Here is a 133204-nt window from a genome sequence, read left to right as displayed (position 1 = left end):
CTATGTCCTACAAGCAGTGCAGGAGGGCCTCTTTGAGAAGCTAACTTAAATTTAAGCCGAGACCTGCAACCATGATTCTCAGCCCCAGCTAAAAATTAGAATCATCTGGGAAGTTTTTAAAAACTAGCAGTGCCTAGACTCCACCCCTAGAGATTCTAGTTTAATTTGTCTGGGTTGGAGCCTGGGTGTCAATATGCCTCCCTCCCCCCACCCCCGGCCCCCATCAGCCTAACATGCCGCTACTACTCTAATAATGAGGAGAGGCCTGGAGAGAGTAGGAGGAAGGACCTTCCAAGCAGAGGCAATTGTATGTGCAGAGTCCTTGAGATAGGAAAGAGTTTGCCTTGTTCCAGGGAGTTGAGGAGGACTAATATGTCTAGAGTGCGGCAGTGGCCAGCCTAAATGGTGCAAGGTGAGCATTCTCAGGGAGGGACACACACTCACTAAGCCCATAAGAGGTTATTACGTGAACCCAGTGTTAATTTGCCAACGTGCAGTAAGAACTCAATTTGCCAGGCGAGATCCTTGAGCTCTCTGACAAGTGCCTTATTATAACTCTGTGGAAAGCCAGATCACCGTCATGATATCATTAGGTAAGTGGAACATAGGGGTTGTGGATCCTTTAGTCACCTCTGGTTTTGTTCATCAAAAGATTTAGGGCAGCTTGTAAAGATACATACACCTTGGCAAAATAAAACCAATAAAAAAATGAGAAATGAAAAGATGACGCCAAGAGAAATGAAGACAAAAATTCTAAAACCAGAGGTGAGGTTGGTGCAGAAAATAAATGCCATGTGGTTCTAAGCTTTCAAGCAACCATACAAGATGTCAAATTCTACCACATAAAAAATCAAGTGCTCCGTCAATAAAATGACTGTGTTGCTCAGGATGCTGAGACTAGAGGGAAATTTGGCCTCTGGATCCTCATAGAGAGGACGTCCAGGCTGAAATGAAACGCTGTCCTTACACTAAACCCCGCCAGCAACAAGTTTTGTAGGGTGGTCCCTTACGCTGTTTCTCCATGTAGGCTGATTTCATCTCCCGAAAGAGTTGAGGAAATGCAATCCCAGGGCGCAAGTAGGGGAGGGTGTGCCCGAAGGCGGTGGTTAATACAGGGTGCACAGGCCCTCACGCTGCGTGAGGCGCCAATTTAATGCAGAGATGAAGATCAATTTCAGACTTTCTTTAGAAAATGGGGGCTAGAAGAGTTTTTTCATTCAACCTTCTACAAGATTGGGGGTGGCAAAGAGTTCAAAATTGGTCACACTTCCAGCAAGAGACCCAGGGGTTTTCTGTGCCCTCGTCCCTTGAGACAGCAAGGGAGTCGGGCAGGGACAGCCACCTGCATGGACAGTCCCTTCTCCACCTGTTGTAGAAGGTGAGACAAGACTCTGCCCTTTGAGACACAAAGCCAGTGGTGCCGGGTAGTCCCGGTGGCTCAGAGGGTTGGTGCCGCCTTCAGCCCAGGGCGTGATCCTGGAGACGGTGGATCAAGTCCCACGTTGGGCTCTCTGCATGGAGCCTGCTTCTGCCTGTGTCTCTGCTTCTCTCTCTCTCTCTCTCTCTCTCTCTCTCTCTCTCTCTCTCTCTCTGTGTGTGTGTGTGTGTATATGTGTGTGTCTCATGAATAAATAAATAAATGAAATCTTTAAAAAAAAAAAAAAAGCAAGAGGTGCCACAAGCAGAGGCCTCGGGCATTATACATTTTCTCCACCAAAGGGAACACGCGAACTCCCAGGGTCAGGCTAGGTGGGGTGTGTCCGTCGGTCCAAGCATTCCCACTGCCTCCTGGGTGGTGCTGGGAAGGGCATTACTGTGTCTGGTTGCGAGACTCCCCTTTGACTCAGGGCTCCCTGCCTGACTTCTCTTCCTCTGATGGCCTGGCTCCCTGTGTGTACGGTAATTGTCATTTCTGGTGTCCACGTGTAGACTTTGTGCTTCCTCCTGCTCCTGATGTGACAAAGTTTCTCCTTTAGCCTCTTCCACACCTCTCATCTCCACATACAGTTTAATCCCAGAGGGGGTTTTCTTGCTGGGGGTGAGAGCGGGTTGGGGAGAGGAATCTAAGTTTCTTCCCTTTCTGGAAATCTCTATTTTTGGTTCTCTCCCAATCTCTCTCTGTGTTTCCGTATCTCTCTCTCTCTTTCTCGATTTCTCCCCCTCATTTTGTTAATAGACAGGGGTAGTATTGAGGGGTGGAAGCAAATGACTTAAAATACGTGTACATACCACATGCTCACAGACACACACACAGACACACACACACACAAACCTCTCGGGGTGTCTGTTCTGATGCTACATAATCCAGCCTTGGGACCGAGGTGGGGGGAGATCCTAGGGAATTCAGAGTGGTGGGCAGGAAGGAAGCCAGGGGCATGGGGTTCCTAGTAGGGAACTGTCCCTTGTTATAAGCCATAGTCTGGGACCCTACTTCCCATGAGCTGCTACACCACCCAAGCTGCCACTGCCAGAGCCCCCACCAAACAAGCCTTGTAAAGTCCACTTCCAAGGCCCTCAAGGGGCCTGGCCTTGCTCCCTGGGGTATCTCAGGCATGGACTCGTCAGTCACACAAGAACCATTTGCTGGGATCCCTGGGTGGCGCAGCGGTTTGGCGCCTGCCTTTGGCCCAGGGCGCGATCCTGGAGACCCGGGATCGAATCCCACGTCGGGCTCCCGGTACATGGAGCCTGCTTCTCCCTCTGCCTGTGTCTCTGCCACTCTCTCTCTCTCTGTGTGTGTGACTATCATAAATAAATAAAAATTTAAAAAAAAAAGAACCATTTGCTGAACGAAGACATATTCTCTCATCGAAACCTTGCAGTAGCTCTCAGTGGTAAACATTTTCAAATATGTCTTATGGCCAAGGAGTCCTCAGCTGGTTGAAGAAACTCTGGCCTATGAAACACGGAACAGAGATTTACCCCATCCAGCTGTCCTGATGCTTCACCCCGCTGTCTCCCCACGGAGGGAGCTGGGCCACTGTGGGGAGGGAGAGGCAGCCAGAGCCCCTGAGGGCCACAAGCCCATTTTATGTCTCCTGGGTGCCCCTCGTCTGAGATTCCCAGGCAAACACAATCCGGTAAAGATCAGGATCTGCTTTCTCAAAATACCTTCATTTGAAATGCCCTCTGATTTGGTAGAAGCACAGTCTGTTTTCTCCTTAATGGTGTCCTAAGAACAAGGACCTCTTTTACTGAGGATTTTTATGTACATAATAAGACAACCATCTGTGTACCCTGGACTCATGCATAAGTGGTATTCTTGCCCATTACCAAGGCGCTTTGCCATTTATTCCAAAAAGAACCCTTAATGACAGTGATAATCGTACCAAATAGTAAAATCTCAGAAACCTTGTGACACCAACCATTTACTAAACTATTTCTACCCTGGATTAGTAAGATGCCTCCCCCTTCTTCTTACTATTAACTTATTAACTGACATGATTTAGATTTAGTGGGTAGCTTTTAATGTTTACACAGACCCTCACCTGTGATATGCTATCTAATAAGATAAAATATTGCAATGGATTCTGGAGATGGAAAATATGTATTAAAACTTCATCTGAATGCTTTGAAACCTAGGGCATTAATCATATTGTGATTATTCTTACCCAGCTCCCCATTGTGTGATAACTGTATTAAACCAAAACACACGTTCCTTCTGATTGAGAGATTTCACGAAGGGGATTGTAAAATGTTAGCCCTTTGTAAGAGAAAGAGCTTAATTCTGATGTAAAGACATGGGAGCAAAATACATTCCTGTAAAATGCCCTTTAAAATTCTAAATATTAAGATATCTTAAAATGCCACCAGCTTGGAAATCACATGAACAATTTCTCCTTCACCCATCTTAACTCCTTATAAACAACAGCCGCCCTCCCCAGATAAGAATATCATCTCAAGCATCTTCTAGCTCCCCTCTTATTGCCAGAACCATCATTTCCCCCGCTGTTCTTCTCATCATTTATCTTCTCTTCGACTGTTGTAATGTAACACGCTGCTTTTGTTTAGCGCATACAAGGTTTTTGGGATTGAGCTGCCAATTTTTAACCAGGTTTGTTTGCTCTGTATAACTATGTGGATCTAGCAAACATTTACATCCTGGTTCTTTTTATTGCAGAGCCATAACTCAGAATGATGCAGGCTCTTGTTACAGAAGATGATAGCACCCAAAGTAATCATTCAAGCTGTGGCTGTAAAGTTATGGTACTTTTCTTTCTTTACCTGTCAGCATAGGGCTGATGTAGTCAGATGACCATTACCCTTCAAAGCAGTTGCTTGGCAGTTGAGGCACTTTCCCAACACCGCAGGCATGAGTCAAAGCACTCTGAGAACCTTTGTACAATATCCTTCTGACACGGGTAAGTAAATTACAAAAAGAAAACCAGAATCACTCCACGGGGCTCACAAGTGTTTTTAACTCCAAATATAATCTGGCTTGGTCACCCACCTTATTCACTGGATGAAGCTCCAAAGGGCTGTCTCCCCAAATCACATCCACCTGAAAAGGACAAAGGCTTGCTATCATTGAAGAAATGTAAAGTAATATGCCTCGGGCTCAGAGAAAATCCAGAAGACGAACTTGAAACATGATGTAAGAGCAGCATCTTTGGGTCAAGTGCATTAAACTCCCAGGGGACCCGTGCAAAGGGCACAACATTCACTCTGATGTCGAAATTCTGATTTGTTTTAAAAAGAGGAAGAAGAAGGCCATCACCACTTCTTCTCACATTCATATTTTACTCGTTGCCTTGATAGGGATCTTCAGTTTGGGCACAAACATCACAGGGTAACTGCAACTCAGCACACCTGCTCAGAGCGGGGGTTGCTCTGAGCAAATGCTCAGAGCAAATGTTTCAGTTATAAGGCAGAGACCGATGAGTGCTAACTTGCCATCTCTTCAAAATAACAGATCTCCCGCACAGTTCTGGAAGGAACAAGTTAAAGCCTGCACCCCGGGGCAACCTGAAATGTCAGATAAAGTATACATTTGAATTCAGACAAAGCAAGATTCAAATCCCATCTCCATTTAATTGCAAGGATAAGGCCCTGATCTTCCAGTCTGGAAAGTAGGTATAATAATATCTATCTTAGAAGGATTTTATTAAAAAGCTGTTGAGTCCTTGAAATTTAGTAGATGCTCATTACATGCTGGCTATTAGTAGCCACACCTGTTTTGCACTTTCGCCTTCTGGAGTGTTTCTCCTCCACCCCATCTCCTCCTTGAATAACAAGTGTTAAATTTCATCATTTGAGAAGCTTTGCCAGTGCCCAAATTCTGGTTGAATAAAGTCATACAAGCTTACATATCATGCATAGGATTCTCACATCATATGTTTATTGTCTCAACAGTTTAAAGGAATCTAGAATTTTTAAAATGTAATCTACTCCCACCAGGGGCTCAAACTCATGACCCCGAGATCAAGAGTCACATGCTCTATCAACTGAGCCAGGCACCCTAAAGATCTAGAAGTTTTAAAATCAAGTTCTTAACAGTACTTTATGCTTATGCATAATTAGAAAATCCCAGAATCTTCAGACAGACCTTCTGAGGTCCTCTGTTCATATACTACAAACTCCTTAAGTGAAATTTGTCCCTTCTTTTCTCATTCAACAAATATTTATTGAACACTTGCTCCACTATTTATCAAGCACTATCCTAGGCCCTGAGGAGACAGCAGTGAACAAGAACAACGACAAAAATAAAGAGCCTGGGGATCCCTGGGTGGCGCAACGGTTTGGCGCCTGCCTTTGGCCCAGGGCGCGATCCTGGAAACCCGGGATCGAATCCCACATCGGGCTCCCAGTGCGTGGAGCCTGCTTCTCCCTCTGCCTGTATCTCTGCCTCTCTCTCTCTCTCTCTCTCTGTGTGTGTGACTATCATAAATAAATAAAAATTAAAAAATTATTTAAAATGTTAAAAAAATAAAAATAAATAAAAAATAAAAGAGCCTGCTCTCATGAGTTTGCATCTACTGGAGAGACTGGCAATGAACATGATAAATTAGTAATAGACTATGTTCCACTGTGCTAATTATTAGGAAGAAAAATAAAGCAGAAAAGAGGGATAGAACGCTTGGATGAGGTGCATATCCAAATACGAAATTCAGGAAAGTCCTCGCAGAGAAGAGGAATGAGGTAAAGTCTGTTTTTTAAAATACCCAGTAGTGATTTTAATGTTCAATGGTCCTTAACATCAGCATCCATATCCAGGTTTAATGAGCATTTGCCTTCTGCTCGTTGCTGGAAGCCCTGCTTCCTCGTGTGCCTGCAGTGGGGTGGAGGAGCCAACTGCATATCTTTGGGAGGAGGTCCATCCCAACTAGAAGTGGGGATCTTGTGGGTGCTCACCTCTTGGCCTCGGCCCTCCACTGTGCTTACTTCTCTCAGCTTTCTGCCCTTTCTGACTCTGCTCTGAATCCTTGCAAGTCATTTCATGATGGATTGTTGACATCTAGAAAGATATATGACCAAAGCTAAATACCTAGTGGAAAGTTTCAGGGTGGTGGGAACTTTTCATGACAGTGCCACAAAGCTGCATTGGCCTTCAGCTTACTATTCTCTGCTCCCATGCTCCTTTTAACCCACTCATGATAATAATTTAAGAACAACAGTCACACTTGGCCTACCATTTACTGAGCATTTAACATGTTCCAGTGAAATGCTTTATGTGCCTTTTTTTTTTTTTTTTACTTAATCATCCTATCAAGTATGAGGTAGGTACCATGGTTATCTCCATTTGCAGAGGAGGAAACGGAGGCAGAGAAAGCTTAAGTATCTGGTTCAAGATTGCCCAGGCAATAAATGGCATGACCTGGTTCCATAAACCACTTTTGCGATGGTAGCCAGTTGAATTTTGCCAGTATCTTCAGTACCCGTAATGACAGGATACATCTATATCACTTAAATATTAGTTCTTAGTCAGGTCTCTCACATCAGATGGCTACCCCAGGCTGGTAGCCAGCCTGTTTGCCTGGATTCTACATGGCTTATTGAAAAAGATTGATTTTTCAAGAGTTGTCATTATTCTCATCCAAAAAAAAAAAAAAAACCACAGAAGTATTTTCCTTTGCCCTCTCAATGTTCCTTGTGCTTTTAAAGAATGGTTCTTTGCTTCTTTTGTCTTTTCCAAGAAGGCCTCTCATTTCCTGCTTTTTGTGTATAGGCATGAGTTTTGGACACATTCATTTTTAGATGCTATTTTTATTAGCTGTCACCACTCTACAAACAGGCCAGAGAAATTTCAGGTGCTACTAAATGGTGCTGCTGACAACGTGAAGGACAAGTGTAAAAATGTCTTCACCTGCACTCCTGAACAAAGTTCTGGAAGTGGTTACAGATATGCACTGATATATAAAAGAGACTTGGTTCTGTCTTCTGAAAATCACACAAACTAGAATTGATAGGGCTTGTTAGTTCATAATTTGAACAGGTGGTTCTCTTCAATGAATAAAATGAATCTTACAGGAACAAGTAACGAACACAAGGAATTTAGGATATGTTAGTTATGAGCTGAAAATAAGATGACCAGTGGTGTTTTAATTACACATAGCAGTTGCACAAAGATCCAGTTTGTATGTAGATTTTTAGCTTTGAATGAATGTAGTCCCATGTTTTTGTTTTTAAGATACCATTCTCTCACTAAAAATGGACACCTGGGTGGTTCAGTCAGTTAAACATCTGCCTTTGGCTCAGGTCATGATCCCAGGGTCCTAGGATTGAGTCCCAGGGTGGGCTCCCTGCTCAGCGGGGAGTCTACTCCCTCTCTCTTTGCCCCTCCCCCCTTCTCATGCTCTTTCTCTCCCTCTCTCTGAAATGAATAAAGAATCCTTTTTTAAAAATGGTTGAAAAAATCAACTGGGGACCTCTTTAACCTCTCCAGAAAGTAGCATATTCCTTAAGCTGGTGTTTACTTCAGTAAAAAATTCTATATTTGATCTGTTAGCAAATCTGGAATTATTTGGCCCAAGCTTTGGGAGACCAGATTCAGATTAACGTATTCCTTCTTCCTTACCGATTAACTTCTTGTCTTAGAAATACCCACTGCTCAAATGATAAACGTTGAGCCAACTAAGCAAAAATTGTGAATTCCATTCACTTTATTACTGATGCAATATTCACGGAGAGAACTAGCTTGAAACATCTTCGTGAAAGTTTGTACTTATCTAAAACGTGCAATTAGGTCCATAGATTAAAAAAAACAAAACATCGTGTCATCCGGCTGAGACTTGATGCCAGTTAGCATTGCTTATCTGGAAAAATAGTCATAGGTACAGTGAAAGAGAGACAGATGTGTGCAGTAGACTCAACAACTTTCTTCTGGAAGGTACTACTTTAATTCCTTTGCTTCTAGTGGCTCAGTCTAAAGAAGGAAGCAATTTCAGGTCAGTATAAATAAAAATATATATAATGAAATGGGAAGGTACTCACAATATGATGTTCAATGAAAAGAGCACAATACAAAATTTGAATTTGAATTCAACTTATTATATACACATATGCAAGTGTTAATTAGATGTAACCTCTGGATAACAAGACACAAGTGATTTTTATGTTTTCCTTTTTCCTTTCTATATATCCCAAATTTTCTATAATAAACATTTATCATTTATGTAGAAAAATCGTTGCTGTTGTTTTTGTCTGCATTGGGCAAGTCTACCTAAGTTTTCTCCAAAGACCCTTGTCACTGCTTCAGCCGAAATGTGTTTTGCATAATACCCAGTGATTTTATAGTAGTTGATTCTCAAAGGACAATTACTGAACCACAGCTGAACCTTGCGAAGTCATCTTCCTCATCACTCATTCTACAGGGTCATATTTAGATGATTCCAACCAGATGCAAATTCCACTTCCTTGCGGTCTCCAAAAACAAGGGATTCCAGAGGTTTTTGCACTAAACCTCTTAGAAGTTCTGTCTTAAATTTCCTTTAAAATGCAAATCATGGCTGAGAAAGATATCCTAAACTATCTAGGAGCTTTATCTTCTCAAGGGAAAGATAAAGGGCTACTCAGAAATAAAAAAGTGAGGTTTCCGGGAAACTTATGCAGTGCCTGAGCTCAAAAAGAAAGAGGTAGTGGGAAATGCTTTATGCTTTATTAAAGGTAAACATGTTTGTGACAAGTGCAGTCAACGATTGCAACATTTGGTTTCAAACTAAATCTGCTTTGTTCTAATTATTAGTATTATTACCTAAATCATTATAGCTGTGCAGTTTTTTAATCATTTAGGAGAAAAGGGAATTATTTCTGTGAATTCTCCTTAATGAGCACTTTCTGTTTAAATGATACTGAAAATTATACATAAAATTTCAAGATTAATCATAAATACTTATTTTTATTTTTTAACCATGTAAGCCTTTTAAAAGCAAAACTTCTATTAAAACATTTCAAAGTAAAGATTTTAAGCTTTCAGATGCTTATCAAAAGCAAATTTTAAAAAAAGGATTTATTTATTCATTTTAGAGAGAAAGGGGAAGGAGGGGCAGAGAGAGAGGGACAGAAGCAGACTGCCTGCCAAGCGCAAAGCCCAACTCTGGGCTCAGTCTTCTGATCCTGAGATCACCACCGGAGCCAAAATCAAGAGTCAGTTGCCCAACCAAGCCACCCAGGTGCCCTCAAAACAAAATTGTTTACATCAAAATGTTAACCTACTTTCTTCTGGATGATTGGATTGTAAGGGGTTTTCTTTTTTCCTTTTTTAAATTTTTTTATCATAAGAATATTTATTGATTTTATTATAAGAAGAATCAAAAAAAGAAGAATCAAACATCATTATAAAGTAAAAAAGGTGAGGGGGGGCATGTGGGTGGCTCAGTCAGTTGAACATCTGATTTCAGCTCAAGTCGTGATCTCAGGGTTCTGGAATGGAGCCCCATGGGGGGCCCTATACTCAGTGGGGAGACTGCTTTTCCCTCTCCCTCTGCCCCAACCCCTGCTAGTGCTCTCTCTCTATCATATAAATAAATAAAATCTTCTAAAAAAATGTTAAAAATGGTTTTTATGGGCAGCCCTGATGGCTCAGTGGTTTAGCACTGCCTTCAGTACAGGGCGTGATTCTGGAGATCTGGGATTGAGTCCCACATCGGGCTCCCTGCATGGAGCCTGCTTCTCCCTCTGCCTGTGTCTCTGCCTCTCTCTCTCTCTCTCTCTCTCTCTCTGTGTCTCTCATGCATAAATAAATAAAATCTTTTAAAAAAAAGGTTTTTATAATTTTGAGCAAACCTTTCTATGGTATTTATTTTTTCCTATGTTTATTATTTGAAGTATGAAATAAGATTGTTTTTGTTCTCTGTAATTCTTGTCTTTTCAATTAATCTTCTAAATATAAAATAATGCAGTTTTTTAAAAAGTTTTTTCTAATGCTTTGGAAGGAAAACATTAGGGACGCCTGGGTAGCTCAGGGGTTGAGTGTCTGCCTTCTGCCCAGGGAATGATCCTGGAATCCCAGGATTGAGTACTACATTGGGCTCCTTGCATGGAGCCTGCTTCTCCCACCGCCTGTGTCTCTGCTTCTCTCTGTGTCTCTCATGAATAAATAAATAAAATCTTAAAAAAAAAAAGGAAGGAAAACATTAAGTTACTAATTTCCTTTTAACTTTGAATTTTTGTCTTTCAGATTAATTTACTATTTACAACATATTTTTATGTATATTGTCATATTTGATCCTCATAAGATTGCTATAAAATAGCAAAACTCAGTATTATTATTATTCTCAGCAATCTTCATTTTATAAATAAGAAAAGTGAAGTTCAGAAAGGTTAAGCAACTTCTGTACAAGGCCACAGAGCCAGTGAGTGAGAGAACTCTCTAGATCAACTAACTTCTACAGCATTTCCCTACAAGAAAACAAAGTACTTTTCCCAACTGATTCATTAACACAGTAAAAGGTACACATTGGAGAGAGAAATGCAAAAAAGTCAAGAAAATCTGTTACCGGGCAGCCCGGAGGCTCAGCAGTTTAGCACCGCCTTCAGCCCAGGACGTGATCCCTGCATGGAGCCTACTTCTCCCTCTGCCTGTGTCTCTCCCCTCCCTTCCTCTCTCTCTCTCTCTCTCTCTCTCTCTCTCTCTCTCTCTGTCTCTCTATCTCTCATGAATAAATAAATAAAATCTTAAAAAAAAAAATCTGTTACCTTAAAATCATAGATTAATACTAAAAATACAAAACTGAAGTATCTGTACAATAAAATTCTAATTTTATTTTTTTATTTTTTAAAAAGATTTTATTTATTTATTTAGGAGAGACACAGAGAGAGAGGCAGAGACACAGGCAGAGGGAGAAGCAGGCTCCATGCAAAGAGCCGATGTGGGACTCGATCCCAGGTCTCCAGGATCGCGCCCTGAGCCAAGGCATTGCTCAACTGCTGAGCCACCCAGATGTCCCTAAAATCCTAATTTTATATGAAAAAAATGTATTCATGTGTCTAACAAAATCAAAAATAATTAGATCAAATAATAATAGTAATTGGTGAAATTGAAGATAATTTTTTCACTTATTTTCCTTTCATCTTTTGTACTCTATAAATTTTTAACAGTTAGGATTAATTCTATAACCAAAAAAACATCATAAGCTGTTGTTAATAAAGTACTATAAACATACAGTTTATTCTCTTTAGTGATAGTATAATGTAATTGGTTTCACTTCAGTTTCTTGGTTTGCTGTAAATTTTTTATTTTAAAAAAGGGCAGTTGTGGTTTCAATGTAAAAAAAAAAAGTAATGAGAAATCATAGCACCGTGTTTTGAGGACTTTGCCCTCTATTAGAGCCCATTTAGCAATACAGGGCTAGTTTTGAGAATGTGACCTAAAAAAACATTTCTATGGTTTTCTTTGTCTCTACAATACGTCCCAATGTTAGCTGTTAATTTGGATGACTACTTACCCAATAGCCATTTCCTTTTCCGTGCTAAAAGAACCTGTGTTTCAGGATGGGCAGAGTGCCCCAAATCAGGGGATGAACCGTGATGTCCAACTGTGAAAGAGAATCTTCTGGTTCCTGGCTTCCCAGTTCCCTTGTAGCTCTGGGTAGCCATGTGACCCAGTCCTACTCAATAAAATATTCAAAAAGTCTTTTTGAGTGTTCCTGGGAACCATGTTCCTCACCAGTGAGATCAGGGAGACATAATCAGAAAGCACCTGCCTTTCTTTCATGCTTTGGTATTGTCATAGGAGAATGCTATGCTCTGAGAGCTTCAGCAGCCATCTTAGGACAAGAGGGAAAGCCAAGAAAACTAAAGAGGCACAGAACCAGTACACTGTCGATCCACTCACCACCTCTTCATTTTTATTATGTGAGAATATCATCTGCCTGCATTATCTAAGACACAGTTTGTTATTCTAAAACTTGCCTTTGAGTGTCTTTTAATGATGTAGTAACACAAAACAAAAATTTGAAGTAGAAACTATCAACATCTTACAGAATATAAAAAAAATGTTAGCCAATACCCAATCTAAATGGCCAACAGTGTGGAGTGTCATACAGAAATAGGTTAGGGATACACAATCTTATATGTCAACTATATCCCAAAAAAGCTGAAAAATAAAAAGAGATGGTTAGATTATTTTACAGGGATATTATACAGTCATTTAAAAATAATATTTAGGGAGACAGTGTGACCACATGAGAAGATGCTCACAGTGTAAGATTTTTTTTTTTTAATTTTTATTTATTTATGATAGTCACAGAGAGAGAGAGAGGGAGAGAGGCAGAGACACAAGCAGAGGGAGAAGCAGGCTCCATGCACCGGGAGCCCAACGTGGGATTCGATCCCGGGTCTCCATGATCGCACCCTGGGCCAAAGGCAGGCGCCAAACCGCTGCGCCACCCAGGGATCCCTCACAGTGTAAGATTAAGTGAAAATAAAAGGAAAATGAAAAACAACTTGGGATTATACATGCATTATGATTACAACAATGTTTTCAAAGACTGTGAGAAAACAAGCCCAAAGCATTAACAGGAATTGTCTTCGTGGGGGGAGGGAAGGGGGAATAGGATTGACAATAAATTGTTTTTATCCATTCTTCTATTTTCTAAATATTGGACTTCATGGGTTATAATTTTTACATTAAAAAATATTAAATAGGGGATCCTTGGGTGGCTCAGCGGTTAAAGCGTCTGCCTTCAGCCCAGGGCATGATCCTAGAGTCCCAGGATCGAGTCCTGTGTCAGGTTCCGTGCATGGAGCCTGTTTCTCCCTCTGCCTGTGTCTCCGCCTCTCTCTCTCTTTCTCTCTCTCTGTCTCGCATAAATTAATTAATAATCTTTTTTAAAAAATTAAATAAAGCAACTCGGATAGATGGTCAATATACCTGGAATCTGGAATCAATATACCTGGAAGAATTAATACCAAATACAAGACTATGGTTGGCTCCCTTTTAGCAGACTCAAACTTCTTAGTTTTTCTGTGAAAGCCCTTCCTAACCTGGCTCCTGTCTACCCTTCTAGCCCTGCCTCCCACCCCACGTCCAGTTCCAGCCACAGCAAATACTCCTGCTTCCTCTGTGTTCTTGCCTCTGCCTGAAAAGCCTTTCCTCGTGTACAAGATAAGCCTTGCTAGTTGTGCCAAGATGGATGGTCATTCTCCAAAATCCCTTTCCTCAGTAATAGAAAATAATTTATCCAGCCCAGAATAAAGACTGTATATTCCAGCCTTCCTTTGACCACAGCCTTAGATGTGGTCAAATGGCTTTGTTCTGGCTACAGCAGTGTGGGCAACCTTCAGGCAACCTCCAGGAATGTCCTTAGTGGGAAGAGGTACTCTCTCATCTTTGTCCTTTCCTTCTTAGATGCTCAAGTTTGAACACCAACTTGGACCATGAGATGAAAGCCATGAGTTGAGCTTAGAGAAACTACACAGAAGGAAGCTGGGTCCCTGATGATCATGTTGCTGCCACACCAGCCCTGGAGCACCTATCTCTGGGTTTCGTCTGCACAGAACAGACAGATGGATAACTATTTTGCACATCCCACTATTGTTTTGGGCTTTTCGGTCATACACAGTTAAACCAAATGCTAACTGAGGTATTAATTTATGAGATAAGCTAGTAGCAAAATGCTTTTAGAAGAGGGATGACAACAGAATCACTCAATTGCTCTCCAGAAGAAATGAACAGAAAGTTAGGAGTTTGGGGCAGGCATGCAAAGGAAAACAGAAAGTCTGAAGAAGAGAGAGGGCTAGGAATGTGGTAAGAAGCCAGGACCACCAATGACTATTTGGAGAGGAGACAGGAGCGAAGATTTGACCAAAGAGGTTTTAAGAATAACAATGACTAATATGAAATATTAAGTCACCTCCTATACTCTGCTACAATGTAATTCCCTGATGTTCCCATATCCTCAGTAAAAATCTAATATACACAATAGCCTGGCATGAGCAAGTTTTTTTGAAAAACTAAGGAAAAAAAAAGGATGCCTGGGTGGCTCAGTGGTTGAGTGTCTGCCGCCTTTGGCTCAGGGCATAATTCCAGAGTTCCAGGATCAAGTCCCACATTGGGCTCCCTGCATGGAGCCTGCTTCTCCCTCTCCCTGTGTCTCTGCCTCTCTCTCTCTGTCTGTCTCTCATGAATAAATAAATAATATCTTAAAAAAAAAGGGTCAAGGCAGATAAAACAACAGCATAAGTGCAACACCAAAGGCTGTACATTCAGAGGAAGCTGAAAACAGAGCTTATAATAAGCAAAAGCTTCCCTAAATCCCCAGAAAAGTGGGTAGAAATGCTGTATTTCCAAAATGCAACCATTTTTTAGAACTAATATTGTACATATATTAGCATGTTTTAAAGCTATTTATATGTATGTTTTGAATATCGTTTTTCTTTATACCAGAAATAGTCATGCTAGACATACCCTTTTACAACTTACTTTTGTTTTGTTTTAACAAATCAATATGCCCGGGACATCTTTCCAAATATATTAACCTCATCCTTTAAGAATAGCATAATATCCCATCATATGGAAACTCCATAATGAATTTAACTAGTCCATATTGATGTAAATTTCCATTTTTGTTATCGCAAACAGCGCTATACTTGTACAAAATAATGTATTTTGCACACCTGAATGTAATTGTGCATTAACAATGAAATATTCCTGGAATAAATGACAGAAAGAGACTTTTTAAGGTTTCAGAGTAGATATATTTCTTATTAGAGTAGCTATTACCAAATTACATTCCAGAGGAGACTACCAGTGATGTACAGGAGAGCCTGTTTGTCTGTACTCTCACCATACTAGATGTTATAAATCATTTTACTATTTGTCAGCTGTAAAGTGGTCTCAAGCTAATTAATTAGTGTGATTTAACATCTTTTCACATATTTACTGGTCATTTACATTTTTTTCTCTGAAATGCATATTTCTATCTTGCGCCTAATTTTTTCTATTAAATTAGTTTTTTATACTTATTTAGAAAAAAACTGTTTCGTGTTAAAGATATCAATAATTGGTCAATATATATTTAACAAAAGTATCTCTTGGTCTGTCATTTGTCTTTTAATTTTGTCTGTGGTGTCTTTTGCCATGCCCAAGATCTTAATTTTAGAAATGACTTAGAAGGGGCACCTGGAAAAAAAAAAAAAAGAAGAAGAAGGGGCACCTGGATAGCTCAGTGGTTGAGCATCTGCCTTTGGCTCAGGTCATGATCCCGGGGTCCTGGGATTGAGTCCTGCATTGGGCTCCCTGGGAGGAGCCTGCTTCTCCCTTTGCCTATGTCTCCCCCTCTCTCTCTGTGTGTCTCTCATGAATAAATAAATAAAATCTTTAGAAAATAAAATAAGAAGTGACCTAGAAAGATTTTGCCACTCCAAAATGTAAACGAGATTTTTTCCTTTATTACTTATCATTCTATCAAAATTACATGGCAATAACGTAATAATTAAGAGTACAGTCTCTAGCACCAAACTACCTGAGTTCAAATCTTAATGACGCTATACAACCTCGGGAAAATTTATCTAACTTCTAAATGCCTTGGTTTCCTCATAAGGCACTTGTGAGGCTTAAATGAGTCAGTATCTACTCCGCTGCTCAGAACACTCTTTGCAACACAGAAAGTTTCCATAAACATTAGCTAATAATATTTTGCCATGTCTTAATGACAGTAGTTTTCCAAACTGTTTTAATATCTGAAACAGCCCACAAATAAACACTCCAGGAAATGCATCCAATTCTTATAATGGTCTTAACCTTTCTACCACCTGCCTCTATCAGAAAAATGAAACTCAGCAACTGTAGACAGAAAACTGAAGACAGCAAATAAGAAGGGCAAGGCGCCACACAGCAAATCAAGCAGAAGTACCAGCCACAAAACTCAACCAGCTATAAGGAATAGAAGGACAGACAGTAGGAATTATGTTCTACCTGTGAGTGTTGCCCTGGAGGGGCTCTCAAACAGCAGTTGCGCAAACCTGTCCCATCCTATCTGAGGCCAATGTGCCCTTCACATTCAAGGCAAGCTCACTTCCTACACATGTAACCTATTCATTGAGCAAGTTTCAGGCACTACCTTGTGTTTAGAGAGCCTGATCATTGTCCTTGGTAGCACTGCGGCTGGAAGGCCAAGATGGCTCATTTTTTATTTTAACCATGATTCTGTGTTGTGCTAATAATCACTGGAATTTCCAGAAAGGCACATGCTGCCCACATACTGCTAGTTCATTTTTTAATTCTCGAATCTCTTCCCTATCTGTGAGTACCTGTTTTGTGCCTAAAGCTGAATGATTTATTTTTCTTTTTCTTAATGAGTCAGCAAGGATCTTCTCTATAGTATTTATATATCATAAGAAATAGCTTTTGGTTTTACTATATTTTTATTTGCTTATTTATTTCTGATTTTAGCTATTTCATTTGTATTGATACAGACAGGCAACATAAGGGTAAAGACTGATTTTTTTTTTTTTTTTTCTGGAGAGAGAGAGAGAGAGCGCCTGTGCATGCACAGGTACAAGAACAGCGGGGAGGGGAAGAGGGAGAAAGAGAATCTTAAGCAGACTCCACCCCCAGGACAGAGCCCTGCATGGGGCTCCATCTCATGTCCCTGAGACCATGGCCTGAGCCGAAATCAAGAGTCAGTCATGGGGCATCAGGGTAGCTCAGTGGTTGAGCAGAATCTGCCTCTGGCTCAGATCGTGGTCTCTGGGTCCTGGGATTGAGTCCTGGATCAGGCTCCCCACAGGGAATCTGCTTCTCCCTCTGTCTATGTCTCTACTTCTCTTTCTGTGTCTCTAATGAATAAATAAATAAATAAAATATTTAAAAACAAACAAACAAAAAGAGTCAATCACTTAACTGACTGAGCTGCGCAGGCACCTCAAGACTGCTTTTGAATTGTACTCATTCCTGAGCAACCAATTCATCCCCCTGTTACTTTCTTTGATTTAATCTGTTTGTTTTCTGGTTGCTCAAGTGAAATCTTCAGTTTTTTTTTCTCAGTTACTCTTGTTTCGTAATAAAAGCCTTTGGTTATGGCAATTTTATTTGAATTTCAAAGGACAGAGTGACCTCAGTAGACATCTACACTACAAATGATTTATAAAAGTAGAGTTGTGCTCTCAAAAAAGGCCTGTGTGAGAAAATGGTGAAAGGGAGTAAAGGTGAGTGTGGAGAAAATGGTAGAAGATTAGAACTGGGAGCAGCCACCAAAAGAGCCAAAGTCCTGTGCCCTACAAATGGGGGCTCTGATCATAGACAATGAGATAATTTGTCTGATATTTAAAAAATTGGATATCTTCACACTGAGTTTGTGCTCTTGTTGAGCAAGAAGTCTTAAAAATCAAAGCAAAGCAACCTCTTTCCCTCCCTTTCTTCCTTCTGCTGATAGCAGATGACCTCTAATCCCACAAAGAACCCAGTTAACTCTTTCCTTTCACAATCAGCCCATGTCCAAAATACCATGCAAATTCTGTTTTCAAAGTTGAGCTTCAGCCAAGCACTGGCCCAGGCCTTCTCCTCCTTTCAGATTGGAAATTGGAGAATTCCAGAAGGCAGAAGAATAAGGCTGGCTATTGGTAACACCTGCTTTGACTGTGAATTTTAGATGCAAGCACTGGGAGCTTAAATAATTGAAAGTTAATTCAGTGAAAAAAAGATATGTCACAATTATGAGTCCTTATTATGGTTCCTGTCCTCATATTTTCTCCCAGTCACCACAGAGTGACTTCATTGCCTTAATCCTGCAGTTCTTATCCAAAGTTGGGGGAGACAGGGGTATGTCTATCGAAATCATCTTGGGAGGTTTTTTTTGTTAAAATTATACACTCTCCACTCCTAGAATCATAAACAATGATCCAATCAAAGAGGAAGAGGGGGAAATAACAAAAGATGAAAAGGAATCTAGGAATCTAGTTTGGAAATAATTGGAAATGAGGACAGATGTTCACCACATTATTAGTGATGAAAATTGATCAGCATGAATGTTCAACAATAAGATAATAAATTACATTATAGTAATTCACATTATGAAGTATGTTTATAACTATGACAACTAATACTTTTAATAACATGAGAAAAAGGGCATGGTTTAACTTTCATTGCAAAATTCAAGATACAAAAATATGTATAAAATATGATCTCAACTATTTAAATGTTTCATGTATAGATGCAACAAAAAGGTTAGATGGGAAAGTCACCAAAATGCTGGCAGATTTTTTGTTTTGAATGAGATTAATGGAGAGTTTTATTTTTTTAACACTCATTTTTTTTTTTAATTTATGTATTCATGAGAGACACAGAGAGAGAGAGGCAGAGACACAGGCAGAGGGAGAAGCAGGCTCCATGTAGGGAGCGCGACGTGGGACTTGATCCTGGGCCTCCAGGATCACGCCCTGAGCTGAAGGCAGCGCTAAACTGCTGAGCCACTGAGGCTGCCCAATGTAGAGTTTTAAATTTTTCTCTTTATACACTTTTTTGTGCCTTCAGTGTTTTGCTCACCAACATTATTGCTTTTATATGCACACATAAATCAAGAAGCGTTTATAGGTAAAAAACTTCAAATCTGTACCTTCTATTTCTTATGATCAGTTCTGAAAAAAGAAAAAGAAATACGAAAAGGAAGATGGAAAGGGAAGGAGAAAGTGATAACTCAGAGACAAGGAAGTATTAGTTTATCAGTACTGGTGATATTCAAAATATTTAATGAGAGTCTGGCCCAGGCTCCTTGCAATGAGAGCGCAGGATGACTGTGGCTAACAGGTCCACTCACACTGGTGTATTCTCACTGATTATCAGCCAGCTTGCAGGCTCACTTTATAAGGGAAGGTGTTGGGAATATCTTGACCACCATTTGGAGCCTTTAAATACATGATCTACTTTCAGAGAACATGTTTCCCTCCAACTCCCTCTGTCAAAACCCTGCATAGGTTCTTCCTCTTCCATGAAGCTTTTCCTGGCTGTCCCAGTCAAAATAAAGCTGCTTTCTGTCTCCTGATAGCCTTTTCCCCATACCTCTAATGTAGTATTTATCATAAATGCTGCCTCATAGCATAGCAACCATGCATGCTGTTGTCTTTCCGGCTGTTCCAGAAATGGTTGAGGGCAGGGGCTGTATCCCCACAGTACCTAGCATGGTAAAAGTCACATTTGAGTCCTCATACAACTATATAAAAAACAAGGCTCCTTGTCATTGTGGGGTACCTTCCAGAAAGTAGAGGGGAATAGTACAGCCAATTGCCTTTTGCAACTTTGGGTGTAAATTTGCTTCTATCCAGGATCTGAGCAATTTACTGAGGTGAGAAAACAGACCGTTTTCCTAAACCAGCCCCTCTGAGATGAGGGGAGGTGGCCTGATTGTAAGAGAAGCTCTACTGATGGTGAAAGTAGAACTAGATAGAGGTCAAGTCCCTCCTTTGTGCTAGGGTAGGGGGAGATTAGGGGAGCAAATGGGCAGCATGGGGTAGTGTTACCTGGACATATTCTCGTAGATACCTACAGGGAATACTGGATGGTGCTTTTGCAAAAAGACAAAGAAGTTCTTAGCTTTGGAACATCATAGAGTCAATATAATCATTCACTCATTTAGTCAACAAACATTACTACTACTGTGGTTGGGCCACGTGCTGGACATTGGGATGTTATATGATAAATACATGCTGTGGGGAAGGGTACATGAAATGACACTCCCAGACTTATACACACACAGCTGAGTTGAATTGATTCAAGCCCACTGTATTGGTTTGCTAGGGCTGCTATAAGAAAGTACCATAGACTGGGTGGTTTAAACAGCAGAAATTTATTGTCTCAGTTCTGGAGGCTGGAAGCCTTGGGATCAGATGCCTACAGGTTTGGTTCCTTCCACAGGCTGTGAGGGAGGGATCTGTTCCAGGCCCCTCTCTTCTTAGCTTGTGGATAGCCATCTTCATCCCATGTCTCTGCATATTGTCTACCCTCTCTGCATATCCATCCTTGTGTCCAAATTTGCCTTTTTGATAAGGACACCAGTGTATTGGGTTAGAGCCCACCCATATGATCCCATTTTAACTGGATTACCTCCGTAAAGACCCTATCTCCAAATAAGATCACATTCTGAGGTACTGGGGATTATGTCTTTAACATATGAATTTTGAAGGGATATGATCCAACCCTTAATATCCACCCACATCTAACAGATAATCCAAAATTAAACTTAAATGTCATCAGACAGTCCTGAACTGCTTCTCTGGGCCATACTGCATAGGGACTGTCACCAAGCATTATCCCTGGGAGCAAGGTAGCAGAGACACCAATCATAGCAGCGATAGGTTAGGTACAAAATGGCACTCTCATCCTTCCAAGGGGATTGGCAGCCTTCTCCTAGAGCTTGGCTCCTGTTTTCCTGTCTAGTTCCCGGCAGCAGGGATAGCCCCACAGCAAACAATATTTATGATAGCATGTCCTGGCACTTCACTTTGGATGGCTTTGCCAAGCGCAGAAGACAGGTGGAGAAAAGTTGAAGCCCAGTCCTTTAAATATACAACCCAGCAAGATAGGCTAAACATAATATTTAAATGCCTTTCCCAAATGCCAACATAACTGATAAAATCAGTAAGCTGGGCACTGCTAAATAAAATATGCCAATCTGCTTTATTGAAATATTAAAACTGAATTCTCAAATTCCAAAAAATACTTAAATCTCTCAACTGTAAGCATGTAAAATATATATTTTATAATACTTATTCCCTTGTTTCAATCACTTTTCAACACACCAAATAGGAACTAACGTAGAAAAGACATCATTGAACAAAATAAGGATACTTTAAATATAGTTGCACTGTCTTAAATGGCTCATGACACATTAACCCAATCATTTAAGTTAATGCGTAACTTGATATAGCTATTGAACAAGAAATTATCTCATTTGGTAGCATCTGGCCAAAAAGATACAGCTGGAAAAAATATAAAGCATTAACAATTTCCAACAGAAAACAAAAATGGGTGAGATCTGCTGAGCTCATGCATGTATACTTACTAGAAGTCTACCTAGTTCATTTTCTGTTTTATTTGTAACCTTTAAATATATTGCCACAATGAACACTTATGTTGGTGTGGTACGCGTGTTCAGTAAATAGGCAAAATTTAATTTAATTTAATTTAATTTAATTTAATTTAATTTAATTTAATTTAAATTTAAGTTTAATGATTGATGACGGATTAAAGACTCCAAGTAATCCAGTTATTAAAATTTGGTATAGGGATCCCTGGGTGGCGCAGCGGTTTGGCGCCTGCCTTTGGCCCAGGGCGCGATCCTGGAGACCCGGGATCGAATCCCATATCGGGCTCCCCGTGCATGGAGCCTGCTTCTCCCTCTGCCTGTGTCTCTGCCTCTCTCTCTCTGTGACTATCATAAAATAAAAAATAAATAAATAAATAAATAAATAAAATAAAAAAATAAAAAAATAAAAAAATAAAAATAAAATTTGGTATAAAGAAGATGCAGAAGTTTCCTTTAAATCTCAAAGGTGTCTGATTAGTACTCTGAATCTCATCAGAAGTATGAACCAAATGAAAAATACATAAAGCATTAACTACCGGCACTCCCTTGGTGAATTTGTAAAGTATTCATGGACTAATTTCTGACCTCTAGTGGTAAAGTTCTAATAAGATCCTCAAATATATATTCTTATACTCCAGCCTGAATTACTGCCACCATTCGAGAGAATCCATCTATAAAAAATTAAAAGGAAGACAGTCAACCACAGTTTCAGAGGGCTCCGATCTCTCTGACCCTAGGTGGCTCTAGGGTATTAGTGAACTCATTGGCTGACTTCCATTTAAATGCTAATGTCAAGAAAGCCTATCCAACAACTCCAGACAAAGCAATAGTTCTTCAGACTCTTCCTCTCCCCAACCTCTTCAGAGTGCTAGTGATTAGGGAAAACCCCAAAAAAGTGAGGAGAGAAAAAAAAGTTGTGGATAATTCCCACTCATGAGTGCTCATAAGTGTAGATATATCACTTAATCATATATAATAAATTGTTTTCAGAAACAAAAAGTAATAGTGATATACTAAGAGGAATATAAATTTAGACGTTAGAAAGTAATCCTTTCACTATCGTATATAACTAGGCAGATTTAAAATTTTGAAACCATGAAGTGAATGTAACCATTAAGACCCTGACCAGACATTACACCACTGCAGAGAAAGATTGCCAACATGATATTTTTTGAAATAATAGCAGAATATAAAACTTGGAGAGAAAACATCTTTCTCAAGGAAAACAAAACTACTTTCCCTAATGATAATAGGATCATCATTTTGACCTATTTCTGCTAATACAGGCATTGAAATTGGAAATTCCCCAATATTACTTACAAAAGCTCTATAGAGATGCTGCTCCTTCCTACATCTGCTCCAAATCACAGCCCTTCCCATGGTTTTAGATTTTGTCCTTCAGAATCTACATACACATGCAACATTACCACACCCACTTTCTATTTTTTTATCCCTACTACAAGCACTTTCTTGTATTTGTATGTATGCAGGTAAGTTATGTGTGTACTTTTATCTTGTTTACCTCCGCCCTCCATCTAGGCCCTCAACCAAAGTTAACTACCTGCTGTTCATCTCTACATGGCCTTCTTTCCATTCATATAATCATAATATACACATATCTCAGAGTTATCATTCACTGGTATGGAAATAGAATTATATATATATATATATATATATATACTGATTTTATTGTCTACTTAACAATAACACATAATGGAATACCCTCAAAGTTTACTGGTATGCATCTGTAGCAAATTATATTTTCCAAAAATAGCCACAATATATCCTGTCCCACGTGGTATTCCAGAAACTGTCCACTCTCCTATAAAAAGTGTGGAGTCAAAAAATTAAAAATTTAAATGTGGAGTCTATTTCCCTCCTCTTGAGGCTTGGTAGGCCTGTGACTGTCTTGACAAATAGAATGTAGCAGAAGTGATGCTGTGTGACTTCTAAGGCTAGGTTAGCAAAGATACAGCTTCAATCTGTTTCTATCTCTTTCTTCTTCACCTCCCTCTCCTCTTCCCCTTTCTTCTTCCTCTTTCTCTTTCCTCCTCTTTCTCCTTCTTGCCTACCCCTCCCCTTCCTCTCTCCCTCTCTCTGCTGCCATGTTGTGCAGTTCAAGTTACTCTTGGAGCCCATGTGCTAAACTTCTAGTAGACAGCTCTAGTTAAGGTCTCAGCCAATAAGTCAGACTGCCAGATATGTTAAGTGAATGAGTCTTTAAATCCAGATCCTTCCATGAAGTTCCCCTCTGCTTTCCACATGAGGCCTCAGACACCATGGAGAACCGACAAAACATCTCCATTGTGCTTGGAGTCTCAGCTGTGCCTCACCCAAATCCCTGACCCACAGAATCCACAAGCATAATAAAATTGTTGTTTTACATCAGTAAGTTTTGGGGGAACTTCATTACAATAGATTACTGGAAGAGAATCGACTTGTCTATTCTAGTGGCTGCATAGTGTTTTATAGCATGCTATATAATATGGCTGGTTTGATAATTACATTTGCAAGGGTGTTCACTTTGTTCCCTGTTTTTGCTACTACAAACATTACTTCAATAAATATCGTTGAATATATATTTTGAGATGTTTTTATTTCCATGAGAATTGTAGAGTAGAATTGCTGTATATTTTTATTTTTACTACTTCTTTTCTTACTCTGGTTCATAAGAAGTTTATTCGGTGGAGTGAAGGGGCTTTTATTTATCTTTGTTTTCTCTTCTGTCTTTTATGGTTCATTTTCTAATTTATTAAGATGAACATTGAGTTCTTGGGGTTCTTTTTTTGTTTTTGTTTTGTTTTGTTTTTGAGTTCTTGTATTTTTAATCCTTGTTTGCATACAGCTTTTTTTAAGTTGGTTCCATGCAGGGTGTGGAGCCCAATGCAGGGCTTGAAGTCATGACCCTGAGACCAAGACCTGAGCTAAGACCAATAGTCACACCCTTGACCCATTGAGCCACCCAGGCACCCTGCATATATCTTTCTTTGGGTCTTGTAGGTTTGGTTATGCTAGGTTTTCCTTTTTTGCTTTAAAAAGTTTATAATTTCAATTTTAGTTTCTAATTTGACCTAAGAAATTATTTAGGAGGATAGTCTTAAGTTTCAAATAATTGGTTAAATTATCTTTTCAAAATCTATTTCTAATTTCACTGATTTTCTTCTAATTTCATCAGATAATGTGACCTGTAAAAGTCTTTACTTCTAAATTTTTTATTGTTTCTTTGTGGAAAACTTTATGATCAGTTTTGTAAGTAGTCAATGGCCATTGGGAAAAATATATGTAATCCTTATCTAAAGAATGTAAGATCATGAAAAAAAATGTAAGATTCCATATATATTTATTAAAGTGTATATGTTGATCATGTGCCTTTGTACTATGTTACTTTTGGGGGGGGGGGTCTACTAGCTCCATCTATTTCTGAAAACAGTATAGGACAAATCCACTCTAATTTCATTTTTAGGAAATTGTATTTACATTACTAATAATATTCTAGTTTACATATATTTATAAACTTAAATATCTATACATATATTTAACTACTATGTTGTTCACTGCATATATTCATATATTACGCCCTTCATAGGAAATGTTCTTCTTCCTGTTCATTAATAGTTTCACCTGGCTGATGTTAACACTGCCTCTCCTACTTTTGTTTGCTTGCATCTGTGTGCTTTCCCAATCTCTATATTTTAGATTATTTCCTTATTACGTTGTGGTTCCTGTGGACAATGTATTGCTGGGCTTGCTTTTAATCTATAGTCCCATCTCTGTCTTTTTATATGAAAACTGAGTTCATTTACATTTAATATAATTTCTGATATTCTTGATTTTATTCCTTCTTTTTTTGCTTACTATTGAACATACTTAATTTCCCTATTTCATTTATATTCACTAGTATGCTCAAGTTATAATTTATTTCCTTTTTCCCCTTACTACAAATTTCAAAATTATATACTTTCCCATTCTGTACTTACCTTCCTTTTTATTTTCTGAAAAGCTACAATTTCCCCACCGTGTTAGTCTATTTTCCTGATCTTTTCCCTCCACTTCAGTAAGATAATATTTACTTTCCACCCCCACTTTTTGGATTTTGCTGAGAAATGTTGCAACTTTTATTTCCAGGCTCTCATTAGTAGAGTCACATTTATGTTAGGAGTCTTTATTTAACACGTATAGTATATATTCCCACTCATTCCGTTATTATCCACATACATTACAAGGCTCACTGCTCACTTACCACTTTTTCCCTTCTACTTCACCGTCTCCTTTCTTTAGATCTCTATTCCTATTAATTTGTTGATTAGCTACAGCCCTCTTTTCATAGTTTTCTTGGATGGCATATGAGTGCTATATTCTTGGAATCCTTACATTTTCTCATTCCTTTCCCCCTAGCAGGTGAATGATCCAGGCTGGAAAGAAACCTACCAATTGAGTTACATTCCTTTTCTCCTAATAGGGATAGATATTATTCCATTGTCTGATGCCAGTCTGATTCTTTTCCGTTGGTAAATAACTTCCTTCTGTCTGGAAATTTGCAAGGTTTTTCTCTTCAACCTTGGGATTCAGGAATGCTGCCAGAAAATGTTTAAAGTGTGTGTCCTTTCTCATCAATTCTGCCTAAAATTTCATGGCACTTTCAACTGTAAGTACAAGTTTTCATTCAGCTCAGGAAAATTTGCATCTATTAAATTTGTTTTTTCCCTTGTAATTCACACTGGAACTCCTATTACCCACATATTAGATCTCTGGATTTGTCCTCTTTCTTCCAGAAGTTAAAGTACCCATTTAAGTATTTGAAAAGGGGGATCCCTGGGTGGCGCAGCGGTTTGGCGCCTGCCTTTGGCCCAGGGCGTGATCCTGGAGACCCGGGATCGAATCCCACATCGGGCTCCTGGTGCATGGAGCCTGCTGCCTGTGTCTCTGCCTCTCTCTCTCTCTCTCTCTCTCTCTCTCTCTCTCTCTCTGTGGCTATCATAAATAAATAAAAAAATAAAAAAAAAGAATTTTAAAAGGTTATTAATGCTTTTCCTGATAATACTGGATCATCACCAAGACCAGCTAACTTATCTAATTATAACATTTGTCACTACACTATAGCCTAAAGTGAAATATAATAATATGCATATTATTTGTATACTAGATAACTCAGTCAAAGTTGGCTTTTCTCACTATATTTTAAAATGTTCATCTATTAATTTAATTATGTCTATTTTTAAAAATACTTTTAAAGCAATATACACAGTCTTTTAAAAATCTGTTCAGATGATGAAAGTAAAATCTCCATCTTCTACCTCTGACTCCCCAGGCCCACCCTTACCCCTAAGATAACCTGCTCTTCACAATTTCTTACAAAAGCTTTCAGAAGTTCTTCATGTATAACAGGGACAAAATTATTACTGTAGAAGTATCCATAGCTCCTTTCCATGCTCATACCTACTAACAAAAAATTTTGACATTTGCACCCTGATCCCTTCCCATCTTCTACATTCCTACTTCCCACTGCCTTATTATGCAGTTGGGACAAATAGAAGTGGGAGACTTCTAAATGAAGAAGCAAAGAAGTTGAGGTAGGAGATTTATATCCCAAAAGCCCAGACCCACTCGCTACAGGGAGGAAAAAAAAGAAAGAAATGGAAAGAAAGGTAGAGGGATGATAGATGAGGCCTAACACTGGCAGAGACATTAGGGAGAGTTTTGGCAAAAGGGGGGAAACAGAAACTTTGGAGTGTCTATAGGATATGAGACAGTGGGGGACAGAAAGGCTATGTGGATATGCAGACATAAAGAGGTGCTCATGCAAGTTATGTTTTATATAACTTCTGTTGGATAAAATATGTTTCAATTAAGCTTTTTGAGGAATACAAAGATTAGAATTGCTTTCACTGTCTCATAAGCACAAGGCCCTCTGAGACTGTCATTTGAGGCCCAAGATCTATTCTGTTCATTTTATGTGTGGGTTTGCATTCATGTATGTGTGTGTAGATGAATGTACGTGCGTTTAGAAAATGTATAGTATATAATATTTATCCACATGTATCCTTTTGTAAAAATATTTATTATGATTTTTTAAATAAGCTCTACATCCAACATGGGCCTTGGACTCACAACTCTGAGATCAAGAGTCAACATGCTTCACTGACTGAGCCAGCCAGGCACCCCTACATATATCCTCTTTTAAAAAACACAAAACTGTGGGACACCTGTTAAAAAGCACAAAACTGTGGGACAGCTGTTAAGCATCTGCCTTCGGCTTGGGGCGTGATCCTGGAGTCTCAGGATCAAGTTCCACATTGGGCTCCCTGCGTGGGGCCTGCTTCTCCCTCTGCCTGTGTCTCTGCCTCTCTCTGTGTGTCTCTCATGAATAAATAAATAAAATTTAAATAAATAAATAAATAAACAAACAAATAAATAAATAAATAAATAACACAAAAGTGTAGATACATTTTTGCACCTTGCTTCTTTTCCCCTTCAATATATGGATTCAGTTATACCCTGCCTACTTCCTACAAAGATTTGAATTTGTTTACAATAAAATCATAGGCAAATTTTTGACATGACTCCAAAGATAAGACCAAAAAGTAAAAGGGCTAACAGAGAAACTATATTCAGAAATTCTAGCTAATGGTTTTGTTGCATAAATGTAATAAAAAAGTTAATAAGGTACTTTATTTTTTTTAATTTTTATTTATTTATGATAGTCACACACAGAGAGAGAGAGGCAGAGACATAGGCAGAGGGAGAAGCAGGCTCCATGCACCGGGAGGCCGACGTGGGATTCGATCCCGGGTCTCCAGGATCGCACCCTGGGCCAAAGGGAGACGCCAAACCGCTGCGCCACCCAGGAATCCCAATAAGGTACTTTAAAAACAGATTCCTAAGTAACCAAATGCCAAACCTTACTTTTGAAAGGAAGAAATTAATTTTACCTAAAAAAAGACTGAACAATGAAAAGAAAAACTTAACTCAGAGCTTAAAAAGACAGTGAGCTTCTTACTGTGCAGCTCCATCCATCCACATCAGAATCTTAGCAAAGAGACTCAGGAGAGTGCCATCAATTCTCAATTGTTTATACAAGCAGAGAAACCAAGATAAACCAAAATAGTGGGTAATTTTTAAAATATATTTTATTGGTTTTTTATATCCAGATGGATAAATGATCAGGAAAAAGGTGTTCAGACAAAACAATGAAGTCCTACTGCAAAGAATTATTTCACAAAGACCTAGGAAACTGTTCATTTCCCATAATCCTCTGAGTTCCTCCCGATGACCCCATCCATCTCATCCCTCCAGTATGTGCAAAACAGTAGATTAAAGCAGAATAATCCTTATAAATCTTTCCTCAAAGTGGAGCTGTGTTGAGTCAGATCCTATCAGTGTGAAGGATGGGGACCATGCAAATAAAGAAAACGTGTTTTAATCCATCCATACTTTAGGCAGATGGCTTTAAATCTTCCCCTCCATTTCACTGCCTGTCACCTTCTGTACAGTATGTACCTAAAATGGATGATCCAGAAATTTGATATCTCTTCTGTGACCTTCTCCATGCTGATAACTACCATCCCCATGCTCAGCCACAAATCAAACTATGTGGGGAACAAATATCCACAGTCCTAATATCTTGAACTCTGATATTCTCTCCCTTCCTACATCTTCCTTCCACCTTCCCTCTCGGACACTTTCTGAATCTGTTCTTTATCTCCACCATACCTTCTCTTATTCACCTCCAATTCCCCACTCTATCAGCATCCTCCACTTGAATCCACTTGACCCCTAATCTAGTCTGTATCTCATAGTCAACCATTTCAACTTCATATATACAACACCCTAAATTCCTTCTCCCTTCCTTTCCACACTGACTCCCTGTTATACCTAACACTAACTTTGCTTAACACAGCTGATGTGTGTTTCTCTTCCCTTCTGATAATTGCTGGAGAAAAATCAATTAATTGATACAATAAACAAGTATCAGGTGTTTAGGATATACAGCTCACAATCCAAAACCTGGTTCTGCTATTTATTAGCTAAGAAAGTTTGGGCAAGCAACATAATCTCTCTGAACATCTGTTTCCTTATCAATAACATGGGATATATTCATTAGGATTCTTGGAGCTGTAACAGAAAACCCGGTAAAAAGTAGCTTATTGTCTCCCGTAATAAACTGGTTAAAAATCAGTGCCAGGGTTAATTTAGTGGCTTTGTGATGTCATCAAGAACAAAGATTCTTTCCTCTTTATGCTCCGCCATCCTCAGCTCATGGACTTCGGTGTTAGGCGTATCTCTTCATTTTACTACATTGGTGACTGCAATTCCAGACATCACATATAGACACCACGTCTTGCTGAAGAAGAGTGCACCTCCTTCCATGTGCCTCCTCTCTGTATTTGTAAAGGAAACCTTTCCTAGAATTCTCCTTAGGTCCCTTTGGTCTGGTCAAATATCCACCGTCTAGCCAATCACTGGCAAAAGGAAATGGGATTACCATGATTGCTTTTTCAACCAATCATAATTCACTTTCTGCGGCTAGAGGGGGGCCAAGCTTTCCTAAGCATTTTACCACCAAATACTTGTTTAAAAAAGCTGCAATAGAAAGAATACCTGTTGTGTAGGCCAGCAACCTCTGTCATTTGGGCAATAATATCTCCTCCACAGGGTGGTTATAAAGATTATAGTGGATACATTTGTAAAGTACCTAGTGATATCTGGCACATGGCAGACTGAGGGCTTTTAAAGATGTCCACAAATTCTTTAACATTCTTTCCTTCAAAAAATAGATCTAATTCCCTTATCCTTGAATATGGACTGTACCTAGTGACTGGGTTCCAACAAATAGAATTTGGCAAAAATAATGGTGTGAGATTTCCAACACTTAGGTCATAAAAGGCACTGCAGCTTCTGTTTTGCTCTCCTGGATTGCCCACTTTGGAGAAAGCTGCCATGTTGTAAGAACACTCAAGCAGCCTAAGGAGAAGCCCACACAGGAAGAAATTAAAGATTACCACCAACAACCAGCACCAACTTACAAGCCATATAAATGAGCTATCACCTTGGAAGTGAATTTCTCAGCCCAAGTCAAGCCTTCAACAAACAGATGCACCAAGCCACATCTTGGTTGCAATCTTATGAAAGACTCCAATCCAGAATGATCCCTGCCTGACACTCCAAGAATCCTGGGAAACTGAGAATAATTTTTGGTGTTTTAAGACTAAGTTTTGAAATGACTTTTTACACAACAATCGATAAGACAGATTTTGGTACTAAATGGGAGTTCTGCTCTAACAAAAACTTTAAAATGAAAGAATAGCTTTGTAACTTGGCAGTGGACAGAAGCTGGAAGCACTTCGATGAGAGAATTAGTGAAGACTTTAAAGGGCCTTGAAGGGACTGCCAGTGAGGGTGGGAAGGCTCATGAATTTACTATGACAGACCAGGTAAAATGTATCTTGGTTTTCTCCTCCATAAGTTTTAAGTCTGACCATTGCTGAAAGGTAATATGCATCATGGTTAAATGCAACTTTGGAACATGATTACCTTGATTTGAATCCTGGTTCCATCACCTCTTATCTATGTAACATTAGGTAAATTGCTTAACCTTTTTTATGCCTCAATTTCCTTCAGTGGATTTTTTATAAGGATTAAATAAGTTGCTGTGTGTAAGCTTAAATATATATATATATATAATTAAAAATCATACATATATATACATATATATATATATATATATATATATATATTTTAATAACTTTCTGTCCCATGGCAGAGCTGATTATAGTTGAGGACCTGCAAACCAGGATTGGGGTAGAAGCCAAGGAACATTACCTTGAGTAGCCAAAAAAAGAATAGTCTTTCTGATGGGCTATCCCACTAAGGTAGCATTTCTTAAGGTGTGGCCCACTTACATTAGAATCATTGAAGTATTTATTTAAAATTGGGGTCCCTACCTTCTGAGATTCAGGAAGTCTAAAGGAGGGCAAAAATCTGTATTTTAACTGAGCCTTGTGTGGATGATTCTTGTGTCCACTAAAGTTTGTAAACTATTGCCTTGGGGAAAGGGAATCCAGGTGCATAGCTGAAAGATGAATCTCTTTGAATTCTACTGTTTGATTTTTTAATTGGGGGCAAAATTGCCTGTTCTTCTCCACAATTTATCCATTTTTGTTTTAATATCCAAATAAGATACATTAAATAATAATGTGCGTTATTTGCCATTGAGTGAAACTAATGCTCTTGAACGATCTGCCACCTTTATCCTAGACTTGTGGTAGTCCCTGGCATACATCTACATACCCCAGTTGACACACAAGCTTTTGCAATAATTGCATAAACCCATTTTATTTCTACTGTCTGAGATGACAAATACCACTAGTATTGTCAATATGGACATTTGATAATTCATCCTCTGGCAACACTTTCTTCTAATTAGCCTTTTTGTACTATAGAAACTGAGAAGTTTAAAACTACATATCCTAGACCTCTCCAGCAGGTAAAAATCTAGATACAATAGTTTACACCAACTAGATAATACTCTTATGAAATGCGGAGGCAGAAGTAAGTTGAAGGCTATCCACCTACTATGTCTCATCCAATAAAACATCAAGTTATGGAGAGGTCAGGGTTTTCACAGCAAGTTTTCTGGTGTCTAGTCACCAGTTCTGAGTACAGAGAGAGTACAGGAGAGCCAGGTGTGGCAATGATGCCATGGTGGACTTTTAATCATGGCAGAGGTGGCAGGAGGTTAATTCTGCAGTGTCCTGGAAGTCACCCCCTGATCAAATCTAGAGTTCACTCCTCTAGGTCTTCTACCGACTTTTTAAAAATACTTATTATAGTTTTGAACATATTCGAAAGTAGAACCAAAGATTAATGAAACCCCAGCTTCAACATTTACCAACTTAGACCAATCTTATTTTCTAAGTACCCCCACACACTTCATTTTAAGTAAATTCCAGATATCTCATCATTTTATGTATTTTAGCATGTATCCCTTTTTCAAAAAGTAAAGACTCTAAAAAATATAATCACATTGAAAGAATATATTGGTCTCTGCCCGTATTTCCTGGCAGAGCTCCTGAAACCCTTGCACTCATTTCCCAAGTGATAAAAACACTAGGAGAATTTCTTGTTCTGATATTTGTTTTTGACCCCAAGGCTCCTAAAGCCCATGTTTCTAAGTAATAAGTGCACTAGCAGCATCTTTTATTCTACTGAGGTGACTCTGGGGGTGGGTTCATGGATAGAGGCTGACCACCAGAAAGAAAAACCAAACCATGATCAGAAACTTGGAATTTTCAGTCCGAGCTCTCATCTTCAGAGGCAGGAAAGGGGCTGGCAATCGGGGTTAATAATTGATCATGCCTATGTGAGGAAGACTTCATTAACATTCCAATACTACAGGGTTTAGAGCTTCCAGATGGATGAACGTATCCAAATAGGAAGGGTGATGCATCCCAACTCCATGGGGACAGAAGCACCCACACTGGGGACCCTCCCAGATCTCACCGTAGGGGTCTCTTCATCTGGCTGTTCATCTGTGTCCTTTACCATATCTTTTAATAATCTGGTTTACATAAGGAAGTGTTACCTTGAGTTCTGTGAGCCACTCTGGTGATAATGTATCAAACCATGGGGGGAGGGGGCATTGTGGGAATCTATGATTTACAGCCAAGTTGGACAGAAGTTGTAGGTAACCTAGAGACCTACTACTTGCAACTGGTAACTGAGATGGGATGACAGTCTGACAGTCTTGTGGGACTGAATCCTTAACTTGTGGACATTTTCTCTGGGTAGATAGTACATGAATCGAGTTGAATTGTAGCCACCCAACTTGTGTCAAGAGAATTGCTTGGTGTGGGGAGAAACTCCACACTTTGGTGAACAGAGGAAGGTATTTTGTGTGTGTAGTAAAGAGACACAGAAAAGATAACACCAGGAGGAAGGACTGGGTTTTTCCTTACACAAGGAAGAGAAAGAGAAAGGAGGGGGTAAAACTGGATTTTTCCTAGTATGCTTACAGTATCATCCCTAAAATTAATAAAGAGATAAATGGACAAATAGGTCTTTAATATAATTGTCCAATGTTTACACTGCCATCGTCTTACTTAAAAAAACTTAAGTTTTTTGCTGATCAAGTAAAGTCCACAAATTTCAATTGGTTGATATGCCTCTTCCATCTTAATGTTTAGGTTCCCTTTCCATCTGTGCTTTTTTTCCTTCGTAATTTATTTGAAGAAACTATGTTGTTAGAGCATCCCACAGTCTGTCTTTTGGTGGTTACATCCCATGGTGTTGACATAGTCCTCTATCCTCTGTAATTCATATAAATTGGTTAAGATCTACGTACAATTGCCTCTAAGGCTTGATCAGATTTAGGTTCAATTTAGTTGTTTCCACTGATTTTTGAGTCCCCAATTCTATGTATTAGATACATTTCTGGGATAGTAGAAGCTACCAAAACACAAAACAAAACAAAAAGCATTATACTGTGCATTCAATCAGATGGACAACTACAAGACATATCTCATTTCATTTCATTTTGCTTTAAAGCACTTCACAGATACTGTGTTTTTACAAAATGAAGGTCTGTGGCAACCCTGCATCAAGCAAATCTATTGGTGCCATTTTTCCAACAGCATTTGCTTATTTTGTAGCTCCTTGACATGTTTTGGTAATTCTCAGAATATTTCAAGCTTTTATTATTATTATTATTATTATTATTATTATTATTATTATTTCTCAGAATACTTCAAGCTTTTATTATTATTATTATATTATTATTTGTTACAGTGATCTGTGATCAGTAATCTTTGTACTACTATAATGGTTTTTGAGGACCACGAGCTGTGGGGCTTACATAAGATGGGAAACTTAGGGGCAGCCCCAGTGGCGCAGCGGTTTAGCGCCGCCTGCAGCCGAGGATGTGATCCTGGAGACCTGGGATCAAGTCCCACATAGGGCTCCTTGCATGGAGCCTACTTCTCCCTCTGCCTGTCTCTGCCTCTCTCTCTCTCTCTGTGTGTGTTTCTCATAAATAAATGAATATAGCTCCTTAGAAGCAGCAAAATATTTCTGTGTTCAACAAAGATATTAACCTCTAAAAAAAAAAAAAAGATGGGAAACTTAATTGGTAATTGTTCTATGTGTGTTGACTCCCCAGTGGCTGCTCCCCCATCTCTCTCCCTCTCCTTGGGCTTATTTCCTGAGATACAATATTGAAATTAGGCCAACTAATAACCCTACAATTTGCCTCTAAGTGCTCAAATGAAAGGAGTCACTCACTTTAAATCAAAAACTAAAAATGATTGAGGAAGACTTGTCAAAAGCCAAGATGGGCCAAAAGCTAGACCTCTTGGGCCAGTCAGCCAAGTTGTGAATGCAAATGGAAAGTTCTTGAAGGAAAAGTATAAATGCTACTTCAGTGAAAACATGGTAAGAGAGTGAAACAGCCTTAGCGCTGATAGGGAGAAAGTATGAGTGATCTGTAGAAGATCAAACCAACTATGTAATTCCCTTAAGCCAAAGCCCAATCCAGAAAAAGATCCTAACTCTTCAATTCTATGAAGACTGAGAGGTGAGGAAGCTGCAGAAGAAAAGTCTGAAGCTAGAAGAGGGTGGTTCATGAGGTTTAGGGAAAGAAGCTGCCTCCGGAACATCAAAGTGCAAGTGAAGCAGCCAGTGCTGATGTAGAAGCTGCAGCAAGTTACCCAGGGGACCTAGTTAAGACCCTTAACAAAGGTGGCTACACTCAACAACAGAGTTTTGATGTAGATAAAACAGCCTTCTAACAGCTATTGCAGCTGGTGTCTTTGAGTTGAGGCTTTTGTTTACCATTCCAAAAACCTAGGGCCCTTAACAATTATGCTAAGCCTACTCTCCCTATGCTCTCTAAATGGAACAAAGCTGAATGACAGCACATCCGTTGTAACATGGTTTACTAAATATTTTAAGCCCACAGTTCAGACCTACTGCTTAGAAAAGATTCCCTTCAAAATATGACTGCTCATTGATAATGCGCCTGTTTATCCAAGAGCTCTGATGGAGGTGGACAAGATTATTGTTGTTTTCATGACTGCTAACACAACATCCATTCTGCAGATCAAGGAGTCATTTTGACTTCCCAGTCTTACTAGTTAAGAAACATATTTCATAAGGCAGTAGCTGTCATAAAATAGTAACTCCTCTAATGGACCTGAAAGCCTTCTGGAAAGGATTCACCATTCTCAGTGCCATTAAGAACATTCCTGATTCATGAGAAGAGGTCAAAATATCAACATTAACAGGAGTTTGGGACATCCAACTCCCATGGATGACATGGAAGGATTCAAGACCTCAGTGGAAAAAGTAACCATAGCTATGGTGGAAACAGCAAGAGAACAAGAATGAGAAGTAGGGCATGAAGATGTGACTGAATTGCTGCAATGTCATAAAACTTTTAACAGATGAGAAGTTGCTTCTTATGGACGAACAAAGAAAGTGGTCTCTTGAGATGGAATCCACTCCTGGTGAAGCAGCTGTGAAGACTGTTGAAATGACAACAAAGGATTTAGTTATCAAGAAAACTTCATTGAGAAAGCAATGGCAGGGTGTGAAGGACTGACTCCAATTCTGAAAGGTCAGCTATGGGTAAAATCTATCCAACAGCATCACACGATACAGAGAAATCATCATAAAAGGAAGAGTCAATCAATGCAGCAAACTTCGTTTTTGCCTTATTTTAAGAAATTGCTACAATCACCCCAACCTTCAGCAACCACTACCCTACCTAATCAGTTATGTTGCTTAGTGATATCATCTGAATATTAAGTCAAAATAAATACAACTATGATTTCCTCTTTATTATTCCTAGCACAGGTAATCACTGACAAAGATATAGTGAAGGAATGCAGCAGGAACTGATTTTCACATTATTTGCATCCAACAATCAAAAATGATGTGGCAGAAACTACAAATTCCCCTAACACACAGTCGCTTTCCTCCAAGAGAACGCCCAAATTGTAGCTGACCATACACTGAATTAGGATGACTTCCCAGCGTCTCTTGCTAGACGTGAGCACATGACTAAGTTCTGACCAGTAAGACTTAGATGGAAGTGTTGTATGGCAACTTCCAAAAATCTTCTATAAAAGATCACTGGTACTTGCCCATCACTCCTGTTGTCTTTGTCCTTCCACCAACAGAATGCAGATGCGATGATTTGAGCTCTAGCCACACACCATGGTTTAGGAATTGAAAGCTACACCTTGGGTATGATAGGAGTCCTTGATCTCCAAAAACTTCATGGAAAAGAGCATGCCCATAAGTCCTGGAGTCTCTATCTCTGGAATTTTATATTAAGAGAGAAAGAAACTTTTATCTTTATCATCAGGAAAACTCCATGGTATCAGCTTCCTTTGTATGAAGGAGGAAGGCAGCTTTATAAGTGGCAGTTTTTCAAAGACATACACTGTGGAGCCACATCTCTCTTAGTTGGAGATAATAAGGTATTCTTTCTTTTCTTACTCATGAAAAATGTAATTGCTCTCTCATAGGAGTCAGAGAACTCAGGTTCGAGTCTTATCTCTGTCCTTAACATGCAACTAAGTCAACCTCTCTAAGGCTTTGTAAGACACTTATGTAGTAAGATATTCTTGAGCCTTAAAATATAACATATATGGAAGTGTTTCATAGTATAAATAACTATACACAGATAGTTGATGAGAATTATAAGATACCTTCAGGTAGAAACTCTATCTCAGACTGTATCCCCAGTAACAAGTACTCAATAAATATTTGTTGAAGAGATATTTTTAAGTCCTTGCCAAATGAGTGAATTATTCTGCTTTGGAGTGAATAAAGTTCAAAGGTCTTTAATATTAATTAAAGTATTACTTGAGTTTCTCAGAGCCACAATTCCTAATTTTGCCATCAGTCAAAAGATACAAAGGTGTGAAAAGATAAACCTAGCTAATTCATTTATCTGGTTCAAAAGTGGATCCCAATTTGCTATAACAAAATAATTTAAATAAGAATAAAAGTTGTGGTACAGAAATAAAATTTTTATGAACTTCTTCTTTCCCTTGAAATTACAAAGTTGTTTTATGTGTATTTAAAAATGTGTTTTATGTGTATATATATTTTTTAAAGATTTCGTTTATTTATTCATGAGAGACAGAGAGAGAGAGAGAGAGAGAGAGAGAGAGAGAGGCAGAGACATAGGCAGAGGGAGAAGCAGGCTCCATGCAAGGAGCCCGAAGCAGGACTCAATCCCGGGCCTCCAGGATCACACCCTGGGCTGAAGGTGGCGCTAAACCACTGAGCCACAGGGGCTGCCCATTTCTTTTCTTTCTTTCTTTCTTTCTTTCTTTTTTTTTTTTTTATAAAAGACACATTTTAATACTTAAACTACTAACCCTACCATATCAAATGAAGGATTTCCTCACACTGGACCATGGCTAAAGTACTTTATTAAATTAAGTATGTAATTTGCAAATGGTTTCATAAGAAATTTTAAAAGCAAAGTTATAAAACATTTTCAATAAAAAAGTACAGAGTTAACAGCAAAATTACATTTTCTTTATAGTACAAATAAAAACATTTCATTTCTGATATACTGTCTGAAAATTTTATAATATATTCTCCAACTGATAGCTGCAATATTACATTTTAATGAGAAGTTTTGTGGTTAATTTCAATCATTTGTTAATAACAGGTTCATCATTTGGACCATAAAAGTCAACTGCTCAACTTTAAGGAAAATAATAAAGTCTGTCATTAGATAATGTTAAGTTACAAAAGGCTCTTCGGGATATCCATGTATTCCAGCCTTGCTTCTCTACTAAATTCTGTAGAGGCATTAAGTAATATGTAAACTTGAATTACATTTTAAAAATAAGCACCATTAACATACATTCTACATAAATTACCTTTGAAATGACACTTTTTTTGTACACATTTTACTATGTAAATAAAAATAAGCAATATTTAACCACTACACAGAAAATTACCAAACTTCACTTCATTGCACAATGGAAAAGCACTTAGAAAAACCACTTGGAAAAACAGCACACATTATTTTTGTCTTTTTTAAATACATTTTGTCATTTTCTTAAATTGAGAGCAGTTAAAACATTGTCAGAGCAATTTCCTGAGTCTCAAGAGTTTCCAATTTCCAGCTCAGAAATAACCAATCTTGCTATTATAACATCCTTTTTCTAAGCACACAAAACACTTGAATTTAAAAAGAGAAAGACCAAAATAAGGACTGGAAACAATCCAACAGAATTGGTTAGCTTTTCCTCTCAAAATGTGTTATAATACCAAAGACACTTTAAAAGTGTAAGTCCGAATTTCTACTACATAATATGTCCTATATTTAAAGGCCATAGAATTGTAAATAGTATGGAAACACTAATAAATTGGGGGGGAAAAAACTCAACTTGAAAATAATAGAGATATATGAACAGCCAATAAATCCAAGATAACATGCTTCCATGTCTCATGTTGAAGGAAGTAGATGATTTGAAAATACTGTTAAAGAGACTCCTTTAAAAAAAGAGAGAGAGAGAGAGAGAGAGAGAGAGAGAGAGACTCCTTAGTCCAACCCACTTTCCCCTGTGGTTTCTACATTAGTTCTCTTTTTTTCTCCTGGTAGAAGAGAAGACTACTGAAAAGATGTAATTGTTACTAAGACCTTCCAAACTACAGAAGTGGTGTACTTTTAGAACATTGATACACTTGTGAAGAGCCATTCTAACGAGTCATCATGTATTAGCACAAATATACCAATACCTGAAAACTTTGATAACTGATAACTCCCTACAGTTTCTACTTTTGACATATAGGGTTTGGAATGAGCAAGAGAAGAATCTGATAATCCCCAAACTATGTTTACCTTTGGCATACAGAATTTAGAAATGGGCAAAACAAGAAAGGAGAAACTATAAAGTTTTCTTTCATAATTACATGTTGTTTAAACTATGCTAGTCAGTTGGGCAGGAGGCAGTTTAGGATTAAACAACTTCATAAAAACACTTGAGATACTCAAAATTTCCCTACATACTTATGAATGATGATTAAGAAAAAATACCCTAGGGCAGCCTGGGTGGCTCAGTGGTTTAGCACTGCCTTCAGCCCAGGGTCTGATACTGGAGACCCGGGATCGAGTCCCATGTCAGGCTCCCTGCATGGAGTCTGCTTCCCCCTCTCCCTGTGTCTCTGCCTCTCTCTGTCTCTCTGTGTGGGTCTCAAGAATAAATAAATAAAATAAAAAGAGAAAAAAATACCCTAGATTTACCAAAATAAAGCCTAAAATTAAGGTTGGTACAGCAAAAAAACATAGCTTGTTTCATTTGGTTTCTGCCCACAAAATACCTCATCCCTTGTTCTTTTTGATTGCTCCCACATTAATCATAATTATAATAACAATGAAATAAATTTAGCTGAAGTGCACAAAAGTGAAGCTTTTTAAAACCGGGTGAAGAAATATGAAAACATGGAAAGTGAGTATGCAGCTGCACACACTTGAATAACTTCAGATTTAGCATTGTTATTCACATTTCTTAAATCATATTAATTTATACATAGAAATATTTATTTCATTAACTATATTTTTATAGTAAGTTCTTGAACTGCTTTATTTTTAATGTATATAACTCTTCTAGATATTATAAAAAACATATGCTAAACTGTTGGATTTTTTTAACAAATTATTATCAAACAAGAATAATATTTCAATACCACTCACTGTTTCTAAATAATAAACATTTTTATTTTTGTGGAAATAAATTTAATGATACAGCTCTTTTAAAAGCATGCTTTCATGATATGTAAAAATGTGTTTTTGAGTTTTATTTTCATTAAAATGTCTGTTCTTTTGAGAAAACATTCTGTAATTCAGGATTCTTTCAGTAACAACTCAACCCTGTAATTCCTGATCCAAATGACTTTTAAGCTTATCAAAAAAGCAACATAACCATTTGTTAAATTACATATATTGGAAATATTCTCTATATCCAAAGTCAAATTTACTCAAACCATTGTTTCATATTGGAAAACTATACTTTACCACACTAAACTTGTATAAATGAAATTATAATTGACATATTAATAAGACTTTTTATAGCTCACACAAAAAAGAAGTCAATGAAAGTTTCCTTTCAGAAAGTTGGCTCATCTTAAAAACAAATGTAAAAAACGTTTAAATTGTAAAGATTCCTTTTAAGATTATATCAAAAATGTTTTCTATATTTGTTTTAAATTAATAGGACTTTGGCCTACTGCAGTTTAGAAATCATATGCCTCAAATATAAAATATAGTTCTTTAGTATCATCTTGAAAACCACTTACACAGCTCTAGAAGTTCAGTAAGACACCAATACTTGGTCGATACCTCACCATTTCTCCTTCTCTAAAAACTTTTCTGTCTACAGAAAGTATAAAAGTGTAATATAATCTCAGGCTCCAACTTTCCTCCTAGAAAATGCACACATACACGCAACATAAGGTAAGAGATCAAGATATATACAAAACAAAAGAAAGTGCAAACGGCATGTCTTCCTTCCTGTAGAATATGGCAAAATGAAATGGTTTTTTGTAGTTAGTTTTGAAATCAAAAGTATTCAAGTGTTTTTTGTCAGATTTCCTTCTTCTTTTAATACAAGGCTTTGATGGGCATGAACCAGGTCTCAAAGCACTTTAAAAACCTCTCAAAGATGCCTTTAGAATTTTACTAAATGTTAAACAACAATTTATATAAAGGTAACATTTTCTGAGAAAGAATCAGAGCACTTCAAACTTTAAAACTGCAGCTGATAATTTTCTTAGACATTTTATAATCAATAAAAATTCTCTTTAATATTTTTAACAGACAACCTATTTGGCATTTGATTCAGTAAAAAATTAAACTTCTCTTGAATTCTGAAAAACATCATAATGTTTTGTTACAACTGGACATTTCGAATAATAAACACATATTTACAGGAAATTGACTAAATTATCACAAATAAACAAATTTTAACCTACAAACCTTCACACTCTAAATCAAGGATTTTTTTTTTTTTTTTTTTACTTTAGCATGACTTTCAAGCACCCTGGTTTAATTTCAGAGAACCTACAGAAATGAAAAAAAGAGTTATTTTAGGTAAAAACTTCAAACTGGTTAAGGAATATATCATGCATGTAATCAATTCCAAATGTCTTTGCTAAATGTAATATTTACTATCAAAGTACTCTCCTTTTTAAGTCAATCATCCGGGACCATTATCTATGCTTATGGACCTTATAATCCACTGTAAAAATAAATAATCCTAAGGCTAGGGGTTACTCCTAACCTAAAAGTTATTTAAGACTTTTCAAAACTCTCAAGCCTGAATCTGACCTTCATGAAGAAGCGCATGCTGTATCAACGGTAAGATGATGTCTGTATTAAATTATTTTATTATTCATTGAACACTAAAAAGAAATCTCTAACATAATCAGTAAGTCTAATTCATCAGGCCATGATATGCTTCCAAGTCCCTCAGTGTGAAATTAAAAAACACTGGTCTCTACAAGAGATAATTAATACTAACATGATAATGTTCTAGTCCTGAACTATTCCTTTTGTAATAGAAACTCTAAAATGTCATGTTTTCATGATCAGAATTAATGCTACCATTTTCTATAATGTAGCCAAACAACATTTTTTACATGGCATAAACAAAATATGCTACGCTAACTAAAATTAGAAGGTGGGGGGAGGTTGGTACCTAATTATAAACATCCTCAAGGAATCTATCCATCAACAGACCTTTATTCTTGGACTTTTCTTGTCATTTCCTGTTACTGACTTATAATCACTTAATGAAAAAGGACATTTCATGTTTATCAGCTAAGATCATTAATGGCACTTGACTTATTGAAGATGTATAAATTACTACTGACTTCTGCTAAAGTTTAAAAAATCCAAATTATAATCATATTTTAGCAGAAACCTCCAATGCCTTCCAAAATCCACAAAGGAATAAAGGAATAATAGTAACTTTAAACTGGTGTGTGTGTTGTGTGTGTATATATATACACACACACACACACACAACACACACACTGGTGATATATAATCTATTTTAGATAACACATTATCAAAGAAATACAACTATACATACTTTCCGTTAGATTTTAAATTTATGATAGAAATAGTTTTGTCAGGTAATTACTTCAAAAAGGAACACATTTTTTCTTTCGTTTCTAGTTTTCTGAACATCATAAATCCATCAGGGAATGTTATATCATAATTTGAGTATGAATCTGTGACTAAAATCAGATGGTTAAATTTAGCTGGCTATTTTAGTAAATCATCTGAGCATACTATTAATGTTTACTATCTGTATGGGCAATTGCCATGATCAATAAGAGAAATCTATACTCACCTGAAGCTATGGCTTGTGAGGTATTTAATGACGGCTGGTTTGATGCGTGCAACTCCTCCTTGGCTGTGGTTTCCTCTTCCCGTAATCACAGAGAGATAGGACTTACCACCATTCTGCTTAAATTCTGTTATAACAGGAATTGGAAGAGTTGAAATTCATTTATCTTACGTTCTCAACAGAAAACAAACTTTACTCAAACACATGTGAAATTACTTTTTTTTTTAACTAAAACAGTTGGCACTTTTATTTTCACATTTCACAATACAAATGAAAATTTGTGCCTTTTTTTGGTCCCACTACTCCCCTGCAAAAACTATTCTCTGATAGGAAGGGGAAGCAAGTCTTCCTTGTCATGCTGTTAGAAAACACCCAGAGTCACAGCACCATGATCTCCTGATGAAGTAGAACAAGTAATATAAACTGAATATAAAGAGATTCCTATCTCTCCTTATCTGTTTGGTCGAGTCATTCCTGGCCAAGTAGGCACCATCTTGGGATGGGCAGGAGGTCTCATCATTGGGGGCCCAGGCATCATTGGCATGTGGCCTCCCATAGGTGGCCTCATTCCAGGAGCAGGTCCCATTGGCATCATCCCAGGAGGAGGAGGGCCCATCACTGGCATCATGGGAGGGCCCCCAATATGGCGGGTCTGCATCATACCAGGGCGAGGAGGACCCCCCCAATATGGCGGGCCTGCATCATACCAGGGCGAGGAGGACCCGGGAGACTGGGGGAAGGTGGGATCATTGCCTCTGCAGGAGGAGGAGCAGAAAATGGAGTAGGAGGCATCTTTCCTTGCTGAAATGCAGTAGTTGTTTTGTTGATCAGGCTCTGAGTCTGCTCTTCCATCCATTTCTGATAGTAGTCTTTCACATTCTCTTTGTGTTTCCTACCACTGCAGTGTGTCTTTCTCACAGATGGAGATTCATGGGTGAGGTATGTGTCGCAGTAGTCACACTAAAACTTAGGCATGTTGCTCTGCAGGCCGTTGGCCACTCTGTCCCCGTGAAATTACTTTCATGGGGATTTAAAAATTTATAAATTCAAAAAGCCCCCAAAATTGATGTTTTTAAATGTATGTTTCATCTATACTGTTTAAGTATGGCAACCTCAAAGCAACTCATCCACCTAAAGACAAGTGAAATTTCTTCCCCTGTGGGGAAGGAGATTTCTGTGTGCTACCAGAATTTCTCTCTAAAGTAATGATAATGACAATAATAATATTAATGATACCTAACAATTATTATATACTTGGAGTCAGGCATTGCTTTAAGTAACTTATATTTATTAACAGAGAATCTTCACAATGACCCTTTTTTAATTACTCTCAAGCCAGCCAGCTTTGGTCTAATCTGAATAGCAGCTTTGCCACCAAATGACTGTGTGGTATGACCATGGACAAGTTACTTAGCCTATCTGTGCCTGTTTCCTTATTAGTAAAATGGGATATGGCCTTACTGTTAGAGATAATCAATTGTTAAGAAACTCTTCCAAGGGCACCAGGCTGGCTCAGTCAAAAGAGCATGTAACTCTTGACCTCAGTGTTGTGAGTTCGAGTCCTATATAGAGATTACTAAAAAGATAAATAAAACTTAAAAAAAAGAAGGGAGAAGAAACTCCTCCAAAGAGATGCTTTTTAAATATCAAATGAGCCTAGGCTAGGCCTCTTATATGAAAACAGCTCCAGCTTTGGATATGACCGTGTGAAAAGTTATAACCCAAAGTTATAAACCAAGTGTATAAACCCAAAAAGTTGATAACAGCTGCAAAAAAATAACAAAAACACTCTTAAATAAGAGTTGACTTAATGAATTTAATAAATACTTATTCCTCAGGATGCCCGGGTGGCTCTCTGTGGTTTAGCGTCTGCCTTTGGCTCAGGGACGATCTCAGGGTTCTGGGGATCGAGTTCCACATCCAAGTCCTCCTCTGCCTATGTCTCTAACCTCTCTCTCATGAATGAATAAATAAAATCTCTTTTAAAAAAATGTGTTCCTCAGTTATAAAGAGCACAAGTTTTGACCTTTAGTGTAAAATACATATACACATAATATATTCTATATTCTGCTCATTAAGTTGCCCTGAGACTCCTACAGATCCACAGATACTTTTTCAAGTCTCGTATCTCCCAGGTAATGTTTAGCCCAGAACTTTAGGAGGTATGTTGCTCTTGCAATTGTAATTCTTTCTTTGCTTAAGATCCCCATTTCTACTCTAGTCCAGATCCATTACTTTAAGCAACATTTTGTTCAAAATTCAACTCTTCCTGAGTGCTGGCCACATAGGGTATTCACTTTGTAAAAAATCTTTATTCTATATAATTATTACTTGTACACTGTTCTTTATGGTTGTGATATTAGAAGGTTTACTTAAAAAAAAAAAAAAAAACTCAGGACAGGACTCCTAGCTCAGTGGTTGATCGTCTGCCTTTAGCTCAGGGCATGATCCTGGAGTCCCTGGATCAGGTCCCATATCGGGCTTCCTACATGGAGCCTGCTTCTCCCTCTGCCTATGTCTCTGCCTTTCCTTCTCTCTCTCTCATGAATAAATTAAATCTTTAAACAAACAAAAAATCTCAAATCTTATAAGTACGCATAATTCACTCTCATCACTCTTTCACTGCTGTTCCCCTTATCAGTGAGGGCAGTCATTACCCATAATTCACTCTCATCACTCTTTCACTGCTGCTCCCCTTATCAGTGAGGGCAGTCATTTATACCACCTCCTTTTTAAATTCACTGTTCTGAAAATGTTCCACAGCTGAATAACATGCCTGAGATAAAGTAGCTGTTCAAAGGATGTTTGTTGAATGAATTAATGTGTATATTTAAAGGTTCCCAAATTTCAGGCTATTCCTAACATTTATCACTTAAAAAAAAAAAAAAACATTTAGAGGCTCCTGTATAACTCAGTAGATTAAGCATCTGTCTTTGGCTCATGTCATGATCGCAGGGTCACAGGATCAAGCCCCAAGTTGTATTCCCTGCTCAGTGGGGAGCCTGCTTCTATCTCTGCCTCTCCATCCTATTCTGCTCCCACTTTCTCTCTCTCTCAAATAAATAAATAAAATCTTTAAAAAACACTATTTAAACCATTTTCAATCCTAGCTCAGATTTATTTCACTTATAAATATTTTAGTACTTACTTCAAAAGGATATGGACTTTTTTTTAAAGATTTCATTTATTCATGAGAGACTCACAGAGAGAGAGAGAGAGAAAGAGAGAGGCAGAGACACATACAGAGGTAGAAGCAGGCTCCATGCAGTGAGCCCGACACGGGACTCGATCCCGGAACCCCAGTATCACACCCTGGGCCAAAGGCAGGCAGGCGCTCAACCCCTGAGCCACCCAGGGATTTCCCAGGATAAGGACTCTTTAAAAAAAAAAAAAATCACAATGTCACCCATGCTGTATTTTTTTTTTTTTAAATTTTATTTATTTATGATAGTCACACACACAGAGAGAAAGAGAGGCAGAGACATAGGCAGAGGGAGAAGCAGGCTCCATGCACCGGGAGCCCGACGTGGGATTTGATCTCGGGTCTCCAGGATCACGCCCTGGGCCAAAGGCAGGGGCTAAACCTGCTGCGCCACCCAGGGATCCCCACCCATGCTGTATTTTAAAAAAAGCTCCATAATATCATGTTTCTAAAAATAGCTAAAAGTTTCCCTCAAAAAAATGTTTTTACAGTGGTTTGCCTAAATCGTGGTTGAAACAAGTTGACACACCACATTTGGTTGATATATTTCTGAAGTAATTTTTAATCTAAATGCTCCCCCACCCTGGGATTTTCTTTATGGTTTGTTGAAAAATTTGGATCGTATATTTTTAGTCTGAATATTGTTGACTGTATCCTGATGGTGCCATTTAACCTGTTCCTCTGTTCCCTGTAAATCCCTATAAAGTAGGAAAATTGCAAAGATAGTGGTGATGCATATTCCATAAGGGTCAGATATATTTTTGTTTTCACCCCCAAGTTTGACAATCATCTTTTATAACTAAAAGCAACAGAGGAGCCCCAAATTTTCCCTGCATGTATTTCTATTCAACAATACTACCATCTGGTGGTGACTGAGAGCAACTACAGACTACCCCAGGTGGCAACTCAGATAGGGCTAGGCCTGGCTTCAGAACAGGTTTGTATCTTGGGTCTGACCAAGTATCACCTTACACAAGTTATTTAACTTTTTTTTTCTTGTAATCTTTTTTTGAAATACAACTGATATACCATAAAGTTCATTTTTTTTTTAAATGTATGGTTCAGTGGTTTTTAGTATAGCACAGTATTGCGCAAATCATCTCAGAAAAGTTCTATACTTGTTAGTTGTCACTCCACATTCCATACTTTCTAGCCCCAGCAAGTACTAATGTACTTTGTTTCTATTGGTTTCTCTATTCTGAACATTTCACATGAATGATAATCATATAAAAAAGTGGCCCTTTTGTACTTGGTTTCTTTCACAAAGCATGTTTACAAGGTTCATCCATGTTGTAGCATATTACCACTACTTCATTTCTTTTTCTGACCGAATAATATTCCATTGTATGGATACACCGAATTTTGTCCTTTCATCAGTTGCTGGATGGACATTTGGTTGTTTCCACTTTTAGGCTATTGTAAACATTCATGTACAAGTTTACGTATGAATGAATGATGTTTTCAATTGTCTGGTACATAACTAGTAGCAGAACATACGGGTCATATGGTAACTCTATGTTTAAGCTTTTGAGGAATGCCAACCTTTTCCACTGTGGCCGCACCATTTTACATTCCCACTTGCAACATAAAGGGTTCCAATTCTCCACATCTTTACTAACATTTATTATTTTACATTAAACTTTTTAAGTCATTAGTTTCCTCATCTATAAAATGAAAAGAATATCTACCCTTTATTTATTTATTTAGAAATTTTTTGGGGGTAATGAATGAAACTCAACAATGATGATTCAATAATTCCTGGCCATAAAAGACAGATTTTAATAATCAACTATACAATAAGCATTTTAGAAATACTGGGATACACAAAACTGCAAAAGGCTGTTAGAACCTGGAGAGCAAGAAATGACAGGGTAGGTAAGTAGTCAGAAAAGGAGGAGTGGGTGCTTGGGTGGCTCAGTAAGGTAAGCATCTGCTTTTTGCTAGGGTCATGATCCCAGAGTCCTGGGACTGAGCCCCACACTGGGTTCTCTACTCAGTGAGGAGTCTGCTTCTCCCCCTGCCCCTCCCTCTGTCCTGCATGCTCGCTCTCTCAAGTTTTTTAAAACTTTCAAAAAAAAAAAAAAAGGAGAAGGAGCAAAATATAAGATGAGAATGGGGAGGTAGGCAGAGACTATATAGAGATTTGGGAGTTTATGCTAAATGTAACATGGCAACCTGTACTTTTGTATCGCAATGCTAATTACTTTGTAACTATTTGTTCACTGTCATGTACCTTACTAGACAGCAAATTCCATAAAAATAGGGACCATGTTTCTTTAACTGCTCTATCCTTGATGCCTACAAGATAATCAAATTTTTATAGAGTAAATTATTTATTCATCCTCTATAGACAGAATATTCTCTTATAATACTTCTATATAATAAGTTTTCTTTTCTCTAGATTAAATAATATATTTAAACTGCTTAGATTTTTAATTTTCTAAACTTTATTACTGTTTTCTAGATTTTCTCAAAGGTTTCCAAAATTCTATTTAAAAAAACACCAGGGGATAGAGATCCTTTATCAAGGAATGTCTGTTAATAAATACAGAATGGGGCAGCCCAGGGAGCATAGTGGTTTAGCGCCTGCCTTCATCCCAGGGCATGATCCTGGAGACTGGGGATCAAGTCCCACATGGGGCTCCCTGCAGGGAGCTTGCTTCTCCCTCTGCCTGTGTTTCTGCCTCTCTCAGTCTCTCTCATGGATAAATGAATAAAATCTTTTAAAAAATAATAATAACAATAATAAACACAGAATGCACACAAATTACAAAACACCATTATGTAACCACCAATATAATAACTGATTCATTCAAGGACCATCTAATATTACTGGTGATGCTAATGGATGCTAATATTACTAGGTGAAATACTAATGGATGCTAATATTACTAGGTGAAATACTGCAAGAAAACAATTATTCACACAGCTGCCAAGTATCAATTGCCAAAAACTACTAGTTAGTTACAAAGAAAAAGGACATTTACATAGAGAAATCCATTTGATTTCTAGAGTTCCACCTTAGCTAAGAAATCAAACTTAACACCAATAATGGGGCAAACTATATGTGTGTGTGTGTTTGTGTGTGTGTGTGTGTGTATCTCGATGTGTTCACCAAGGATAACTCAACATCACCTATGTAATTTCACCAACAAAATTAACTGAATCTAATCACGAAGAAAAAATCAGACAAACTATAGGTCAATCTACCAAAGGCTGGGAGTCTTCAAAAATGTCAACAACATAGAAGACAAAAATAGGCAGAGGAACTGTTCCCTTTTTTTTTTTTTTTAAGTAATCTCTACACCCAATGTGGAGCTCAAACTCATGACCCTAAGATCAAGAGTCACATGCTCTACTGAGCTAGTCAGGTACCCCAAACAATTTCTATATTCCTGAAGGATATGGGCAATCAACTGGAACATGTGATGTCTGACCGGATCCTGCCTTAAAGGAGGAAAAAATGGCACAACTACATAAGACATTTCCATACAGCTGGAAAATGAATGTGGCCTGCGTATTAGACAATATCATTTTAACAATGTTAAATGACCTTAAAAGTGACAATGGTACTGTGATTATGTAGGAGAATGGATTTGTTCTCAAGAGATAAACATGTTGAGGTATTTAGAGGTAAAGTACCAGGATGTTTAATAACTTATTTTCAAATGCCTCAGCAAAAAGCAATTTTAAAGAAATTAAACAAATGTGGCCAAATGTTAACAAGGGATCAATCTAGGTAAAGGATATATGAATGTTTACTATATGATTATTTCAATTTCTCTATGGGTTCATAATTTTTAATACAAAAAGGCAGGGAAAAAGATAGCAATAAGAATACACATGGTGATATACAAAGTAAAGTTCACTGTGACATTATAACTAAATGTGAGAGAGGAATGGATACATTACGATGCACTCACAGAATACTATATAGCAGTTACAATTTAAAAAATCAGACCAGGGCAGCCCTGGTAGCTCAGTGGATTTAGTGCCGCCTCCAGCCCAGGGCTTGATCCTGGAGACCAGGCATCGAGTCCTACATCAGGCTCCCTGCATGGAGCCTGCTTCTCCCTCTCCCTGTGTCTCTGCCTCTCTCTCTCTCTCTCTCTCTCTCTGTGTGTGTGTGTGTCTCTATGAATAAATAAATAAAATGTTTAAATAAATAAGTAAATAAGTAAGTAAATAAATAAATAAAGTCAGACCATCAACAAGAGTATATCCTGAAAACCATATTGGGTAAAAATAAAGTATGGTTTAAGATATAGTATGAAACCACGTATATTCACTTTTTAAAATGCACAAAAGAAATAGTATAGACTGATTATTGATGAGTCTACCTATAGTAAAGGTACTTTAAAAACTAGGCAGGAACCAAACTGAAAGATGTTTATTTCCACTAGAAAGAGAAGAAAGAGAAAATGATTGGGGAAAAAAGGGGGCATCTGAATGGCTCAGTTGGTAAAGCATGCCAACTCTTGGCCTCAAGGTTGTGGGTTCAAGCCCCACATTAGTGTAAAGATTATTTAAAAGTAAATAAAATGAAATCTTAAAAATACCTGGAAAAGAATACAAAGGGAAGAGTAAAAATAAAATATAAAGCATACATGGTTAAAATGTTACTACTTGGATTCATGGGTACTTAGGTGTTTTATTCTATTACTGTAAACTTTTCAACATGGTTTTTATGATAAACAGATGAACTCCCAATCTCTATATCAATCATATTTAATCAAGTATTTAATTAATTACAAATGATATATGCTCAATTGATAAACCTGTATAAAGTATAGTACAAAGCCTCCCTATATGCATATTATATATATAATATTATATATGTATAAGTTAACCAGAAAAATATAGCTATCAGTGAGAGGGCAGGGTTATGGAGCTACGAGGTCATAGCCGAAGCATGGGACTCCATGTCTCCAAAATAAAATGGAAGATAAAGAAAAAGTCAACTGAGAATTCAAAAATACTCTAGTAAGGATAAAAGGAGATGACTTCTAGTATTGGAGTCTGGAGTAACTAAAACAGATTGAATTTTTCTAAATGCTACCATCTGATAATGAAAAAGAAACAAGATACTTTAATGTATATGAAGTACATGATATTGGATGGAAAAAGATCCTCACCCAAAGCCCTGGGAATAAGAACTTAGAGAAGAAGCAGGGGCCCTTTCTTGACCTATGAAGACCAAATACAAGCAAAAGGGAGAAAGGGAGCACCTCCATAGTACAAACACTCAGAAAGCCTAACTTCTATAATAATTCTGTAAAACTATCACCTTATTTACTTCTGCATTTTATTAAATACCTATCAAACAACTGACATCTCGGGATCCCTGGGTGGCACAGTGGTTTGGCGCCTGCCTTTGGCCCAGGGCGCGATCCTGGAGACCCGGGATCGAATCCCACATCGGGCTCCCGGTGCATGGAGCCTGCTTCTCCCTCTGCCTGTGTCTCTGCCTCTCTTTCTCTTTCTCTCTCTCTCTCTCTCTGTGACTATCATAAATAAATAAAAAAAAAAATTAAAAAAAAAAAAAACAAAAACAACTGACATCTCATAAATATCTATTACCTTCAGGATGCCTGGGTGGTTCAGCAGTTGAGCGTCTGCCTTTGGCTCAGGGTGTGACCCCAGAGTCCCAGGATCAAGTGCCATATCAGGCTTCCCGCATGGAGCCTCCTTCTCCTTCTCCCTCTGCCTATGTCTCTATCTCTCTCTCTCTGTATCTCTCATGAATAAATATATAAAAAATCTTTTAAAAAAAATATCGATTAACTTTAATAAATGTCTACTGCACAGATATGTAGGATATTCCTGAAAGGTTCCATTTCTAAGTCACACAGGATTCTCAGATTATACCATGCCCTCCCTTTAATAAATACAGCAAAGGAATACAAATATAACTGAAATAGGGAGTTACCTAATTAGAATTTAAATAAAAACTCCTGAAACAAACAAATATGAAATAGGAAAATAAAATGTTAATGACTATGTCAATGAGGATTCTTTTCCAAGAAGGTCCCCTTGAAGAGTGAGCCTAATACAAACACCTATAAATGGCACAGATATCCTGCAAATTCAGATTCTCCTGAACTGGCAAGTTTACTAATATAAGCAAATACATATTCTATACTAAAAATTTGTCATTACTACAGTCCTACCTTCAGTCTTCTGCTGTAAAACTGTCATCAAATGTTCTATAGCTTCATCCACATGCAGCCCATGGAGGTCTAAAACATTCTGTGGCAGCAGGGAGGCATTGACTTTCTCAAAGATCTCCACAGCAGCAAGGTGATTGGCTTCTTTCATCTTCTGCTCATGGAGACTACCCTTTTATTATGAATAGATCACCAGTAAAAACTTTTGGTATTTGCTACTTAGAAGGCAATAAGGAAACAAACAGTACCCCAAATAAAAGGTAAAATAAAAAGGGAATAACATATACAAAATTTTAAATAATGCAATGGGCTAATATGCAAGAATACACCAAAATTTAGGTTAATTTTAGTGAGTTAATAACATAGTTCTTAAAATACTAAATCATCATTTCTAATATATTTTCTGATCTAAAAATCACTGAAGAGGAAGACTTAAACATCACCTATCTCAAGAAGGAATCCATCAGTTTACCTTTTGATAATCCTGGTCTCATTCCTTTCAACACCTTGTGGTTACCCCCGAAGCCTTTCCTCAAGGTATACTGGGGCTCACAGGGTTATACCAGTTTGATACCTTTCTCCCCTCTATCAAAAAAGCAAGCCATTATGGAACCACAAAGCTAAAAAGGAAATCAGACAAGTTTCTTGTAATACCATGTCCAATGAGCCTGAGTCAAAATTTTACTTCCTTGAAAGACATTAATGTAACTCTTTTCCTGACCATAAAAGTGATACACTACTAAATATTCAAATATGACAGAAAGCACAAGTCCCCTGTAATTCTACCCAGAGATGGTCAAGATTAACATTCTGTTGTCTTTCCTTCAGAAAACCTGTATCTGTTTAGAAGCAGTACTGACAGAATTTATCCTAAGGAAAATATGGACTGTAATTCATGTAAGCCATAAATGCAAAAGAAACCATAGAAATTGAGCATTTCAAAGGAGAGGTAATTCTCAGAACCTTACATTGCTTATACATTAGGATATCTTATGTCCCTTATATAAGCTACATTCCCCAGATAACTTAATCTAGTACAATAAGAGTATTACCTGCTTTAGGACACTATTCATACATCATTAAGTGACAAAGAAAGAAACAGTAATCACTTTTCCTTTTTACCTGCTGGGCATAAAACGTGGCAACGTGTTTTTTCCCCATCCGATAAGCTTCTTTCGCTTTGCTGTAGCATTCCATCCTCTTCTGTTGGTGCAGAAAAGCCTCTGCCCTGTAGTCATTATACTCTGGGTACTCAAAATCCTGGAAAGATGGTTCACTTGGTGTATCTTCAGTCTCTTTCGATTTCTTTGCCTATAAGATGTTATAGAATAAATAAAATACAAAGAAAGTAAAAAAATACAGGCTTTTCCTTCAGGAAATGTATATGAAAACTGTGGTCCACAATTTTTTACCTTTCTTCTCAGAAAACAGACTCTCCCAAAGTCTACCTAGTAAGTCATGCACTTAGCAACTACATTAACTTTTTCATGCTATAAGGAACCTCTTCTTTAGTCACTCTTATCTTAAAAGATGTTGAAAAGTTTTCTAAAATTATCAAAATATAATTAGGTCACAAAATCAAATCAAAAAAGAAAACACAAGATCTTCAAAGAATAAAACTCAATTAGCTAATGCAAAATTTTCCAAATTTTAGTTTGTAAACCTATAGAGTCTAGTCACCGAAAGTAGTAATGGGGGCAGCCCCAGTGGCTCAGCGGTTTAGCGCTGCCTTCAGCCCAGGGCCTGATCCTGGAGACCTGGGATCGAGTCCCACGTCGGGCTCCCTGTATGGAGCCTGCTTCTCCCTCTGCCTGTGTCTCTGCCTCTCTCTCTCTCTCTCTGTGTCTCTCATGAATGAATAAATAAAATCTTAAAAAAAAAAAGTAGTAATGGTATATTTCAATTTATATGTTTTAAAAAACGATCAATAAAATAATTAAATAATATTCTTTTTAAAACAAAGGCACGGGGATCCGTGGCGCAGCGGTTTGGCGCCTGCCTTTGGCCCAGGGCGCGATCCTGGAGACCCGGGATCGAATCCCATATCGGGCTCCCGGTGCATGGAGCCTGCTTCTCCCTCTGCCTATGTCTCTGCCTCTCTCTCTCTCTCTCTCTCTCTATCATAAATAAATAAAAATTAAAAAATAATAATAATAAAAAAATAAAACACAAAGGCACATGCAATGTCCATATCTAAAAGTAAAAATTAAAAATCATAAGTAGGTTTACGGGACAGTTTTCAATCAGCTGACTACTACCAACCAGCCACTATAGTAGACTTTTGAGCTTTTTGAAAAATTATCAATCAAGTAACCGCCTTCCAAATTATCATTCAAGTAACTTTCCAAAAGACCCTTAAAATTAATAAACAAGCAAAAGTAACTCTGAAACACAAAGTAATGAAAATAATAATGATGCCTCAATACTCCCCACCAAACAGAAAATTGCAGGTTTCTGAAGATGACTTCTAAAATATTAAGTCAGTGTTTTTAAAAAACAGCAAAATAGGGATCCCTGGGTGGCGCAGCGGTTTGGCGCCTGCCTTTGGCCCAGGGCGCGATCCTGGAGACCCGGGATCGAATCCCACGTCAGGCTCCCGGTGCATGGAACCTGCTTCTCCCTCTGCCTGTGTCTCTGCCTCTCTCTCTCTCACTGTGTGACTATCATAAATAAATAAAAATTTAAAAAAAAAAAAACAAAACAAAACAGCAAAATATAGTGACTTCTATATCCACTTTGGTTTTTCATTTATCCCATTTCTAAAGTACTATTTGCAGAAAACTGCTTGCAAACAGCAATCTGATGTATTTTTTAGCGTGTCACTGGGGTGTGGGAATAGGGATCAATTATTATGATTTAAGTGGATTTTCTTAAAAGCTTAAAAGAATTCCAAGTATCAGGTGCCATACCAAGTAATTTAATGAACATTTTATGAAAATTCAATCCCAAAATTCCTCCAAAAATATAATCTTAAATTTCCTAAACAAATCATGCTTTTCTGATATGATTAATTAAAAGTAAATTAAACAGGTTGTTAAATTCCTAAAAGCTGAAAACTGTCACTAAAATGGAAATATTATCAAAGATTATAATATACTCTACAATAAAATCTTTAAAAAATGCTACTTTAATTTTTAAGGTGGTATCATTTGATATATATTAACTATTATATTAATATTATATGTATTATATAATACATACATTACTAATTGATCTTTTTTTTGTTGTTTCAAATTTCCTATTAGTCAAATCCCAAAGTCACAAAAGGTTGGGGAAAAAAAAAACTACTGGTCTAATATATAATAGTTGATTGTGTAATCTTCTCAACTCATTACATGTTTTCTTTAACCCCAAGAATTCTAGAGGTTTAAAACAAATTAAGGGGCAGTCCTAGTGGCTCAGTGGTTTAGTGCCACCTTCAGCCCAGGGCACGATCCTGGAGGCCCGGGATTGAGTCCCACATCGGGCTCCTTGCATGGAGCCTGCTTCTCCTTTTGCCTGTGTCTCTGCCTCTCTCTCTCTGTGTCTCTCAAGAATAAATAAATAAATATTTTTAAAAAAACGAATTATGGAGTAAAATAAAGGTATCCACATACTTCTAATTCATTATCAAAGTCAAAAATCTATAAATAGGGGTGCCTGAATAGTTCAGTGAGTTAAGTGGCTGACCAGCTCAGGTCATGATCCCAGGGTTCTGGGATCAAGCCCAGTGTTGGGTTCTGCACTCAGTAGGGAGTCTGCTTTTCCCTCTCCCTCTGCCCCTCCAACTGTTCATTCTCTCTCTCAAATAAATAAAATCTTTTTTAAAAACCTGTAAATAACAATTGATTTATTTTTGCAAAATACCCAATTTTTTTAAAAAGATTTTATTTATTTATTTATCCATGAGACACAGAGAGAGGGGCAGAGACACAGGCAGAGGGAGAGGCAGGCTCCTCACAGGGAGTCCGATGTGGGACTCGATCCCCGGACCAGGGATCACACCCTGAGCCAAAGGCAGACGCTCAACCACTGAGCCACCCAGGCGTCCCAATACTCAATCTACTTTATGAAAGAATACAAGGCTCTCTCTCACATAAGAATATTCATAGACCTACATCCTTATGTCACTCTCACCAGTACTTAATAACAAGCTTGTTTCATATTAATGTTTAAATTTTTTTTTTTAAGATTTTATTCACTTATCCATGAGAGACACAGAGAGTGAGAGAGGCAGAGACACAGGCAGAGGGAGAAGCAGGCTCCACGCAGGGAGCCCGACACAGGACTCGATCCTGGGTCTCCAGGATCTCACCCTGGGCCGAAGGTGGTGTTAAACCACTGAGCTACCTGGGCTGCCCTATGTTTAAATTTCTATGAATATATGGTTTGCATCTCTAATAAAAATCAAAGATTTTGCAAGAAGGGGATAATGAAAATGCTTTCTATGACTTTTGAAAAGTCACAGTGCTTAACAGTATGAACATAAATATTTCCTAGCATTAGATTCTCTGTTGGCGTTCAGACTAAAAAATGCAAATCACATTCGGTTCTCTGGGAAGAGACGCTTCATTTCTTATTCTTGAAAAAGAAAAACATAGTATATGAGAAATGCTTTCTCAAATAGCTACTCTCTTTCAAAATAAAATAAAACCATGATTTATTTCTATATCCATTTCATAGTGATGTGGTTTATTACTATAACACCATTAACAAAGGCCAAGTGAAATACACGCTTCTTGGGGTTGTGAGTTTGAGCCCCATGTTAGACATGTGGAGACTAGACTGACTGAATGAATGAATGAATGACTGACTGACTGACTGACTGGCTAAATAAATAAATAAATAAATAAATAAATAAATAAATAAATAAATAAATAAGCTTAAAAAAAATCCAGCCATTTTCTCTATAGAAATTGGCAAGCTGATCCTAAATTCACATGGAACTGCAAAGGGACCAGAAGAAGCAAAACAATCTTAAGAAAAGACCATAGTTGGAAACTTATATTTCCTAATTTCAAAACTTATTACAAAGCTACCATAATAAGGCAATGTGGTATTGATATGATGACAGACATACAGATCAATGGAACAGAACTGACAGTCTAGCAATAAATTTGCAGTCAATTCATTTTTGACAAGGATGCTAAAGAAAATTCAGAGGGGGGAAAAACAGTTTTTGTAATAAGTAGTTCTGTGATAACTGGATATCCACATGCAAAAGTATGAACTTGGACCCCTATCTCACACCATATTAACTCAAAATGGATCAAGGATCTAAATGTAAGCACTAAAATTATAAAATTTTAGAAAAAAACAAAACTCCAAAAAACATAACAAAAGACAATATAAAAAAAATTTCATGACCTCAGAAGGCAACATTTTTTTTTTTTAAGATTTTATTTATTCATGAGAGACACACAGAGAGAGGCAGAGAGAAGCAGGATCTATGCAGGGAGCCCGACGTGGGACTCGATCCTGGGTCTCTAGGATCACACCCTGGACTGAAGGCAGTGCTAAACTGCTGAGCCACCGGGGCTGCCCACGGGTAAATATGTTTCCTTAAATATAACACCAAAAGTACAAGTAACAAAAGATAAATTGCACATCATCAAAATTAAAACTTTTGTGCTTCAAATGAAAGACCTCATCAAACAAGTAAAAAGACTACCCTCAGAATGGAAGACAATTTTGCAAATCACGTATCTGACAAGGGACTTGTATCTAGAATATAAAAAGAACTACAAGTCCAAAATAAACATTTTTAAGGGGCAATTAGGTGGCTCGGTGGGTTAAGTATCAAACTCTTGATTTAGGCTCAGGTCATGATCTCAGGGTCATGAGATGGAGCCCCATGTAGGGCTCCACAATCAGTGGGGAATCCACTTGAGATTCTTTCCCTCTGCACCTCCCCAAACCCCTGCCCGACTCCTGCTTGCATGTGCGCACAGTCTCTCATAAATAAATAAATACATATATACATACATAAATGTCTTAATGGGCAAAGAATACAAGCAAACATTTCTTCAAAGAAGATATACAAATAACCAATAAGGACATGATAAAGTGCTCAACATCACCAGTCATCAGAGAAACGCAAATCCAAATGACAATGAGATACTACTTCTTTTTTAACCCATTTCTTTTATTTCCTGTTTCCTGATGCTTTGACATCTGGGTCCTTGCTACCCCCTGGAAAGACAGTACCCTCAACCCTGAGGTTGGCTAATTCCTAGAAATAGCAAACAACTCATCTGCTATGTAAACCAATCTAGAGCCCATAGTCTCAACCACTTCCTTTATGGGGTTCTCACTCTCAGGGCCACAATTCACGTTGCCTAATCACCCACACCAGACAGCAGAAAACCTGGGACAGTTTTACCCTCTGGTGCCTGCCGAGAATGTTCAAACTAGCCAATCCTAAACCCACTTGCCCTGCCTCACCCATTCCTCTCCACAGAAACCACAAAAAAGGCTCTTGCCCACATTTCCCCTCTCCTCCCTCTGTCTCCTCACTGACTCTGGTGCTTCTGCATGTGGTCCTGGGTGGCAGGCCACACCTCCTGTTTCTAGAGATCTATTGAGTATAATAAATTTCCTCCTTCATGACATTTCCAAGTCTCAGTATCTTAACATACCTGATTAAAACAAATCCCGGGTACCCTTAAGACAACTTCCACCCACTAGGGAGGCTATCATCAGAATTCAAACAAGGGTCAGAGACAATGTGGATAAATTGTAACCCTCGTACATTGCTGGTGAGAACATGTTACAGCCACTTTGGGGAAAAAGTTTAGCAGTTTCTCAAATGGTTAAAAATTTCTGCCTACATATTTAACATATTTACACCCTAAAACCCATCATATTACCACCCCACTGCTACTCAATTAAGTCTCATACTCTACTGTAATAAAGCCTATACACAAAAAGTTACAGAAATTCAAGTGCTTGACATACACAATGATATTGAAGAAAAAAGCATGACCAACTATAAATTCACTATTTTGAGCAAACAGATATCCTAAATCAAATATATTATTAGTGGTTAAATTTCCAATCTGGTTAAAATGTGAGAAATAATCATTAAATTATATCAATAAACCAATTATATTTTCATATACAATGATTTACCATTATAGTAAAAATAAGTAACTTTATACTTTTTTTTTCTATACCTTTTTCTCCTTAGACTTCTGTGTAGTATGAGAAGTGACATTCTCATTTGGGTGAACAAACTCTTGCGCTACGACCGTTTTTACAGGGTCTCCTTCAAGAACACAGTTTAGAAACTGAACTGTGTGTTCTAATGAATAGCTGTAGAGAGTTACAAATATAGTGTCACTTAAAAAAATAAAAGTTATATGGAAACATTAACATAAGCAATCCTTCAAACATTTTTTAGAGTATGAAAAATTTGCTTACTTCTAAGTTTTATTTTTTTTCTAAGTTTTAAACATTGACATTATATGTTCATGTATCTCAAAATCAAGAATGACCAGAAAGAAACTATTAAATAATAAGCACTCAAAAACTAATTTTTGTAAATGAATGCAAAAAGTTATATATTGTTAATTCATTCATTTCCTGATCTTTTATTCCAGGTAGATCACCTACAACAAATCTTACTTTTAACTCATCAGCTACACTTCTTAGGTCTCTTATTAGATTCACACATGGTTTCAGTTTCCTTAAACATCAAGCACAGACAATATATCTTTACACTGAAATTTCACTTTTTATTTAAACCATAAGGTTCTAGTCAAAGAAATTCTAAGCAGGGACCTAAAAAAGAAAAAGTAAAACACTATGTTACCTCTCACCCCTAATTATTCAGGCATATTTTCATGGTGATTCTATATAATATGTAACATCAAATTCTATAAATTGACAAAGACTTGAAACTCATGTTCCAATTTCTAAAGGTACTCATTCCAAAGCACATTATAAATGATTGTATACTGCTCATTATTTCAGGCTATTTATGCTTCTCATCTCTTCCATAACATGTATACTTAATGAAGAGCTGACCACAAAGGAATATTTATGAAATGTGATAAAAAGTTAACCAAAGTACTGTGATATTTTGCTATTCTTCAATTTAGTAAAGACAACTCTTGATGAGGAACCATTTTGGACTACCACACTAGCCCTCTTATCTTGCTGCCTCATATATGCTCAACAAATAGAAGTTCCTAGGGGCTAGAAGCTACTAGCAATTATCTATCCTAAATAGCCCTTAAAATCACAGGCTTGCTTACTCATGGGGCTGGAAAGCAGTGTACACCATTGGTGGGGTTAGAGGAGGATGGCCCTGGAAGATTACATCATAGGCATATATATAATCAGTAACTAAACCCCCCTACCCCCTACCCTTCTTACCAGGATGAAGGGGAAGCTACTGCTAACTGAAAAAATTATCCACCTGCTGGCCAACAAATGGAGGCAACTGACCACCTACCTTGAAGGGCCTGGCTGACTCCCATCATTCTGGGCATCCCCAGGAAGAGACTCACTCAGTCCCAGAACTCTGGGTTGTTTCATATCAGGCCATCTTACACCAGGGTCCCCAGAAAAGAGAGTTGCCATGCCAGTGCCACTCCCCTAATCCCTATCCCCTTGGGAGATTTTAAACTTAATTCTAAGAAAAAAGCTGGTTAGGTAGCAAAAATAAATAGGCAAATATTTATTGGAATAATACCATTAAAATTTGATTTAAGTGACATGTTTAGAATTCTACATACTTAGCAGAGAATATTCCTTTTCAAAGGCACATTCATGTAATAATTGTAAATCCTAAAAAGAACTCTTCCAAAAAAAAAAAAAAGAACTCTTCCAGGTCACATTCTTCTACCTCAATACAACAAAACAAAATAAACAATAATCCTTACTCTTCCTCCATGAAGTCATCAAACCATTTAGAAAATTAAACACTCTTAAAAAAAAAAGAATATAAAAACTTTCAGGTAAAAGAGAATATCAATCTGAATTAGAGATTATTTGAAAAATAATGAAAATGAAAATACTATTTATTCATCAAAACCAAAATATTATATATATCAAAAATGCTATACAAAGAAAAATTCATACCCTTAAATGTATTTGTTTAAATTAAAGACTGAAAGGAAAAAAACTAACCAAAGAGTTAAAAATACATCAACAAATTTTAGAAAAAAGGAAAAGGGGGCCTGGGCGGCTCAGTCTGTTAAGTGTCTGCCTTCAGCTCAGGTCATGATCCCAGGGTCCTGGAATAAAGCCCCACAACGGGCTCCCTGTTCAGTGGAGAGCCAGTGTCTCCCTCTACCTCTGCAGCTCCCCCTATTTGTATTCTCTCTCCCCTTCTCTCTGTCAAATAAATAAATATTTTTTTAAAAAAAGAAAGAAAAAGGAACTATCAAAAACAGAAAGGAAAATGAATCACCAAAATTAAAGACAAAAAATAAATGATTAGAGAACATAATATAGACTTTGATCAATAAACCAAGAGCTTGTTCTTTTAAAAGGGCCAATCTGATAAAGAGCAAAACAGAGCACAGAGAAAAAAAACATCCGGAAAGGAAAAAGGGATACAACCAAATACAAAACAATGTTTTTAATTATCAAAGTATATTATATATAACAATAATAAACTTGAAAATTAAGGTAAAATTGATTTTTTAGCAAACTACCAGAAAAGGCTCATGAAAAAAACAATCTAAACAAAGTAATAACCTTAAAAAGACAGTGAAAGATTCTAAAGACCTTCTGTCTGAAAAGGCACAACTCCAGAACCTTCAAGTACTAATTTACTTACTTTCTTGAGCACAGAGAAAAATAGCAGTCTTTCCAGATTATTTTATTAAGACTAATGCCAAATAAAACCCTGAAACGAAATCTAACAAAGATAACCCAAGAACAGAAAATTATAGACCAATCTCATTTAATTGCTGCTGCAAAAATCATAAAATTAATTCCTACCCTGCATTTAAAGAAAAAAAAAAATCAGGGGTGTCTGGCTGGCTCAATTGGTAGAGAATGTGACTCCTGATCTTGGGGTCCTGAATTCGAGGTCCATGTTAAATATAAAGATTACTTAAATAAATAAACTTTTTTTTTTTTTAAAAGAAACCATCAAAAACAAAAATCTGAAGGTAAAGGTTTTATTCTAGAAATCCACTATTATGATTGAAATAACACTAATAAAAAAAAGAAATACACTAATAAACTAAAAAAATCTGTAGTAGATTCTCAAGCGATTATAAAAAGGCACCTATTTAAAACTCTCTCGCTAAAATACAAATTTAAGAAACACGTAAGATTGAAATATATATTATTCAAACCAGAAGTATTCCAAACATGCCACACATCAAACACACTGTACTACTATGATAATTAAAACAATATGGTGGAAACCCAGAACCAAACATAGAGCTCAAAAGAACTGAAGTCTTTAAAAGAAAAATGTGTATTTTGGAAAAGAGCAAATAGTAGTGGTTATATTTTGTATGAGTGAGTAAAGCTGATCTATTCATCCAGTTAATTATTTGGAAAAACAAGTTAAATCTCTACCTCATACCATACACATATAATTTAGAAAACTTTAAACCCATGGGTAAATGGGAAGTGCTAAATTAAAACTTTTTAACTATTAAAAATACTGAAGAAAGTATTTTCATAATATTAGGGTAGGAGAGACTTCTTAAAATGACATTAAACTTGGAAACCATAAAGGAAATGATTTTCTGATAAAACACGTTAATAAAAACATGTATATGCCCGAAAAGACTAATCTAGGTTAAGTGATAAACATCAGTGTAGAAAAATAATTATAACCTATAGCAACAAAGACAACTACACATAATATATAGTGAGTTCTCACTAATATCAAAAGAAATACAAAGAAACCAACAGAAAACAGGCAAAAAGTAATAAGTAGAAAAAGAAATTAATGAAAAAGTCTTAACTTTCCTAATAATCAAGAAATTTTAAATTTAAACAACAATGAAATATTTTACCTATCAGGATGGCCAAAGTTTTAAAGATTCTTATTATCCAAGACGGGTTACACTATCAGTACATATAATTAATACAGAAAGTCCTTTAAAAAAAAAAACTGGCATTAGCTGTAAAAATTTTCTTTTCTTTTTTTTTTTAAATTTATACATGAGACAGAGAAAGGCAGACACAAGCAGAGACAGAAGCAGACTCCATGCAGGGAGCCCGATGTGGGACTCAGATCCCAGGACTCCAGGATCATGTGCTGGGTCGAAGGCAGGCGTTTATTCACTGAACCACCCAGGCTTCCCTAGCTGTAAAAAGTTTCAATGCATACACTCCAAACCAGCAATTTCACTTTAGGAACTAGCCTACAATAGTATTCATATATGTGTGCAAAAATGTATATTCAAGGAAGCTTAGTGCACCATGGTTTCAAGAAGCCCAAAAAGAGGAGCATGTTCATTCAAATTACAGTACTTCTGGGGGAAAAGCATCTATCTATATAGGAATGGCAGCAGTGAAGGTTTTTTATGTGCCTTTTTTATTTTTGTAAAAAAGAAAAGTTGGAAAAGCTGAAGGGATACATTTTATTTCTGGATTTTTACAACAGAGATGACCATTATAATGGAAAACAAACAAACAAAATAAATCTTTTTAAAAATCACTTTTAGATTACTGTGGATTATTCTATGGACTTAAAAAAAACCTATTACTAAGTATGGACTAGAAAAATAAATACCAACAAAAAGCAGCATATAAAACCATCTATTTTTGGTGAAATAAGTATTTATATATAGACACAAAAGCAAACAGGTACACACACAAGCACATATACACTAGCGGACTATGAACCAACTGCCCAAATCTGCTCACTTCCGATATTATGTACACTGCACTTAAATGACTTATAATAGGGATCCCTGGGTGGCGCAGCGGTTTGGCGCCTGCCTTTGGCCCAGGGCGCGATCCTGGAGACCCGGGATCGAATCCCACATTGGGCTCCCAGTGCATCGAGCCTGCTTCTCCCTCTGCCTATGTCTCTGCCTCTCTCTCTCTCTTTCTCTCTCTCTCTCTGTGACTATCATAAATAAATTAAAAAAAAATGACTTATAGTATGCCTCTATGAATTATCAGAAAAATTAAAATGATACGCTTTCAATGACATCACAATAGAAACTACATATAATCCTATCACTCACTTGTGGTCCTTGAAAATGTCCACCAGAAAATTTTGGTTAATGGCTGGAAATATCTTAAAGAGCTGCTTCTCCTTTAGTTTAGTGGCACAATCTTTTTCAAACATAAGTGCCTCCCTTTTCTAAAACAAACAAAAGAGATAAAAATCATCCTTCAGACAGAATTCATAAAACTAATTACGCTGATCCAAAAGCATGGTTATTTTGTTGCAAAAAGATTAGTAATTTAAAAGCAATCACACACTTTCTTCACTGATTAAAGACTGAAATTAGTAATATAAGTATTCTTGCACTATTTATTTATATCCCATTTTTTGCAAAGTATCTGAAGCTGTTAATTTATATATATATATATATATATATATACTCTCACATATACACACCCAGCACAGTCATATTACATAAAAAAGATAAAAATATATAAACATATAAACAGGATATAAATAAATGAAGAAGTCAGAGTGTAGAAAATAAAAGAATATAGGAAAAAGCTAGCAAGTAAAATTAGTATATAAATGCATGCCACAAAATCCTGTACAATTGCTAAAGGTGGGCCACAAATTCAGTTCTGAGCTTCTTAGTGGCCAAAGCAAAGGGGGAAATAAAGATTCTCAGTGTCCATAAAATAAAAACAAACCAGTTGCTCAGGAGAAGTACAGCTTTTTCTGGTACTGAGACCTGAGAGAAATTTCTCCCATGGGTCCTCATAAAATGGACACTGTGTGATGCTGTGAACAACGTCCTCAAAAACATATTCTCCTCAATGGGCAGAAACTACAATGTACAAATAAGTTGCAAATTCAGGTTGACAGAAAATCTTAAAATTCACAATTTAAAAAATTTTCACAAACATTTACTCCAAAATAATTGCATGAGAACTGTCACTGATTGTTATTTTTTCACAAGTCATGATTGGATCTGTTTAAATTGCCAAACTAAAGAACTTTCCTAAAATGTGCTTTTTGAATTCTAACCTAGGATTATGGTAAACATTTTTAAAGTGATTGCTAACTCTAAGACAATTTGTTGACATTGTGATATAAGTACATAATATTTTTGTTTGCTACAAAGATGCTAATATTTGAAGAATAACTTCCTATAAAATTTCAAAGGTGACTCAAAAATATAAAAAATCATAATAATCTAGAACAACCATAAAACAATTGTTGCTTTTGAAGCCTAGCATATTTAGATCATTTGTAACACCAAACAATAAAAGAGGATCCACAATAGGTGACAATCTGACCAGTAGAAGAGCCTGGTAAAGCTGAACACGTCACAAGAGTAAATAATAGAAACAAGCCACCTCAAGAATTAAAGATATTTCATGATAAGCATTATAATCTGAACTTACTAAAATTTCAGTGATCAGATTTACTAGCACTCTACAAGGTCAAAGAGTTTCTAAACCACAAATTTTAAGGTCTCATCAATAAATTGAAAACTTACAATCTTAACCATCTTATAATTATTCTACTCATATATTATGCCTAATGTTTATTTTATATTCTTTGCTTAAAAAAATACAAAGTGTATTTCTCCTCTGGAGACAAAGAGTGAAAAGAAAGCATCAAGAAATTTTCTTACTGAAGTTCTACCTAAGGAGAAGTATCCTTAGGACCAAATAAGTATAACTTCTATTACCTAACCCATAGAAAAATAAGCAAAAATCACTGATAGAAAAAAAATGAATTAAGTTGGGAAGTCAAAGATTCTCATCTGTTCACTATTACACTGAGAGATTAAAAGGCAGATTAAAACCACAAAGTTAAGTTTCAAAGTTTCAGTAGTAAAAAATGGCATTTCAACAAAAGGTGTCACATCATTTGGACATAAGTTCTAAGTTTCCTTATTTTTTTAAGAAAATGCATTTCTCTGATTTATTACGCATATAAATGAAGAGGATATCTGAAACAACACTACATTGTAAGACCCTACCCAAAGAGACTGTTCTTGGATTAGGTAAACATGGTAATAGTAGCATTACCATTAGTAGCATTATTTCCAATTTAATTAATAAGATAACTGGGGAAAATAAGTATGAACATGGAGGAATCTCATCATTCTTCCTATGTCCCAATTCTATGTATTTCAGCCAAATATACAGGTGCTCCTTTGAGTAGTCAAATGAGTAAGAAAGTAAAATGTTTAAGATCACCATCTAAAAATTATTTCTTCTCTTTGAGAATTGGACTAAATAACCTCCGGGTCTTTTCCTTTTTGATTCTGAAATTCTGATACTAACATTCAGAATTCCAAAAAAGGCTAAGAAGTAATGCAAAAGAAACCAAATTGACTTACACCTACCTTCACAAAATTTGTTATGGTGAATAAGGAACAAAAATAAAGTTCAAAATAAAGTTTCTGTTTGAACTGTTTGACTGAAAAGTTAGAAAAAGAAGAGTATTTAATTTTTTAATTCAAATTCATAAGTTTTTAAATTTTTCTCTAAAAATTTTGTTTTGGGGTGCCTGGGTGGCTCAGTCAGTTAAGCAACCGACTCTTGGTCTCCAACTCAGGTCTTGATCTCAGGCTCATGAGTTCAAGCCCTGAATTGGGTTCCACGCAGCCTACTTGAAAAAAAAAATTGTTTTGAGGTTGGATATTTCTTTAATAGCAAGACAGACATTTCTTTTTACTAATTTGTTAATAAAGTTATCTTTAAATGAAAGATTTCATTCATGTTTTTCAAGAATTAAAAAATTTACAGAGATAAATGCTAAAAGTTAAAAAACATATACAGCCCAATCTCCTGAAATACAGAATCAAATGAAAATCACAAAGTAAACATACAATCAACCTAGAGTCAGAGACAAAGGCTTAATAGTTATACTAACTCATACCAAATCATGTTTTTCCTGTAAGGCAATTTCTTCTGACATTATTTCTCTGAGTGAGACTTTTTTAGTTTGAGCGTTCCAATGATCCAATAAGGGTAGCATTTCAGGTGCTGCTAAAGTCTTCAGTAATTTTTTGCCTGTTCTCTGAGATGATTTTTGTTCTGGATTATCAAGACCAATATGCTCAACCAGGGAAGGATCTACAAAAGCAGCACAAATAGTATCAGGCCCTCAACATAAACATACAAATTAAACATTACTCATTCTGTTACAACTATGTCAGAAAGACCAAAGAAACATGATTTTTTTTATTTCTTGCTTATAATATAACTCTGATGTTTCAAGAGATATCTTCACATAATTATAAGCAAGAAATATGTATAAAAGTAGGAATATACAATGAGCAGGGTATCACTGTAAATCAACTCAATGCTTCCCACTCTTTTTTAAACCACACTGATTGACACAGAAAGAACAACACACGCATACACTGGTAAAAAAAGGGAACTGCAGCCAGGTGGAAGCAACCAGCTAGAGCAGTTCTGCTCAGCCTTGCTCAGCCACTGCAAGGACTGAAAGGATCAATATTTTGGCAAACCCATAACCCATTAGAGGCACACAACAAATATTGAACAAATGATATTCAACATAAGGAAAAAACTGGACATTCTAAGAAATTCATAAACGCAAGATTTAATGTATAGTATTTCAGCATCTCTAAGGGCTATTGCACACTCTGATATATTCCTGTGCTTTCCCAGAGAGTGAAGAAACAGCAGATACTGCCATCCACATAACGCTGATACCCTTTCAGCACCTCTAGCTCTCAAACTGCTTTAGCTCTTAAAGCTGCAACTTAAGTATACCCAAAGAATCTTCAACCTGGAGTCCTGGTGTGGAATGGACAAAAGAGTCACGTGAAGGAAACATGCACAAAAGGAGGCCCCTGTTAACAGCTCTGCCACCCTGCACTAATCACTGAGGACAATGCTATCTAAGATGTCTTGGAATCAAATATTTCAATTTGACTGATGTTCCAAAAGCAAACTGACTTTTGCGCTCTAATAAAATTAACATCAATAAAATTTTTGAATAACCAAGTAACAGCTGAATGATGCTCTCAAACAATCAAATGAACATTTTACTGTTCTCAAACCAGAACAAGTTTTCTTTCCTTCAAAGCAAAATCTTAAAAAGGAAACACCTTGATTATATGTATTAGAGTACACCTAGGGTCTTCCACTGCACTCATAAAAGTTAATCATAGGTGCTTTTCAGTTCTAATTTTATGTCAATATTAAATGTTAAATATTTTAAAAGAACTTTTATTTGCAAATCAGAATTCCTGGGTAACATACTTAGTGGAAGTACATTTAATAATGAGTTAAAATTCATACACATACACCAAATTTAAACATCATGACAAGACCATCAGAAGTAAAAAATATATGCTTTACCTTGCATAAACTTGCCACAGGATACCTCTTCTTGTCTTTGTCGCTCCTAAACACAAATATAGGACAGGGGATTGGCAAAGGAGGGTATATTAAAAAACAAGGTTATACTATTTTTCTCTAGAAATCAGTTTTCGTTGTAAAACTATCAATCATTCTTGCTAAATCTAAGTAAAACAGTAAAATCAGATAAGAGTATGAAATATGACTACATCAATATATTTTTTCTACTTATAGAGCTCTTAGGCTGTAATTTTAGAATGTTTTTGAAATTTATCAATCAGCACTGCAAGTCTTTAGAGAATAAAAAACTACTTATGATTTTTCTCTTAAAAAAAAGGCAATCAATATATGGAGCTCCATCATTAGTTATATAATTTGGCCAGTTTGGAAATAATCTAAAATACTGGAAAGAGAAAAAAATATCAGTAACCTGCTTACTAGTAAAAGTTCATTCTCAAAGTCAAAATTCAATAAACTTCTTTCATACAACAGATTTTATTAAGAGCAAAGGTGAACACAAAAGGAGCTCTTCAAAAAAAAAAAAAAAAAAAAGCCTACCAACCATTATAGATTCTTTCCATTTCTCATGAATCACTTTAGCCAGATTCAGATCTATATGAACCACACAATCCTCAACTGTTAGAGACCCTTGTGAGGGGAAAAGAAAAAAGAAAATATAATCATTACTCATTATACATTTTCAGGAAACATACTGAACCACCTTATAACCATTTGTATTATTAATTACTATGTTTCTAGTTCTAAATATCTTGGAATATTTTTGTTTATGTAGTATGTCACTTTTTTCACACTTCTTGGCATGTGTAATTATATACAGTTCTTCATATATTTAAGTTATTTATGTCCATTAGTCTAAATGTATATATTCATTTCCATTAGTCAAGACTTTTTAAGAAGTGTGTTCTAAGAAATTCATCTTGCCTTAAGTATATCTGGAGGAGCACCACAGATTCAAAAAGGCTCATCTGTGCAAATAAGTATGAGGTAAATACCACAGGAAACTTTCAACATATGCATGGGATGAACACAAACTCCATATAAATACTATTTCTTTAAATTACATTTTTAAAAATCCTCTACAAAGAAAATGTGTCAAAAATAAGGTAGGCAGGGCAGCACTGGTGGCTCAGTGGTTTAGCGCAGCCTACAGCCCAGGGTGTGATCCTGGAGACCCAGGATCGAGTCCCACGTCGGGCTCCCTGCATGGAGCCTGCTTCTCCCTCTGCCTGGGTCTCTGCCGCCCCCCCCCCCCGCCTCTCTCTCTCTCTCTGTATCTCTCATGAATAAATAAATAAAATCTTTAAAAAATATAAAAATAAATTAAAAAAATAAGGTAGGCAACACAAATTCCTTTTCATTTAACATATGACATTATTTTAAAATTATGACAGAACCCTAAATCTGTAGCCTATTCACACAAAGACACATATATATAAGGTAATCTGTTTTTTCTTTACCTGAATCAATACCAACAGGGCCAAATAATTCATTGAGCTGAAAAGCCAGCTCAGGGGTAATGCCAATTCCAGACAGTCTATGGTCAGTGATTTGGCCATCACTGGCATGGGATTCAACATCTCAGTTTTATCTTCTTCACTAACTTCAGCTGAGAAAGTACTCTCAGCCATTAGAATTTTTTCCATTTCCTGTTCATCTTCATTCATAAATTCTTCAGTGTTTGGAAATCTCATATAATCCTTTGGAAGATTTTCATTTTTCTTTATTTCAAGAGAGTCAGTAAAGTCAACTTCTTCATTTAATTCAAGATTTGAAGTGCTTGATACAGAGTTTAAAATAGCAGACAAATTCAAAGAATGTATACTGTCTCCAATCTCCGTGGCTTCTAGATTCTTCTCCATTTCACTCGTATCTTTAGCAAGAGTTGGTTTTAGAGTACCTGGGAAAGACTGCTTAATGTTATATAGACCTGGAAGTTCTACCTGACTACTGGGAAGTACTTCATTATTATTCTTTAGACCTAGAGTGGCATTAGGAAATAAACCGGTTATTAACACAGGTTTTTCAGTAGTTATAGCTCTTATTTCTGCCTGCTCTGAGTTTCCCTCTTCTGAATCACAGGTAGATTGCACATGAGGGTTATTAACAGCAGTGCCATGGCTAAATTCTGGCACAGAACTAGAATCTTCCAAAGTTCTTCTCTGACTAATAATTTCCTTCAAATTTAATCCCAGAGAAAATGGCCCAATTTGTGCTTCATCATATGATTTTTGGATATTCTCAAATTCAGTATCCTCACATAATTTTGTTTCAGAATCCAACAAGAGACTTGTGGCCCAAATAATATCTTTGTTACACCTCTCATATAAGTCCTTTAGGGCTTCTAATGAAAAGGACCCAAAGAGTTTACAAAGAATATTAAGATTTTCAGATTCATCAGCACTGGTAAGCTCACTTTCTTCAACATACGTGCTCTTATCATACATTACCCTATATGGAATTGTTTCTTGAACATCTAACTTTGTGTTAATATTGAAAGCTTTTGGTTTAAATCCATCTAATTGTCCTGTTAACACTCTCACAGAATCTGAAACATTAATTTTATTCTTTTCTATTTTCCATAAGAGAGCAAAATCCTGTGGTTCAGTCTGGGTACTCATGCCTTCTTCTATTCCAGGGACTGTATTAGGTTTTCCTTCTGGAAATTCAACTGAAGTTTGTGGTCCTACTACTCCAGGAAAAGTTGGCCCACTGTTGGTACTAGTGAGAGATGATGTATGCTGTCTATGAATCTTTTTACTTGGACAAGTCTTATTCTCACAGGTCACTTTACTGGGTAGTGTTTCAGAACTCCCTAGAGTGGAGCTACCCAAGGTTTTTAATTCTTCAGGGCTTGTGCCCCAACAACAGGTCTCATGTGCTATGTGGAAGGCTATTTCATTCATACTCTCATTAGTTCCAAATTCTAGGTTGGGTTCCTTTAAACCATCCTTTGGCATTCTTGACCTGTGCTCTCTCTGAGCTAAGGAATCAGATGAAGGCCAGTCACCCACAATGTTAAATGACTGTTTTTCAGTATCTTTATACGTATCATATTGACAGGAATTGAAAGATTCTGAAGCATCATCATACTGTGACTTCTTGTCATCCTCTGTACTTTCATTTGGAGATTCTTGTTGCTGGATATGATCTATATTTGCAGATAGAGTATTATCTAATACTTTGCGTGACTGAGGGTGATTATATTTTTTGTCACTTTGTATAGATGAAGCTTTTTCAGTTTTTCGGTTCCTTTTGGCCCTCTGACCAATAGTCTTATCAACTGGCCAGTCACCGACAAAATTTGATAGCTCATGTCTTGGGAACTTTTCCAAAGTTGACTTGCTTTTTTGTTTTCCAAAGGCTTTTTTCCTTACTGTGGCTCTTTCTTCTAATGTTTCACCAGGTGAAGATTTTTCATTTTGAAATGGCACAGTATCTGAAAGATCATAGTCTTCTTGATTATTTTCACCACAGCAAGTACTCGGTGACATTCTCTCTACAAAACTATCTGCATCAGTTTTACTATACTCTTTTTCAGAAGCCAGTTCTACTTGCTCTTCTCTTTTACTTTCTATTGCTTGTACTTTGCTTTCAGAATCAGAAAAATACACGTCTGAAACTTCCTGAATAAAAGCACTCTGATTCTGAGAATTTGTGACACTTATTTCTGTTCTTCCTTTGTTTAAATCTCCATTAGAGAGATATGTAACACTCTCAGGTAATATAGTTTCTTTGGCCACTTCAAGTTTCTTCTCTTCAGTTAACTCTAGATGCTTCAAAGATGAGGATAAAATATTTTCTTCTTTTTCAGAGGTAACATCTTCATTGTCTCTTGGGCTGTAAGATTTTTTTTAAAGTATTATAAGGAAGTCTCTTAATGTGGTCATTAACATTATGATTTAAAGAAGCATTCAACTGAAAGACAAGGCACTTAACATTTATTCCAAAACTTCTATAAATAAACTACATTAAATTACAAAAGCTCATCTGATCTTAACTAGTACATTAGAACACTTTATTGTAACCTCAACACCTAACACAATGCTTGGCATTTAGGAAGCACTCAAACTTTTTTCAAATTAAATAATAAGCATGAGATTTTCAGTTAAGGTGTTCATGTGCACTAAATATTAAAGTTAAGAATCTAAATTTGTTCCTAGAGGGGACACCAGCTCCATGGTTTCTTTCAAAAGTATTTAATATATATGCCTTTATAACACTTGTCATTTGCTACAGAGGAAAATGCTTAAGCTTCATTTACAAAGTGACAAAGAGTCAACATGATGTGCACAACTAAAAGAAATGAGACAAAGGGAGGAGAGCTGTCATTTGAAATGTCAACTGTTAAATTTTTTAAAACCATCCTCAATGTTAACCTCAGACTTAAAGCACTTTTGCCTAATCATTACACTTTTAATTTCAGTGCTTTTTCCTTAGTCAAATTATCAACTCATCTTCCTTTCTCTCTTTTTAGAGGGGAAGGGAGGGACTAAGGGAAAGGGAGAGAGAATACTCAAGCAGTCAGCTAAGCCCAGAGCCAGAGGCAGGGCTCAATCTCACAACCCTGGGATCAGGACCTGAGTAGAAATCAAGAGTCAGACACTTAACCAACTGAGCCCCTTTCTCTCTTTCTTTATTCCAGGAGTTCTCGAAGTCCCAACTCTCCCATGAAGCCTTTCTCAATGAAATCACATCTAACACTGAGTTTTCTATATGCCAGATGCTATTCTGTCTCGTTAGAGTATTAATTCATGATCCTTATGGGATTCTTTTTTTTTTTCTTATGGGATTCTTAAGAGCAAAGTGTTATTGCCATTTTAGAAATGAAGAGCTGAGTATAGAGACACTCTCTAATTTGTCAAAGATTACAAAGCCAGAAACTCATAGCTCAGGAGCGCATGCTCTATCTAAACCACTTTGCAACACTGCTCTTCAATAAAAGAGCTTTTATGAATTTTCTCTTCCCAACTCCTTTTTAACAGAGCCTCGACCACCATTCCTTATCAACAAAAAGTGTGGGCAATTTAGACTTCTACCTTATATTTAAGGCTATTCCTTAACTCACCTATCTATTCAATTGTTCATATATCCTAAATGTTTAATAGAATCAGTACTATGCTGGACTGCAAACTTTCAAAAGGCTATGACTTGTATTACTTAGTCAGGGTATACCATTAATAATTAATTTTTATAATACTAATTTGAAAGAGTATTTTTACAAATACCTATAGAAATTAAGAAGTAATGTAACTATATATAAAATAACAATAGGCAATAACAGATAAATACTAGAATAGCAGGCAGTTACATAAAGAAGGCAGGAGTATTCACAGTATAAACATGGACTCACAAAACCCTGAGGACAATGTAAAAACTCCCATGTCATTGCATATATACCTTCAGTCCTCTTGCTAACCATATACACCTTGCTGTAGGTAAAACTATATCTAAGCTCTAGAAATAATATACATCTACTTTTATTTTTAAAGTTATTTGGCAGTGATTTCACAAGCTCCAAAATTATTCTCTTTTTTTTTTTTAATTCTCTTAAATTATATTTCAAACTAAATTTTTGTACACAGGAACTTTAACCTACCTAGTATTTCTGTCCTCACAAGAATATGCACACAACGCAACACGTTCAATTTTCTCTGGAACTGAAGAACTCATAATTATTGGCACTGAAACAAAACGCTGATAATGTTCCAACATTCTTGTTATTTTTTCTTTGCTTACCCCATGAATATTACGCCTAAAAGTTCCGGGGGAGAAAAAAATAGAAGAAATATCGGTAATTAAGTTTTGTTTAAGACTGGAACATGAAATGTCAAAAAAAAATGATATTATTTCTAATACGTAAAAATATCTAAGCTGGTTTATTACAACACAATATATACTGTTGATGCTAATTTCATCTTATTCAAGAGGTCTTAAATTACCATTTCTTTAATAATTCCAATCTTTTCCAATCATTTATCAACTTGGAAAAAATCAGCAGATCCAAATAACTTTAAAAGAAGTTATTCCCAAACTCTGCAAAAAAACATTTCATAAGAATATGACCATCACTTTAAGACTAATTATTAACTAGTAAGTAAAAAAAATCCCGCTACAGTCTTCTACTTATGCCACTATGGCAGACTAGAGTTCCAAAGGGCCCTCCAGTTAAAATAAAACTGGATTCCAAGTCAATTATAGCAAACTTATGTTTTAATACAGTTTAAGTTCAAGCAAAGGAAAAAAATTGCTGGTATTTGAAGTCTCTGGATGTCTTAATATGAAATTTATTACATTTGTGCTCTCACTCATGGTAGCTTCTTTGTGGGTTTTGTTTATGAACTCATATTTAGTTGAACCTAATATATAAGAATCCTTAGGCCTTAAACTGGGGGTGCTTTCCTTCATACCTCATGTGGATTTGCATCTGCCAGGAGGCCAGATGGTATGCTTCAGTCCCTCAAGGATCTTGTCTTAATGAAAATATCTCAGTTGCAACATTCCTTCCTTGGGTTGGATCCAAGGCTTATTAATGTCTGGATCCCAGGGCTAATATGATTATTTGCCACCTGGGCAAATCTGGCTTTCATATTTACCTACCTCAATCTTGTCTGGTTTCAGATCACAGAGAAGCAAAGAGATAGAAAATATGAAAGAGAAGTTAAGAGACATAGACATAGAGGACAGAGCAAAAAGGTAGTATACATCTAATCCAAGTCCCAGAAAGACAGTTCATGAGACAGAAGCAATTTAAAGAAAAATGGCTGAGATTTTCCAGAACTGATCGAAGATATCAATCCCCTGATCTAAGAAGCCCAACAAATTCCAAACAAGATACATAACAAGAAATCCACTAGAAACATGGTACTGAAATAGTAGTCATACACGAAAGAAGAGAGGATATTAAAAGCTGCCAGAAATTAAAGGGAAAAAATACCTAGTTATCTACAAAGAAATGAAGTATTAGAATTACAGCTGACTTAACAATAATGGAAGTCAAAAGAGAATTAAATGTTATCTTCAATAACAGAAACTGTCAATCTAGAATATATACACCCAGTGAAAGTATCTTACAAGAAGGAAAGCAATAAAAGAATTTTAAGATTTAAAAAAAAAAGAGTTTGACATGAATCAGAACTACACTGTAAAGAAAATCCTAAAAGATGAATGTCAGACAGAAGGAAATTTCCAGATGAAATATCTATGATAAAAGAAAAGTTAAGCACAAAGCAATCTCTATATGAGTGAAAACACACACTGTACATCCTGGACAATCATAATCATAGCATGTAAGTTGGAAAGGAGGTTAAGTATCAGAATTAAAATGTTTGAAGGAAGGCTAAGAAAATGGTTTGACTTTAAAGTTTGCATGATCAAAGTTTTAATGTAATCACTAAAAGGATAAAAATAGCATATACCATTTCCAAATTAAAAGAAAAGAAAAAAATGAGAAAGTCTGCATTCAGTGAAAAAAATCCAAAATAAGGCATGATAAAAAGGGGAAAAATCAAATATAGTTATCTGTGATAGGAGAAAAATAATCACAAGAAAGGTAAGTAAGATAAAGAGAAAGTAGAGCAAGACAGTAAGAAGCAAGACCAATTATATGAATAACCAAAAAAGAATTAAGCTTAGGAATGAAAAGGCAAAGATGGACAGAGAGGATTTTTCAAAACCCAGTCATATTGGTTATAAGAGATACACCTAAGGCACCCCGGGTGGCTCAGTGGTTTAGCGCCGCCTGCAGCCCAGGGCGTGATCCTGGAGACCTGGGATCGAGTCCCACATCAGGGTCCCTGTGTGGAGCCTGCTTCTCCCTCTGCCTGTGTCTCTGCCTCTCTCTCTCTCTCTGTGTCTCTCATGAATAAATAGATAAAATCATTAAAAAATAAAAAAGAGAGATACACCTAAATGTAAAGACACAGAAAAGTGAAAAGTAAAAGTATGAAAAAAAGAAGTAACACTCAAATCCTAAAAGGAAACTGCTATAGTTCTATTAATATTAGACAAATTAAAAATTAATATTAAGGATAAAAGAAAGTCACTTGCCAAAAATAAAAGGTTCAATTAGACAGATACAAAAACTTTAAGCTTATAAGCACATCAAAAAATATCCTCAGGATACATAAAGTGAAAATAGGCAGATTTATAAGAAAATGACATACTCAACATAATAGAAGGAGGTTTCAACACATGCCTCTCATACAGATTTCCTCATTCCTGTCTTAAGCACTAATCTAATCAAGCAAAATTTTTAAAAAGTAAAGCTATAGAAGATGTAACCAACAGAATAAACATGATTTATATATAACTACTATACATCTTTATCAAGCAAACATGAAACATTTATAAAAAATGACAATGAACTAGGCCATAAAATATATCTTTTAAAATATCAGAGAATTAGTATCACACAAATGGCAAAATCTTAACTACTACAGTTAGGTTGAAAATGAATCTCTTAAAAAATAAAATTTAAACACCATCTGTTCACAAATTTAAAAACATAGTTTTAAATAACCCAAGGGTTAAAAAGTAAAATCAACCATAATGCAAATTAGAGGATAAATGATAAAAAGAAAGTATGATATATTAATATTATATATTAAAATTCTAGGAGCATCTAATTTATAGCATCAAATGCTCATGTAAGAAAATAGCCTAGGGGATCCCTGGGTGGCGCAGCGGTTTAGAGCCTGCCTTCTGCTCAGGGCGTGATTCTGGAGTCCCAGGATCAAGTCCCAAATCAGGCTCCCTGCATGGAGCCTGCTTTTCTCCTCTGCCTGTGTCTCTGCCTCTTTCTCTCTCTCTGTATGAGTCTCTCATGAATAAATAAATAAAACCTTAAAAAAAAAAGAAGAAGAAAATAGCCTAAACCTTCAGGTGAAACCTTATAAAAAATAACAGAATAGGGACACCTGGGTGGCTCAGCAGTTGAGCGTCTGTCAGCATGGGGCATGATCCCTGGGATCAAGTCCCATATCAGGCTCTTCACAGGGACCCTGCTTCTCCCTCTGCTATGTCTCTACCTCTCTCTGTCTCTCATGAATAAATAAATAAAACCTTAAAAAAAAAAAACAGAATAAACAAAGCAAAATAGATTTTTTTAAAGGCAAAGAAAGTAGAATAAAAAAGCAAAAATGAACTGAATATAAAACAAACATAATAGAAAGATCAAAGGAGCAAAGAAATGTTTATTTGAAAAAACTAATAAAAAATCTGATCTTTGGTGAGAATAATCAAGAAAAAAAGAAGGAAGATACGCATAAACATATTCAGATTAAAAAGGGGAACTTAAGTATGGATGCAACAGAGATGTAAATGGTTAAGTGAATACTATAATTGTTTTAATAAAGTCTTAATAAATTTGGAAACTTAGGTGTAATGGACAAACTCCAACTGAAACTTCTCACAAAGAAAACACCAGGTCCAAGGTTTCCTAAGTAAGTTCTATCAAATATCCAAACCTACATAAACTCAGAAAAGAGAAAATGAAGAAATACTTCCCAATTACTTTTACCAACCTAAAACTATGATACCAAAGCCAGGCAAGAAAGGGCAAGAAAGAAAAAAACTACTGGTCAACCTCACTCAATTATACAGAGGCAAAAATCCTAAGCAAAATATTGGGGGAAAAAAATCTAGTAATGTATCAAAAACATATAAAATGGAATGAGGTGCTGATACATGCTCCAACATGGATGAACCTTGAAACATGATGCTAAGTGAAAGAATCCAGACACAAAAGGCCACAAATTATATGACTCCATTTATATGCAATGTCCAGAAGAGACAAATCCGTAGAGACAGAAAAGCAAACTAGTGGTTGCCAAAGGAAAGGGAGAATTGGGAGTGACCAAAAACTGGTATCGGGTTTCTTTCTGAGCTGATGGAAATATACACTAATAAGATAGGGGTGATGGTTGCACAATATAATGAATATACTAAAATTAGGTTGTCCTTTAGTTAGCATTGAAATTAGCTAAAATGGGCCGAGGCTACCCTGCAGTGGGAACTGTTGGCGTGCTGGTCAGCCGTGCTGTACCGAACGCCCGAGAGGAGGACGAGGAGGGTGTGGGCATGAACATGGCAAAAGAGGACACCCTGATATAAGTGGATTATGAAATTTTTGGGAAGGTCCAAGGGGTGTTTTTCTGCAAGTACACTCAGGCTGAGGGTAAAAAGCTGGGATTGGTTGGCTGGGTCCAGAACACTGACCAGGGCACAGTGCAAGGACAATTGCAAGGTCCAATCTCCAAAGTGCGTCTTATGCAGGAATCGCTTGAGACAAAAGGAAGTCCCAAGTCACACATCGACAGAGCAAGCTTCAGGAATGAGAAGGTCATCTTAAAGTTGGATTACTCAGATTTCCAAATTGTGAAATAATTTCCTGAATTTAAACTTTCTAAAATAAACTCGCTGGCTTTGTTTTTATTGTTATTATAGAATTAGTCTATAGAATTAGTATTAGAATGGGTCAGTAAGTTATGTTAGTGTAGGTATTTGAATATTACTGTATAATATATACAGATGATAGAAAGATGACAACTCTACACAGTTCTAAATAAATAAAACTACACTAGAACCTTCAAAAAAAAAAAAAGAAATTAGCTAAAATGACTAAGAAGAAAATACCAACCAAAATCAAGTTAGAAAAAAAAAAAAAATCAAGTTAGGGTTATCCCTAAGGGAATACAAAGCACAAAGCAAAATACATTGTGTGTCCATGTCCTAAATAACACTTTCATGTAAGTCAAACAATCATATTAAAAAGTATGACCTTTGGGAGAAGGGCAAGGAAGGGGGAGGGTTGTACAATACCCACACAGCTGGACATTTGCTACCTTTTCCACCTACAGTTTTCTCACTTCCTTTCAGTATTCTCAGTCACTAGGCAACTACAATGATTTTGTTCCTCCCAGTAATACATGGTTCAGGTATGCCAAACCCCAGAGTCTGTTCTAATTTCAGATATTGACATTATACTATTAGTTAGTAATAAAGTACTGACTATATAAGACAATTTTTCTATTAACTCAGTATTAAGAACAAAAAGATACAAACTCTTCATAAATTGAAAAAAGGTCTACAAGAAATACAAAATTTGTTAACAACATTGCAATCTAATCCATTTTGTTTCATTATTTATAGGGAGAAAAAATCTAGATGAACTTTCTATCACTGCCATAAAATTAAAAACATGTTAGATAGTCTTTAAATTTTACCTCGCAAGTTCCTTTGGTTTGAATTTCCACCACGTGTCCGGTTCCCGGAAAAGGACTTTATATTTATGTTTTTGAGACTACATACAAAAAAGACAAATGTATTTAAAAATAATACTTTCATGAAATTAAATGCACTGTTTCCAAACACACAGCATGTTAAAACTGAAAGAATCTAAAAGATTATCTAATTGTCATGAGTTTGTTAAACTGGCAAAAGGTACAATCTCTTTGACCCAGCAATTAATTTCCAGAAAGCTAGGTTACTAAAATAATTATTTAAGAGTGTAAATACACACACATATTCACACACACACAGGATATCCAGTTCACCATTATTCTTTATAGCAAAAGAAGATAACACAGTGACTATAAATATGCAACTGGCTAAATAAATGAAGGTACAACCATACAATGCAAATACAGCAATTTAAAAATTGCTGTATGTGCTAATGAGAAAAGGTCCCAATATAAACTGTTAAGAAAGTAGGATACAGAATTTCCACTTGGGTAAAAAAGAATTATTCACACATTTTTACATGTATCGAAAATTTCTAGAAAGATTCTCAAAAATATTGTTAAAAGCATCTACCTTGAGGCCGTAGGACTTTTTTAGCATTCCTTTTTATAATTTGGATACCATACATGTACTACTTTTATAACTTTAAAACTATTTTAGGGACGCCTGGGAAACTCTGGCTCAGGGCATGATCCCAGGTCCTGGGATTGAGTCCCACATCAGGCTCCCTGCATGAGCCTGCTTCTCCCTCTGCCTCTGTCTCTGCCTCTCACTCCAGGTCTCTCATGAATAAATAAACTAAATCTTTAAAAAAAAAAAAAAACCTATTTTAAATAATAGCTTATTCTATTTTTCAAACCTCTAATATGGCTATAATCTAAGAGCCATGCCCTACGTTTGTATACTAGATCCATCTTCTCTCTCTACCTCAAGGGTAACTGAGTTTAGCAACTGGCTCCTCTTTCTGAGGTGGCATTAATTCCACACACCCCCTCCTTGAATCAGTCTCATCACATTCAGTTATTTCTCCCACCTTATTCTTAATCTCCTTCCCCTGGCCAGTGATCTCCCCCATTTTCCTGTTCTCTTTTGTAGGAAAATGTCTCAAAATAATTACTACACTGTCTCCAATTCCTCTCACCTCTCTTAAACCCACTCCAGGGCAGCCCCAGTGGCTTAGCAATTTAGCTTCAGCTCAGGGTGTGATCCTAGAGACCCAGGATCGAGTCCCACGTCAGGCTCCCTGCAAGGAACCTGCTTCTCTCTCTCTCTCTCTCTCTCTCTCTCTCTCCCCCCCTAATAAATAAATAAAAATCTTTAAAAAAACCAACCCACTCCAATTGGCTATCCCTCTCAAACTGCCCATCAAGATCATAAATTACTTCCACACTGAAAAATGCTATGGTTAATTCTCAGTCCTAACTTGACTCTCAGCAGCATTTGTCACAGTTCATCACTCCCTCTCCTGACACTTTCTTCCTACACTCTTGGTTTTTCCTCCTGTCCCACTGGAAGGGTGTTCTCACTCTTTTTTGGTAGTCCTTCTTTTATCTCCAGACCTCTTCCCACTTAGTCCTTGACTTAATCTTTCATCCTCTACTCGAATCTATACTCACTACTTTGGTAATATCATCCCATTCCTTGGCTTTGAGTATCACCCATATAGTAATAACTCTGAGATGCATATCTTTAGCTCAGAATTCACTCCTGAACTCCAAGTTCAAAGATTCAAAGACCTATTCAAACAAATTTAAAATATTCAAACCTAAACTTGCAAAATCCATTACCCCATACCCACCACAAAACTATCTTATCTGAACCCTTCTCCATCATTCTCAGCTCATGACAACCTCTAATTACACAGGCCAAAAACCAACCTGTATGTCACAATGAACTCCTCTCTTTCACATCCATATCAATCTAGTAAGAAATTCAGTTGGCTCTACTTTCAAAATATATCCAGAATCTAACCACTATTCACTGTCACCTTCACTGCCACCATGTTGGTCTAAGCCATAGGATTTCTTACTTTAATTACCACTACAGTCTTCTAATTAGTCTCCCTGCTTCCATCCTCGCTACTGCCCAAACCCCAAGTCTATTCTGAACACTGAACTATAGCAATCCTGTTAATAGCTGGATCATGTCATTACTCTGCTCAAAACCCTGTTATGGACTAAATGGCCATGTCCCTTCAAACAACATATGTTGAAACCCCACTCCCCTCATGTGACTGTGTTTGGAGATAAGGCCTTTACGGAGATAATTAAGGTTAAATGAGAATATAAGGGTAAAAGTCTGATCTGACAAGATTTGTATGCTAATAAAAAGAGACATCAAAATTCATTATTCACCATAAGAGAAAACGGCAAGAAGGCAACCATCTATAAGCCAGGAAAACAATTCTCACCCAGAAGCCAACCCTGTCAGACCTTGACCCAGGACTTCAAGCATCCAGAACTGTGAGAAAACAAATTTCTGTTGTTTAAGACACACAGTCTGTGGTATCTTACTATGGCAGCCTGAGCAGATTAATACAACTTCCATGTGATTTAAGGTAAAAATCTAAAATTCTTACATGAGCCAATGAGCCCTTCTATAATGTGCCCTACCATCTCTCCCAACTACCATTACACCTCTGACCTCATCTCCCACTACTGATCCCCTCAGTTTTCTGACAAGATGCAAAGAATTCATTGCTATTTTGTCATTCTGACAGAAAAGCCCCCAATCAACCTAGGTAAGTGACATAACACCCGGTAATGACTCTACTCACTTTCATCTCCTTACCTCAGTACCAAATTTTATATACTTTATTCAGGGGCTGGCCACACCCCCGGTCTCTAATTACCTAAAGGAGTGCCCTACAGCTCTTAGGATCAAATTAATTTTAAATGAATACACATACACGGGGCGGGGGGGGGGGGGGGGAGCTATGAATATAAAGACTTTTTCAACTCCCATATCAATAGGCAAATCTTAATAATGTTATATTATTTGGGAGGATTGTGATTTATGTTAAACTATATAATAGCTCACAAGGGAAACTATATATATATTTAAAGCAAAGTAGTAAGTTTTGCCAGGTGCCACTAAGCAAGCATATCTGAATGCTTGCTACTTAACCCCAACTCACTACTTAACTACTTTTGTAAATGATAGTCATGATAGTAATAGACTGTTATCTCCAATCTATTCCACTCCCCCACAGCTCTCATTATCTTGCTGCCAAAAGGAGCAAAAAGTGATCCTCTTCTCTACAGTAACTGTTATAGCTACTTCCTTTTGAAGAAAAAAATGAATTTGATATTCTATGATAAGCAGCAGTTCTTCATACTTCTAAGTAGAGTTGGGGAGAGAAAGGGAATCAATATTGGAAAACAGGGATCCCTGGGTGGCGCAGCGGTTTGGCGCCTGCCTTTGGCCCAGGGCGCGATCCTGGAGACCCTGGATCAAATCCCACGTCAGGCTCCCGGTGCATGGAGCCTGCTTCTCCCTCTGCCTGTGTCTCTGCCCCTCTCTCTCTCTCTCTCTCTGTGTGACTATCATAAATAAATTTAAAAAAAATATTGGAAAACAGCTTCATAATTTCAATTATTATATAAGAAAAAAGGGAAAGAAAAATATTATGGAAGCCTGAAGGCTAGATAAAAATCAGTAACACAGTAATGCATAGCCTTCTTTCTTTTCTATATAAAAAAATGAGTATTAAAGAACTTTCTAAGATGACAGCAGGAAGCTAAGGGAAACTTACTGAAAAGTCAAGTAAGGTTAAGGGAGAAAATATTACCCATGATAAATACGTTAGGCTAGAAATCAGGAACTCCTGAGGCCAGAAAGCAAACTGAATTTCAATTCCCAATGTACTAAAATTGAGTCTTTGTTCCCTCTACTGCCCCCGCACAGAAGTAAAATCTCATTTGCTCTCAAAGGACATTAATTTTATTCAAAAAATGAAGAGTCACACCTTCAAAACAGTACAAGTGCACTAGACAGCAAAGGAAGTACAGATTGGATATGCTGAGGGCATAAAAGAAGGACATTCATTAACTGAAAAAACATAAACTGAGCTTTAATGTGCCAGACATGTGCTAATATTGGAGGAATAAACAATTCCCCATAATCACAAAAGGTTCATTCATTCACCATTTTAACTCAACAAATATATATTTACTATATGCCAAAGCACAGTGCTATACCACGGAGATTCAATGATGAATAAAACAACAGACCTATCCTCAAAAATATATAGATGGCTTACAGCCAAATTTAGCCCATCAGCCAGTATTTCTACGGCCTAGGCACTAAGGATAGTTTTTATGTCTTTAAAGGATTATTTAAAAAGAAAAATAAGAAAAAGGAGATACTACAACAAAGACTGTATGTGGCCCACAAAAACCTAAAATACTTACTATCTGACACTATAGAAAAAAGTCAGCCAACCCATGGCCTACTGATAAAAGTAGCATGTTTAAAGGTATCACAGAAGTAAACCAGAGTGCCATTAAAACAGAAAGAGCTTTTTAGTAAGTTAAAAAATACTAACTTCCTGAAAAAGGTGACATCAAAGCAAGGCAAAAAACAAAAAAAGAATCTTGGCAAATTTGGAGAGCTGAAAAGAGTTGAATTTATAAAAGTCTGAACTTATCAGAAGAGCAAAATCAAAAGAAATTTGGTCACTACAAAGATCCACCAATATTGATTCTGCCAAGTAACAGCAATAAGGAAAAATATTTTCTGTGTATATACATACATATACATGCACACACACACATATATATATACTCATACGAACATAAAATTATAATTTATTATGTATATACACACAAACATAAAATCATAATACCATTACTTTTTCATAAAAGACATCAAAAATGAAATCACCGGATTTAAAAATGAAATCTCCTAATTTGAAAACTGAATAAATTTAGCTTTATGCAAAAACTATTTCTATTTTTCTCATTTTGCTTAAGACCAGAGAAAGCTCAGTTACAGACCATCCAAACAAAGATTGTTTGCTTGAGATTCACTTGTGTAATTAACGTCTCCCAACAATTTCAAACTTATTACTATAGACTTATGACAAGTTATGGTACAAACCAAAGAAACATAAGGCTTCATTTCCCATGCCTGTAGGTTTGTATTATCTATTATTATAGGAGACACCTTCTTCTCAAATGCTTCTTTTGCTGAAAAACACAAACAGAAAATGACAAATCGCTCTTTATAACAGTATTAAGTATATTCTGTTGAAATTTTAAAAATCTGATCTTGGGGATCCCTGGGTGGCTCAGCGGTTTGGCACCTGCCTTTGGCCCAGGGCATGATCCTGGAGTCCTGGGATCAAGTCCCACTTCGGGCTCTCTGCATGGAGCCTGCTTCTCCCTCTGCCTGTGTCTCTGCCTCTCTCTCTCTGTGTGTCTCTTATGAATAAATAAATAAAATCTTTAAAAAAATAAAAATCTGATCTTGTCTCCGTAATTTGAAAATCACAGATATGTACTAACTTTACTCAAAACCCTACTTCTTCTTTTTTTTTTATTAAGAGAGAGGAAGGAGCAATAGGAGAAAGAGAGAATCCCAAGTAGGCTCCACACCCAGCTCAGAGTCCAACGCCAGCCAGGCTTGATCCCACGACCATGAAATCACAACCCGAGCCAAAATCAAGAGTTAAATGTTTAAACAACTGAGCCACCCAGGCACCCCAAACTCTCCTTCTAAAAATCACTTTTGAGCATATAAAAAATTAAAGTACCAGTAAATATTGGATTATAAGTAATATATACTAAAGTTATAATCAGGGATATCTGGGTGGCTCAGCAGTTGAGCCTCTGCCTTTGGCTCAGGGTGTATCCCAGAGTCCTGGGATCAAGTCCTGCATCGGGCTTCCTGCATGGAGCCTGCTTCTCCCTCTGACTATGTCTCTGCCTCTCTCTGTGTGTCTCTCATGAATAAATAAAATCTTAAAAAAAAAAGTTATAATCAGAGAAAATTATAAAACTAAGTTTTTTTTGTTTTGTTTTTTGTTTTTTTTTATAAAACTAAGTTTTATGTGTTACATATATAAACAGCATAAATGTGGGAAATAAATCATATCATAAAAACAACTACGCTAAAAGCAATGTGGTATCCTCCTGTATAAGATTCCACATGGGAAAAGAACCTTAGTAGAAAAACTAATATCCAGGGGCACCTGGGTGGCTCAGTCAGTTAAGCATCTACCTTCAGCTCAGGTCAGGTTCCCAGGTTCCTGGGATAGAGTCTCACACCCCTGCTAAGCAGGGAACCTGCTTCTCCCTCTCCCTTTGCCTGCCACTCGTCCTGCTTGTGCTTTCTTACTCACTCTCTCAAATAAATAAAATCTTTAAAAAAAGAAAAAGGAAGGAAGGAAGAAAGAAAAACTAATATCCATGTGTGCCTGGCTGCCTCAGTCAGTAGAGCATGCAATTCTTAATCCCAGAGTTGTGAGTTCAAGCCCCATGTTGGGTATGGAGCCCAATTAAAAACAAAAATTATTTTAAAAATTAATTAATTTAAAAAATGTTTTAAATAAAAACTAATATTCAAATAAAGTCTGGAGTTTAATATTAGTTAACAGTAGTACACCATTGTTAATCTCTTAGTCTTGACAAATGTACCATGGTTAAATAAGATGTTAACATTAGAGGGAAATGGGTGACAGGTATACAGTAACTCCATATTGCCTTTGCAACCTACCCATATATCAAAAATTATTCCAAAATAAAGTTTTAAAACAAACAAGCACAAAATATAAACAAACACATGCAAAAAGACATAATAATCTGAAATAAAGAAAACACTATACTGTTGTACAAGAGATTTTTCTCAAAAAACTACCTTTCTTCCCAAGGAATTAGGCCATTCACAAAATTAACAATGAAGCACAATAAATAAGCCTTACAAGGAAATTATGTGGAAGTTTTAAAAGTTCCCTGTACTCTCTTACAACTCAATAATAAGAAAGCAAAGAACCTAATTTAAAAATAACAAAGACTAAGAAGCTAGAAAAAGGAGACAAAACTCAAACCTAGCAAAAGGGAGGAAATGACAAAGATAAGAACAGAAATAAATGATACAGAAACTAAAAAAATAATAGGACAGATCAATGAACCCCGAGCTGGTTCTTCGAAAAGATCAACAAAATTAATAAACCTCCAGCCAGACTCATCGAAAAAGAGAGGATCCAAATATACAAAATCATGAAAGGAAGAGGAGAAATAAATAACAATCAACACCACAAAAATATAAACAATTGTTTCAGATTATGAAAACCTACAGGTCAACAAACTGCACAACTTAGAAAAAAATGAATAAATTCTTCGAGACATATTACCTAACAAAAACTAAAGCAAGAAAATATAGAAATTTTGAACATACTAATTATCAGCAATGAAACTGAATCACTAATCAAAAAATTCCCAAAAAACAAAAGTCAAGGACCAGATGGCTTCACATTTAAAGAATAGTTAAAACCCATTCTGCTCAAACTATTCCGAAAAATAAAAGAGGAAGGAAAACTTCCAAATTCATTCTATGAGGCAAGCATTACCCTGATACCAAAATAAGATAAGCACCACAAAAAAAGAGAAATACAAGTCAGTATCACTCACGGATATAAAAGCAAAAACCCTCAACAAAATCCAACAATACATTAAAAAAAAAAAAAAAAAAAGGCCAACAATACATTTAAAAAAATCCTACACCACGATAAAGTGGAATCCATTCCTGGGTTGCCAGAGTAGTTCAATATTTGCAAAACAATCAACATGATACATCACATCAATAAGAGAAAGGATAAAAATCATAGATCATTTCAACAGATGCAGAAGCATTTGACAAAGTACAACAACCATTCACAAGGAAAGTCATCTGCAAAGTAGGTCTAAATGGAACATACCTCAACATAATAAAGGCCTTATTTGAAAAATCCAGAGCCATCATCATATCCAATGCTAAAAAACTGAGAGCTTTTGCTCTAAGATCAGGAACAAGACAAGGATATCCACTCTCACCACTTTCATTCAACATATTACTGGAAATCCTGGCCACAGCAATCAGAGGAGAAATAAAAAAAAAAAATAAAAGGCACCCAAATTATAAGGAAGAAATAAAACTCACAGTATCTACAGATGACATGAGATACTATATATAGAAAACCAAAAAACTACCAGAACTGATAAAACTGAATTCAGCAAAGTCACAAAATACAAATTCACTGTACAGAAACATGCTGCACTCTATAATAATGAAGCAGAAAGTAAAATTAAGAAAACAATCCCATCTATAATTGCACCAAAAACAATACAGTATCTAGGAATAAACTCAGCCAAAGAAGTGAAAGACCTATACTCTGAAAACTGTAAAACACTGAAGAAAGAAATTCAAGATGATACAAAGAAATGTGGAAAGGTATTCCATGCTCACGGGCTAGAAGAAAAATACTGTTAAAATGTCTATACTACCCAAAGCAATCTACAGATTTAATGCAATCCCTATCAAAATACCAAGAGCATTTTTCATAGAACTAAAACAAAAAATCCTAAAATTTGTATGGAACCATAAAAGACCTCAAATAAGCCAAGCAATCTTGAAAAACAGAAACATAACTAGAGGTATCGCAATTCCAATTTCAAACTACAATACAAAGTGATAGTAACTAAAATAGTCTGGACCTAGCATAAAAAGAAAAACACAGCTCAATGGAACAGAAAATAAGTAAGTAAATAAAATTAATAATTATATGGCCAATTAATCTTCAATGAAGAAGAAATGAATATACAGTAAGAAAAATAATCTCTTCAAATGGTGCTGGAAATACTGGACAACATGCAAAAGAATGAAAGTAACCCACTTTCTTTCACCATACACACACACAAAAAAAACCCTCAAAATGGATTAGAAACCTTTATGTGAGACCTGAAACCATAAAAATCCTAAAGAGCACAAGCAATAATTTCTCTGATATCCACCGTAGCAACATTTTTCTAGATAGGTCTCCTGAGGCAAGAAAAATGAAAGCAAAAATGAACTACTGGGATTACGTCAAAATAAAAGGTGTCTGCTCACAAAAGAATACAACCGAAAGAAAGAAAGAAAGAAAGAAAGAAAGAAAGAAAGAAAGAAAGAAAGAAAAAGAATACAATCTACACAATTAAAAGGCAACCTACCGAATGAGAGAATGTATTTGCAAATGACATATCTGATAAAGGGTGAGTATCCAAACACATATAAAGAATTTATACAACTCAACACTCCAAAAACAAATAATCCAATTAAGTTAAGCTCCCTACTCTTCAGTTTGAGGAGAGCCGTTTTTACTCTCCCACTGTCCCCCCCCCCCCATAACAATAAAATCAATCAAGGAAAGAGTAGCGGTTAGCAACACAGGAAATACTTCCTATTAGGAAATAGGAACCAAAGCACACCAGAGAACTGGAGACATCTTGAACTATTCTGAGACCCATATAGAAAAGCTGATACACTTTTGACAACATCTCCAGTGATTAAACTAAAAAAATAAAGAATAAAACCAAAACATGCCATGCCATGTTCTAAGCATTTTATAAAAATTAACTTGTTTAATCCTCATAACAATTCTGTGAGATAAGACTACCTCTGGGACACATGGGTGGTGGCTCAGTGGTAGAATGTCTGCCTTTGGCTCAGGTCATGGTCCCGGGGTTCTGGGATCGAGTCCTCCATCAAGCTCCCTGAGAGAAGCCTGCTTCTCCCCAAGGGAAGCCTGCTTCTCTATCTGCCTATGTCTCTGCCTCCTCTGTGTGTATCTCATGAACAAATAAATAAAATAAAATCTTTAAAAAAAAATAAGACTACCTCTTTCACCTCTTGCTATGTAACTTGTTATAATTTTTTATGTTATATATAGTTGAATAAATAATTCAGTTTAACAATTAAATGAGGGGGCACCTAGTTGGCTCAGTCGGTTAAGCATCTACCTTCTGGAGTCCTGGGATGGAGCCCAGAGTGGGGCCCTGCTCAGCGGGAAGTCTGTTTCTCCCTCCCTCTGCCCCTCACCCATTCATGATTTCTCTCTCTCTCTCAAGTAAATGAAATCTTTAAAAAAATGAAGGGGAGGGATCCCTGGGTAGCTCAGCAGTTTAGCGTCTGCCTTTGGCCCAGGGCGTGATCCTGGAGACCGGGATTGAGTCCCACATCAGGCTCCCTGCATGGAGCCTGCTTTTCCCTCTGCCTGTGTCTCTGTCTCTGTCTCTCATGAATAAATAATTTTAAAAAATAAAATTTTTAAAACAAAATGAAGGGGATTGTAACTTTCTAAAAACTGTGTATCTCTCAAAATACAAATATTTTATATTGCTCTTAGTATTACCCAAAATCTATTGTCTATTCTTACCACGATTCTGGTTCCACTCGTGTGCTTCTCCTAGGTACTTTACATCAAACTGATACTGCCCATTTATGTAAAAATAATCATCAGTACTAAGAATAATTCCACTTGGATTATCCTCTTGCAAAGTCCTGTGAATGACAAATGGAATTATTTTTATTAATTTTTCTTCTAAATTCCCTCTCCTAATTTTTACAAAGCCGTAATTCAAATAAAGAACTCGTACTGTTACTTAAAAGTGAGAATATAATAATATCCAGACAAATCATACTGGAAAACCTCTAGGCAGAAGTCTGATACCCAAGAAAACTGAACTAAAACAAGTCTATTTTATTCCTTGAATTCAAAATCAATCATGGCTTTTTAACTCTATAATCAAAGTTGAACTTCTTTTCTTCTCAAACTAGTTCTCTTTCACATAAAGCTATTTCTACTGATTTCAGAAGCTCGTAATCTTGGAATTATCTTTAAATCTTTCTTATCTCCCAAAATGATATTCTAAGATAAAAGAATTCAATAAAAATTTCTGGAGAAAAGAATGCTGATATTAGCTACAAAGAAAAAAATAGTAAAGAGAAAAGATCTTAGCAGTTACTAACATCTCTATTAAACAAAAGGATTTCACATGGTCATACTCTCCATCATAAATGTTCAGGTTCAAGTATTATACTTTTTAAAAACTCAATTAAACCTCATACCTTGCCAAAAAAGATTTTCCTGATCCTGGAAGCCCTCTGAGGAGAACAAGAACTAGTCCAACATAAGATGATGTCTTCTTTCTTGCGACCTGAGAAACTGGGGTTTCTTGTACTTGATAAGCACTTGTTCCCTCTTTAGTTCTCCATACCTTTGTTGGGGAAGTGTGAGAAATAACTGGAGGGGGAAACGTGTAGCTGACGGGTCTCCAGTGCGTAGCGGTGGTTACAACAGGAGCTACAAAGGCATGATTTCCTTGAAAGAGGTCAAAAGCAGGAATCATTGGATTCCACATTGGTGGAGGTGGAGGAGGAGGCAGCAGCAGAGGGAGAGGGGTAAGTACAGGACAGTAATTCACATCTTTCCCCTTTGACGGAAGTTCAGTATGTTTGTGTGGTTTGAAACTGAATTCTTCAGAAGGTACAAATGCATCGGGGACAGAGGCAGATTTCTGATCCCCACTTGTACCTAGTAAATCAAGCCCCAAATTTTGCGCAGTAAGGCTTAAAGGAGCCTGAGGTTCACTGGCATCCAAATCTACAGGGGCTTGAGAGAACGGAGTCTCAACACACTCAGATTCTAAAAGCTCTTTCTGCCTTTGACTGAGATTGCTACTACTCACCATAGTGTCATTTGCTACATTTAAAGAACTACTGAGAAGAGGATCTTCCAATGCCAATATGTCATCCTTTATAAAATTTTTGGACTCATCAGAAACAGAATGTGAAATTAAGGTGTTTGAACTTAATGCAGAGGCAGAATTCTCCAAATTTTCACTGTCCAAATCCATATTCTGTGTAGAAAGAATGGGAGTCATATTACTTGAATCTGAATTTATAAATGCACTCGGGTCACTAAAACTATTAACACCTTGCAAAGGCAAAAATGAGTATACTTGGTCATCAGGAGAAGAGTTCAATTTCTCAAAAGCATTCTGTATTAAGGAATCCAAGTCTTCAGTTAGCTGCATGTCCAAAAACGAATCCATTTTTGAATCTTCCCTCTCTTCTTCAGGAGTATATTTTTCCATTATTTCACGTCCCACAGCACTTACTTGGTTCTCGGAGGCAACAAAGCTTTTTAAAGATGATTCTTCTACCTTGGCATCAGTGGCAGATAATTCTAATAGACAATCCATTGCATTTTCAACTGTACAAGAAGAGCAATATATAGTTGTATTGAAAACAGTAAATAAAATCCATGTAAAATTATACTTTTTGTACTGAATGGAATACAGAAATTTATAAATATTCAAGTCATTTTTTAATTAACATTTTACTAATACACAAGTCTGTATCAATACAAAGTTTGAATGATGGAGTCATGCAATGATGTTACTTACTATCAGACAAACTATAATAAACTAGGATGATAGGGATCCCTGGGTGGCGCAGCGGTTTGGCGCCTGCCTTTGGCCCAGGGCACAATCCTGGAGACCCGGGATCGAATCCCACATCGGGCTCCCGGTGCATGGGACCTGCTTCTCCCTCTGCCTATGTCTCTGCCTCTCTCTCTCTCTCTCTCTCTCCCTCTCTGTGACTATCATAAATAAATAAATAAATTTTTTTAAAAAATAAGAAACTAGGATAATAAACTGCCACCAAGTAGACAATCCCTGATAAATGTAAGTAAAACAAAATAATATATATAAACTATATCTATAAGTATCTATAATTACATATATTATGGTTATTTATAAAGACCCAAACACCAAAAAATAAAAAATAAAAAAACTTTTAAAAGACCCAAAAATCCGTTAATTTATTCAAAATTTAGCTATTGCCCATCTTTTTAAAAATTAAGCATTTTTAAGTACTCTCCTGTAAATCTGATTTGTTTATATAGTTTATGCAATGAATTTCATTTAATACCAAAAAAAGCTATTAGCATGTATTACGTATCAGACATACTTTGTTCAAAGTAAATAAGACATAGTTTTTACTACACTTAAGGGATTTTTTGCAGTCTAACAGAGGCAATTAAAGATAATTAAATTAGAAGACAATTACATTATAATATAATATAGACTAAATAATGCACACTTTTAGTAATACACAAATGCCATAGCAGCCTTATAAGAGAATAAGGAAGATTCCACAAAAGGTAATATGTGATCTGGGACTGGAAGATTAAAAAGAAACTTGTCAGACAAAGGAGGGAAAGGGAAAGCCAATCTTGAAAACACAAAGCATGTTTAAGGTATTAAGAAAAGTTGGTTGGAATGTGGGTACACAGTAGTATGGTAATAAAAGGAGACAAAACTGGAAAAAAAGAGCAAGTGGAACTGGCAAGAGTGCTATATGTCATGGTAGGACATACCAATTTTACCTTCTAGGGAAACTACTTGTCACCAAATTTGAGCTAGGCACTTTGTACGTATCACCTCAATGAGCCCTCAAATAATACTGTGAGGTATAGTATTTCTAGCAAATAGATGAAGAAAATGAAGTTCGAAAAGTACATTAACTTAACCCAAGTCACACATATATTAAGTGACAGAGCCAGGACTGGTATGTCTGACTCCAGCTCTTTCTGTCCTAATACAAATACAGAATTAGAATTGTTAGGCATTTGAAGTTTGGAGTTTTGCTTATTTCTGTGCTTTGTTTTGTTTTAAGGAAAATAAATAGGGAAAGGAAGCACAGCACAGGAGTAACAGCTCTGGTCTGGACTCAGAAAACCAAACTTCAATCCCTACTTGCTGGCTATGACCCTTTGAACAAATTACTGAACTTTCCAAAGCCTTGATTTTCTCATGTGCAATATGGGGATAATAAAAGTACCTACCTCATAGGGTTGTTGTGAGGATTAAATGAGATAATCCATGAAAATGTGCTGTGCACAAGGACTGGCACCTAGTAAGCACCCAATTAATGTTCCCTTAAGAAGAAAAACAAAGAGGGATTGGAGGGACAAGCCTGGCAAAGATACCAGTTAGGAGATTATAGCAATAGTACAAAGGTTAGAAGCCCTATACATGGGGGAGGGGGGAGGGAGAAAGCAAGCACACAAGCAAACATAAGTATTTCTATGAAGAAAATTTATATAATAGAAAAACCCCAAGATCAACCCAAAAAATTAACATGTATATAATAAAAAACAGTATTAAGTAAAAATAAGCAAACGATCATGATATATATATATATATATATATATATATATATATATATATATAATCACAAAAGAAAAGTCTTTACACAGAGTGTTGGAAAAAATTAAACCAATGGTATAAAACAATACATGAATAAACAATTCACACAAGAACATAAAAATCAATAAACCATCTACAAAAATACTCAATAACCTTATTTAAAGGAAAAAAAATAAGAAAAAGCAAAATTTTATTCCTATTAAAAACTTTAATACTAAATGCTGAAAGGGCACACCTCTTTGGTAGGCAATTTATGGGTATGTTTCCAAGAACTGAAAACTGTTCTTACCTTGTGACATACGAAAATAAAACGTTGGAACTAAGAAAAAAAGCCAAAAGAAGGGAAAAATGATTTGTGCCACGATGTCCTCTGCTGTATTAATTATTCATGAAAAACTTATATATAATTTAAAAATCAGAGCACAATTAAGTGGGATATTAGAAAGCTATTAAAAATAAATACAAAGATCACAGCAACACTGAAAAAAATGCTTATGTTAGGTTTAAAAAGCAGAATATGTAGTTTCATTAACACTATTTATTCAGACTACTCAAAATATCAGTATTTATAAATAAGGTGTAGAGAAGATCCTAGAAAAGAAAAATGTTTTCTGTTAGGATGTAAGGGTAATATATTTTTCTCGTCGTTCCTCATTACTAGGTTAGTATATGTGAAACAAATTTTAAACACCTCAACATCAGGAAATAAAAAAGTAGTACATAAAAAAAAAATCATACATAAAACTCTATACACTATCAATTTTGAGCATAATGTGGACTGCTGAAAACTGTTTTTTTGCACACATAACAGGATAGTTAATATATTCTCATCACAGTCCATGTAATGAATAAAATGAATTTTAATGCATTAGCAAAACTTCCCCAATCTAGAAAAATTTTATCTTATACTAATCATGGCCAATAGTAACACTAAGCATCAACATTTAATTTACTCAGTCAACTTTGAAAGTTTGTCAACATACTTCTAATCAATTTATTATAAGTTATTAATAATACTAAATTGATGGGATCCCTGGGTGGCGCAGCGGTTTAGCGCCTGTCTTTGGCCCAGGGCACGATCCTGGAAACCCGGGATTGAATCCCATGTCGGGCTCCCGGTGCATGGAGCCTGTTTCTCCCTCTGCCTATGTCTCTGCCTCTCTCTCTCTCATTCTGTGTGACTATCATAAATAAATAAAAATTTAAAAAATTTTAAAAAAAATAATACTAAATTGAAAACTTAACCAAAAAAAAACAAAAAAAACCCTCAGTTCTTACCAAAAAAAGTCCTATGAGGTACATACTACTATTTTTCTAACAGATAAGAAAACAGACCCAGAGAGGTTAAGTAGCGGAACTGGAAATCTAACCCAAGTTTCCTGACTCCAAAGCCAGTATTGTGAAACACTACTCTAATAATATCAACTTCTAATCAGCTCTCATTCCCACAATTACAATGATCTTTTCACTCAATAAATATTTACTGAGGTCCTGTATGAATCATTTGTTATTTTAGGGACTGGGGATACAGCAGTAAAAACTTTATAAAATCTGTCTTTATGGAGCTTACATATTAAGACAGCAGTCCTCAATTGGGAATGATTCTGGTCCCCAAGGGATATATGACAATAGGTGGACACATTTTTCATTGCCACAACAGGCTACTGAAGGTTGCTACTGTCAACTAGAGAGTATAGGCCAGGGATGCTGCTAAACATCCTATGATTCACAGGAAAGCCACTCACAACAAGGAATCATCTGGTCCAAAATGTTAGTAGTGCCAACCTGTTCTAGAGGGAAGATAAAAAGAAATAAAACACAGAATGTAGTATCTATACATATATCTTACACTTAGAACTGTGTATTTCTTGAGAGCAGAAAAAACTGCTTTCTTCTCATAACACAATACCAACTTAGTACCTTGCCCATAGCAGGTGCTCGATAAATTAACAAAAGAGAAATATGGCAGTTGTTTTTCTATATTACTATTGGCAGTAAAGTACATGAAGGCTTCTTATACTATGCAAAGGGTTCAAACTAAACTTTTTCTCACCTTTGAAATCACATTCAGAAAGCATCAAATACACTACATCAGGGTCCAGATCTGAAAACATCTCTGAGATACTGGTGAAGAGTTCCTCCCGATCAACTTTTGTCTCACACATGGAAGGAAGAGTAGTGGGTGGCTCCTCACGACTAGCCATACTGGATACAACTTCCTGAGAGCTTGCAGTCTTCCGAAAAGGATTTCCCCCAAGATTTTTCTTTCTCCTTGGCATTCTGACTTCCAAAACTAAAATGTTCCCCTTTTCTTATTTAAGATGTTTGATATTTAAGTCATACCTCAAAGAAAACACGGTTAAATATCTTGTACAATCCAGCAGTAATAGGACCTAAAATAGAAAGCAAGTAAAAACACTCAGACTATATAGTTGTATTTCCATTTCTAAAATCGGAATGACGTCTTTATTTAACACTACGGAAGTACCATCAACTCTGATAGCAAAGCCAAAAAGCAATAAGACAACCTCTTACACTTTCTCCAAAATATTCAAGTTTTGCCAGGATTGAACATGTTAAAAGATTAAGATATTAACAAATAAAATGAATTTTCACAACAGTGAGCACACTGTTTCAATGTCATTATTTTTAAAAACAGTATTCATAAATGACAATGCCTACTGAGCACCTACATTTGGATGTCTAATAGGCATCATAAACTTAACATGTCCAAAACTGAGCTCCTGATCACCTCCTCCACATCCGTTCTTCCCAGTCTTTCCCATCTCAATTAATGCAGCTCTGTTCTTCCAAATGCTCAACTGAAAAATCTCAGAATAATTCCTAACTCCTCTCATCCCACATCCAACCACTAAACAAATTTTGTCAATGCGACCCTCAAAATGTATCCAGAATATGACCTTACCTCACTATCTCAGTTACCACAGCCTGTTGCCTGAATTAAGTCTCCAAATCAATCTCCCTTCAGTCTCTCTCTATATGTAGGCACAGCGATCAGTGACTCAGTTATAAACTATAGGTCAGATCACATGTATCTTCTGTTTAACTATCTACTGACTTCCCATCTCACTCAGAACCCTTAAAATGGCCTATAACCCAGACATGTGTTACTTCTGTACTGTCATCCCTAAACCTCTTTCCCTTGCTCAGTGTCATTCCAGCCACACCTTACCTCCTTGTTCTTCAAACACACCAGCCACACTCTCCCATGGGAAACTTTACATTTGGCTCCCTCTTCCTAAACTACTGCTCTCTCAGGTATGAAGTCTATTTCCTCAACACCTTGCTATCATTACTCAAATGTCACCCACTCCAAAAGCCAGTCTCCAACACCACTTATCCTTCTTCCCTTCCTTGAATTTTCTCAGAAGTCTTATCTTCTACCACGGTATATGTTTTATTTGTTTTTATTGTATTTACTACCCATATTCAAGTACAGTATAAGTAAGCTCCACAAGGGCAGGGACTCATTGATCTAGAGAACCTCAGATAGTCTACTTGCTTTTCTCCACTTAGATGTATCTAATAAACATTTCAAATTTAACATATCCCAAAAGAAATGTCTGATAATCTCCCCAAAATCTGCTCTAACCATTTGGTCTGGCAACTGTTCTCATTCACTCATATTCCAGGGGCCTAAATGCTTTTTCTGCTTCCAACTCTTGTCTCCTGCAGTCTATTTTCAACACATGAGCCAGAATGATCTATGTACAACATACATACATACAACAACACACAAGTCAGAAAGAATCAAAGTCTTCTCTATGTCACTCAGTGAAAGCTCAAATTCTTACAGTGGCTCACCTCCCTGCTGGCCTTTGATATAAACTCTCCCCCAGAATCCTTCAAACCTTTATTCAAGTGTCACAATCAATTATTTCTTCCTTGATTATCCAATTTAAAATCATGTCCCCCACTGCCTCTGCCCCAATCTCCCTTTCCTCTAACCACCCATTGCCCTTAACACCCATACTATAAAATTTACCTTTTAATTAAATTTACTGTGTCATAGCTCTCTCCATCTTCCAGAACTGCACTGTCAATATGGCAGCCACCAGCCACATGTGCCTATTTAAATTTAAATTAATTTATATTAAATTATACCTTTCTCTATTAATAGCACATAAAGTAGAATTTGGAGGAGGGAAAAAAAATGCCAGAGACAGAGAAGGACATTATGTGATCAAAAGGGACAGAGCACCAAGAGGACACAGCAACCCTAAATGTGTCTGTACCAAACAAAAGAGCTACTAAATAAGTGAAGCAGAAGCTGACAGAATTGAAATGAGAAACAAATTGACAATTCTAGAAACTTCAAACCCCCGTTCTCAACAACTGATAGAATTGATAAACAAAGAAGATAAACAAGAATATAAAACACAGGGGATCCCTGGGTGGCACAGCGGTTTGGCGCCTGCCTTTGGCCCAGGGCGCGATCCTGGAGACCCAGGATCGAATCCCACGTCAGGCTCCCAGTGCATGGAGCCTGCTTCTCCCTCTGCCTATGTCTCTGCCTCTCTCTCTCTCTCTCTGTGTGTGACTATCATAAATAAATTAAAAAAAAAAAAGAATATAAAACACAGTAATACCATCAATTAAGAATAATCAACCTTTATAGAATACTCTACCCAACAGCAGCAGAATACATTATTTTCAAGTGCCCACCAAATAGGTACCAGAAAAAGACCATATCCTAGGCTTTAAAACAAATCCCAACAAACTTAAAAGAAGTGAAATCATATAATGTATTCTCTGACCAGAATGGAATCAAACTAGAAATCAATTAACAGAAAGATAACCAATAAAGCCCAAACATTGAAACTTATGCAATATACTAAATAATCCATGAGTCAAAGAGAAAGTCTCAAGAAAAATTTAAAAATACATTGAAATGAATGAAAATATACCATATCAAAATTAATAGGACACAACTAAAGCAGCAATGGTGGAAATTTATAGCAAATTTATAACCAAATGCATACAATAAGAGAAAAAGTCTCAAATCAATAATCTAAGCCCTCACCACAATTACCAAGAAAAGCAAAACAAATCCAAAGCTAACAAAAGGAAAGGAATAACAAAGACAAGAGCAGGACCAAATGAAACTGAAAACAGAAAAGCAAAAAAGAAGAATCAGTGAAACAAACTAATAGTTCTTTAAAAATAAAAATGACAAACATCTAACACAACTGACAAAAGAGAGAAGACACATATTACCAATATCAGGAATGAATAAAGGGTTATCACTACAGAACCTTGTATGCTGAAAACTATACAACACTGATGAAAGAAATCAAAGATCTAAATAAATGAAAAGGCACAGCATGTTCGTGGACTAGAAGACTGAACATAGTAAACCTAGTTTTCCCCAAATTGACAAACAGTACTCCTATCAAAACCCCAGCAAGATTTTCTCTGGATATGGACAAGATTATTCTAAAATTAAATGGAAAGACAAGGGAACTAGAATAACTAAAACGATTTTGAAAGAGAGGAATCGTCAACTTCAATTTCAAGATTTGTTATGTCACTATACTAACCAAGACGGTATGGTTCAGTTGAGGGACAGACATATAGATCTGGAAACAGATTATAGATCTGGAAACAGAACAGAATATACCAGAAATAAACCAACATAAATATGCCCAACTTACTTTTGCCAAAATTGCAAAAGCAATTTAATGGAGAAAAGATAGTCTTTTCAACAAATGAAACTGCAGCAGTGAACATCCACAGCTTAAAAAAAATAAACCTTGGGATCCCTGGGTGGCACAGCGGTTTAGCGCCTGCCTTTGGCCCAGGGCGCGATCCTGGAGACCCGGGATCGAGTCCCACGTCGGGCTCCCGGTGCATGGAGCCTGCTACTCCCTCTGCCTGTGTCTCTGCCTCTCTCTCTCTCTCTCTCTGTGACTATCATAAATAAATAAAAATTTTTTTAAAAAAAATAAATAAATAAACCTTGACCTCAGTCTTGTACTTTGTAGAAAAATTAACTCAAAATGGATCAAGAACGTATTAAGTCCATAAAACTATAAACATCTTAGAAAAAGAAAAAAAAAAAAAAAACAGGAGAAAATCTCCAGGACCTAGAGCTAAACAAAAATACTACAAGTATGATCCATAAAAGGAAAAACAGATAAACTGTACTTCATCAAAATTAAACATTTTTGCTCTGTGAAAGATCTTGTTAAGAACATAAAAAGACAAGTTACAGACTAAAGAAAATATCTGCATACCATATATCCAACAAAGGACTAATATCTGCAATATATAAAGAACTTATCAAAACTCCACAGTAAGAACCAAACAATTCAATAAGAATATGCGCAAAAAGCGAAACTCCAAAAGGATATACAAATGACAAACAGGTACATAAAAGATGTTCAAAATCATTAGGTATTAAGTAAATACAAATTAAAACTATGTACAATACGGTATTACTTCCACATCTATCAAAGTAGCTATCATAAAAACTAATGACCACACAAAATGCTGGCAAGGATAAAGAGAAACTAGATGATTCATATGCTCTGCTGGGAACATAAAATAGTACAGCCACTTTGGAAAACGTTTGGCAGTTTCTTTTAAAAACTAAACAAGCAACATCATATAACAATTCAGCAATTACATGTCTAGATATTACTTACCTAAGAGAAATGAAAAATATGTTCACCCAAAAACCTATACACAAAGTTTATACCAGCTTTATTCATTATAGTTAAAAATTAGAGAACAATTCAACTGTCCTTCAATGGGTGAATGGGTTAAACAAATTATGATATTTCCATTCCATGAACTACTAGTTAGCAATAAAAAGGAACAAAATGGGACGCCTGTGTGGCTCGGCGGTTGAGCATCTACCTTCGGCTCAAGAGTGTGGTCCTGGAGTCCCGGGATTGAGTCCCACACTGGGCTCCCTGCATGGAGCCTGCTTCTCCCTCTGCCTACGTCTCTGCCTCTCTCTCTGTGTCTCTCATGAATAAATAAATAAAATCTTAAAAAAAAAAAAGAATTATTGAATCATTATATTATATACCTGAAACTAATATAATACTGTATGTTAATTATACTTGAATTTTAAAAACATCTTTTAAGGGAAAAATATAGTTTTAGAGATCTTAAGCAATCAAAAATTTCTGGTACCTTCTCTCATATTCATTTCTAAGTACAAGTCATTCTAAATTAAAATAAGTGAAAAAGAAGCCCAGAAAGGCTCTGATTTTTCCCTGGTTATGATTTATGTTGTTCTTTTTATGTTAGATATTAAATTATTTTCCAAAAGGGAGCTTGGGTGGCTCAGGTCAAGATCCCCAGGGATCGAGCCCTAGGACAGGCTCCTTGCTCAGCAGGGAGCCTGCTTCTCCCTCTCCCTCTGCCCCTCCCTATTGCTCGTGCTCTTTCTGCCTCGATAAGTTAATAAAATCTTTAAAAATAAATAAACAGTTTTCCCAAAAAAAGTAAAAACTGCTCTTACCTAAATCACCATTGATGTACACGTAAATGATAAAAGGCAATGATAAAATTCACCAGGAAGATGTAATAATTCTACAATTCTAAGTTTGTATTCAACTTGTAAAACTGCTCTCTCCATTAACTATTAGAAAAAGGGTCACCCCCAACAAAACAGAGAAAAAAAGAAGGGTGAACAATAAGGACACAAAAGACCTGAGCCATGTCATAAATAACTTAGCTTAATATCTATACAACACTGGACCCAATAACCACAGAATACACTTTATTTTCAAGTACACATGGAATTCTACTAGGAATTAGTATCTAAACTATAAGTAGAAAACACAATTGTCTGAAAATTAAGAAATATACTTCTATACTTGAGTCAAAGAAGAATTCTACTATGTTAGTGAAATGCTAACATCAATTTAAAATATAATTAAGGGGAGCCTGAGTGGCTCAGTCAGTTAGGCATCTAACTCTTGATTTCGGGTCAGATGGTGATTTCAGGGTTTGTGCAGTCGAACCTCAGGTCCGGCTCTGCACTCAGTTCTGAGTCTGCTTGTCCCTCTCCCTCCCTTTCTGTCCCTCTCCCTTTGCCCTTCCCTCCTCAAGTGCTCTCCAAATAAATAAAATCTTTTGTTAAAAATAATGAAAATTTTTAAAATAAAATAATTAATAGTAATAGAAAATATTTTAACCAAATAAATATATCCAAACTGTGAGATACAACTAAAGTCATTCACAGAAAAAGATGCATACAAAAACATATATTAGAGAAAAAGAAAGGCTGAAAAATCAACTAAGCATTCAATAAGCAGTTAGGGGAAAAAAAACAGTGAATCACCCCAAAGAAATTAGAAAGGAAATAACAAACAGCAAATACAAAATAGAAAACAAATACAAAAATACAAAAACAAAAGTAAAGGGGATCAACAACATCAAAAGATGGTTCTTTGAAACTTAAAGTAGTTTAAAAAAAAAAAAAACTATTAAAAATAACAAATCCTTGGCAAGAGTGACCAAAAAATGTGAGAGAAGACACAAATTACCAATCACAAATAAAAAGGGAACATCATTATGAAATCCACACATTTAAAAGAGATAAAATGAAGAATTTTATGCCAATAAATTTTAAACTTTAAATGGAATACACATTTTTTAAAAATGCACATCATACCACATCTGAAATAAGATGTTAGTCCTTTATCTATTAAAGAAATAGAATCTATAAGTTAAAGCTTTCCCATAAAGAAAACCCTAGGGTCTAGGTGGCTTCATAAGTAAATTCCACTAAGTAATCTCTAATACCAACCTTACATAAACTCTTTCAGAGACTAGTTAAAAGAAAAAACATTTCACAACTCATTTTATGAGGTCAACCCAACCCAGATACCAAAACCTTACAAGGATATTAAAAGAAAAAAATTACAGGCTTATTTCACTCATGAAAATAGATGTAAAACTCCCAAGCAAAATATTAGAGCAGGAATATATAAATTATGATATGTTATTAAAAAATTCAAAAATTGTATTAGTTATTTATAAAAATAATATATCACAACTTGAATTTATTTTTTGATTATAAAGTTGTTTTAATATTTGAAAATTGGGACACCTGGGTGGCTCAGCGGTTGAGTACCTGCCTTTGACTCAGGGCGTGATCCTGGAGTCCCAGGATCGAGTCCCACATCAGGCTTCCTGCATGGAGCCTGCTTATCCCTCCACCTGTGTCTCTGCCTCTCTCTCTCTCTCTCTCTGTCTCTCATGAATAAATAAAATATTTAAAATATTTGAAAATTAACCAATGCAGTACCTGACATTACCAAAATAAAGAAAAATCATATAATCAATTCAATATATGCAGAAAAACTATTTGAAAAAAGTCAACATCCACTCATGATAAAAACTCTACACACACTAGAAACAGAAGGGAATAAAGAAAGGCATTTACAAAACATACACACACACACAAACCCCTCATACGTAATTATGAAATGCTAAGTTTACTCTCTGTAATCAGAAATAAGACAAAATGACTGCCATCACCATTTCTATTCTACAGTACTACATTGTACCAGAGATCACAGCCAGCGTGTTAAGACTTGAAACGGAAATAAAAGTTAAGGATTGGAACAAAAGAAATAGAACTATCATTATTCACAGGCAATACAACTGAGTGCATATAAAATCCAAAAGAATCTACAGATTATCCTTTAGATTACCCAGGTAATTTACCAAGATTGCTGGACTGCTTTTCTCTCCACTAGCAATTAGAAATTTAAAAATTAAATCTAAAGGTCTAGACCTATCAGCAGCATTTACACAGCTCGTAAATCCCTCCCTCAAAGAACACCCTAAGGACATTATCTTCTAAGAACAGGGCCACTATCAGAATTTTCTTACTATTCAACTTGGGAAAATGTTGTGTTCCAGGGCTTAGCCCTAGGTTCTCCTCTTTTCCCACTTCTTTGGTGACCTCTTATGGTTTTAAACATTAACAAAATGCTAATAATTTACATCCCCAAGCTGCACCTCTTCCCTGACCTCAGACACACATCAAACTACCCACTAAATATCTCCACTTTGTGTATCTAAATAGACATCTCAAACCTAAGTCAAAGGTTTGCTTTAAAGCCTCCAGTACCTCTGTATTTCATATAGAGTAAAAATCAAAGTTCTTAAAATGGCCTAGTTAAGATAGTAAACAGTCTGGTTCCCTAATAACTCTTTCAAATCCTTTCTTGCTACTCTCCCTCTTGTTCTTTCTTAAATTCACCCAGTATTCTCCTGCTTCACTGTCCTTATATTTAATTCATAGCCTAAAATGTACTCTCCACAGATACCTTAATGACTCACTCCTTACAAGACTTTACTTATGGCACCTTTGCAGAGAGGTTTCCCCTAACCATCTAATGTAAAACTGCACATATACGTTCTCTCCATTTCCCTTTCATTATTTTTTTTCTCCAAAGAAATTATCATTCTATAATTTTGATGTTTATTTTGTTTAACATCTGTTTACCCTGACACTAGAAAGTAAACTCTTTGAAGATAAAGGTTTGGGGGGATCCCTGGGTGGCTCAGTGGTTTAGCGTCTGCCTTTGGCCCAGGGCGTGATCCTGGAGTCCCAGGATCGAGTCCCACATCAGGCTCCCTGCATGGAGCTTGCTTCTCCCTCTGCCTGTGTCTCTGCCTCTCTGTGTCTCATGAATAAATAAATATTTTTAAAATAAAAATAAAATAAAAATAAAAATAAAAAGAAGACAAAGGTTTTTGGCAATTCTGTTCACTCCTGCATTGCCCTCACTAAATTAAATAATAAGTACCAAAATTATATACCAATACCAAAACAATGTCTAGCACATAGTAGCACTAAATAAATTTCTGCTAGATAAATGAAGGATTAAGGTAAGGAAAAAAATAAAAACAGGAAAGCAATAGGTACAGAATTCTAAAACAAAATAGTGATACTAAAAAAAATTTTTTTAAGTTTAACCCCATTAATAAAATGGAATTAGAATATTACTGGGGTGCCTGAGTGGCTCAGTCAGTTAAATGTCTGACTTTTGGGACACCTGGGTGGCTGGGCGATTGAGCATCTGCCTTTGACTCAGGGCGTGATCCTGGAGTCCCCGGATCAAGTCCCACATCGGGCTCCCTACAAGGAGCCTGCTTCTTCCTCTCCCCATGTTTCTGCCTCTCTGTGTCTCTCATGAATGGATGAATGAAAATCTTGGAAAAAAACAAAAAAGTCTGACTCAATCTCAGTTCAGGTCTTGATCTCAGGATCCTGAGTTCAAGCCCATTAGGCTCCACGCCCATTCTTTTTCTTTTTTACTCTTATGTCAAAAATAATTAAGTTGCCTAATAGATAAAAAATAATTTTTAAAATAAGAATAGCCATTGTTGGCAAGGCTATAGTGAAATAGGAATTCTCAAACATTGTAATGACAATAAACTAGTATAATCTTTCTAGAAAGCAAAGTGACACTATGTATCAAGAAGCCTTAAATTACAGCTGACCTCTGAACAATGGTGAAGGAGGTATTAAGAGCACCGATCATCCATAGAATCAAAAATCCACTGACAGTTTTTAACTTAACTACTAATAGCCTATTGTTGACTGGAAGCTAGAATATAAAGTCAATTAACACAAATTTTATAAATGTATTAAGATACTGTTCTGTTACAATAAAGTAAGCTAGAGAAAAGAAATGTTAAGAAAAATATAAAGAGGAGAAAATACATTTACAGTATTGTAAGAAATCTGTATGTGAGGGGCATCTGGGTGGTTCAGTGGTTGAGTGTCTGCCTTCGTCTCAAGTCACAATCCCAAGATCTTGGGATTGAGTCCGACATCAGGCTTCCCATAGGGAGTCTGCTTCTCCCTCCGCCTGTGTCTCTGCCTCTTTTTCTGTGTCTCTCATGAATAAATAAATAGAATCGAAAGAAAGAAAGAAAGAAAGAAAGAAAGAAAGAAAGAAAGAAAGAAAGAAAGAAAGAAAGAAAGAAAGAAAGAAAGGAAAAAGAAAAAGAAAAAGAAAAAGAAAAAGAAAAAGAAAAAGAAAAAGAAAAGAAGGAAGGAAGGAATCTGCATGTGAGTGGATCTCAGGTAGTTTAAACCTGTGTTGTTCAAGGGTCAACTGTACTTATATACTTTCATCCAACAATTCCACTTTTAGGAATTTATCATAAAAAATAATCAAATTTACATATATAAATAAATATTTATATAGAGATGTTCAAAATATAGTAATTTTTTACAAAGAAAAATTTAAAAATAAGTAGAAAGAAAGGAATGATAAAATAATTTCTGATCATAGTAAGTATAATTTATTAAATACTTAACATATGCCAGCTAGAATGTTAAGATCAAGTAAGTAATATTATACCTATTTTGCAAATAAGAAAACTAAAGACCAGAAAAGGGAAGTATCAAACTTAAAGCTCTTGGGACACCTGGGTGGCTCAGCAGTTAAGTGTCTGCCTTCAGCCCAGGGCGTGATCCTGGAGACCTGGCATCAAGTCCCGCCATCAGGCTTCCTGCATGGAGCCTGCTTCTCCCTCAGCTTCTGCCTATGTCTCTGCCTCTCTCTCTCTGTGTCTCTCATGAATAAATAAATAAAATCTTTAAAAAAAAAAAAACTTAAAGGTCTTAAGTAGCAAAACTGGGATTGAACTCAGATTTGTTAGACTCTGCTAAACAAAATATCCCTTTAGATTCCTAAGATGGAATTTTATAGTCATTAATTAAAGACTGTATCTTGAATATTTGAGGTTTTTTTTTTTTAAGACAATGTTAGAAAATAAAGCAAGACACAACACTCCATATAATTTATACAGACACCCAAATGGGATTAGGTTAGATTAACTGTAATATTAGACTGGAAAAGAAATCTCTGGGTAGTGGGATTACAGGTAACTTTATTTTTAACATACTACTGTTTTTATATACTACTTTTGTATTTTCCAAATAACCTCTAATATAAAGATGCTTTAACAATCAGGGGAAAAAAAATAACAATCACTATTATCAAAGCTGAATCTTAGACTTCCTCTATACTTCCTCCAGATGGCAAACCATAAATCCCTTCTGTTTTCCATTGTGTCTATTTATATGGAAAAATATCTAAACATGTAGGCGGCCTAAGTGTCCAACCAATATTTAGTATAGTGAAGAATTTCTATAAAACATACTACCACTCAAGTACCAGTTTTACTTTATATATCCAGATTATTTCAATTCCATTTACTCACTTGAGTAACGTTCAGTTATTGTATCAACTGAACTTATGCATCTTCCTTTTTCAATAAAGAGAGCCTTATTAATATACTAGTTTAAACAAGATTATGTAGCTTCTTCATATACATACCTGACCTAGAGAGAGTGTATTCTAAAAGGATATAGGAAATAAGGATGGGTAAGTAAGGTTTGATATATTATGGAGAAATGTGAAAGAACTGGCTCAAATGAAGAACCTAAAAGCAAATAATATAAATTTTTGTTAATAATGAGACCATGAATATATAAATTTCATATACACATTTTCCAAGCTCTTCTACCTTTATTATTTAATTTTACCTGACAGAGAACCTAACCAATACATGCTTGCTCATTGACTATCATCAAAATATTCTAGCATGGTTAGCAGAAGTCTTATCAATTCCATGTTTTGTTTTGATTTTAACAGATAAAGATAGATGTTCTTTTAAATCTTAAAAAAAAAAATCCAGGTTACATGAAATTTATAAAAGTAACAAAGTGAACACGAACTCTAACAATGGTATGGCAGTGGTCAGTACTGCCATTAATGTAAATATACCAATAACCACTTCAAAAAAAAGACACCTTCCTATTGAAAGCTATATCATCAACACAATATTAACACTAAAAAAATTTCCCATGTCATTTTATAAATAACTCTGCTATATTTATATAAGGACTACTAATTTTAGATAACTTACCTTTATAGAAAAATATCAGAAAATAATACATTTCTATAACAGTCAAGAAAGATATTCTATTTAATACACAATATCAACTATCTAGAAAAAATAAGCCTAGGAAAATCAACACTAACAATCAAATTTATTAGTAATACTTTAGTTCCAAAAAAAAGAAAAGTAGTACTTTAGTTCCTTAAAACCAGGAAAAGAGAAAGAAAAATAAAAAATATCTCTCTAGGGGATCCCTGAGTGGCTCAGTGGTTTAGCGCCTGCCTTTGGCCCAGGGCGCGATCCTGGAGTCCCGTGATCGAGTCCCTCGTCGGGTTCCTGGCATGGAGCCTGCTTCTCCCTCCTCCTGTGTCTCTGCCTCTCTATCTCTATGTCTATCATAAATAATAAATAAATATTTTTTTAAAAAATATCTCTCTAGAAGGAACATATAACTTGAAATCATAGGAATGAACCATGGCATTATCCCAAACAAGATCAAGAAAATCTCTTTCAGGGGCACTTGGATGGCTCAGTGGGTTAAGCGTTTGCCTTCAACTCAGGTCATGATCCCCAGGGTCCAGGGATCGACCTTAACATAGGGCTCTCCCCTACTGCTCCCTCTTCCTCTGCCCTCCCCACTTGTGCACTCTCTTGCTCGCTCTCACTCTCTCAAATAAATCTTAAATCTCTTTCAGAAGCAAATGCTACCAAAACCAATCAATCCATCTTTACTGGGGATTAAATTACCTACAAAATGATTTTAAGGATACCACTGTGATAAGGATAAAATAAATACTAAATCACATCAAGATACCAAAGGGTGTGTCACTAAAAAAGACAGTATTTATAGAAAATATAATCAAATTAAGGTAACCAATAATCTTAAAATGTAGCTATGTGGCATAAGAACTATTATAATTAATCACTGAACATCCTAAATATCAATAGGTAACACTATAGCTAAATAAATTATAGTAAAAAAAATCACCCTTTAGGATACTAGGCAGCTATTAAAAAGTTTAAGATAGAATGAAGAAACCAGATGTGTGGAGAAACCAGAAAGATCTCTGAGACATATTCTTAAGGGAAAAAGCTAGTTGTGGGGCAGCCCCGGTGGCGCAGCAGTTTAGCGCCGCCTGCAGCCCAGGGCGTGATCCTGGAGACCCGGAATCGAGTCCCACGTCAGGCTCTCTGCATGGAGCCTGCTTCTCCCTCTGCCTGTGTCTCTGCCTCTTTCTCTCTCTCTCTCTCTCTCTCTCTCTGCATCTCTATGAATAAATAAATAAAATCTTAAAAAAAAAAAAGCTAGTTGTGAAACAATAAACAACTTTTGGCCAAAGAATCCAGGAAGGTGTAATTCTCTGAATTCTTCAACACTTCTTATCATCCTTCGTTACTTACTGCCAGAAGTAGTCTTGCTTCATTATTTTAGAGCCTCACATTGTTGCTTTTACCAACATATTTTCTTCTATATGTGTTGATTTCCCCATTAGCCATATTCCTTAATAACACAAATTATGATATATACTCCAATCTGGCAGTTGGCCGTAGTCCCACACATAAAATAGGTGCACAAATATTTACAGATGGTGAATATGTAAAATATGAAGAAGCATTTTAGAAGCAGAGAAACTAAAGCAAACATTAAAGGAGAAAACCAGGACTATAATGCACTTGTTTTACGCAATCACAAGCTCTTTGAGAAATTCTAGTAACATGGGGGATCCCTGGGTGGCTCAGCGGTTTAGTGCCTGCCTTCGGCCCAGGGTGTGATCCTGAAGTCCCGGGATAGAGTCCCACATCAGGCTTCCTGCATAAAGCCTGCTTCTCCCTCTGCCTGTGTCTCTGCCTCTCTTTCTCTGTGTCTTTCATAAATAAATATATAAAATCTTAAAAAAAAAAAAAAAAAAGAAATTTTAGTAACAAAATTTGTGACTACAGTTTCCAAGAGATTTTTTTAATCACTCAAATAAAAATGCTTGAAAACCTATGTGTAAAATATTCATACTCTGTGACTTTAACAATACTTACCATCTGTCTGGCATTGATGCTACTAACGTGCTTGCTTATTAAGGCCACAGTTGATATCTGCAAACTCTATAGCTCTTCCTGTTATCCAACATGTCTTCTTTACTGCCAAAATAAATAAAATATTTTATGCATATACTAAAGGGAAATTTAAATTTATGTCAAACTATAATCCTAAATGAAATCAGAGTTCAAAACATGTAATACGTATAAATACATATAATATTCCACAGAGAAAGCCACAAAAGCAAAAAGAAAAAAAAAAGATCAACCTCATTTGCCACCACTGGAGGTAACTATTACACTATGGAAAATGGTTATATTGGGGATCACTGGGTGGCGCAGCGGTTTGGCGCCTGCCTTTGGCCCAGGGCGCGATCCTGGAGACCCGGGATCGAATCCCACATCGGGCTCCCGGTGCATGGAGCCTGCTTCTCCCTCTGCCTATGTCTCTGCCTCTCTCTCTTTCTCTCTCTGTGACTATCATAAATAAATAAAAATTTAAAAAAATAAAAAAAAAAAAAAAGGAAAATGGTTATATTAAAAGAAAAAACTAAGCATTTATTCTTCAGGTAAAACATTATTTCAAGGTAACAAAGTAGCCCTAACTAATGAGGGAAACTTCTTCATGGAAGATGACTATGCAAAAGGAATGTAAAAGGAACAATAGAATGTTAATATTTATAACAAGTAACTGAACAAGAATCAGCAATCAATGAAGGCTAAAATCACCATTAGGTTTAAGGTTGATAGAGATTACCTGGTGCCAAAGTGCCACCGCAGAGGACTTACTAGGTGCAAAAAGATAACTTTTTAAGATTTTTTTTTTTTAATAAGAGACACAGAGAGAGAGGCAGAGACACAGGCAAAGGGAGAAGCAGGCTCCCTGAGATGAGCCCAATGTGGGACTTGATCCCAGGACCCCAGGATGACGCCCTGAGCTGAAGCAATGCTCAACCACTGAACCACCCAGGCGACCCACAAAAAATACCTTTACAATAAAATAATCTGGTAATGATCAAACAGAGCATCAGAATGATGAGAAAACTAAATATTATGTGTTCTTAATATGAAACAACATGCATACACAGCATAACTAAATAAAGTACTCTTCCAAAAATCTTTAACCTGAATCTGAAACACCTTTAGATCTAACTCCCAATTAAATTTTTTTTTGGAAAAAAAATGAATGAATGAATGAATGAATGAATGAATAAATAAATTTTTTTTGGGGGGGAAGGGGCAGAGGGAGAGGGAGAGAGAATCCTAAGCAGGCTCCATGCTCAGCACAGAACCCAAGGAAGGGCTTGATCTCGTGACCCTGAGATCATGACCTGAGCCCAAGTCAAGAGTCTGAAACTTCGCTGACTAAGCCACTCAGGCACCCCCTAACACCCAGTTTATAGAAAATATAGGGAATAGAGTAACAAGTTATACTATATCATGAGTAAATAAAAAACGTCCAACATTCTCAACAGAACTAACAAATCTGCATCATGGAGTAAGAGAGGGAGGGTGGTGAAAAGATAGATAAGAGGCAGTTTCATATTAAAAAAAAACTCAAAATATAACACAGTGCAATAGGTAGGTCTTGATTTGAACTGGTATGAATGAATGAATGAATAAATAAATAAATAAATAAATAAATAATAAATGGGGTGCCTCAGTGGCTCAGTCAGTTAAGCATCCAACTCTTGATTTTGGCTCAGGTCATGATCTCAGGGTCATAAGATCAAGCCCTGCATCAGGATGAATGCAGGCCATAGACCCTGCTTAGGACTCTTCCTATCCCCTCTCCCTTTGCCCCTTCCCTCCTAAAAAAGTAAATTAAAAAAAAAAAAAGTAAAACCTGTTTTGGGAACAAATGGAGAAATAGGACTATGGTATGAATATTATATTAGAGAATTATTGGTAATTTGGGTAGGAATAATAATGGTTTTATAGCTATATCAGAGAATATCCTTTTCCTGGAAGATATACACTAAAGATAATATGCCTTCTTATAATTTTTTTAAAAGAGCAAATTTCAAATTAAATCCTTAAATGAAATTTAGCAAAGCCCAAAATATACACTTATAATACTCAAAAAGGAAAAACCAAAAAATAAATTTCACTTTATTTTTAAGTGGCTCAGGAAATTTATATATACACATATGTAAAGTAAATGTGCCAAAATTATTAACAATTATTGAATCTAGGAGGTAAGTGTATATGAGTTCAATGAGTACTATTCTATTCTATATGCTTAAGAGTTTTGCCAAAGGTTTTAAAACGTACTATGCTTCAAGTAAACCAGTTTGTTTACAAAGTAAAAAAGCCTTTTTTAATCCAAATACCAACCCTTGGGGGAACCGGGTGGCTCAGTCTGTTAAGCACCTGCCTTCAGCTCAGGTCATGATCCCAGAGTCCTGGGATTAAGGTCTGAGTTGGCCTCCCTTCTCCCTCTGCTCCTCCTCGCTTCTCATGTGCGCGCTCTCTCTCTCTCTCATTTAAATAAATAAAACCTTTAAATAATATACCAACCCTTTATTTGGAATTTCTTTTTCTTTTTTAATTTTTATTTATTTATGATAGTCACACAGAGAGAGAGAGAGAGGCAGAGACACAGGCAGAGGGAGAAGCAGGCTCCATGCACCAGGAGCCCGATGTGGGATTCGATCCCCGGTCTCCAGGATCGCACCCTGGGCCAAAGGCAGGCGCCAAACTGCTGCGCCACCCAGGGATCCCCTATTTGTAATTTCTAAATCAAATATGACAAGTTTTCATAAAGCAGAGTAAAGATTATACCTGGTTATCTATCCGTATGTGTCCTGAGAAGAAAAATTCAATCACACTCTAAGAGAAGAAAGAAACTTAAAGAAGAAATCTTAAAGTATAAAACTGAAGGAGGGGCTCCTGGCTGGCTCAGCCAGGGGACCCTATGACTCTTGATCTCAGGGTTCTGAGTTTAAGCCTTATATTGGGTGTGGAACCTAGTTAGAAAATTAATTTTTTAAATGAAGAAAAGGACCCATGGGACACCTGGATGGCTCAGAGGTTGAGCGCCTGCCTTCAGCCCAGGGCGTGATCCTGAGTCCCAGGATCAAGTCCCACATCAGGCTCCCTGCATGAAGCCTGCTTCCCTCTCTGCCTATGTCTCTGCCTCTTTCTCTCTGTGTCTCTCATGAATAAATAAATAAAATCTTAGAAAGAAAGAAAGAAAGAAAGAAAGAAAGAAAGAAAGAAAGAAAGAAAGAAAGAAAGAAAAGGACCTTGAACAGACAAACAAGACAACCTTGAGAAATTAGAGCTAGAGGCTTCACACTTCTTGATTTCAAAACATATTAACAAAACTACAGTAATCAAAACAGTATGGCACTGGCATAAAGAAACAGAACAGCTGCACTAGAATATAGAGCCCAGAAATAAATCCTGACATATACAGTCACATAATCTTTCTTTCTTTCTTTTTCTTTCTTTCTTTGTTTCTTTCTTTATTTGAAAGCGAGAGACAGGGAAACAGAGAGCTAGCGAACAACAGCCAGGGAAGTGGCCAAAGGGGTGAGAGAGGAAAACAGAAAAAGTCCCAAGCAGACTCCACGCTGGGCATGGAGCCTGACACAGAACTCGATTTCGTGACCCTGAGATCATGACCTGAGCTAAAACCAAAAGTCAGTTGCTTAACCAACTGAGCCACCCAGGCACCCCTAGAGTCAAGTAATCTTTGACAAGGATGCCAAGGCTATACAATGCGGAGAGGATCGTTTTTTCAACAAATGGTTGCTTGGAAAATTGGATATTCACATGCAAAACAATGAACTTGGACCCTTACCTGACACCATATACAAAAATTAACTCAAAATGGGTTACAGACCTAAACATAAGACCTGAAACCATAAAACTCTAGAAGAAAACATGGGTGGGATGCCTGGGTGGCTCAGGGGTTGAGTGGCTGCCTTTGGCTAAGGGCATGATCCAGAGTCTGGAGATCGGAGTCCTGGGATTGAGTCTCACATTGGGCTCCTTGCATGGAGCCTGCTTCTCCCCCTCTGCTTCTGTCTCAGCCTCTCTCTCTCTCTCATGAATAAATAAAATCTTTAAAAACAAAAATCCATAATGAGATATCACCTCACATCTGTTAGGATAGTCACTAACAAAAAAAAAAAAAAGGCGGGGGGGGGGAGGTGTTGGTAATAATGGGAAGAAATGTAAACCCTTGTGTATTGTTAATGGTAATGTAAAATGTGCAGCTGCTGAGTAATATATAGACTGAATTACTATATTGTATACTTGAAACTAATTTAACACTGTTAACTATATTGGAATTAAAATTTTTTTAATAAAATTAAATAAATAAAATGTGTAGCTGCTATGGAAAACAATATAGGAGTTTCCTCAAAAATCAAAAATAGATTATGATCCACCAATCTCACTTTGGAGTATACATCAAAAAGAAATAAAAACAAGATCCCCACAAAATATTTGCACAATCACGTTCACCACAGCATCATTCATAATAGACAAGACTGGAAGCAACTAAAAATGTCCATGCAATGTAAATGTTCCCTAACAGAAAAATGGATAAAGAATACATGGTGTGCGATGCCTGGGTGGCTCAGTGGTTGGGCACTTGCCTTCCGGTCAGGTCGTGATACCAGGATCCAGGATCGGGTCCTGCACTGGGCTCCCTGCAAGGAGCCTGCTTCTCCCTCTGCCTATTTCTCTCTGTCTCTCTCTCTCTGTCTCTCTCATGAATAAATAAATAAATCTTAAAACAAAAAAAAAATGGTGTATATACAAACAAACATGATGGAATATTACGTAGCCTCAAAAAAGGAAATCCTTCATGGATAAGCTTTGAGGACATTATGCTAAGTGAAACAGGCCAGTCACAAAAATACAAATACTGTATGATTCCACTTATATAAAGTATCTAAAGTAATGAAACTCTTAGAAACAGCAAGTAGCATGATAGTTGCCATGGGCAGAAAAGGGAGAAAAGCAGAGTTGTTCAGTAGGAATAGTTTCAGTTCTACAGGAAAATGTTCTAGAGATCTATTGTAATAACAACGTACATACAGTTAACAGTACTGTACTGTTCATCTAAAAATGGTTAAGACAGTAAATTTTATGGTATATGTTTACGGATTTTTTTAAATAAAGCTATATATAAGGGTTAAGTTTAACCACAAAGGGGAAAAAAATAAGAGGTGTTTAGCAAGGAAAAAAAATGTTCACCAAGAGAACTGGAGTCAGAAATAGAACAGGAAAGAAAATCACAAATAGAAATCCTGAGAAGTGAACTACATTTAGTTATAACTACATAATCAATTACCAACTCTGCATCCTGTGATAGAATAGATGTACTGGATCTTTATAGCTTCAGAGACTACATGCAAAATACTCTATTATCTACTAGAATTTATACATACACTATAATCCATCTCCTACTCAACCACTTCTTTCCTATGAACCATCACCTACCAAAAAAGTCTCCATCTTTTCTTACCTAAAGTCTAGTTCTAAAAAGTCTAAAAAGTCTAGTTCTAAAAAGTTCAAATTCTTCCATTGGAAAAACTGTTTAGAAATTTGGTATTCTCAGGCCACCTGGCTAGCTCAGTCAGTAGAGCATGCCAGTCTTGATCTCAGTGAGTTCAAACCCCACGTTGGGTGTAGAGATTACTTAAAAATAAAATCTTAAAATAAAAAGACAAAGAAATCTGATTTTCTCGATGCACTCAGAATTGATAACATCAGGTTAACTCAGACTAACCAAATTCCTAATAATCTCGGCATATAGTTTTTTAAAATAATAATTTAGGGACGCCTGGGTGACTCAGCAGTTAAGCATCTCCCTTCGGCTCAGGGCATGATCCCAGAGACCTGGGATCAAGTCCCACATCGGGCTCCCTGCATGCAGCCTGCTTCTCCCTCTGCCTGTGTCTCTGCCCCTCTCTCTGTGTCCCTCCTGAATAAATCAATAAAATCTTTTAAAAAGTAATAATAAGGGGGGATCCCTGGGTGGCGCAGCGGTTTGGCGCCTGCCTTTGGCCCAGGGCGCGATCCTGGAGACCCGGGATCGAATCCCACATCGGGCTCCCGGTGCATGGAGCCTGCTTCTCCCTCTGCCTGTGTCTCTGCCTCTCTCTCTCTCACTGTGTGCCTGTCATAAATAAAATTTAAAAAAAAAAATTAAAAAAAAAAGTAATAATAATAATTTACATTTGTTGTTTCAAATTCCCACTTCTTGTTGACCTCTTAATCCAAAGCAATTTTCCTCCTGTAGCTTTCTCTCTGGTTTTTCTCTGGCTGCCCTTTCAGTCTCCATTGATTCCTTCCCTTTTGCTTATTCTTTCAATACCACTGTTCCCCTAGACTCTGTCCCCAATTTTCTGCTCCACCAGCTTTTTCTAGGCCCATCTAACCCCATGGTTTCAATACCTGTAACTAAGACTCCAGCAAAGAATTCTCTCTAAAACGCCAACATACTTAACTGCCTGACAGACATAAACACTTGGATATTACATAGGCACTTCAAGTCTGAGAGCTCCAGCTTAAAATCCCTCAGTGGCTCTACAGCTTTCAAGATCAAGTTCCAACTCCTTGATAAAGCACTCAAGGACTTCTATGATCTGGTCCCTTATGTACCCCTAGCTTCCTCTTTCTCTATTCCTCCTCAGAACTCTCTTATTATTTCTGTATTTAATTATTTGTTTCCCAAACAATATAGGACACTTCACATCTCTGTGCTTCACAGATGTTCTGTCCAAAAGTCCCTCTATACCATCCCACCCAACTCATATTTCTTGGCTTAATTAACTTTCCTTCAGAAGAGTTTTCCACTATCCTAAAGTCTGACTTAGACACAACTCCCGCTGCATCCTAGATATACCTCTATCTTAACACCTCTGTATTTACTTGTTTAGACTACTAGTCGGTACACATCTCCCAGGTAGCATGTTATTTGGCAAATAAGACTTCAATAAGTATCTGTTACATTCCAGCACAAACCAAAAACCCAAATTAGTTCTTAAAATATTAGACTTTCCATTTCAGTACCTGGAATACTCACGTATGTAATATTGAATATCTCTTTCTCACAATAAAGTACCTAGGAAAATAAATTTATAATCAGAAGAATGGTTAAGAATTATAATGAATATTCTTTGTGTCTGCCCAGAACTCCACCTGCCCTACTCCACCAGAGGTCTGCTAGCAGACTCCTGACACATAAATGAGCACATAACATTATCTACACTAGACTAAGCAGAGCACCTCATCTCTTCGGCTACAGAAATTGGTCAAGGGATGGACATGTGGCCAAATCTACTAAAACCTCAGACATAAGGCTCTAAATAGATAAGCCTACGCAAGAAGGAACCAGGTCCCACCATGTGAAGTATATCCATCATAGGAGAAATGGCACCAGTATGCAGATTTTAAGTATAGGAAGGACAATGGGTAAGTTCCTACCTTAGCCCTCATGGCCATCTCTAGCCATACAATTTCTGTTATGTGGTTATTAAACCAGTAACTTTTCCCTCTATAGGCGATTTCAAACTGTATCTCTATTACTTGCAATCCAAAAAGTCCTAACGAGAAACTGAACATATAGAAATTTTCCCTAGGGGCAGCCCGGTTGGCTCAGCGGTTTAGTGCCGCCTTCAGCCCAGGGCCTGATCCTGGAGACCGCAGATCGAGTCCCATGTCAGGCTCCCTGCATGGAGCCTGCTTCTCCTCTGTCTGTGTCTCTGCCTCTCTCTCTCTCTCTCTCTCTCTCTCTCTCTCTCTCTCTCTCTGTCTCTCATGAATAAATAAAATCTTAAAAAAAAAAAAGAAATTTTATGTGAAGATTTTTATGTAAAGATTTCATCGAAGCTATAAAAGGGCCTACCTAGTATGCGTTTCCTAACTTAGAAAACTTTCATCTATCAGATATAGTGTCTCCTTCCCTTCCCTACTAGGTGAACCCCCAAATAAGTAAATTCCCTCTATGCAAATCACATCATTTTTTAGGATAGTCAATTCACCTTTTTCATTACATCCTAACTACTACATGGTGAGAGAACAGATAAGCAAACTACTACAACGTGATAATATAGAGTTGGCTAGGGAAACAAACAGAAGACATGGAACGATCATGAAACCAAGCCTTGAGATATCAAAAAAAGCTTCCCCATAGAGCTATCACCTTGACTGACACCTGAAAGACAAGTATGAGATAACAAATCCCAAGAGAAGGGAAACAGAGAATTAGAGAAGGCATTCCAGACAGAGAGAAGCTCCTGTTCTCAGGACTAGATTTAACAAACTTGGCATCTTAAAGAAGAAATCCAAGTAACTGAATATGAAGAGCACACTAAAGACAAAGGGAGAAAATAAGAGAGGATGAAGATGAAGAGAGAAATAGAAAGCCAGATCAGGGGATCCCTGGGTGGCTCAGTGGTTTGGCACCTGCCTTTGGCCCAGGGCGTGATCCTGGAGCCCCGGGATCGAGTCCCACGTCAGGCTCCGGGCATGGAGCCTGCTTCTCCCTCCCTCTGCCTCTCTCTCTCTCTATCATAAATAAATAAATCTTAAAAATATATATATTAAAAAAAAAGAAAGAAAGCCAGATCAGGAGGATCCTGAATGCCAAATAAAGAAGTTCAGCCTTTATCCAAAAATAATGAAAAGCCACAAAAAAAGGTTTTTAGCAGGGAAGTTAATGTGCCAGATAGATCTCTCTGGCTACAATGCGGGGAGTAAGGGAGGAGGACTGGAAGGCAAGACTGGAAGCAAGAATAACCACTTAGGAGGCAATTGCAGCAATCCACGTGAGAGAGGATGCTAACCTTGAGCAGGATGGTAGGTAACCTTAGGGACAGGGAAAAGGCAGAGATTCAAGAACTATTAAGAAGAATCCAACAGGGCTCAGTGATCAATGAGAATGTGAAAGCAAAAAGAGAGGACAAGAAATAGCCCACGTTTCTGCCAGGTTATTATTAGCAATGTCTACTACTTACTGAATTCTTATCACACATGCATTATCTCATTTAATCTTCCCCTAGAAAGACTGAAAAGAAACAGCCTATTATTCTCTATTTTTGGTTTGAGGGTGGGAGAATAAAGTTGTTAATGACTACAGTTTGGGATATGCTTAGTTTGAAGTACCTGTGGGGAGCGTACAAATGGACACGTCATGAAGGTAGATGATACATGAGTCCATTTATCAAGAAAAGAACTTTGGGTTGGCGATAGAGAATTACCAGAATACAGATAACAGAGAGAAATATTTTTAAAAGTAAAGTATCTCCTTTATTCATGCCAATATTTATTTAATACCTGTAAACCTAAAGTAATTAGGTTGGGACCAGTGTTAGCAAGAAACAAAAGGAAGATTCAGTGAAGCTCAGTTACTAGGAGGAGGAAGGAGCGCAGCATAGCAGTTAGTTAAGTGTATACTGGAAATATACCAAAGGTTCAAAGGTTAGGGGGGAGAAGGACAGAGAAAACAGTAAAACACTGCAGGCAGGAGAAATAAAATTCAAACACAGAATTTTTTTTTTTTAAAAAGATGCCCTGGGCAGCCCGGGTGGTGCAGCCGGTTTAGTGCCACCTGCAGCCTGGGGTGTGATCCTGGAGACCCGGGATGAAGTCCCACATCCGGCTCCCAGCATAGAGCCTGCTTCTCCCTCTGCCTGTGTCTCTGCCTCTCTGCCTGCCTCTCTCTCTCCGCCTCTGAATAAATAAAAAATCTAAAAATTTTAAAAAATAAAAAAAGATGCCCTGCTTTAAGCCGCCTGGGTGGCTCAACTGGTTAGGCAACTGACTTGTCATCAGCACAGGTCTGGATCTCATGCTTGAGAGTTCAAGCCCGGTGTTGGGCTCCACTTAAAAAAAAAAAAAAATGCCCTGCTTCAGAACCAAAAAAGTAAATCTTATTCATGTCAGTTTCCCAAACTAATTCTTAAGTTTAATGGATAAAGGATGTATAAAAAAAATTTTTTTTTTTTTTTAAGTAACGTGGGGAAATTCTCTCTAAATACTAATGCATTTTATGATGGGGTCCCTGTGTGGCTCAATTGGTTAAGCAACTGACTCTTGATCTCCGCTCACGTCTTGATCTCAGGGTTGAGAGCTCAAGCCTCACATTTAGTCAGCTCCCAGCATGGAGCCTACTAAAAAACAAACTAATGCATATTATGAAAGTAACAATAAAATTAAATGGTACAAGCACAAAAATCCTATAAAAGACTGAGGAACTATTTTAAAAAATCAAGAGTCCAGAAAAAGTCCTCTCAAAATTTGTATGTAAAAGATAGGCTTTCCAAAACAAGAAGGTAAGATTAAAGTTTTTAAGGGTGGTAAGATGATTTAACAGTAATTTGTAAAAACTATTAGATGGTATCACCTTGGAATTATGAATTTATGCTTAGAATTTATCCTAAATTCTGAATTTATCCTAAGTTCAAATTTTACAGATATTAGGGAAAACTAATAATCACATCTGTAGAACAATGAAATTTTTTAATCTGAAATAAAATTATGAATAGGAAACATGAAGCAATGACAAAGGAAAAGAATGATGGGGGATCCCTGGGTGGCGCAGCGGTTTGGCGCCTGCCTTTGGCCCAGGGCGCGATCCTGGAGACCCGGGATCAAATCCCACGTCGGGCTCCCGGTGTATGGAGCCTGCTTCTCCCTCTGCCTGTGTCTCTGCCTCTCTCTCTCTGTCTCTCTCTCTCTCTCTGTGTGTGTGTGTGTGACTATCATAAATAAATTAAAAAAAAAAAAGGAAAAGAATGATGGATTCATGTATGAACATTTTAAACTTCTGACAAATAAAAGTAACCAAAAAGTAGAAGAGCAAGCTAGAGAAAAATATTTTCAGGAAAAAAAGACACTAATAACCATGTATTTGGACCATTCTCAAAATTTTAAGAGAAACATACCTAGTAGATGATCAAAGGACATGAACAATCCATGTTTAGAAAAATAGTGTCCACCATCAGTCTAGTGATGTTTAGTGAAACTGGCACACCCACAGCCAGTGCTCAGCCAAGTGCAACATGTGGGTTCCTCCTGCTACAAATTTCCGTAATAATCCTAAAAACCTAGTTGGCTTAGCTAGCTTCTTCCCTTATGGAAATTAATGTGATGTTTTTTTTATTTTCAAAACTGAGTTTGGATAGCACAAATTAGTTAACCTGAATCTAGATGTATCTACTGAAATAATTTATGTAGAACAAGGCTGAGATTCTTCCAACAGTCTGACTACCTAAACATGTTTTAAAACTTGAGTACAGTGGGTAGGAAGGTATTTAAAAGTAAATTTGGGGATCCCTGGGTGGCACAGCAGTTTGGTGCCTGCCTTTGGCCCAGGCGGTGATCCTGGAGGCCCCCAGATGGGAGTCCCATGTCACTCTCTTCATGGAGCCTGCTTCTCCCTCTGCCTGTGTCTCTGCCTCTCTCTCATGAATAAATAAATCTTAAAAAAAAAAAAAAGTAAATTCAATAAATCTTGGTTTATGGAGTAATGTTAAATTCTGTATATATAAAAAAATCCGAGTATAGTTTTATATAAGCAAATTGAACTATTCATTATAGATGGAAAATGTTTATGACAAAATATACCTTACATCATCAATTTTAAGACATTTTTATAATTCTGCAATAAGGATACATCCTAAAATCAATGGCATATCACTGTTACTTGGAGTTTTGAATTGTGTTTTTTATTGTGTAGTGGTACATAAAATAATCCAAAATGCACCTACACTGTTATTTATTTAGCCTCTGAGGAGTACAAGCTACTATGCCTACTTGAATAAAGAAAAAACATTCTTCTGTAGTAACTTAAGCCCACTTTTTCTATTTAGTCCAATACTTGAGCCCTCTTTACTCTTCTCAAGGCTATCAAAGTCAACACGTATACAAACTAACATTCATCAGTACGGTGGGTTTCTTTCTGCCCCGGGATTTTGTACTGGCTCTGTTTTTCTCTTTTTTGTTTTTTTGTTTGTTTGTTTGAATTGATATAGTCTTTTTTTCATGAATTGTTGCCTCCCCGTACAAAAGCAGCCATTTCTTCCCTGTTCTTCCCAGGGTCCCCACCACCGTAGCCCCCCACCCCCACCCTGGCACGATCATCACTTAAATGACAACGGCTCTATCTAGCATAGGTAAGGTACTAAAAACCGTGGATGTAATCTCTGACCTTTAAAAATGAGCAGCGTTAGAACACTGAACCACGCCGACTATATCAACAACACAAAACACATGACGCTTACATCTCACAGCGTGTAAGGAGGATTCTTTCATTGAAAAATGAAGGATGGTGAAAACGAGTTACAAAAGAGAGCTGGATGTTTGGGAAGAAAACAACAGAGATAATAAAAAAGGAACGAAAAGGCTGATGTGCGGGAGGAAAAGATAACCTTTTTTTTTTTTTTTAATCAAAGAAAAAAAGTGAGAGGAGAGAGGCATCCGCGAATGAGTCCTCGTTTCCTCTCCTCCTCCCCCACCCCCGCCCCAAGACCAGGTTGCTGGCCAGGATTTTCTTCCCCGCGCTCCACCAATCCCCACCTTTTCGGAGTTAACCAGTCTCCAGGCAAGCAGCGCGCCCTGATTGGCTCGAAGACGTCGAGTAGAAAAACCAGCCAATCCCGCCTTCGAGTCGCAACTGTGCTATGGAGACGTTACAACCACTGCATGGCGAGAATGTGTACAAACCTGTCCCTGCCGCAAACCCCAGGTCCCTACTTCTCAAGGCTGCTGCCCAGAGGAAGCTTCTTTAAAAGCCACACTAGGCGTGACCTGGCATGTACACTTTGCCACTCCAGCTCCCTCTCGGGCGGGGGGCAGGGCGGAGGGGGACGACCACCACACACACACACACACACTTTACGGTTTTAGCCATTAGCGCCTAAGGCATGAACGGCGCCCCCCCCCCCCGGGCAGGTGACTCACTCGAGCCCGGCGAAGACGGATTTCCAAGCGGGCATCTCGGAGCGGGTCCGGGGGTCGGAAGGGCTCAAGGAAGGTCCCGGCGAGGATCAAAGTTGCGGCGGGGGAGGGGCGGGTGCGCACGAGGGTCACGGAGGCGCAAACAACACCGACCCGGGCCGCCCGCCTGCCCGCAGGATCCCCCAAATGGGAACGCGTGGAGTGCAAGGCTGTGTTTGGATACTGAAGGAAGGAGTAAGCACACGGCTGCGCTACGACGACGTGCCCGCGAGGGTGGCCCCAAGTGCCCAGAAGGCGCCTCCTGGGAAACGCCGAGGGCGCTCGCGGGGGCACGAGGTCGCGCGCCGGCGGGAACCGGCCGAGGAGAAGCCCCCGGGGCCGAGAGGGGTGTGTCTGGGGCCTGGAGGCCCGCCCGGGACCCGGGGGCCGGGACCCGGGGGCCGGGGAAGCGGCCGCGGCCCCCGCCCCCGCCCCCGCCCCCGCCGGCCTCGGGCTGCGCGCCAGGGCCCGCCTCTCGCCGACGCCTCACTTCCCTCCCGTCCGCGCGGCCGCGGCCCCCACGTTGGGGCGCCGGGGCTGGAGTCGCAGCGCCGCCCGCCGCGGCCTCAGGCCCTCCGCTGCGGCCCGGGGCCGCCCCGCCTACCACCCGCCGCCTTTACCTGCTCCGGGAGCGGGGGGAGGCCGTCGAGGCCGGGGCCGCGTCGTCGAGCGCGCGACGCGGCGCTGCGGATCCGCAGCCCTTTCCCGCCGCCGCCACTGCGCTCTCCGGCGCGGCGCTGGGCGGGCGGGCGGCGGCGGCGGCGGCGGAGGCGGCCGGGCGGGGGGGGGGGCGGGGGGAGACGCGCGGCGGCGGCCGGGCGGGGACACACTGCCGCTCTCCGTCCGGCCCGGGAAGAGCAGCCTGGCGGCAGCCAGCCGCGAGGGGGCGGGGGGCGGCCGAATGGGGAGGGGTCTCGGGGAGTAGGAAATGGCTGCCACGTCGCGCGGGTGGCTCGCCGCCCTCCGCCGCGACCTCTGGTTCGTCCCCGAGCTCCGCCATGGCGCGTCGGCCCGCCCCGCGGGGTGGCTCCGGGGACCGGGCCCGGGGCGCTCCCGGCGCTCCCTCCGCCCCCCCGGCGCCACCCCTAAGCTCGCCCGAACTCCGCGCTCCCCCCTTCCGTGGCGGGGCGGCCCCTGGGAGGAGCAAGCCCGCTTCAACGTGTCCGGCTTGGGGGGGGGGGGGGCGCAGCTGCTTCGAGCCCGTGAACGTGATCCGTAAGGGGCCCCAAATATTTGCCCAAGTAAAGGGCGCGGGAAACCGCAGCTGCTTCCGGCCCTCTGCACGCTCCCGAACCAGAAAACCGAAAACAGAAACACAAGGTCGTACTCGGTACTAGTCGAGGCGGGGGAGGCCGCCTGCGCGCGGGTCCCGGCGGCAAGTTGGGAGGGCGCGCGGCGAGCGGGAGCGCCTCGGCCGGGCCTAACTGGGCTGCGGACGCCCGGCCGGGGGGCGGCGGGGGGCGGGGCGGGGCGGGCGGGACTGCGGGGGCGGCCGGGGGCGGGGCTGCGGGACCGCGGGGGCGGCGGGCGCGGCGGGCGCGCGAGCCCTGCGGTTGCGCGCGCGGCGCCGAGCGCGGAGGTTCCCGGGCGCCGCGGCCCCCTGGCAGCGGGGAGACAAAGGGGTGGACGGACTCGCAACCGGGCCCCCGACCCGCGCCGCCGACGGCGGTCGGAACCAGCTGGCGGCAGCCCCGAGACGTGGACTTGCTTGCAATGCAAAACTGCACGCCCCGCCCTTTGCCCTCCCGGGAGAGCTTGGTTTTGAGACGCCGAGGAAAAGCCACGAGGTGCTCTTCCCCCGTTGCGATCCCTGTGCTAGGAGCCCGTCTCCTACGCCTGCTCCATGTCTCCTCCTAAACTCTGCTTTCTTTGTTTTGTTTTTTGTTTGTTTGTTTCTGTGTTCCGACATGAAATCAGTGTTTGCAGCTACCCGAATTTTTTTCACCCTTGCTTTCTGGTGCTGGTGGTTTTGCGGATCCGTTTTTTTCTCCCTCTGACCGACTCCCCTTGCGATGACTTTTCATTCCATCTTCCTTGTTTTTCAGAGAAGCAAAATAGCCTCCTGACCAAGTATTCCTCTGCGTCGAAGAGACAGTCAATGTTGTAGTAATTGCTTTAAACTAAGTGGAAATTTGGAGAAAGTTCAAGTGGAGTTTTATCTTCATCTGGGTCTAACTGGAATACCTACTCACATTCAATGAAAACATTCTAGTGGCTTGTTTTTGGGGGTTTTTTTGTTGTTGTTGTTGCTTTTTTTTTTTAGAATCAGAAATAAGCAGAGAGCCTCAGGATGGTAAATTTTCTAATGAAACCAACTAGACACAAAAATATGAATTGTATGATTTTTTGTATTATTGGTCTCCATAAAGAAACCACAATATAAAAACCTTTATTAATGCTTTTATTAAATTTCAAGACAGCAAAGATTTTAATAAAGTACCCAGAAACTCAAGATAGAAATAGCTATTGCCGAGAACCTAACATGAACTCTGCCTGTGAACAGCGATTAAGAGAGACTAATAGCAGTGATACATGCCACTCAGAAATGAAAGAACCCTAGTAATTATGAACTTCAAACAAATCTAGCAAATTAGTATTAATTTTGTTTGTATGAAATGTGTTCATGATAATAAAAACATCTAAATTCTTGATTTTCTTTGAACATTGTTAAAGATTTATCACGTCTTATCTGAACAATAACAAAGTGTCTTAACATTGGAAAACGTATTTCAAGCCAAGACATCACCCAGCCTGAATTTTTAAAAAACGAATACTTTACTACACTAATAAAAGGAAAACATCGACATTACAAAATTCTGAAAGTCAGACTCAGATGTAGAACAAAGCAATTTTTACTCAACATTCACAATGCCAGCCTTCCTTTGTGAATATTTATAAAAATGTTCTCCTTCCTCATTGGTTTAAATTCTAGACCAATAGGAGAAGCACAACACATCTTTCAAAGGGTGAGACATCAGCCTTCGGTTGAGACATTGGATAAATAGATTGTTTATCGTGCTCATTCTCATTCAAGATCATCTATCTTTTCAAAGAAGAAATTTAAGAATCTTTGAATGATTATCTTGATGTACCTTCAATACCAAATTGCTACTCCTGATTACATTCTGGCTCTCTGTAATCTTCCAATTGGTTACATTACAATTGATTAGTTAAAATATTTAATTCTCGAAAATGCCAGATGAATCTGAAGAATGACAAAATGCCTACCACCTAATATTCTAAATAGGATGAACACTGTCATTTCTTTGTATGAAAGACTGGCCTTTAAGGAAATAATAAATTTTCTGTTTTAGAAAATGTCTTGGATTTTTATAAATAAAATAGCCAGTGCATCATAAATCTTTTATGTTTTATTTTTCTAAAGCCATCTTTAATCTATTTAATGGCGGAGTACTAAACCTACTTGTTTATATTTATATTTATGTTTAGAACATAAGTATGATTTCCTCCCAATCAAAAATAATCTCTGCTTTCACATTCCTATACTTTGATTTTGACTCAGAGCATTCTGCTTAATTATAATCATTTACATATTTATAATTTCCCCAAGTAGTTCATCAATTCTAAGGATAGTTTCCATCTCCCATTCAATTTTTTATTCCTCACTGCCAAACTCAGAGCCTTGTACAAAATAAACACTCCACGGGTATTTGCTGAATGAAAGAATGAGTGAGCATTATTCTATAACGGAGCATATGGCAAATCAAAGAAAATCTGTCTCAGGATTTTTTTTTCATCCTCTACATAATAGCTGATAAATACTTGTTTTCATTCCCAATTAAACTTAGAATAGCATTGTTGTTGTTTTGTTGCGGTTTTTGTAAAGTAAGCTCCACACCCTGCGTGGAGCCCAACACTAGGCCCAAACTCACAACACAGAGATCAAGACTGGAGATCAAGACCTGTCAAGAGTCAGACCCTTAACCAGCTTATCCACCTAGGCGCCTCTTGAGTAGCATTGTTGCAAGAACTTTACTAAAAGAAAGTAGGACCAACGTATGCTGGACTCCTAGGTTTTTCAACTTTAAATTTGGTGGAAACTGGATAGTGGGTAATAATATTGCTGTTATCTAAAGTAAATAAAATCTCGATGGGCTTATCTTTATACAGGATTGCTTTACCAAGCTCAACAAGAGCTGCAAGCTCTGTGACTTGGGAAAATTACTTAAAGCCTCTCTAAAATTCAGTTCTTTAATCTCTCAAATGCATTCATTATATTCACTTTCTAATTGAAATAATGAAACCATGTAAAAGTAAAGACTCAATAGATGGTAGTTATTATTACTTGCAGATATTAGTGGACTCAATCATGAAGAAAAATTATTTTTTGTATAATTGTCTATAAAAGACAAAGTTATGAGAAAATTTTTTAACGTGGAAACAAATATCTTGAGGGATGGAATAGAATATTAAAAACATCCACCAAGAGGAGATAACTTTTGAGAATTTAAATTTGCTAAGAGAATAGATCTTAAGTATTCTACACACACACACACACGCACGCACGCACCCACAAGGTAACCATTTGAGGTGATGGATGTGTTAATCATTTCACAATATATGTTAAATCCCATTGTACACACATGAGTATATATCATTTTATCAAGTGTACCTCAGTAAAGCTGGGTGGGGGGCAGAATGAGGAGAAAAAAAGTCAACCCACTACTGAGAAACCAAACAACATAACAAAAAATAAGCAAGCAGGGCAGCCCCGGTGGCTCAGCGGTTTAGGGCCGCCTTCAGCCCAGGGTGGGATCCTGGAGACCCGGGATCGAGTCCCACATCGGGCTCCCTGCATGGAGCCTGCTTCTCCCTCTGCCTGTGTCTCTGCCTCTCTCTATATATGTCTCTCATGCATAAATAAATAAAATATTTAAAAAAAAATAAGCAAGCAAATAAAAAACAAAAATAAACTGAAACTAGAAAAAATAAGGAGAACGATGGCACTGCAGGCTGAGTGAAAACTTAATGAAAACCCAAATCTGACTGTGTCTCATAAACTTCACAGCCCCCACTATTTATTTTAGCTTTACTCAAAATTTTAAGAAATGAGAAAATATGTAAGTGAGGGTAAATAAATTTTACATTTCTTTTAAACTGGAAGGCGTCTCATTGCAGTTTGTCCTTTAAATTCTCAGAGTTTTTAGGATAAGCTGGTTAAGGGTCTGACTCAGCGGTTGAGCATCTGCCTTAGGCTTGAGGGCATGATCCCAGTGTCCTAGGATCGAGTCCCACTACAGGCTTCCTGCCGGGAGCCTGCTTCTCCCTCTGTCTGTGTCTCTGACTCTCTCTCTGTGTCTTCATGAATAAATAAATAAGATCTTTAAAAAAAAATTCTCAGTTTTTACTATGATATTGTACATTATAAAAGAGAAGAAATATGTATATTTCCAAACTTACTTGACCAAAAATCTTTATCCATAGAGAGTATCCCAGGGCACAAAATTTCATATCATGCTTTGGTAAGAAACACTCCTTTATATGTTTGAAGATAAAATCCCAGCCTCTCAGCCCATGCGTCCAAATCTGCCACTAATCCTACAGAAATGGACTTCAAATAGACCTCAAGCCTTGAAACCCTGAGGAATGCTCTTGAGAAATTTATCTTTGTTTTACCCAGTTTCTCCATAAGTGAGTAGGCAGGCATGAGGCAGTCTCCAAAGTTGACAGGGAAGGGTGGAGATGGGATTGGCAAAAAGAGTATTAAGCACACACACACACACAAAAAAAAAAAAAAAAAAACAAAGAGAACTAGAACTGCAGAATGGCAAGGTTAGCTTTCTCATGCCTGGGAGAATCTGGTGGATAATGATAGCAACCACAATTCTGTCTTTGTGGGGGATTTTTACAGGAAGCCACACTTCACTCCAGAAGCATATTGTGGTAGCTCCAGCTTTTTTTAACTGCTGAGATTCCATATCATTCACCACTAAGGAACCATTACATCCTATAACCATCCATGTTGAAGTCTTTCTGACAATCACATTACTCTTGCATTTGTGACAATCATACATTTCCCAATATAACCTGCTTTCCATGATGTTGAGTCCTTGGCTAACAATCATTCATTTTCATTTACTTCTGTCTTTACAAAATCCAGCTCAAGGGGCACTTGGGTGGTTCAGTGGTTAAGTGTCTGCCTTTGGCTCAGGTGGTGAACTCTGGGGTCCTGGGATCGAGTCCCACATCAGGTTCCTTGCAGGGAGCCTGCTTCTCCCTCTGCCTGTGTCTCTGCCTCTCTCTATCTCTCATGAATAAGTAAATAAAATCTTTAAAAAAAAAAAAAATCTGGCTCAAATTCCTTTTCTCCCATAAAGTTTCTCCCAGATACTCCAAACATAATGAACTGCTCCTTTCTCTATGCCCACAGCAATTTGTATATCCTCTCTTACCCAGTGGCAAAGGTGACTTTATGGATCATGTAACTTCACTAAGCTGAGAGCTGTCATCCCCAAAGCAAGAAGACATATCCCCAGTAACTCGAAAAGGTTCTATACACATTGAAATGTAGTAGACTCCTTTTAGGGTATCTTCGTCACTCACAATTTCCGCTTTAGTTTTCTTACCCCCATTTCATAAAGTATACTCCAGGATTAAAAAAAAAAAAAAATGACTCCACCTCCCCAGCCACAGTGAATCAACCAAGAGTGAGCATCTTTATCCAATTAGGCCTCCCTGGGAAATTTTAGAATTAGAACAAAGACAAAAAAGCATCATTAGTAAAATCAAATGATATACAAGAAAAAAATGCAATTCATATTGAAGACAAATCACTGATTTCTCTAATATATAAATATATAGAAATCAGTAAGAGAAAGATCAATAATCCAATAGAAAAAAATAGACAAAGCATAAAAGATTGCTCACAGAAAAAGAAAGATTATTCTTAAATGTGTGTGTGTTCCAGTTTTTACTGCAGCATTATTTGTAATAGCAAAAAAATTGGGAAAAACCTAGATGTTGATCAATAGGGAACTGGTGAAAAATATTACATTACAACATCAAATCCTATGGCATTCTCTGAATGCTGACACTGTACAGTTTCCAGAATAAATTGCTTGGTAAAAATGTGTATATATTATACTGCCATTAGTGGGGGAAAAATACCTAAACAGATAGACACATAGATAAATGTATTTAATCATATATACATAAAATAGGTCTGGAAGGAGCTGGAACAAACATACCATTGGTTGCCTTGGAGAAACAGAATAGGGAGCTAGAGGGAAAAGGCTGGAAAGACTTTTCACTGTACCTTTTTGAACCGAAAGAATCTATTTACTGTTTTTAAAAAATATCATTTAAGGAAGAATAAAATATTCTAGAGAGATTCAGTTTCTTTGTGCAACTAAGCCCGTACGGGGTTAACTCAGGGGTTGGATGGCAAATATATTCTGCAAGAAGACTGGGGGGCAAAGGAATCTGTCTCAGAAAGAATGAAGCAGACAAAGCAGGGATGGGAAGAAAATACTATCTGGGCTCTCAACGATTTGGTTGTAGTCTTAGGGCGAGCTACAATCAAACCTCGCCTTGGTTTCCTTAAAACATTCTTTTTTGGGCCTAGGTTATATAGTTTTATAATAAACCTCCTCTTGTGGGGCCTAAGTTAACTTGAGGTGTTTTCTAATAATGGTGTCCAACAGAGTTTAACTATTTAGTAGGGTTTTTTTGTAAATGCATGTCAAAATGAAACATGACATTCTTTATATAATGAAATCCATTTCGGGTCTCAAAATTTGATTATACTATTTAAAAAAAATTTTTTTTAATTTTTAAAAAGGAAGAGACACACATACAAAAACTCACCTCTTTAAAATTGACAGAGGGCAAGCTCAACAGACATTCTAAAAGATATTCGCCCTAAGCAAAAGTAGTGATCGCTGATGGAAAATATAAACTGGGCCTGGGGCCAAGTAGCACATTCCACCTAATAGACCTTCCTCTCTGATCCTGCCTGAGAGCTGAGACTTCTCAGTGAATGTTTGGTGATGGCATTTCTGAAAGACAAATTCTTGCATATTGCTAATTAGGATGGAGTTTGAGGATTGTAGGACATGTTTGTTGGTTTGGTTAAAGCTGATTTGTATTGGGGCAGCCCCAATGGCTTAGCGGTTTGGTGACGCCTTCAGCCCAGGGTGTGATCCTGGAGGCCGGGGATCAAGTCCCACGTCGGGCTCCCTGCATGGAGCCTGCTTCTCCCTCTGCCTGTGTGTGTGTGAAGAATAAATAAAATCTTTAAAAAAAAAAAAAGCTGATTTGTATTTTGCAAGGAAAAGTATTAGGGAATAGAGCAAGAAGAGCACCAATCCTAGTGCAATTATTTGAGCATATTCAAATATAAATTTCTAAGACCCAGGACTAGTTAACACTTTGAGGCTAAATCTTTCTGGAGGTGGTATCCATTTCTTTTTCCATGTTTTCAAATCTATGGATAGTACTATTTATTTTATATCATCCTTCCCAGTATTGAAAAAATAGGAAATACCTGGGAAATTCCTAGAAGGTCCAGAATGGTATTTGTAAAGCAGCTCCCAGAGTTAAATTTAAAGCAGCCTAAAAACAAAGTTAAATATATTTTGTATGAGCCTGATATTGTAATGTACATTCCAAGGATTGCACCATAGAAGCTTAATTTGTGTTTATATGCCTTTTTTTTTTTTTTTTTTTGAGAAAGAGAGAGAGAGCACATGCACATAAGAGAGCAGGAGCCTGGGGAGGTGCAAAGGCACGCAGAAAAAGAAGATTCCCCACTGAGCAAGAAACCTGATGGGGAGTTGTCCTCCATCTCAGAACCCTGGGATCATGACCTGAACCGAAGCCAGACACTTAACCAACTAAACCACCCAGGTGCCCCATACATCTTTTATATAAAGTGAATTTAAACAAGATGATCAAAGTATGTCTGCTGTAAAGTCACAATAATGTTATATATACACTAAGGGATAGAAGAGCACAATTTAGTTGTATCATTGAAATACCATTGAAAAATTAAATAACATTAAATGAATATCAGGGGCTCTTCTTTTTTCAACCAATATTTCTTGAGAATTTAGGGATAATGTAAAAGTGAAAGACACAGTCCTCGTCAAGGAAATTGTGGCAATTTTTCTGAGATAAGACATACATAAAAGCATCATTGTCATTTTTTCTAAGGGGAGTAGGATGGTGAAATGGAAAATAATATTGGCTTTTTAAATTTTTTTTAATTCAATTAATTAACATATAATGTATTATTGGTTTCAGAGGTAGAGGTCAGTGATTCATCAGTCGTATATAACACCCAGTGCTCATTGTATCACATGAACTCCATAAAATTCATCACCCAGTTACCCCATCCCCCATCCCCTGCTCCAGTGACTTCAGTTTGTTTCCTATGATTAAGAGTCTCTATGGTTTGTCCCCCTCTCTGATTTTGTCTTTATTTTTTTCCTTTCCTCTCCTATGATCCCCTGTTTTGTTTCTTAAATTCCACATATGAATGAAATTATGTGAAAATTTTATTTCTCTAATTGACTTATTTCGCTTAGCATAATATCCTCTAGTTCCATCCACGTCTTTGCAAATGGCACAATTTCATGTTTTTGGTGACTGAGTAACATTCCATTATAAATATATACCACATCTTCTTTATCCGTTTTTCTGTTAATGGACATCTGGGCTCTTTCCATTGTTTGGCTCTTGTGGGCATTGCCGCTATAAACATTGGAGTTCAGGTGTCCCTTTGGATCACTACATTTGTATCTTTGGAGTAAATACCCAGTAGTGCAATTGCTGGGTCATAGGGTAGCTCTATTTTCAACTTTTTGAGGAACCTCTATACTGTTCTCCAGAGTGGCTGCAACAGCTTGCATTCCTACCAACATTTGTACCTGGGTGGCTCAGTTATTTAGCATCTGACTCTTGGTTCCAACTCAGGTTATGATCTTATGGTTGAGGGATTCAGTCCTTTGCTGGGCTCTGTGTTCAGCGGGGAGTCTACTTCAGATTCTCTCCCCCTTTGATTCTCCCCCAGTCTCCCCCTTCCTTTGCATGTCCTCTCTCTCTCTAAAATAAATAAATAAATAAACAAACAAACAAACAAACAAATAAATAAAATCTTTTTTTTTTTTTTTTTAAAGAGAGAGAGACAGAC

General features: G+C 37.3%; 1 protein-coding gene, 1 long non-coding RNA gene and 2 pseudogenes across 2 annotated transcripts; 2 read left to right on the top strand and 2 right to left on the bottom strand.

The window, feature by feature from the left end:
- Window positions 1–37879: 37879 nt before the first annotated feature.
- On the bottom strand, window positions 37880–124440 carry N4BP2 (NEDD4 binding protein 2). The gene is given in 19 exon segments (XM_055325960.1): window positions 37880–41541; window positions 42839–42962; window positions 52208–52376; window positions 53327–53515; window positions 59359–59497; window positions 64357–64475; window positions 67197–67393; window positions 68651–68696; window positions 69213–69298; window positions 70129–70185; window positions 70188–72508; window positions 74268–74423; window positions 79894–79970; window positions 85010–85098; window positions 90303–90427; window positions 90995–92141; window positions 96197–96536; window positions 110089–110190; window positions 124379–124440. Coding segments are annotated over 17 exon segments (5313 nt in total). The 5' UTR covers window positions 96423–96536; window positions 110089–110190; window positions 124379–124440; the 3' UTR covers window positions 37880–41495.
- Window positions 42974–43810, bottom strand: LOC129510100 (U1 small nuclear ribonucleoprotein C-like; annotated as a pseudogene).
- On the top strand, window positions 78749–79054 carry LOC129510099 (acylphosphatase-1-like; annotated as a pseudogene).
- A 175-nt stretch (window positions 124441–124615) lies between the features above and the next one.
- On the top strand, window positions 124616–125702 carry LOC129510429 (uncharacterized). Its single transcript, XR_008664589.1, has 2 exons — window positions 124616–124838; window positions 125097–125702. It is a non-coding gene; the product is annotated as an uncharacterized LOC129510429 (long non-coding RNA).
- The last annotated feature ends 7502 nt before the right edge of the window (window positions 125703–133204 follow it).

Source organism: Nyctereutes procyonoides, unplaced genomic scaffold, assembly GCF_905146905.1.
Source record: "Nyctereutes procyonoides isolate TBG_1078 unplaced genomic scaffold, NYPRO_anot_genome, whole genome shotgun sequence".
Classification (NCBI taxonomy): Eukaryota; Metazoa; Chordata; class Mammalia; order Carnivora; family Canidae; genus Nyctereutes; species Nyctereutes procyonoides.
Note: the sequence above shows the minus strand (reverse complement) of the source record. Positions and strands in the feature narration are given on the sequence as shown.